This window comes from Uloborus diversus, chromosome 1 (genome assembly GCF_026930045.1).
Source record: "Uloborus diversus isolate 005 chromosome 1, Udiv.v.3.1, whole genome shotgun sequence".
In the NCBI taxonomy this organism is placed as follows: Eukaryota; Metazoa; Arthropoda; class Arachnida; order Araneae; family Uloboridae; genus Uloborus; species Uloborus diversus.
The window spans coordinates 111,248,134-111,389,578 of NC_072731.1; the positions used below are offsets into that span (position 1 = coordinate 111,248,134).

Consider the following 141,445-nt stretch of genomic DNA (forward strand, 5'->3'; position numbering starts at 1 on the left):
GGGGGGAGAAACCTCTGGCTAAAGTGTCCAATTATTACTATGCGCAAAAGAGATTAGCTATCTGCCATCTCCAAAATCATTCCAGCATTTGTTTTCTAAAATCCATACCTTAATCAGTGGCACCCTTTATAGTTAAAATCACTCCCACCCCCCTCATACAGATCACTTCTTGTTCTGAAAAATTGGAAGGAACACTGCCATATACGTGCACTACGTACACGCCCACATAGTACGTAATCTCATGACATAACTGTAACTAAAATACATGTATCTAAACACATCAATGTAACGAGTGTAATCAAATCAGTGCCACATTTTGTTTTGCTCGAAAATGCTTAATTTTAAACGGGAATTGCCAAATGTGCTGTGTTTTCCTCACAAAATCTGCAGAAGTTCACCTGCAGAAATTTTGAAGAATTCTGCAGATATTTTAAAGATTTGAGACCTTTACCTGCAGAAAAACTGCAGTTTTCATGCAGAAATCTGCAGTTTTCCTGCCGAAAATTGGTGATCTTTGATCCTCCGCCAACCCGCCCTGGTAGACCAAGCGATAAATGCTTAGCTATGTATGTACTTTCATTTCATAGAGAAATTTTTAATGTACCTTATTGTAGCTAGCTCTTAGTCTATTAGTTTCACGAGTCTTACGACGACGTCAGTGAACAATGTGACAAAAATTTCATTAAATGCCGAAAATGTCGCGCGCGAAACTGGACATGAAAAATATCAATGTAAATGGTACAGTCTACCAAGAACTGAATGTTGAATTCATCATTCTGGAAACGGCTGCTTGCAAACAACTTACTTCATCTCTTTTCTGCGTAGGTCAGAGTATGGCCCCACTCCGCAACTCCAGCGCTCGAATCCGCTACTTTGCGGTGATTTACAAGATTAAAGAAAAAGGTAAAACATTACGTTCCACGTGATGTGTCTGTTGGTAAACACAGGCAGTTTGTTAGGAATATTTATTAACGCATTCGATGTGTCTTAGATTGCTTTCAGCAACAGAAAGTGTTTCGTTCCTTAATGGTATTCTCTAGCTTCTCAAAATAATGTTAGTTTTCATCATTTCCCTCTAAAAAGTGAGATGATTGTCGTAAATGGCGAAGGCGTAAACACAAGAAAACTCTGAGTTAACAAACTTCGCATTTGCTCTGTTCGATACTTTTTTTTTTTTTTTTTTTGAAAGAGCAGGTTAACGTTATACCATGTAAGGTTTTTTTTTTATTGTTTTGTGTGAATTTGAAAGAATATGTTTTTTTTTCTTTTCTTTTTTTTTTTTTTAAATCTTAATCTCGAAAGAAGGATTTGATAATATTAGCAGAAGAATTAGGGCTTTCATCTCCGCCTAGTTTAAAAATAATAATTTAACTAACCTAACTTTACTGCAGCATTTAGTTGGAATAGACAGTATATGCAAAATATATATTTTGAATATATTGTAACGGATTCGGTGCGACTTCCACTTTCTTGAAATGAAGATACAGTTCTTGATAAAAACACAGGAAATTTATTTACACTATGTACAGGAAAGATCGTCAACAACTGCTAAATTATTCATCAGCAATTAAGCAATTATCACACAACACCGTAAACTCGACGGTTACACACGTATTTACTTCCAAATACGAAAACAACACAGCGAAATGCCTCGCTATAAACAGAGCAAATACGCTCTCAGTTCGAAATCTCCATCGAAACTCAACTGTTTATCCATCGCTAACGGCTTATATACACACCGAAAGGAAATCTCAAAGATTCCAGAAAATGCTACAACGTTCTACAACTACACTTTCATTGATAAAATCAGTGAATGAAATAAGAAAAAAAGAATACGGGGGTTGTATACTTTAGCCGAATGAAAAGGGGTTGTATATTCATTACGGGAAACTATTTACAGGTTACGTTACTACAAAAATTACTATTTACAGAATTTGAAACATTGCCCCCTTCCCAAGGACTGCACGTCCAGGGCAGTACAATCCCCAGAAAGGGTGCAAACTACTATCACAAGTTCACAAATACACACATTAAATAATAACCAATAATGCATAGGAAACACAATAATAACAAGAAATATTACTAAACATTAAAAGCAAAAAAAAAAATTATCTACAACTTTTATGTTATCAACCACGGTTGTTTACGTAATACTCATGAACTATGGCCATAGTATGGGGCTAACCGATCATAATGTACAACCCTAGGTTTTGCATTAGGTGATTTTTGGATCCTCACTACGACGTCATTCAGTCGGTTAAGGACTTTGTAGGGTCCATCCCAATGCGACTGCAATTTGGGTGAAAGACCTTTCCGTCGGATGGGATTCCATAACCAAACCATGTCGCCTTCGTTGAATTCATGTCCAGTAGACCTTGTGTTGCATCGGGTCTTCATCTTCTCCGCCGCGATGTTGATTCGCTCTCCTGCGAAGTTGTGAACGTCTTCCAACCGGGCCTGGAGATCCTGGATGTACTCCTCAGGCGATGAAGGCGCATCCGGAGGACGACCGAAGACGAGATCACAAGGTAGCCGAAGCTCTCGTCCGAAGAGCATCTGAGATGGGGCATATCCGGTAGTCTCGTGGACAGCACTGCGGTAGGCCAGCAGGAACAAAGGTAGCTTCTTGTCCCAATCCTGTTGATTTCTGGATACCATAAGTGAGAGATTATTCAGGATTGTGCGGTTAAATCTCTCCACCATGCCGTCCGATTGTGGGTGTAATGGTGTTGTCCTAGTTTTCTCAATTCCGAGAATTTGACATAGGCCCTTAAACACAGCAGAGATGAAATTCCTCCCTTGATCGGAATGAATCTGCAAATGTGTTCCGTATCTCGAGATCCAATGTTGGACTAGAATCTCTGCTACGGTGGTAGCCTCTTGATCTGGAATGGGATATGCTTCCGGCCATTTGGTGAAGTAGTCGATGGAAACAAGAATGTATTTGTTCCCATCAGCAGTTCTTGGTAGAGGACCCAGGATGTCGATCCCAATTCGTTCGAAAGGAGCTCCAACGTTGTACAGATGTAACTTCCCTCTGCTTCTCTTCTTCGGTCCTTTACGAGCAGCACAGGCGTCACAAGAATGGCACCACTTCTCCACGTCATCCTTCGCCTTGCTCCAGAAGAAGCGCTCCCGAACTTTATTGAGGGTTTTCAAGACACCAAAATGTCCTCCAGTCGCGCTACTATGTATTTCTTTCAGAACATCTGAAATCCTTGATCGGGGAAGTAGTGACTGCCACCTAGATGTTTTGCCGTCGTCAGATTCCCATTTTCGGTGTAGCACGCCGTTCCGTAAATGGAACGAGTTCCATAAAGCCCAGTATCTTTTTGTTGCAGGACTGAAGATGGAAACGTCCTGCCAGCTAGGTCGCCGACTGTCACTTTCCATGAACTCCAAAATTGGTTTTATGTCGGGGTCTTCAAGTTGATCTTTTCGAACTTGGTCGTCACTCCATGGATCAGGTTCTGATGATATTGGAGTCACTGTCACCTGATAGGCGGTAGGGCTAGTCGTTCCATACTGTCTCTCGATTCGGGAACAATAATTGCAGTTCTCAGGACAGGGTCTCCTTGATAAAGCGTCTGCATTACCGTGAGACAACCCTTTTCGGTGCTTGATCTCCATGTCATATTCCTGGAGCCGCTGTATCCATCTGGCTATCTGGCCTTCCGGATTTTTGAAGTTCAAAAGCCAAGTTAATGAGGCATGATCTGTCCGAAGCAGAAATTTTCGGCCGTAGAGGTAATGATGGAAGTGTTCTACAGCTTTCACTATGGCCAGTAACTCCTTTCTGGTGACGCAGTAATTTCACTCCGACTTTGATAAGCATTTGCTCCAGTAAGCGATGACATGTTCATTTCCGTCAATTTCTTGGGATAAAACAGCTCCGATGCCCTCGTTGCTCGCATCAGTGTCCAGGATAAAGGATTTTTCAGGCTGAGGATAGGCGAGGATAGGCGTTGATGTTAAAGCCTCCTTCAGTCGTAGAAATGCATCTTCGCATTCTTTGGACCATTCAAACTTTTGCTTGCTCTCCGTCAGTTTATGCAAAGGTCGTGCAATGTTGGAAAAATCCTTTACAAACTTCCTGTAGTACGTGCAGAGCCCCAGGAAACTTCGCAGCTGATGGATGTTTTCGGGACGACTCCAACTCTTGACTGCAGATACCTTTTCTGGATCGGTTTGTACACCTTCGGAAGAGATGATGTGACCAAGGTAGTTCACTTCCCGGCGGAACAAATTACATTTGGACATGCTTAACTTCAGATTGGCTTCCTTAAGCTTCTGCAGCACCTTCCTAAGATTTGCCAGATGTTCTTCGAAACTGCGTCCCACGATGATGATATCGTCTAAGTAGACCAGACAGGATTCGTAGGAAAGTCCTCTTAACACTGTCTCCATAAGACGCTCGAACGTAGCTGGTGCATTGCAGAGGCCGAAAGGCATCACTTTGAACTGCCATAAGCCTTGTCCAGTTGTAAACGCTGTCTTCTCTCGGTCATCAGGGTGTATCTCAACCTGCCAGTAGCCGCTCTTCAAGTCCAGGGTCGAAAACCACTTGTGTCCGGAAAGAGTGTCCAAGGTGTCGTCTATCCGTGGAAGAGGGTAACTGTCTTTCTTGGTGATTTCATTCAGCCGTCGGTAATCGACACAAAATCTGGTGGAGCCATCTTTTTTTCGGACCAAGACGATGGGAGACGCACAAGGACTGGATGAGGGTTCGATGACATCATTCTCCTGCATCTCTTTCAGGAGGGTCTCAACCTCTTCCTTCTTGGCGAACGGTAGTCGTCTTGGATGCTGTTTAATAGGGGGTGTTCTCCAGTGTAAATCCTGTGCTGCGTTAAATTCGTACGACCAACATCCTCCGATGTAGATGAAAACAGATGCTTGAAGTCCCCCACCAATTGTTCCGCAGCAGTTCTTTGATCTTTCGATAATGGCGCACTCCCAATTAACTTCGATGTCAAGGACTCAGGAGAAACAGTCTCGGGGGAATTGATTCTTCTAATGATGCAGTTTACTGGAGTACAAGTTGCTAACACTTCACCTTTCCGGATATTCCTTGGCCTTTCACTCACGTTGGCGACTCTCACAGGAATTACATCCTTAGAAAGGTCTACAAGCGTAGATGCTACCAGCACTCCTTTTAGGTTATTGCTTAGGTTAGGGTATTCAATGAATCGAAATCGAAAACTATTGCTTTCTTCAAGGGAGCCAGGTATTAATGATTCTGACCTTGAGGGAATCGATAAATCTGTTTGGGCTATTATTTGATGAGCGGATTTTACATCACTTTCTGCAGGGAAAACGGCTATGTCTTCTCTCATCGAGTGCAGCTCATTAGTCTTGAAGTCGAGAGTGAAGTCATATTTATTCAAAAAGTCCAATCCGAGAATGAAGGGGTCCGTGATATTAGCGACGAATGCCGTATGATGGTAGGTGGCATTCCCAAACACTATTTCCAAGACCACTTTACCGTCAATCTCGATTTTGTCACCTGTCACAGTCTGGAGACTTACGCGTGGCGATGTCCACAGCAGTTTCAATCCAAATTCACGAGCCACATCAGTCCTAATGATTGTCACATTGGCTCCAGTGTCGACAATCAGTCTGCAGGGGTTCCCATTTACATGTGCGTAAATGAAAAGTCCATCACTGCCACTACTAGAAGAGGAAATCTGCAGAGCTCTGGTGGTGGTGATTTCCTTCCCTCGCGTAGCTTGGCGAGCCGGACAACTCCTTCGCAGGTGTCCTTCACTACCGCATTTCCAACACTTCTGCTCTTGTTTCTTTTGGGCTGTTATGCTGCTCAGATGTCTTGCCAAGTCACCGAGTTGTCTCTCAAGTTCAGCGAGGTGGGACTACCTGTAATCAGACTCATCAGCTTCCTGAGTCCGGATTAGATGGCGATCCACACTGGTTGCTTCTTGGGCGGCCTCGTATCTCATCGCATACACAACAGCAGAACTCAGGTCTTTGACATCCGCCATCCGTAGAGCTTTCTGGATTTCCGGATCTCGAACCCCGCCGATGTAGTAGTTGAGTGCCAGGTTGTCTCGAACATCCGCAGGACAGTCGCAAAAAGCAAGATGAGACAGTCTCTCGACGTCCGCCGCTAGCTCTTGCAGGGTTTCCCCGGTTTTCTGGAAACGGGACTTCAACTGGAGTCGGCTGAAATCTTTCTGGCACTTATCACCGAAGCGAAGCTCCAACGCAGATGTGAGGTTGGCGAAATCCAGGCGCTGGCTGTCCGGAAGGGTCTGGAGAATGTTCGCCGCGTCACCTCTCAGGGATGCTGCAAGATGACAGGCCTTGGTAGCAGAGTCCCATCCGTTCGCTTCCGCCACTATCATGAATTGAGTTTTGTAAACCTGCCACGAAGTTTTCCCATCAAATGTGGCAAGTTTAATGGACGGTCGAGCAACCGATGTGGGAGCGCCAAACTGTACAGAGCTGCTTTCCGCGGTCGCCAATCTCCTTTCCACTTCCTTAAAGATCTCTTCTTTAAGCAAATGAAATCTTCTATCTTCTTCTTCAAATTTATTTTCTACAGCATTGAATCGGCTTTCAACGGTATCAAATTTTTCTTCAATAGCATCAACTCGATGCTCTATGTCATTAAATTTGTTTTCCATCACAGTCTTTACCGAAATAAGGTCGTTTTTAATTTCTTCTTGGTTAGACGTTAAGTCCTTTTTCAGCACCGTTAAATCGCTTTTTAACTGGTCTTGATTTGCCAACATACTTGCAGTCAGATCACTTTTTAATTGTTCTTGATTAGCCGCCATATCATTTTTACTTTCTTCTATATCTAATATATAGAAGAAAGTATTGGATTCGTGCAAATTTTCGAATTTCGAATTTTTACGGATTCGAACGTTTTGAGGTGTGCTGAGTCCATTTCGACCATTTTTGGAAAATGTCTGTCTGTCTGTGTGTGTGTATGTATGTGTGTATGTGTGTGTGTCACGTCTGTGTGTGACCAGTTTTTTGTGGCCGCTCTACAACAAAAACTACCGCATGAAATCGAACGAAATTTAGTACACGTATGTGCCCCTATGTGAACTTGTGCCCATTAGTTTTTGGCGCGAATTCCTCCAAGGGGGGGTGGAGCAATGGGACTTTTTCGAGTTACGCGTGCTTGCTATTCCTCAGGAAGTAACTGGCGGAATCAAACAAAATTTGGTCCATATGTTGGTATTAACAGGAACAGGTGCTGATTCAATTTTGGTGTCAATAACTCAAACGGGGGTTGAGCTATAGAACGTTTTTTGTTGTCAATTGTGACTGCTGTATCTCAAGAAATAATGAACGGAATGAAAGAAAAATTTATCGGCAAGTAGCCCTTAGTGGGTATAAGAACTGATTTTATTTTTGTGTCAACAGCTAAAAAGGGGGGTAGCGCAATCACCCGTTCTTTTTTTCCATTTTGAGTGCCCTATCTCAAGAAGTAATGCTACGTTCTGGTTGAAATTTGGAATATATGTGAATCCATATGTAAACAGGCTTTGGTTCAATTTTGACGCCGATCGCTCCAAAAGGTGTTGATTTTTTTTTTTTTTTTTTTTTTTTTTTTTTTTTTTTTTTGCGAATAAAAATATTTTTATTAATGCAACAATAAGAAAGATAAATCGTAATAGATTGTCGTCTGCGTATTTCTCGTGATTTTAATTGTATGGAAATGATAGGAAATATTATCTCAATGATTTAAAATTTTTAACTGTTGCCATCTTATGTTTGTTAACAAATAAAATATTTGTAATTAATTCAAGCAAGGCTTTTATAATAACTTTCAATTTTCGCTCTTTGCTTTACTTTTGCAATAATTCAGACATTGGGATGGTCGTCAAGTTTTTGCATGTGTAATTTTGTTTTTGTTGGGAATATTGCTTCCTCGTCAAGCATGGGGAGGGATCAGAAAAAAAAATATATAGAAGAAAGTTTCGTGATGGCCACAACATACTAGTTATTTTTTATCATGTGTGGATTAAAATGGTAGAAAGATTACAGAATTTGATAAGTTTAAGGAAATAATGGAAGATCAATTAAAAAGAAAACCGCCACCATGCATCGCTGAGAATTTTATTGATGATGCATGACATAATTAAATCATAATTCAGAAACTAGAAACATACGAAACAGGAAAAATTAAAATTAATCGATTCGGCAATTTGAGAGAAAACTCAGCTACAAATGTAAAGCAATTAGCGCTAGCCAAACAAAACAAAGAAGTATCATCTTCCTCTTTTGATAACACTGTAAACAAAGGTTTTGTTACATGAAATATTTATATAGTGTTCTTATGGCCACAGTGAAAATGTAGTTCCATCAGGAATTGATAAATATCGAGTTCAACATCGGGGAAATGGCTGCTTACAGCTACGAACTACGAAATTTAGGTTAATTTCTAACGTTTAGTAATGCTTATTGAATTCTCATTTCTTTCTACGTGGGCCAGAATATCCACAAGACTTTAAAAATCAATTTTAAAAAAAAGTCACGCATACAAACAAAAACTACTAGTCTTATTAGCATTTTCTACGCTACGGCGTGCGTTTCTTTTACCTTTTTCATCCGCCATTAGACGGTGGCTGCAGTGCCCCCTATAGTTTGTGGGAGTTGCGATTAAGCGACAGCGCCATTGAGTGGGGCCATGATCAGAGTCAAAATATCTCTACAACTTGTTAATATTCTGACCTGCAAGACTTAAAAAAATCATCCCAAAAGAATAAAAACAAAAAAACTCACACACACGGTGATAGACCAAGAGCTGAGCCCCCAAAACGCGATTTATCTCTTTTATGGCTTGTGGCGGTTAAAATAATAAAAAAATGCAATTAAAAACTTTGGCTCGAATCCCCCCCCACTAATTTTGGGTCACACGGCTGCGTGGGTGGATGAAAGGTAAAAAAAAGGAAAAATATTAAAGTGATGAGTTAAATGGCTAAAAATTATGTAATAACATTAAATTAATAAGAAAAAACACGTAGCGAATTTCTCCCCCAGCTATGTTGGGGCGAACGTGGTGGCCCCCAGGGGTAAAGTATCGATTATAAAACTTAAAACTAGTATGTTGTGGCCATCACGAAACTTTCTTCTATATTTTTCTTTTTCTTTTTTTTTTTTCTGATCCCTCCCCATGCTTGACGAGGAAGCAATATTCCCAACAAAAACAAAATTACACATGCAAAAACTTGACCCAATGTCTGAATTATTGCAAAAGCAAAGCAAAGAGCGAAAATTGAAAGTTATTTTAAAAGCCTTGCTTGAATGAATTACAAATATTTTATTTGTTAACAAACATAAGATGGCAACAGTTAAAAATTTTAAATCATTGAGATAATATTTCCTATCATTTCCATACAATTAAAATCACGAGAAATACGCAGACGACAATCTATTACGATTTATCTTTCTTATTGTTGCATTAATAAAAATATTTTTATTCGCAAAAAAAAAAAAAATCAACACCTCTTGGAGCGATCGGCGTCAAAATAGAACCAAAGCCTGTTTACATATGGATTCACATATATTCCAAATTTCAACCAGAACGTAGCATTACTTCTTGAGACAGGGCACTCAAAATGGAAAAAAAAGAACGGGTGATTGCGCTACCCCCTTTTTAGCTGTTGACACAAAAATAAAATCAGTTCTTATACCCACTAAGGGCTACTTGCCGAAAAATTTTTCTTTCATTCCGTTCATTATTTCTTGAGATACAGCAGTCACAATTGACGACAAAAAACGTTCTATAGCTCAACCTCCGTTTGAGTTATTGACACCAAAATTGCATCAGCATCTGTTCCTGTTAATACCAACATATGGACCAAATTTTGTTTGATTCCGAAAGTAACTTCCTGAGGAATAGCAAGCACGCGTAACTCGAAAAACGTCCCATTGCTCCACCCCCCTTGGAGGAATTCGCGCCAAAACTAATGGGCACAAGTTCACATAGGGGCACATATGTGTACTAAATTTCGTTCGATTTCATGCGGTAGTTTTTGTTGTAGAGCGGCCACAAAAAACTGGTCACACACAGACGTGACACACACACATACACACATACATACACACACACAGACAGACAGACATTTTCCAAAAATGGTCGAAATGGACTCAGCACACCTCAAAACGTTCGAATCCGTCAAAATTCGAAATTCGAAAATTTGCACGAATCCAATACTTTCTTCTATATATTAGATATAGAAGAAAGTAAAAAGGGATCACTTTCGTGGGGGGGGGGAATTTTACAGGGTATTAGTTTCATTATTTTGATTGCCAAAAAAAAAATTCGCCCCCAGTAACTATGGGTCAATTTGTCAAAAAAAAAATTTTTTTGTTCCTCTTTATTTGGTCCACGTCGAGTATTATTCGAACTTACGCATGACTGTTTTAATTGCAAAAAAAAAAAAAAAAAACCCAAAGTTTGAACGTTTATTCGGTAAAAAAACTCGTAGCAATCCCCCCCCTCACACCTATGGAGGGGGTTGCTACGCGGTGCGCGGATTTACAACGTGGTGCCCTCCCCAGGGGTGAATTATCGATTGATTAAATTAAAAATAAATGATCACTTTCGTTTAGGGAATTTTACGGAGCATACATTTAATTGTTTTAATTGCAAAAAAAAAAAAAAAAATCTCCCCCTCTCCTCCCCCTCCAGTAACTATGGATCAATTTGTCAAAAAAAAATTTTTTTTTGTTCCTCTTTATTTGGTCCGAGTCGAGTACTATTCGCACTTTAGCCTGACCGCTTAAATTGCAAAACACAAAGTTTGAATGTTTATTCGTTAAAAAAACTCGTAGCAAATTCCCCCCATCTCTTTGTGGGGGGGGGGTGCTACGCGGTGCGCGGTTTTACAATGTGGTGCCCCCCAGGGGTGAACTATCGATTGATTAAATAAAAAACAAATAACTGTCGTGAGGGAATTTTACAGAGTATACATTTAATTGTTTTAATTGCAAAAAAAAAAAAAAAGCTCCCCCTGCTCCAGTAATTATGAGTTTATTTCACAAACAAAAGTGATTTTATGTTAAAATTGTAATAACGATTTTTTTTACTTGTAAATGTTAATGCGTTAATCCGATGCGTTAAATGAATATTTAAAATAATAATTTGAAAATTCATATAGATTTATTTACCTTCGGCATATTGGTTGTGATAGTGTCTATCTAGTTTGATAAAAATGTTCTGCAATCTCGATGATATAAATCTGCTTCTGTTAAGAACTCGGAAAAATCTAAATCACGGAATTTCAGTTTTCAGTGTTTTCGAATCTTTGAAACTTTTATTTCTTCAAATAAAGTTTCTGTCAAAACATTAGCTTTTATCTGGTGGCTGGCTACACTTAAAATTACCCTTTAAAGCACTCATAATATAAAAACATCAAAATATGTTTTTGGAAAAAGGATTTTTTTACGTTTTCAGTTTAAGGATGTGGTACAGTGTGCTCCGAAAAGAAAAAATAACAGCTATAACGACTTCACTGTGTTGGGGTACAGTTGATCACTGACGAAACTGCCCTCGAAACAGCAAGAAATCATGACAGGCGTGTACTTTCCCCTTCCTTCTTTTCATGCTGAGCACACAATGGTAGAAGCAGATGTACGGACGCTGAATTGCTTCCTTTCATTTTGAAAAATATTTCAAAATTTCTAATTTAAATTAAAAACATTTTTTTTGGGGGGGGGGCTTTTTTTTTTCCTGCTACAATCAAATGTAAACTCTGAAAAAATCCCCCCTCTCTACGAAAGTAATCTTTTTTTTTATTTAATCAATCGATAATTCACTCCTGGGGGGCAACAAGTTCGCCCTAACATAGCTGGAGGGGGATTTTCTACGTGTTTTTTTTACCGAATAAATAATTGCAATTGTTTTTTACAATTTAAGAGGTCATGGGAAAGTCGAATAGTACTCGACTCGGACCAAATAAAGAGAAACAAAAAACTTTTTTTTTTGACAAATTGACCCATAGTTACTGGTGGGGGGGGAGAGATTTTTTGGAAATCAAAATAATGAAACAAATACCCTGTAAAGTTCCCCATACCCAACCCCACGAAAGTAATCTTTTTTTTTTAATTTTAACAATCGATATTCACTTCTGGGGGGGGGGCTCCCACATTTGCCCCAACATAGCTGGAGGGGAAATTTGCTACGTGGTTTTTTTTATTAATTTAATGTTATTATATAATTTTTAGCCATTTCACTTATCATGTTAATATTTTTCTTTTATTTTGACCTTTCATCCACCCATGCAGCGTGTGACCCAAAAATAGTGGGCGGAAGGGGAGGGGGATTAGAGCCAAAATTTTTAATTATATTTTTTTATTATTTTAACCGGCCAGCCGCCATAAAACAGATAAACCGTGTTTTGGGGGCTCAGCTCTTGGTCTACAGGAACGACGAGTTCGAACTGAAATATTCATTTTGTGTTGAATAGTCCATTTATTGAGAAGGCTATAGTCTATATCACATTGCGCTTTGACTAATAGGAGTGGAGCAACAATAAGAAATGTAATGAAAACGGGAAAATTTATATAATTGTATAAAATGCTTAGAACGCCGAATACACGTACATTTTTGAGGTAGACCGTGCAACGCCTGGCAATGCAGCTAGTAGACTCATAATTGCTGGGGAGGAGAGATTTTGTTTTGCAATTAAAACAATTAAATGTATGCTCTGTAAAACTCCCTCCACGAAAGTGATCACTTATTTTAAATTTAATCAATCGATAATTCACCCCTGGGGAGGGAGGCACCACGTTGTAAAACCGTGCACCGCGTAACAACCCCCTCCATAGGTGTGAGGTCAAATGGGAAGATTTTGCGCCGGGAACTTTGGGCGCCGAGCGTTTTGGGCACCGAGCATTTTGGGCGCCGGGAACTTTGGGCGCCGAGCGTTTTGGGAGCCGGGAACTTTGGGCACCGAGCATTTTAGGGCGCCGGGAACTTTGGGCGCCGGCAAGCGAATTTTGAAACCCTCTCAATTACAGTGCATTGGCGAAATTCGGAAGCTGCCAAAATGGTTGGCGAGAATTTCGCAGTGCTGCTCTTTGCGGAGCGCAATGCTGCTTATGCTCTGCTCAAGCGCCTCTGCTTGCAACCTGTGTTTGAAAACCAAGTTCATTGTAATAGTCGCGATTGTCATAAAGTTCTGTATTTTTAAAACTCTGAACGATATTCTTGGTCTAATTAAACAATTATTCGAACACAATATGTATCAAGTTTTTAAATGTTGCAAGTCGTGTATGGATATTACGCTAGTTAAATTTTGTATTGAGATTGAGACTTATACAGGCCCGTGTTCAGAATTTCTTAAAGGGAGGGGTTCTGGTTTCAATGTTTTATCGTTCTTACCTGCACTATCAGAAAAATACAACAGTGGGTCAAATAATTCATTTCTGTTTAATGGCTACAATGAGGGGCATAGCGGTGTGTAAAGGAGGGGGGAGGTTCAAATTCGCAGAAGATGTGTTTTTAAGTGATGTATTACCAATTCTATTATTGTATATTTCATATACAGTAAAGCCTAGTTTTTATTTGGCTCATGTTTATCCGAATCAAATTTGTCCAGTTAAAAATATATACTTACTTAAATAATAATTTAAAACTGTGAGTGTAAAACAGTGGTGATACTAGAAAATAAGTTTTAAGGGAGACATGTTGATAAAAAATCTAACCTGATAAGGGGAGTCGGGGTTCTCCCCCGGAAAATTTTGAAGTTTTTAGTATTGAAAACGGAATTTTAGACGGTTGGCTCCGCGGAAATTTGTAGAAATTAAAGGCGTAAAACGTGATTATAGGCCTTATTTATTGACGTTAGGGTAAGGAATAGGGCTCAGGGACTCTCCTTGATCTTTTTTTTTCTTGAAAAATTGATAGAAATTTATTTCTCCTTTCCTTTTCAAATTTTCTAAATTGAAGTTCCAAAAACGCATTTGCAGACAAACTTTAAAGATTTTTACGGGGAGGGGATTTTAAATCTGTCGCCTGGGGATTTTTCTAAAAAATCCTAAGAAACTTAAGCAGTATCCTAATATATTAGAAACGGGGGAGGTTCAAAGGTTATTCCACTTACATTTTTAGTAAGTTTTGTTTTAAAAACCTAATTTTTGATGATATTAAAAAAAGGCGGTTCGAGGACCCTTGCTCGAATTTTTTCTGAAACTGGAGTTTTAAAAACGCAGTTGTACGACCATATTTGGAAACATTAGGGCGTTTTCCACACTGAAACAAAGCCAAACCCGAGTTAAGGTGATTTTTTACATTTTTAAGCGATGTTGTTAGATATTCGGGGACTTTTTCTGGAAATTTTGCAAAACTGTAGATCTGGAAACAAAATTTGAAATGCTCCATAATGATATTGCATGGGCCGGGAGGGGGGGGGTCGGAGGAGAAGCACTTTGAAGAAGACTTTCTTATTTTCAGACGAACTAGAAAAAAGGAAAAAAATTGCTGGGAAACTTCAAAGATAATGTTTTGTTTTTTTAAATACTATAAACAGACTTTTCAACATTAAAGTTAGTTTTAAATCAAATTTACTTTTCTTTGGTTTTTTATTATGTTTCTCCAATGGGAGGGGTTTAACCCCTAAAACCCTCCCCTTGGACACGGCTCTGGACTTATAAATTTTGTTTACAAATGCTACTTGAGCAGTCGTGAAAGCTTGGCTTCATCTTCATACGTTATGGCTTTCATATTTTAACTCGTATTATATTTAAAATCCTTGAAACTTATGTATTGTCACATACAATCTTATTTTGTGAAACAATCACGAATTTTGTTAGCGTTACTGAAAAGTTGTTATATTGTTGACTAATATAATGTAAGAAATATATGAATGTTTTAGTATATATTTGACATTTCTTTTAATTCAGTACTGATTCAATGTATTTCAATTCGTAAATATACTTCAGTTTGATTCTTCTGTGTGTTGAAGTTACGCATAATTCAAATTACAGACGATATTCCTTTCATATTTTCCGAAAAATATTAAAATGCATTTTACTTATGAGTTAATAACTAGTTGGGTTGTGGAACAGTCAAAAAATATTAAGAATTTTTCCTACCTTTCCTACAATCCTACTGTTGATTAAAAAGTTAAAGTTGAAAATAAAGAATGATAACGGAATATCATATCAATTTATTTTAAATACTAATAAAATCTCGGTTGTGTTTCTTTAAAAAAAACCTATATTGTCCCCTCAAAGCAACAGTAAGATATCTTAGTGTTATATCTGTGATTAGGTATGTTACTGTGTTCTGAAGCTATGATGTATTTTGGTTTTGCATTAAAAAAATCCGAGTTTAGACCAAAATATCTAGGACAGCATCTTGACAAGTAAAAAAAAAAATTCTAAAGATGGAATTGCAGATCTACCATGTTGCAATTGTAAGGGGCTCCCAGGACCATAAGGCTATAAAGATGATTCAAAATTGCAGCCTTTTTTTTCTTTTTTTTACTTAGTTCTATGATAGACAAAGACTTAATAAACTTTTTAGAAATATCAATATTTTGAAATTGACCAAACTAAATAATGAGATGGGCTGGTCATTTCTCAAGAATGGAAAATGACAGAGCTGCGTTGACGGTCTTTAGTGCGGTCCCATTTGGACAGCGACCAATAGGTAGACCAAAAACAAGATAGGTCGACTGTGTGAACTCTGATTTTGATTTCAATAAAATCAAAAACTGGAAGACAACGACAAAGAGGAGGACAGCCTGGCGGGATCTCTTGAAATAGGCCAAGACTCGCAATGGGCTATGCAGCCAATTATGATGATAGTTACAGACAAAGGGGTCCCCAAAAATATATTTCAATGGGCCTCTTAAACCCATAAATCAGCCACTGAAAACTAATATTCTGGTAACTCTGAAGTAATTTGAAGTGAATATTTACCAAATACTTGAACTACCTATAATGTGTGAAAAGGTAATTGTTTCTTATTCACAGTAATTATTACAATTGGCTAAAATCACATTGGTTTGCTTAAGACATGAATAAGTACAGAAATTCTTAATTTCTTAGTATTCCTGAACTGCTAATACTTCGTATAAGCAGGCTTGTCATTTCGAATTTTTCCAGGGTTTGAGGGGTGGGAGAGGGTGTTTACTCAATGCAAATTTTATTGCAAAAACTACAACCCCTTATATGTAACATTAATTTCTCTAAGCTAGGGGTGAGGCAATCGACCCTCCTAAATGACAGGCCTGCTTATAAGAAGTTTAAATTTCGACAGGGTCAACAAGAGGCCATGTCTGCCTGAGGTAAACCTAACCGGCAGCTCTGTAATGCTGTGATTAGGATTTGCGTAGCCTTCACAATATTCCCAGGTTAGGTTTGCCCCAACTATAGTGGGCCTAGCTTGGAATCCAAGTGATATATTTATGGAGGGCTGGCAAGCCCTAGCTGACAAGGGGTCTACAGTGACTCCCAACTTTTAAAGAAAATTACATTGTTGTAGAAAAACATGTATGGAACAATTCAGCAGTAAGTCATCCAGGGCTAAAGTAGATATGCAATATACCGACAGCCTAGTTATGACATCCAGAGACTACAGTTTCATCATTGTTATGGACTCATCAGTCTGGAACAGTCAATAACTAAGCTGGAGGCAGATGTCATCTCATTGATGCTTAGAGTGCCAACAGACTGGTAGCTAAATTAAAATTAACACACCAGCGAGAGTACGCAGCAATAGTGTAGTTCAACTCGTCAATTGAAAGCAAAGCATGGGTCGTCAATTGAAAGCAAAGCATGGGTATAAAGCAGTTTACCACCTTTTAGCCAGGGCTAAGGTAGAACTACAGGCAACAAACGGAAATCATCTCATTCAAGCTGAATGAGTCTCGTATCTGCCTCTCAAGCTCAGTTCTTGAATATTTCAGACTGATGAGCCCATACCAAGGATGAAACTGCAGTCTCTGGATATCATGAATGGGATGTCAGTATATTGCATGTAGTTCTGCCCTAGCCCAGTCTTAAGGACGGTAACTTTCTGCTTTATACCCATGCATTGCCTTCGATTGTTTAATTGATGCACACCACTGCTGTGAACCCTTGTGATTTGCTCAATTAAATTTAGTTACCGGTTTGTTGGCACTCTTAGCTTCAATGAGATGACATCTGCCTTCAGCTTGGTGATTGACCATTCCAGACTGATGAGTCAATAACAAGGATGAAATTGCAGTCTCTGGATGCCATACATGCATAATTGACAAATGTGTAAAAAAAATGTTTTTCTTCAAATCTTGCTCATAATCATCATTAACTTTCAAACTGGAAGCAGCAATCAAACAAAATGTTAAGTTCCTGTCTTGAATCTTGAAAGATATGCGGGGCTTTCTTGTAGTTTTCTCAATTTTTTTTTTTTTTTTTTTTTTTTTTTTTTTTTTTTTTTTTTTTTTTTTTTTTTGGATGCCATATCACTTTGATCTGTTTGATTCTTATTTCACTGTTAATTAGCAATTGCAAAAAGTTTTTATTTCGAAGCAACTATCATTAAATGAAATAAACTTACTAGCAGCAAGTTTACCAATAAGACAGGTAATTTAATTGATTTAATCTGCCATTACTAATAAGCCAGCTAGTGTCGAGAAAGCAGGTGGTAACCAAGGCTGAGGAATTGGAGGGAAAATGACTCATCATCCGACTCTTTGACTTTGAAAAGAATAAGGTTTTGTCAAAATGTCTTTTGTTGAAAGGTTCTTCATTCATAAGGGCGTAAGGATTGGTAGGGGCACCATGGGCTCTCACAACCCTTTGCACTGAATCTTATTTAGCTCTCTATTCTGCACAAAGTATGAAGTTGAGAAGACGATTGAATGTCATGGAGAACGTGCCATATCTTGCGCTCACTTAGGCTTCAAATCTGGCTCTTCCCCCAATTTTCCTTCCACTTCCACAGTGCCATGAATTCAAAATTAATTATAATGCAAGAATAATTAACTGCAAGCTCCTTCTGCAAACTTATATGGATTGCTTTGAACCTAAAAAAGAAAAACATGGGTGGCTCACAAGTTGTAGGGTGCTTACTTTGGCTCAAGAGCCTCCCCCCCCCCCTCCTTTCCCCCGACTACCAATCACTTCTGAAGTGCTCCAAATTCAGAGTTAATTACAAAACAATATGAATAGCAACCCCTTCTGCAAGTTTTCCGGATTGCTTAACATGCCATGAATGTAAGGGAAAAAAACGGAAACGAACAAGTTCAAAGGGTGCACGAATGCACTAGCCAAGGGCACTCACTTTGGCTCCCCTCCCCCCTCTAACTTAACTATCACAGGTGCTATGAATTCAAAGTCAATTATACAATATTTGCTGTAAACTCCTTTGATAGGGAACATTTTAATATAATTAAGATTTTGGTGCAATCTGCAAATTGTTATCAATTATCAGTTCATTCAAGCAAAATTAACAAGGCCAAAAAAAAAATTTTTTTTTTAGAGCTCTGAATATATTATTATCATTAGCATACAAATGAACTTACACCTATTAGACTATAATGATTTAGTACAGTTAAGGAGTGACACAAGCTCGGAGCATAAAACAATCGAAATGGAACAGCTTACAGTTCCTGGGGCCAATGACTACTGATTGCGAGTAGTTGGTGGTAGCCAAACGTGTCATTTCAATTTTTTCTAGGAAATGGGGGGGAACCTTGGGCGCCGAGCATTTTGGACGCCGGAAACATTGGGCGCCGAGCATTTTAGGCACCGGGAATACTGGGCACAATATGCTCGGCGCCCAAAGTTCCAGGCGCCTAAAATGCTCGGCACCCAAAGTTCCCGGCGCCTAAAATGCTCGGCGCCCAAAAAGTGCTCGGCGCCTAAAATGCTCGGCGCCCAAAATGCTCGGCGCCCAAAACGCTCGGCGCCCAGAGTTCCCGGCGCCCAATAGTCGGCGCCCAATCTTCCTAGACCGGGTGTGAGGGGGGGGATTGCTGCGAGTTTTTTTTATCGAATAAACGTTCAAACTTTTTGCAATTTAAACAGTCATGTGTAAGTTAATACTCGACGTGGACCAAATAAAGAGGAACAAAAAAAAATTTTTTGGCAAATTGACCCATAGTTACTGGGGGCGAATTTTTTTTGGAAATCAAAATAATGAAACTTATACCCTGTAAAATCCCCCCCCCCCCCCCCCCACGAAAGTGATCATTTTTTTTGAGCAATCACGATCGGTGGCGGATCACCGCATAGGCGCATGAGGCGATAGCTGGGGCCTCGAAAAAAGCAGGGGGCCTCGGAGCTGCGAAGTGGACTATCCTCAAAACCAAAATTTTTTGTTTTGAGGATTTTTTGCTGACAGCCATAATTTTGAGTGGAAAATGCTCAAAATTCATGAAAATTGATATTTAATCATGAATTTTAGGTGCGGGCTGATTGCTTCCAATAGGGCCCCCTAAGGTTTAGGGGGCCCCTGGCTTCAGGTGCCTTTGTTTGGATTTTCCCTGGAGTTTAGATTTTCCTCTTTCTTCCCACAATTTCAGCATAAAATTGTGTTTGTAAATCCTCGACAAAATTATTCTGATAAAATGCACAGTTAGTCTTGCTTGTAGGCCCGGATCTGCGTACACGCAAACCCCGCAGTGCAGGGGAGGGGGTACACGGCCTGAAAGGGCCCGACGTCCCAAGAAATTAAAAATAAACAAATAAAAAAATTAGCACTAAGTTCTTATTAACGGTACGAATGTACACTGCTGGCCTCTGGGAGTGGCCCTACACAGTTTTTGCAGGGGGCCTCAAAAATTATAGATCCGGCCCTGCTTCCTAAAAGAACTTTTCCCGTTCCAAGTAGTTCTTTGACCACTTACTAGTTAATAAGGAGTATGCATCTTGTTTTAAAAAAGCACTATTGATAAACACATGATGATATTTGCCCCCCCCCCCTCCCAAACAAATGATAATCAGTCGTCATTTTTGTGTCAGTATTATATCAGTCCCTCAAAATATGCCAGTCGTCATTTGTGCGATTTTATGCCCGAGTCGGTGTTTATCTAAATAAATAAGGGAAGCAGGCAGCAGGATTTATAACATGGGGTGTAAAACTCGACCTTGGAATGGTCACTTTTCTTGACGAACAATTATATTGCCTTTCCTTATCTAGAATGCTGAAGGGAGAAGAGACAGATGTGGGGGGTCCACAGATTGAAGTCGTTTTCACACGCCGGGCACAGCTGTGTTTTCTTTCTTTACTTTTTGCAAAGTTTCACGCTTTCCCACCAGTAACCAACCCGTAACAAGATAGTTTTATGACGTATTTAGTTAAATAAGTCATTTGGAAAAGGTGGGAATTTTTTCTTTTTCTTTTTTTGGAGGAAGAACGTTCGTCATTCCCTGTTTTGATTCGCTCGTGAACGTACTTTAGCTCTGTGTCTTCAATCAACGACAAGACCATTCCTTTTGAGATAAGTTTAATATGTTTTAATAACTATTTAATTTTTTGAATTATGCTGCAATCTTAGTGTTAAATGATAAATTTCGAAATATAATAGGCTACAATTAATGTGGTACAAAGGTATTGCTTTTGAAAAAAAGAATATTCTGTTAATTCTTCTTTAAATTATATTTCCATTACAGAGAAAAGGACCTTTTGCCAATTCATTACAAATACGCTTTATAAAATTACTATAAAAATTTTAAATGCCTTTTCAGCGAAAGTAGTTGATTTTGAGTGTTCTCCTTCTTTCACTGGTGCCATTTGTTTGTAATATATTATACAATTTCAACTTCATTAAGATTGATTTACTTATTAAAGACAAACGTTTTATATAAAAACTGTAGTTGGTACAAACCTAACCTGATAGCGTCGTAATGCAATAATTAAGATCTGCGTAGCTTTAATGCTGCCAGGTTAGGTTCTCCCCAACTATTGAAGTGTTTTCAGTTCAGGAGTGTACATTAACATTTTCCATGTACTAAAGAGCATGTTTCACTGCTTCAAAAAAGAAAAAAAATTATGGTAATGATTATAGAAAAAAAAACATAGGCTTTAAGATTTGCTTGAAAACTTCTGAAAAATCAGAATTTTCAAACATTAAAAGAAATTAAATTATGAATTTTGAATTTCAGAAGTACATAAATATTTCAGGAAAAGTAAAAATATGAGAGTAAAAATTTCACTTGGATTCATCATAGTTGCGCGCGAACTCATTATACTTTTCTCATCATCACTCTATTTCTTAGAGTACGCCTTAAGATTACCATCGGAGGGCTCCGAAGGCCGATGAAATCTTTGAATTTCAGAAAATACTCGAGCAAGAGTCCCCGAACAAACTTTTTCTTTAATATCATAAAAAATTAAGAATTTTAAACAACAGTTAGAAAATATTTAAATGGTATAGCCCATGCGTAAAAAATATTACTGAAGTTTTTAAGACCATAGTTTTGAAAAAAAATTTCACTTTCATTCCGTCAGGGGGGGGGGGGAAGAGCCCAGTACCTCTTTCCGTAAAATTTTTTATCATGTAAATTTTGTCTGCAATTGCGTTTTTGAAACTTCAATTCTGAAATTGGGAAGGGGCAGAGAATTGATTTCGATCTTTTTTTTTTTTTTTTTTGAATGATTGGGGGTACTCCCTGGGCTCCATCCCTTACCCCTAACGTTAAATGGCCTATAATCGCGTTTTTAAGGCTTCAATTTCTACTACTTTCCGCTGAGACAACTGCCCCCCCCCCCCCAAACATCAGCAAAGAAAGTCTAAAATGGCGTTTTTAACGCTTCAAGTTTCAAAAATTTTCCCGGGGAGAACCCCCGAACTCCTCTTTCCTTAGCAGATCAGAAGTTTTCTCTCTCTCTCTCTCTCTTTTTTTTTTTTTTTTTTTGCTAAGTGCATCACCCTTCTTGGACTTTTTTCTGATGGCACCACTAAATTTTACTTGCATTGGAAAACTGGAGAAAACTGGGATTTTGCTAAATACCCAGGGGTAGGAATTGTTCCTGAAATTCCTAAAATTTCGAGTTTTGTCCTAAAATGTCTATAATGTTCACACTATATTCCCAACTTGTGCAGAAAAATGAAACTTTTCGTGATGATACGCCTGTATTTTAGGACAAAATAAACTTCGTAGACCTTAAGAATTTTTTTTTTTTTAAAGAAAGAGATAGTCAGGGGGCTACGGGGGAAGAAACTGCATTTTGTGATAAAATTTTGAAACTTGGCATGTTTGTAGACATTGTATGTAGAAATATTTTAGGAAGAGGAGGCATTCCAAAATCCCCCCCCCCAAAGCCCCCCTAACGGTCATTTTTGGTCCAAAACCAAAAATGACGATTTTGTTCAAAAAAAAAATATTATAATTTTTTAAATTATTTCTTGTATCACTCCATAGATGTTAATTATATTTTTTACCATTTAAAGCTCCATTAAGCGTCTAATTTCTGAAACAACTTCACAAAAACTGGTTATTTAAAAAAAATCGATATTTTTAATTTGTAAATTCTCTGACGTGAATTTTCCCCTCTCATTACATAATTAGTGGTTTCTAAATCTAATTAGGACTATATCAAAATAGTATTCCAGTTATCCGAACTCTAATCGCCCGAACTGTCCAATTATCCGGCCATGATGCACCTCGTTTTTTATTACTGATCAGGCATAATCGAAACTATTTCCAAAGGGTATAAGAGAATAAGGATTTGAAGGAAAATGGGTGAAATTAATGTCAAGACAACATAATTTTAATAGAAAGAAATTTAAAGTTTGAATTAAAAATGTCTTCTTATTTCTATAATTACTATTGTTGCCGTTGTTAATTCTCCGTTACCCGATTGATCACTAGTAAGCTTTTACTCATTTTATGGGAAAAAAAAGCATGCCTAAAGTATTATAAAATGTAACTACTTCTTACAAAGAGATTCACATCGATGCAATGAAGACACTTTTGACACAGAAGTTTTTATAACTTAAAAATCCGAGAAAGAAAGCAGCATCCCAATGTTCAAATTTTGAAGCACCGTATTAAAGCTGGGGCTTTTAATGTTAATGTTTATTAGATCACAGCTTTCAACCAACTTTATATCTTTTCTGAACCTTTGAAGGAGTTGATTCTGTGTTTTTTTAACATTTTATTGCTATTTTTAACGATATACATATATTTTTTAGTAAGTATGCTCGATGGTTACCAGTTTTCATGAAAGATCTTCTTTAACCCACAAACCTTCCAGACGTACACAAAGCCTTCGAAGAAGGAATGTTTGTTGTAAAAAAGACAATAAACGTATTTTCTGTAATTGGATTGGACCATACTTACATGCAAAAGCAAAACAATGCGGTGATGAAAGGAGACGGGGGTGTTATTGGTCTATTACAGATCAAACTGCATTAAGAAGATGGATGTTGGTTGGTCTTGAAGTTATCGATTTTTTACACAATTTGAAAAAGTTACCTCGGCTCATTTAAAGAAACGCTGTATATACGCAATGAAGAAATATTAAGTTTCCAAAGCCTGTTTTCAAGAAAGTCTTGAAGAGTCAGGCCTTGAACAGTAATAGCTGAACATGGAAATCCATTTTTTGAACCATCGAAAGAATTGTTCTCATTAGAGAGGAATATGGCAGTAGACGTAGAATGTGGAGCAACTCATGAAGATTGGGCAAGTTGGGAAAAAAAGTTACAACAAATTCATAGAGAAAGGAATTGTGACTCAAAAGTCACTTCATATTCACGGTTAGGAAAAAGAAAACCTTTTAGTCTTTCATTTTTACAGAAAAACCAGTAAGTCTGTTTAATGAAAAGATTAAAATTCAATGGAGATTCATTTTCAAAGTTTTTCATTATTTGCGATATCGTACATTTAAACCTGGATGAATTTCTCCTCTATGAAAATCAACCTCACCCTCCATCGATTTCAATAAATGGAGCTCTTTGAACGGGAAATAAGTCTAGTTATTAACATTCCTGCTCAATGAATTAAGTAATAGTATTACTACTGATGAAGACTACTCGAGAGAAGACAAAAACGTTTTGAGAAAGGATGCTGGAGATGAAAATTATGAATGCTAATTTTAGAATAAGCGCAGAGTTGTGCATTGTGATGCTATTGTCTATGATGGTTCTTTCATCGTTCACATAAAACGACCTAGGACCGAAATTTTTTTGTTTTAGTACTGAAGTCTATTCAGGATACAGATGCAAGACATATAAGAGGAATAGGAGAAAGATATCATTTTGGAGAAAATGGTTTGCTTCCAGAGAACTGGATCACTTTCTTCCGGAATGCAGATAAGAAGACAGAATTGTTTTTCATGATTGCACTGCCTATACCATCTTGATTTGCTCTTAAAGATTCAACGGAGATTTTCATTGAATACAACACCTCTAGCGCCATCAAATCAAGAGGAAGCTGATTGTAGGATCTTCGGACATGTTTTTGATGCTGCAGAAAAAGGATACAGAAGCATATGCGTAAGAACTGTTGGCGCCCGCTGTCATTTTAGGCATATCATACTTCCATGAGTTGTACAAAAAGGGGAGAAAGATGGGGCTTACATTTGTAGTTGGAAAACACTTTCGACTAATACTAGTCCAAGATTTTGTCACGAATTCGGTCAGCAAAAAGCAGTTGCTTAAAGAGGGTTCGACTCATTCTCAGGATGTGACACGACCTCTTTGTTGCAAGTCGGGAAAAATTGACGATGTAGAAAAGATGGAAAGACTATCCTGATTGGTGCATTTTTATACCTATCCTAACCTCAAAAAAAAAAGTATACCTGATTAAAAATTTCAAATATCATTGCTACTCGTCTTCATGTAATTTCCGTCTGTAAATGAAGCTAGAAAACATTTTTCCACCAGCAAACAAAGATCAATGATCAACTTATCACCCACAGCTGAAGCCCTTTGGCAACTTATTTAGTGCTTATCGAGGTAGATATCAATGGGACAGTGTGCCTAAAAATTTAGTCAGAACTTAAATTCATGATTTTGGGGTTTACGGTAATTGATGAGAAGCACGTTCTTGTTTGTTTGAGTTTGCCCGCAATTTCAAGTGCTTAAAGCGAATTTATGTCATGCATGCGTAAAAACAACTGCTCTCAAATAACTTGTGGGTGCTTCAAAAACGAACTTATCTGCACATCGATGTGTAAATACAGCAAAGGAAAATGCTATGTATCTGTGTAAATGACTTGTAAATTCAAACGTTTTAAAATTATTTTCTGTATAATCATTGTACATATCACTTACTCAGATTTGTTGTAGTTTTAGTCGTAGTTTTTGCAATAGTGAGCTATATCTCAATAAATAACAATTTTATTAATAATAACAATATTTTTATCTTTATTAACATAGCACTAAACTTCTTATTGCAGTAATTAATAATTTATTCCTCCTACATCGTTTAAAGCATAGAACAAACGCTTCAAATCGTCTGAGAAAAAACTTGAAATTTGTTTTAAAGCGCTTAATAATAAATTTTGGTGTTCTAATAACAAAATATCCGTGCCCCCCCCCCCCCCCGCCCTCATTTCGCTAGTGCAAATATAACTTATAAAACTGCAGAATGTGAGTCAAACTTCCAAAAAATTTCGAAAAGTTTTCTTTTTTGATTTGCCAAAACTGAAAATTGATTTCGTTTTAACTAATCAAGGTATTATATTCATTCTTAAGTAACAATTAAAATGTTTGTTACAAATTTTGAAAAAATCACTAGCTTTGTTTATGATTTTTATTTCTAGTTTTATTCTTAGTTTTGTAATCGGTTTTTATCGGTAAATTTTAAAACTTAATGTTCGGATTTTCTAATGTTTCGGATTTCTGGGGTTCGGATTATTGGGTTCTACTATAAATGAATTGATTTTTCTTCAACATAGTACTTTAAAATACATAAAAAAGCATTTCTCAAACAACTCGTCCAGAAATGTTCAAGACTTTAGTTAGTTAAAGTTTTGTTAAAAAAAAAAACAAAGTTTTTGAAATTATTTTGAAAATTAGGAGGTTAAGAGATATTTTGATGGCTTTTTACGCTTTAGTAAGCATATTAGATATCACAAAAGAAGAAACAGTGGGTGTTTTTCAAAAAATAAAAAATAAAAGTAGTTTTGGATTTTTGACCAAAAATGGCTGTTATGGGGGTTTTGGGGGGATTTTAAAATGCTTCCCCTTCTAAAAATGTTTAGAAGGACATTGTCTACATGCATGCCAAATTTCATGATTTTATCACAAAATGCAGTTTTCGGCTCTATTTTCTACCATAGCCCCTCTACTAAGAGAAAAACCTTTGCTGCTACTTTTTTTCTAGAGAAAGGCGGGGGGGGGGGGGGGATACAGTTAACAAAAACAAATGCTCAATATAAAACTGTTTTATCTATACTTTCTAAATCTTGCAGTCATTCCTCTCCTACAAAAAAGCTATAAAATAAAATAAGAACTCAAAAGCACTTGGTTCAAAAAGTATACTTAAAACAAAAGTTAAATGGTTTGTCCCCAGGTGTACTGGGAAGATTTATTTTTATAGTACTTACATTGCGTTGTAGTCTGAGCATTAGCTTGTTCTTCCAATACAAAGAGTTTGGTGCTTTGTGTTTCTGTTCAGTGAAGTTGGATAATTTCTTGCATATATAATTTTTAGTCACTAACTTTTTGTTGTAAAAATGAGAATAGTAATTTGTTTTATTAAAGGGCCATGGGAAACGAAATTCTCTTCCTTGTGGTTGAAAAAGCAGGCAGAAAGAGATGCAAAATAAGCACATATACAGAAAGGGATGAATTTAAAGCATTTTATTTTCACGGTATTGTCTCATGCTGATGCGGCGAGACATAAGAGGTTGACAAGTAGCTTGAAAAATCAAACTGTATTTTAAATTCCATGTTCTTTGTCTTCTACTGAAAACAAATTGATTATGATGAAGCAATCCAAAGTTTTTTATTTCGAATTCACTCCAATATAAAATTTCGTAATCGGAGGTTTTCTTATAGTTTTAGCTGTCATAGAAAACAATTATTTATTTGCATCTTCAAATGGTTTATCTGGAATTTACAGAGATATTTTTGATGATTCTGAGATACTAAAAAGTATCAGATTATCTGATAAAAAGAAAAGTATGCAATAAATTTTGGACTTGCACCTTGCACTCTACTTTTAATCCCTCCTCATTAAAGACATTTTTTCAACAACAACAAAAAAAAAAAAATAAAGAAGCAATTGGACATATGTACATTTATTTTTACTTCATACTGGTCACTGTGTTAAAGAATAAAAGATTGAATGCATTGTATTGCAATTTTCAAGATTGAATTTGAAACGTTTTATCATCCAATGCGAAAATCAAGCTTATAAATTACGTTTAAGTTAAAAAAAAACTTGATATTGGTTGTCCTAAAAATTACTAAGCTTTTAACAAAATTACGTCCTAAAATTTTTGAAATCACCACTCCGACCCCTGTAAATGCCAGAAAGCGGGACTCGGAAAATCTCTCCCCCTGTACTGGCTAAATTACGAACAAATATAGGAGGCAAAATTTTTTCACTATAATGTGTATTTTTTTTGTCAGAAATGGTTTTTTTTTCCTGTTAAATAAGAATGTAACTGCCCTCCCCCCCCCCCCACAAAGCTTGTTCGTGTATCCAAAAAATAAAAAAAAGTTATAATTTCCTGCATTGTTAATATTAGTAAGACTATTGTTTTTGTTGTGAGGGCCTCGGGATCAGGCTACGCCTGGGGCCTCACAATCCCATGATCCGCCACTGATCACGATTGCTTATTGCTTTCATTTGACTGTCCTTGACGTTACGGTTCCTTTTTCAGCTTGGACCAGGGCTGCAGCACCACCGTCCACCGGCGGCGGCGCGGCTGGTCCTGAGCACTGTCCACCGGAATCCACTTTTGCTGGGCGGTGGCGTCCATGTCCTACACACGCATGCTCATACACACTACCCCTACGCGCGCACGCCTTTACACACATACACACGCCTACGTTCACACACGTAAGCCTACACACACAACTATACACACGTAACCACCCAGGAGGAGGGACATGCTTGGGGGGGAGCCGTTTCTAGAAACAATAACTGTAATCAGTAGGGTCTTGTCGCAACTCGTGATTGCGAAAAACATAATTTGAATTCAAAGTTTCGGAATTCAAATTAGAATTAATTGGGGGAAGTAGGTCACAGATTTTCCTTTTTGTTTTTTTTTTAAGTTTAATAATCGATACTTTACCCCTGGGGGCCACCACTTTCGCCCCCAACATAGCTGGGGGAGAAATTCGCTACGTGTTTTTTCTTATTAATTTAATGTTATTATATAATTTTTAGCCATTTAACTCATCACTTTAATATTTTTCCTTTTTTTTGACCTTTCATCCACCCACGCAGCCGTGTGACCCAAAATTAGTGGGGGGGGGGGGGGGTTCGAGCCAAAGTTTTTAATTGTATTTTTTTATTATTTTAACCGGCTACAAGCCATAAAAGAGATAAATCGCGTTTTGGGGGCTCAGCTCTTGGCAGAGGCGTAGGAAGTATATAAACGTAGGGGGAGCTGGGGCTTATGATAGGGATTCAAGGCACAGTAGCAGTAGCGCCACCAGATTTTTTTTTTTTTTGGCGGGAAAGGTCGGGGGGGGGGGAGGGGATCACTTGAAAAAATTTTCTTATTTGAAATGATTATCGATCCTTTCGTCTTCCTCCCTTTTTCCCAGTTATGTTTTCAATCATATCTAATATATAAATTGAGGCAGTGAGAAACAAAAAGGGATGTTAGTGGACATCTTCAAGTTTTGAGTAAAACGCGTTTAAAGATAACGTCTCAGGTAAGTCTTCATTAATATTTTTTCTAAATCATGCTGTACAGCAGCACCAACCAGCGCTACTAGTTTTTATCTCTCACCCCAAGACAGAGGAAAGGTTCATCTACTATTTGTACTGGTTATCTCCAAATTTTTAATTTTGCTATTTACATCCTCTTGCTTCTCACCGCCTCAATAGTATATGGAGATAATGAGGTGATAAAACTTCAGGTTTTTTTGGAAGGCGGTCGGTCCGTTCTCGAAGATGAGCACATATCAATAGGGGGGTCCTGGGGCTTTAGCCCCAGAAAATTTCTGAAATCTTAGTTCTAAAAACGTAGTTTTAGACGGTCTTTGGTAGTGCTAAGGAGAGAAAAAGTTGGAATGCCCTCCCTGGAAAATTTTCGAATTTATGTCTTTAAAACGCGAATTCAGACCATATTTATCACGTTAGGAAAAATGATATGACTCAGGGATTGTCCTCGATCGATTTACATCTCTTTCCCAATATTTCAAAATTGAAGTTCTAAAAACGCAATTGAAGACAGTCTTGAATGATGTCAGGGAAAGGGGGAGGTTCTAGGGCTCTCTGGAATTTTTTAGAAACTGAAGTCTTAGAGAGCGTTCCTCAATGAGGTTATTGGAAAAGATTCCTTCTCCTTAAAGTTTTAGAAATTGTAGTTTTAAAAACTGAATTTTCATCCTTCTTTTTTGATATCAGAGAGGAGTTTCGGGTGTCGCTCTCCGAAAATTATTCGAGATAGATCATATTTGTTAATGTTAGAGGCATAGCAATGTTTTGAAATTGAACGGAATATTATATAATCTACCATGTTGTGGAGGGCAAGGTGTTCAGTCATGGGTTCTCTTCCGGGAATTTTCAGGAAATCGCTCTCTAAAAACGAACATTGCAACGCTTCTTAATAATTTAGGAGGTAGGGGAGGGCTTTTGCAGCGTGGCATTTAGAAGACTTTCTTTTATGAGAACTAGAAACAGAGGAGAAGAGAAACAGTGCGCCTGAAATGTGTTTAAACAAAACGTTCGTTGTATAGTTCAGATAAATGTTAGTAAAAGTGCTTCAGAGAAACTATGAAATATTGTTGGTGCTTTTTTCTAAGAATAATAAGTGAAAAGGAACATTTTTAATCGTGAAAATGGATATGAAAAAGTTTCCCAGAACCTCAAACAGTTTGAGGGGTGCTCGAGTGCTCTCTTCCACATGCATTTTTTAGCCTGAAAACATATCTGTGACAAAAAAAAAAAAACCGCTTAATTTTGAGAACACAAAAAAAGAAGAAGAAATGTAACTTCATAAAGTCTAAATGTTTAAAAAAAAAATTGTTTTCAATATACTCGCACCGCATCGTAACAGTGTTTACAATTATTAAAGTTTTTTTTTTTTTTTTTTTTTCATAAATATTCTAATGGAGATTTCACCGATTTTGATTAGTGAGAATTTTTGTTTCTGTGTCGTAGTACCTTAGAATTCTTAAAATTATATTTATCTTTGCAAATTTTTAACTTCATGAAAAAATCAATCCCTCACGGTTTAAATATAACAAAATAATGGATAAAAAGGTTTTTTTTTTAGTTTCTACCGTGGGATAGTTCTGGAAATTGTGTGTGTAGGTGTGTGTGTGTGTGTGTGTGTGTGTGTGTGTGTGTGTGTGTGTGTGTGTGTGTGTGTTTTATCACAGCAATGATATGTATCCGCAAGAGTAATTTCTGGGTATGTTGCTGATTTAGGTTGTTTCTCCTGACAATATTTTTAATCAAAAATAATAAATATAATTTTTATAGAATTTTAAAAATTTGTTCGAAGAATATGTATATCAGGCTTTTAGTCTATGTCACATGACAGAAGATCACTTTTGGTTTCGATAGACCATTGAATAATGATATTTTCGCAATCTGATCGTATGTTTTGATCGAAACGTGTAATTTAACACCCGAAACATAAGATCATAATCCCCCCCCCCTCGACCAAAGATTTTTCTTTGGTCGGGGCTGAACTTTTTACGAAGAAATGAAAAAAATAAAAGACTTTTCTTCCTCAGCATTGTTTTTTTTTTCTTTCTTTCTTTTCTTTTTTTTGATAATTGCAATAAACAAAAATATTATATGACCACTCAGTATTTTAATTTAACTTTCGTTTCATATTTTGCAAGTTTGTTTTAATCAACGAATTTAAAAGGATTCGCCGGAGATTCTTTAGATAGCGTCCGGAAGGTCAGATTATTTAAAATGAGATAAGTCTCTGTAAAGCTAAAACTGAGTAAGTTGTTTACCTTAGAAACCTTCTTTTTGATACGTGTCTGGAGCACCTTCATATTTAAATACAAAACTGGCTCACGATTATCTCTTTTTAGTGAAAGTGTGAGATACAAATGGCATGCAAAACTAAGAACATAAACTGAGCTACAGTGTAATGTATAATACACTTGCGAAAGACGAGCTCAAAGTGGAGAGGGCGGAAAACACCCCTATGTAGATAACTTGTCTTTAATACTTTTCTTTCGGGAATCGAGAGGTTTGAAAAGAGGGAAACCCAAATGTACTGACCGTACTGACCACTCCATCTCTCGCTTTTCTTTGTTGGTTATTATGTGGAAATTCCTAAAAAAAGGTAGAACTCATTTTTGAAATCAGGTTTGAGGTAGACAATGTCTGAAAAAAGCTATTCGCAACTCCAACGAACTATAGGGGGCACTGAAGTCACTGTCTAATGGCGGAATTGAAAACTAAAACAATCGCACATGGTAACGAAGAAAATGCTAAAAGTGTTGTGATTTTTGTTCGTACGTATGATTTTTTCGCTTTATTCTTTTTAAATTAATTTTCAAAGTCTTGTGGATATTCTGGCCCACGTAGAAAGAAATGAGAATTCAAGAAGCATTACTAAACGTCAAACATTAATGCAAAGTACGTAGTTCATAGTTCTAAGCAGCCATTTTCACGATGTTGAATTCGATATTTATCAATTCTTGATAAAACTAAATAATAATTGTGGCCTGACAAGAATAACAATTAATGCTAGAAAATTTAATATGACATTACAAATTATTACAAAAAGAAGATGATACTTCTTTGCTTTGCTTTGGCTAGCACTTGTTTTCCATTTGTAGCTGAGTTATTTCTCTTGAATTCCCGAATCGGTTAATTTAAAAATTTTCTGTTTCGATTTTTCTAATTTCTGAGTTACGATTTAATTGTGTCATGTTATGCAAATCATCAACAAAATTCTCACGGATATATGGTTGTAGTTTTCTTTTCAGTTGATTGACCATTATTTCCTTTCACTTATCGAATTCTGTAATCTTACTACCATTTTATTCCACTCATGATAAAAATTAAAAATGGTTTAACTAAAAACGCGAAATCTCGCCAAGGCTACTTTGCTCGCACAATACCAAAACTATATAACCCTAAACAAATTTGGCGATACCTTTCAGCTGAGAATAAAAGGAATAAAGTAAATTCTTTCTCGGTTATTCATTTTGTTCTACGATAATATATTCAAGAAAATATTTTGCATACTGTCCATTCCAACTAAATGCTGCTGTAAAATATGGTAAGTTTAATTAATTTAAGATTTAAAAAAAACCCATATTCTTACGAATTCATACAAAACAATAAAATTTTTTACCTTGTATAACGTTATCCAAGTTTGTTAATCCAGTATTTTCGCTTTCACCTATTATTAAGGAAATAATGAAAACTTACATTATTTTGAGGAGCTCGAGAATACTACTAAGGGTCGAATTAATTTCTGTAGCTGAAAGCAAACTAAGACACATCGATTGCGTTAATAAATACTCAGAACAAACTGCCTGTGTTTACGTCAACAGACACACGTGGAACGCTTCATTTGCAGTTTTGTAAATCACCGCAAGGTAGCGTATTCGAGCGCTGGAGTTCCGAATACGGTTAGAATTTTTCCGGGGGAGCTGAGCCAGTCTGAAATATTATAGAGGGAGCTCAAGCTCCCCCGCTTCCGACGCCTATGGCTCTTGGTCTATGACAAATTACTCTGATTCACCAAACATTAAAATGCACTTTATACGTTCTATCGTGTTTGGTTTACCTTTTCGCATTTTTCAGCTGCTATTACTGCTGGCTGCCTGCAGCGCTCTCTATACTTTATTGAGGGTATGCAGTCTATCTCCATGATTGAGGGATTCTTAATTAACTTGTACACTTAAATTTTTAATGTTTACATTAGCGGGCCTTTTTTTCTGTCATATTCAGCATTTGATACATTTTTTTAATTGAAAAAATATTACATTTATAAAACTCGTAATCCCCCTAGCGGCAGAGCGAAATATAAAAGTTCCATCATAGCAACATTAATGAAGTTTTTTTTAAAGATGGCTATATTGGTAGAGCGGTAATTTCTATCTATCTTTCCGGTATTCATCCGTAAATATTTTGTTTAAGGCTCAAACCGTTGAGCATTTCGTTAATTTTATGAGCCATAAATTCTTCAAAATGCTCCTGAGGTTTGTTTTCGCATCTTAGACCAGTTATGTATCTTAAATTTTGAAATATAAATAGCGAAAGAGACATGGCGGACAGTGCAAGTGAAAGCGACAGTGGATCTGTAGATGGATTGTGTACAATTCCGTTCTCAATGACAAGAGAACAGTTCCAGAAACGCATTGAAAGTCTACAGCAAGAAAATAAAGTTTTGAAGTTAGAAGTCGAAACCTATAAATTTAGAATCAAAAGTTTACAGGAAGAAAACAAATATCTTCGTCAAGTCAGTGTCAATATTGTAAGTAAAGTTTATTTACTTATGTGGGCACTATTTTATTAATTATAATTTTTGCAAGAAAATGAAAGTTTCTCTTGTAAGTAAATCTATCTGTGTCATGGCTCCTGGGTAAGACTCAATCGGTGATAAACATTGCATTGTCAAATGTTACAATATGTTACTCTTTTTGTACGTAAAATGCGTGTTTAATTCCTCTTGTTTTGAAATGTGAATAGATCATTTTATAAATACAAATGTGACGACCAGCAACCATTTTCGGAATTTTTTTCTGACGATTCAATAACTTTAAGGACAACATTACAGCATCGAGATTATTCAATCATTTGATGTATGTATACGTATGCATACTCGTATTTTATCATTTGATAAAACTGAAATTTCATTCAGCAAAATGAGAATGTTCCTGCTTCCAAAAATTTTAGTTCAAGGCGTCCCTGAATGTGTGATCTAATACCTATTCCTCCTTCAGAAATAGATAATTTTTAACCCAAATTTGTGTATGATCAGGCTCATCATTTCAAAGTCCTCCTGGAGGAGGCAAAGGGTTTGTGTTCAATGCGTTTCATAGGAGAAAAAACAAAATACTTGTAAAAATGCTTAATTTTGTGATGTTTCTAAAATCCAGGCCCCTTGGATCACCTAAATGACGGATCTGTGTATAACATTTTAAACATTTAAAAACCTTTTATGTATCATTGAAAAAGGAAACAAGCCTTTCAAAATTGCTATATTTCGTAAATTTTCAAAATTTTTTAAATTATTTTTTTCCCACTACTTGTACACGACTTATACACATACTAAACAGACACGAAAACTATTTGCCTTCTTCCTCAATCGGGGCAAATTCATATGTAGTCACGTATCCTCCTCGGTTATGACCAAAGACAACCTAAAATTTAGTTTTTAGATTTCCAATTTTGGAAAGTTTCCAAGACAGGAGGGGTTTTGAAGTTGCAATGAAAATGCATAATAATTTTAAGCTAAAATATTTTCCGAAATCCAGTCGTGTTGCAGTGAAGAGGGGACAGCAGGGAAGCACCCCTCCCTCTCAAATATGCCTGCATTTACTGATTCCCCCAGGTATTTTAAGACGGGAGTAATGAATTCTGCTCTAAAATTTTGGCAATTTTAAGCCCATTTCTGGGTTTTTCACAATTTCTGTCCCCCATTTGTTAAAGCCCTCTTCCAACATCAGCCTCTTTGTGTGGCAGGTAGAATCGGACTCGGAATAAAATTCGGCTCGGGCATCCAGGGAAAACCGGCGCCTCTCAAGTTAATTAACAAAAAAAAAAAAAAAGAAAAATATATTCATTTTTTATTCAATATTTGATTAACATTAATTAGCATATTTATTCAAAACTGAATTATTAATTTCATTGAATGATTTATTAATTATTTAATAATTAAATACTGATTGAAATAAAAATCTAATTTTAATATATAAAAATCTTCTGTGCGGACGTTTGTCACCATAAGGCTTTTAAACGGCTGGACCGATAATGATCAAATTTTCTGTATATGTAATTAAGTTGTTGCAAGCATGGTTTCGAAGCGTGATGGATTGAATCAGAAACATTCTTGTTAATTAAATAATTTAAGCATTGGATGGTTATATCTCCCAAATGATGAATATTTATTTTAACCTATTGTTGAGCTAGAACTGAAGTATTTAACCCGCTGCCAAAGGATAATAAGAAAGCCAGCTCTGCTTTTTGTAATGAAATTTCCTGCTGTGATGTGTCAATTGAGAATAGATAAAACGTAGAGACCCAGTAGCAAAAACTTTCTAGCCAATCTGTGACAATATTTTGGGTAGTTGAAAATAATCTGCAGTATTATTATTAGTTTTATTTTAAGTTTTCATAAAATACATTTAAGTCCTTTGTGAAAGTCAAGACTTGGACAATTTTCCAACTGGCCAGTAGCCACTAGACCCGAAAAACTTAGCGGCCACCACTGTCGCTGAGTTTTAAAGTATTAAGGGGAGGGGGGGAGACTGCAGCTTTCATTACTTTCATAAAAATAAATAGAACTCTACACACTATGGAAAACAATTATTGAAGACATATTAATTTTAATGTGGAAAATCTATCCATGCAAACTTTTTACTTTCATACAGACTCATTAATTAGGGATAATATCAGTTATAAACATATATTTAAGATGAAACTATGTGAGAAATTATTTTGAAAACATACAAAAAAATCTTACTCACCAGAGTTTAGATTAGATGTCATGTAGCAAAAAATAAATGCAATACATGTAAAGGCAAGAAGAGTGTTTAAAGAATCACTGAAACACAAATGTGAATTCGATTTTCTTTTGATAAAATCTTTTCAGTCATTTACTACTTTCTGATGAAAGTATAAAAAACCGAAAAGCATTTTGTTTTGCAAAGCCAAGTTGTACTTTTGATATAATTGTACTTTTTCTGCTAAAATACATTTTGAGGCGGCAAAGTGCTTCGCTTGATTGCTCAACATTGATAGATGAAAGCGAAACTGATGAATGACCAATTGTAAGGATTTGGGAATACGTTCCCAAAAAGCCCTGATACATTCTTATCAGAAACTCCCACAGGATACTTAAGATAGGGCTCGATTTATGACTCTCGTTTGCAAACTGGGAGGAGTGAGGACGAGCACTGAATCACTGAATAGTCGATTAAAGAAAGAATTTGTTTTCTATGTTACTATTGAACTATGTTATCTTTTCATACATTAGTAAAAGGGTGGCTTAAATTTTTTCACTTTTAGAAAGTCAAGATTACACGATTACAATGGGGAAATTACGGATTATTTTACTTAGATTACAATTACGATTACAAAAGAAAATCCTGATTATGATATAAGAAAATGATTGCACCCAGAATCAGAAATGTAGCCAGAGCATAAAAACCTGTTCTTTTTTGTTCGTTCCCCTTATTTTCCTTTTCAAGTGAACAATGGGAACTATCAACCTCCACAGATAAGAAGACACAGCTCCTTCGAGATTGTACTATAGTCTTAAAAATCAGAGATGAAAACTTTTGGCTCACAGATAGATCATAATGCCCTGAAAATTTTAAGAAAAAGCGAAAAGTGATGCAAATATCTTTGAAATATTCACAAAAACGGGAAAAGCGCCAAAAAAAGGCAAAAAAAAATGAATGTCGTCCACTTTCGGAAAAGCAATGTGTTGGGAAATGAACATTGATTGTTGCACAAGCGGTAGCGGAGCAGAGAAAGAATTGTGTTTTATGTAGTGAAGTGCCGGATCGTTAAAAAAAGTAGATCCGCGGATCCATATCCAGATCATTAGTGTCAAGATCTGCGGATACGGACCTCAAAATTTTTTTCCCCCAAATCAACTACCCAAGTGTAAAATTTACTAAGGAAGGTATCCCGTCAGGGTAATGGCACTGTTTCTTCAAAATATGTCATCTACGGCAAAAATATAATCAAGACTACGATTTGCTCTTTAAAGAAATCTCTGTTAAAATTGAGGGAGAGTTGGAAGAAATGAGTCAGCTTTGCATTAAAATGCTTAGATAAAATGTGAAAAATTACTTTTAGCCTGCTCGTTAGATGTAGGACACAGGAGCAAGAGTGTAAAGCTGCTTCTGGACATGATAGAAATATTTTTTTTGCATTTTATTTCAGTATAAATGTAGCGCTGACCCATTCCAACCAACTTACCCAGATCAACGAAATAACAGCCGGGAACACCTTTACAATCAGTAAATAGAGGACTTAGTATCGCTTTTTTTTGAAGCATGCCGAGAAAAACCAAATGATAAATAACATAAACCCCAAATACATAACAAAAAACCAATATTAAATTTTGAAAAAAAAAACATGGCCCCGAGGGCTGACCTCATATGAAGATGAATTTTGCGGGTCAGAACACACATTGTTAGCAAATATGAACTGACAGCAGATAGAAATTTTTAATCATTGAGCTTTTTCGTCTTGTTTTCCGACTATGAAATCGCTACCAATCACGCGTATAAGGGCTTAGAATTGCATTTAGAACTCACTTAACAGGATTATAGCTCCTTCTATATATAACTTGGAAGTTCCAAATAAATATAAAACGCAGTAAACTTCGTTCTTTCAATTAGCTCCAATATTTTTAACATACGGTAAGTTTTTACAACCATAATTGTGAAAAACGTTAAGTCGGCTTTTAATTAATATCTCCGGCACTCCAGTAATTAAAGTTCTACAAAAACGAGGCTAATCTAAGCACTTTCTTTCAAGTCAGCTTTTGAACGAAAAAAGAACTATCAAAATCAGTTTGTCTGTTTAAGAGATACGATATCACAAATAGACGCACATATACACATTTTTAAAGCTTATTATACCTTCCTTTTTGCGACAGCAGGTACAAATTGGCCTGAGTCATTCCACGTCAAATCAACACAATTTGGAGCAATTTTAGGACGCACCGTCACAGATCTGGATGAAACTTGGTACATCAAGAGATTTAACCTAGTTATGAATGAAAACGCTAAAAAAAAAAATTTTCTTTCTCCTCATTTAGCAATTATTAATTATTGATTATTCAAATTTTTGTTAAAAAATGCTACACTTTGAGACTGTTAATCCTTGTTTTCTCAGAAACTATAAAAGATACAAGCCTGATATTGGTCTTGTTTTAAAGCTCTTTTAATCTGCTTCAATTTGATATGCAACTTAATAAAATTCAAAATTTTTTAATTTAAAATTAAATTTAAATAAATTTTAAAATTTAAATTTTTCAAAAACGAACAATTTTAAAATTTTGAAAAAAAATCACAAAATTACTTTGTGTTATCCTCTCACATCTCACCAAGTTTCATATTGGGATCTTAATGGGATCAGTTGATACAGGGAGGACAAGTTTCAAATATCTGCTAAAATATGGGTTATTGTGCTGAATAGTTATTATTTTATGTGCAAAAAAATAAATAAATAAATAAATATGCTTCATACATGTTCACTTTTTTATGCAGAACTGTCTACTAGAAATGAAGTTTTTCTTAGTACAATTTGTTCCTGAAAAATAACTCATTAATAAAAATATTAATCATCTAAATCTCATTTTATTGAGAAAAATAAATTAAAAAGAAATAAAATTTTAAAAAAGGAAAGGAAGAAAGGGGAAAAAAAGAAAATATTTTCTCTGGGGATGTGAACTTAAAATAATCCACTACAAATTCAGATCTGAAACAGTAAGCTACCTTTTTCACCCCCTTTGCTAACAAAATGAAACAGACTGGGGGTGGCTATTGAGAATGAGATCCAATGGTTCGTTCTGCCTCACTACTTTTTTCTCCACCTGTCACTGGTTTGGGATTGACCAATTTGTCAACATGTTTCATGTTTTTGCTTGTGGAGTTCAGTCAGCAGTACCATAAAATCTCAAAAGCACCCCCCCCCCCCCTTAGTTTCAAAACATAACTTACTAATTCCAAAAAAAGGGGGGAGGGAGGTTATAATCAAATTTTGTTTTTTTAAAATTTGCCAAAATAATTGTTTGTAGCAATATTAATTTTAGAGTAGGGCCAATCCTGGTTACGGTTGTGACACAATGCACAACTTAATCAGATGGCACGCAGCAGTTATGCTTTTTAAAAGCACTTCTAAAGTTTTAATATTTAGCTCTTACCTCAGTGTACAATATGCAATTCATTTTTTTTTTTTTTTTTTTGCAAATTTAATTATTTTCCATTAAAAAAAATAATTTAGTGCTGTTACGGTTGTGACCCAAAAAGTGCACACTGTTTTCCAAGTCTTTTTCAATCCTTATTTTGTGCCCCCTGAGAAAACATAGAATAAAATAAAAAACTGAGTGCTTACATAGGATGCTTAGTTTATCATTTATAGTTGATCTCGAGATTTTTTTTTTTTTTAGTTTGTGAGAGAAAAATTAGACAGTTAATGTTACGGTTGTGACAAGTGTGTTACGGTTGTGACAGAGTACCCATAATAAATAAAGTTTGTAAATATGTGTGAATATTAGTCGATTTTTTTTTGCAGAATTACAACATAAAATAACTTAACAATTAATATAACACTTAAATTAAGTAAAATAAGCCATTGACTTTGTGAAAAAGGTTTTATTGTACTTCAGTATGTGTTATCCAAAAGCAAAATATTTAAACACTTTCCTTGAACAAAAATTGTCCCCTGGTTCCGGATGGAATAGGTGCACTAATTTTTTTTACACATTCTTTAATTGATAAGGTATTTTATCTTCTTTTCTAGGCCATTTATAATGGCCTTCTGCCTTGTGCATTACATTCACTTCTGCTTCTTTTTTTGTGATTTTAGTAACAATTCCAGGATATCTGGAATCGTCATACTGCACAATCATCCAGTCATTTTCCTTTAAATCAAAATGCGTAATTTCTTCATCAGAATGTTCCAGTTCACTATCTTGACTTTCTTCATTATATTCTTTTACGACTACCTGAGATTAGACCTCAATGTTCAGAAAATTTTCAAGTGGCCAATGGCCACTAGGCTCAAAAAGCTTGGTGGCCACCAGTTTTACCTGGTTTCGAAAACAGCGCTGTAGTACAAGAATGGGGGTGGGGGAAGGGGGGATTTCGACTTGTATATTTTGAAACAAATCTTATGAAAGTGATGCTAAAGGAATGCTAACAAGAAATATAAATTATATTAATCATGGAAACATAAGAGGCATAGGGTGAAGGTTGGGAGCTCCTGAAGCAAATGGTTCATTCCACCCATTTTAAAGTTTCATAAGAAAAAAAATCATTAAGCCAAAAATAAAGTAGTGTACACAGTACCATGGTCCCACAGTGAAAAAAAAATTTTTGCCATAAAAATATTTAACTACAGACCTCCTCCAGTAATATACAATTTGGCATTTACCAAGAATATATTTCCAAAAAAAAAAATCATGCTTTTTGCATTATTTGAACTAAGAGTATGATCAAACATGGCGACTACGTTCAATACGCAGCGTCGCCATGTTAGGATGACTATGAAGGGAAAACAATCAAAGGACTGGCTATTTGGCTTATATTTTAATCTGATGCAATTGAAGATTAAAAAATTACAACTGTTATTCGAATAAATAGAAACTAGCCCCCGTTGTTTAAACGATTTTCAATGGAACGTATTCCTAATCGATCGCGAGTATTACTGTCCACATCACAGCAGAAATATAAGATATAGTTTATAGAAATATATTTTTTTATTTCTTTTTTTAATGATGTTGGATTTATAATGAAATACAGGATTTATGGGAAAACATGGAACTTTGACTATGGTAAAGGAATGATAAAACAGGGTGTGGGGGGTCTTTGTGCATTCAAAAACAAGTTGCCTTTTTAAGTTTTAAATTAATTAATTTTTTTTCCTATTTTGACGATTTTCAGAATAAAGACTGTTTGAGTTAATTGGGAATCAAATAGGATCGGAACGACCTTCGAGGATTTATGTAAAAAAACATACATAATGGTGTGTTTTTTTAAAGAGCCAAAATTTGCATAATATTTTCATACTTTCAGAACAAGATTTAAAGCAAAACATAAAACTGTTTTAGAAAAAGAATTTGAAAAAAGTACAGGGTTCATACACTTTTGGTTAAAAAAAATTCCCTTACTTTTCCAGGTTATTTGTTTATAAAATTCCAGGTTACTCGCTTTACTCCAAATTAAATTTAAGTAACAATATTTTCAAAATAGTCAAAATTGTTCAAAGTAGCAATGTGTAAGAACTGAAACTTTTCCACTTGTAAAAAAAAAACTTGGTTTTTTAAAAAAAAATTCTGTCAAGTTTAAAAAAAAAAAAAAAAAAAAAAAAACATTTCGTTAAAAATTGTTTTCATTTGTTAACTATTTGTTAAAAACAATGTACTTTCAACTTATTTTAACGTTTCTCTGATGCCACATGTCATGCATATTAACGTTTTGCTGTAATCAGCAGCAATCTTTCTCCGCTTTTGGTTTACGATTCTTTTTATTTTCCTATTAGTATGTAACACAAAACATATTAAGCAAAGTACAAAGCTATTTTTCAGTATAAATATGATTAACTTGTTGCATCGATGGGCATACCATACAATGCATTCTATCAAAAGTCAACATCCGTCAATCATAAGTCAATGCCAATAATCAGTTTTTTTTCCTTTTGCATATAAAGGATGCTTGCATTAAAATTAAAAATTTTCTTTTTTGCACATTTACTTTCAATAAACATTGCTTTCAATAGACATTGAGATAAACATCTAATTATGTTTTTGTAAATTTTTGTCTATTTCCATCTCGCAAATGACCAAATATGGCGACTAAGTAAAAAATTTAAGATAATGAGTAGATTTTTGAATTTGTAGCATAAAAGTAGTTACAAATAATAATTTATCCTTAAAAAACTACAATTATAAGACAAAATAGTCAGTTTTTAGCACATAAGCGTCTAAATCAATTAGAATTAAAAAAAATTCTAGAGATAAAATTTTGCATTTTTCCAGAAAATAATTACGAATTACCCGGAAAAAAGGGCACATTTTGCGCTGTTATCAATAGTTTGCATTGCAATAAATATCCAATGCTATTTTCGGAAACTTAGGCACTTAAAAGGCTTTGTGTACTGCCATCTTTGGAATGACCAAATATGGCGGCTACGACAAAAATTAAGAAATAATTTTTTGAATTTGTAGCATGAAAACAATTTAAAAATAATAAATTTTCATGAAACTACACTTCAGTTGAAAAGTTTTTAGCACATTTGCGTCCAAGGCAATGAGGATAAGATTAAGTTTTAAGAACAAAAATTTTCATTTCTCAAGAAAATTACATATTTAAAATAAAAAATAAAAATAAACAACTTGCGTTGTTTATTTTGCGTTGTTTTCATTAGTTTACAGTTAAAGAAAACATCCAATTCTGCTTTGTTTTTGGAATCTTAGGCATTTAAGCATCGTGTCTACTTCCATCTTATGAATGACCGAACATGGCGACTACGTTTCATTCGTAGCTGAAAAGACTTTTCGATTAAAAAACGATTTTCTCAATTGCCCCTACCGTCCGCAGGCTTGTGCGTTAGAAGAAGGAAATGTTCTTCTCCCGTTAAATTTGTGCATAATTCCTGTTCACCCTAGGAAATTTTTTCTTTGGAACTATTGAGGGGCAAAAATGGCGTCCGCGGAAGTTTGTTTTTTTTTTTGGTTCGCCTTTTTTATTTTATTGCCAACGTCATTTTGCCTCAAAACTTTTTACATTTTTTTTTCAGGAAACATGGATAAAAACGAAGATTAGAACTCAAGGTTCAAAATTCCCTGGAAAAAACTTTTTTGGGGGCAAAATTTGAAATTTTCCTGACTTTTCCCAGACAATTCCAGGTTTTCCTGGAGCGTACGAACCCTGTAATTTAATAACCATATTTTCCTGTGTATTATCGGCGGGCGGCCTATAATCTGCAGGTTCTAAAATGGGCCTGAAGAAAAAAAAAGCTTCGTATAATCCCAGGTGTATAATACGATGTAAAAAAATAAAGTTTGAATTTAATATACCATTTGAGCAACTAAACGTGAAAAGGTAATTACTTTGAAGGCATAATCAAAATTTATCTAAAATATAATCTAAAATATAATGATTTCTTCTTGAAATCATGATTATAGTACGCTAATTACTTGAAAAACAGAGTCAAGACAAAGGAGCAAACGCTCTGATCTTGTGCAAATGGCTTCCTAATTCACTGTATTTTTGCTTATTTTACATTGCCTGAATCGCGTAAGAGGAACATTCAAGCAACGTAAAATAACCAACATTCAGGCAGGCAGTGAGAAAAGACATGCAAGCTTTGTAAAATAAACAACATTCAGTCGGAGTGTTGTTTATTTTACAAAGCTTGCATGTCCGATAGATAAGGTCTCTATCGGTGAATGCTTATTGTACTGAGGCATCTGTGGTGTGGAATTCTTTTCTTAGGATCTAAAATAAAAATAACCCCCCAAAAAAGTTGGCGACTGTAGAGATTTTTTGGGGTCGCCAATTTTGAAAACTGAGTCGCCACGTGGCGAGTGGCGACCGTAAATCTTGACCTTTACCTGAGATAGGGAGCTTGTAAATGTGGTACCTACATTCCATGTACCATGCTTTCCTTTAACCGGGATAGCATGGTGTATTGATTGTGTGTTTTTAATGGGATTAATCTTGTTCCATATTTGGTCTAACATATCAATGCTTTTTTTCACATCAGTTTCAGTAACTAAAAGTACTGATATCGATTTTGTTACTTCCCGAGCACTCATTATAAATTCTTGTGCATTGCGGACGACATATTTTCGTGTCAAGACTGCTGTGGCAACTGCTCTCTTAATGGTACCACCAACGCCATCGACAGCTCCCTTGCCATGAGATGTGGCAAAGAAAGACCACATGCTGTCTAGGCCAAAATCTTCTTTAAAAAAACATAGATTTAGCAGATTGAACTTGTTTTTAAATTGGACAAATGAACCATCTGAAAATACATGAACTTTTGTAAGGTTGGGGTATTTGGACTTAAGAGAACTTGTAAGAGCCTTTAAGAAAGTCCAAACAGCATATTTTCCATGAGTCATCAGGGGTCTGGCCAGAGGATATTTGGGTCCATTAACGGACCCTTCACAAAAATCCGATCAACCAAAACGGACCTTTCACAAAATCCCGATGAAACAAAACGGACCTTTCACAAAATCCCGATGAAACAAAACAGACCTTTCACAAAATCCCGATCAAACAAGACACAAAACGATCAAACAAGACACAAAACGGACCCTTCACAAAATTCTGATAAACAAGATCAGATCTTTCACAAATTGTTTATTGAAAGAGCAAATCTGAAAGCAAAATAATGCATATTTCTGTGTATAAACCGGTAATTTTTTAACCTTTTTTAAAATCAAATTAGAGGGATCAGCTTATACAAAATCGGCTAATTTTAAAATAAAAAAAAATCGGCACTCTTGCGATGCTCCTGCAAGTGATAAATAATTGCTACTGCCAAATAAATATAATGGTTGTTTGTTTTATCACAGCTAATTTGCAGCGGTGTTGTTGTAAACTTTTCTGAAAAGGCATTGGTAAGCATTTTTCTCCCCACTCATGATTAAATAAGCAATAATAATATGTGTCTGCGAAATGAACTTAGAACTTTAGAACAAAGGAATAGGGAAAAGGGGGGATATGGGTGGGGAAAAAATATGATCGCTTCAGATAGGGTTACCAACTTCAAAATTATCACCACTTAGCGTCTGGCGTTGAACCTTTATAATGACTTGATTAGAAAATATTCTCATCATTTTACCAGTTTGTCAATATTTGCGTTTTTATGGGTGCAGTGCGATGTTTAATTGTTATTTTGGGAGAAAACTATTTGGGTTTTGATTTTTCGATGCTAACAAGGATGATTAACTTTACATAAACTCTTTTAATTACCCTTTTTTTTTCTTTAGATGTCTACATTTTGAAAAATGCTGCTATCTTTTAACATCCGATATGAGAATCATATTTTGTTCTTTTTTCAAGCTAACTTCGCTTTATTAGGATGCAAATAAATGAAAAGTCTCTTTATTTCTGTTAGAACTCTCTTTTCAAGTTTTTAAAGCAAAATTCCATTTTCTGTTATGAGTCAAAAATTAAAATGCTGAATAGATGGTTTATTTTATTTTTTATTATTATTATTATTTTATTTTATTTTATTTTTTTTATTTTTTTTTTTTTGCGTCAACTGTGTCCACAGATATTAATGAAATGTTTATCATAGGACTCTAAAATGCAATTTTAAAAGAATTTTATCAGAAATATTTCTTTGACAAGCCGTTTTTATACTTTTGATGCCTTCACTTTGAGAATTGCGATCTCTTTGCATCCGCTATGGGAATCCGATTTTTCGAATTTTTGATGATTGTTATGCTTTGTTAAGAGGTAAACAATTAAAATATCTTTTTATTTTTGTTAAAATCACGGAATTTATAAGTTTTAAATGAAACTTTTGCTTTTTAAGAATGTCTTGGGTCAAAAAGTTAAATGCTAAACCCTATTCTGAATTTTATTTATTTATTTTTTTGTTACAATTATTTTAAATACTGTACAGAAATATTTCTAGTATAATTTAAAATTTAACATAATGTAGAATGGTAGATAAATATTGATATTGAGAGAGCGATGCACCCCCCCCCCCCCCAAATATCAGAAAAACACCCCAGAATGATTTTCTCGACATAGAAGAGGAAAACACTCAACTTTAAGTTTAAGTGATGCAGTTTGTGCCATCTCTAAATTCTAAAATTTCGTTTAATTTTTTTTTTTTTTTTTTTTTTTTTTTTTTGCGAAATTATTTGATTTTTCACAAAATTAATTCATTTTTCACAAAATTATTTGATTTTTCACAAAAAACGGACCCTGTGAAAAATCCTGGACAGACCCCTGGTCATATAGTCGGACACGACCACATATGAGTCACACCTGTTTAACATCCAAATTACTGTTGTAAAAATAGTTATCTGATCATTTGCCCAATGAGCAGACTGGATCTCATCTTGCGTGAGAACAGCATAATTTTCCGAGAAATCTAACTGTATAATAGCTTCATTAGTTTGAATATTTTCTCTTGCTTGCTGAAATAATTGATCTTGCAATCTCTGTACATAGCAGTGAGATAAATATTTAGGAAACTCCTCAGTTATTTTTGAAATTAAAGTTTCTAATGTATCGCCTTCCTCATTCCCATCAATTATTCTATCTCTTCCTTCTATTTTCTTCAAGTCTTCCAGGAGACTTCAGCAGCAAGCTCAATTTCATCTACTGCACCAAGAAGAACTTCCATTACCCTATTTTCACATGCCCCACAGTTACTAAGCATGCAATCCTCATTGTATTGACTGCAGACAGATAACTCGATTAATTCCCAAGCTTTCAAATGTAGATTAGGAACTGCTTTTAACATGTAATCCATGTTGGCATGATATTTGCAAACGCAGACGTTATGCGGCATTTTAGATGATGGTAGGACATGCTTTGGTCGCATTTCAAAAAACTTTGTTCTGCTGACATAAATGTCTGGATATTCTTCACAAAAAATAGCCCGAGCTTCATCTATGGTGGTAAACATATGGCGTCGCTGCTTGAGGATCCTTCTTCCAGTTTCATCATCTTTGATAGAAATATAGTCTTTTTTCCCAGGGGCTTGATGGCTGATGTCTTCTCTCTCAAAGAACTTGGACACTAATTCTAGATTTTCTGCTGATTGCATTGCCTTTCTGTTTTTTGTTGGAAGTAACGCAACACTGTTTGCAAAACTGTTTGCTAAATATTGAACAACAGCTAGCTTCTTACTTGGACTTTCTGGCAAAGTTTTCCGAGCGCGAACAACTGCTTTTTTAAAAGTAGATTCAGCACCATAGCTTCCAATGGGACTATCAACACAAATACTGCCGACCAATTTTTTCTTTTTCATCTCACGGCACTTTTTCTGTCTTTTATTTTGATTAAGTTTTTTCTTTTTTACTTCAGCTTTTAAGACCCTCTTTGATTTTGTGGAGAGTTTAAGCTTTTCCTGTACTCGCCTTTGGCGACTTCTTTCCTTTTCCTTTTTGAGATATTCAGCACGCTTTTCTGGGTTCTGCTTCGCACGTTCTCTATACTGTCTAACTCTTTCTACCGAAGACTCCATTTTAAATAAATCTGCAAATTAAACATATTTTTAAGACATTTGTTCATGTTTCCTCACATCATGTTCAACTTTCTGTTTCTCAATTAATAACTATAACTTAAAGTATAACCTTTTAAACTATAACTTAATTACTACTTTTTTAAGTCAGTTTTTTAAAAATAAATTGTGTTTATAACCTTATTCTGAAAAATAAAAAAGTTGGAACTTTACACTCAATAGATATAAGAAAGTCCTTAATTAGCTTTAACATAATTTTAAACTTAAATACTGATAATCACAATGTAAGCAGTAGAAAAATATTGCATTGTCACAACCGTAACAAAGAAAGGTCACAACCGTAACAATCAATTCGTCACAACCGTAACACTAATTAAACACATTATTTATTAATGCAAACAAAATTTGGTATATTAATAATGTCAAACACATGTGTCTGATTACTTTTAAATACAGAACACATGTTATGAAACAGTAAAAATCAAATGAATGGAGTATTTCTAGTTAAAAGCAAACTTTTTGTTACGGTTGTGACATTCAATAAGGTTATTTTAAACTTAAAATTACTCACCTTCTTTTTTTAAGTTTGAACTTTTTGTTGTAGAAACAGCTTTAAAAATGTTCTAGCTATCACATATGGAGGAGGCAACCATCTTGAAATTCATTAAATGTAAACAACTGCTGTTGCCAAACACACATGTATTATGTGCATTGCAAATGGCGCTTGTAGCTTACTCTGAAGAGGCTTCATTGTTGCCAACTTTTTTTAAATAATATTTTTGTTATGAAATAATGAAAATAGACATTCCAAGGTTTAATTTGATGTATTACTTGTACATATTATGTATGTTTTATTTTGAGCTGTATGTTCACCTTTTCTCAGAATTGACCCAGTACACAAAATAAATAAGTAAATAATAGTTACTATTAATATTAAAGAAAAGGGAGAAATGAATTAATAAAAGCCTGTCATAATTTTATGGCATGGGGGCGACAATATTTTTTTGAAAGAATGGATTTTGCACCTTAAGTTACCAAAACCCCTTCCAAAAATAATCAAAAGCAGTACACTCACATGAACTTCTTTTGTAACACATATGAACTGAACAAAAAGAAAAGTGCCCTTGCATCAAAAGGCGTCTAGACTTTTGGAAGGAATAAAACTGAAACTATTTTTTTTTTTTTTTTGCAAGATCCTTTTTTTTTTTTTTTTTTGTTTTGTTTAAGTCATAGCGTTTTCTTTTCTTCTTGTTGTCTTTTTTTAGAAAAGAAAACCAGCACATGAAGAGGGAAACTAAACCTCTAGAAATGCTTGCCAAATAGAGCATAAAATGTTCATTTTTATTTATTTATTTGGGGGGGGACGGGGTGAAGGGATGAAGATGATCTGAAAATTTTTAGGAGAGCGGAGGGGGAGGGTATATTTGGGATTGCAAAATGATCCTTCCACAAAAAAATGGGGGTGGGGGGGGATAGAGGGATTCTTTCTGGTGTCTGTGGTCGGACATTATTTGTGAAGTAAATCCCATCACGCCAACAGGGAGGACATATACTCTACCTATCCTCATATGAAGATGAATTTTGCGGGTCAGAACACACATTGTTAGCAAATATGAACTGACAGCAGATAGAAATTTTTAATCATTGAGCTTTTTCGTCTTGTTTTCCGACTATGAAATCGCTACCAATCACGCGTATAAGGGCTTAGAATTGCATTTAGAACTCACTTAACAGGATTATAGCTCCTTCTATATATAACTTGGAAGTTCCAAATAAATATAAAACGCAGTAAACTTCGTTCTTTCAATTAGCTCCAATATTTTTAACATACGGTAAGTTTTTACAACCATAATTGTGAAAAACGTTAAGTCAGCTTTTAATTAATATCTCCGGCACTCCAGTAATTAAAGTTCTACAAAAACGAGGCTAATCTAAGCACTTTCTTTCAAGTCAGCTTTTGAACGAAAAAAGAACTATCAAAATCAGTTTGTCTGTTTAAGAGATACGATATCACAAATAGACGCACATATACACATTTTTAAAGCTTATTATACCTTCCTTTTTGCGACAGCAGGTACAAATTGGCCTGAGTCATTCCACGTCAAATCAACACAATTTGGAGCAATTTTAGGACGCACCATCACAGATCTGGATGAAACTTGGTACATCAAGAGATTTAACCTAGTTATGAATGAAAACGCTAAAAAAAAAAAAATTTCTTTCTCCTCATTTAGCAGTTATTAATTATTGATTATTCAAATTTTTGTTAAAAAATGCTACACTTTGAGACTGTTAATCCTTGTTTTCTCAGAAACTATAAAAGATACAAGCCTGATATTGGTCTTGTTTTAAAGCTCTTTTAATCTGCTTCAATTTGATATGCAACTTAATAAAATTCAAAATTTTTTAATTTAAAATTTAATTTAAATAAATTTTAAAATTTAAATTTTTCAAAAACGGACAATTTTAAAATTTTGAAAAAAATCACAAAATTACTTTGTGTTATCCTCTCACATCTCACCAAGTTTCATATTGGGATCTTAATGGGATCAGTTGATACAGGGAGGACAAGTTTCAAATATCTGCTAAAATATGGGTTATTGTGCTGAATAGTTATTATTTTATGTGCAAAAAAATAAATAAATAAATAAATATGCTTCATAACTGTTCACTTTTTTATGCAGAACTGTCTACTAGAAATGAAGTTTTTCTTAGTACAATTTGTTCCTGAAAAATAACTCATTAATAAAAATATTAATCATCTAAATCTCATTTTATTGAGAAAAATAAATTAAAAAGAAATAAAATTTTAAAAAAGGAAAGGAAGAAAGGGGAAAAAAAGAAAATATTTTCTCTGGGGATGTGAACTTAAAATAATCCACTACAAATTCAGATCTGAAACAGTAAGCTACCTTTTTCACCCCCTTTGCTAACAAAATGAAACAGACTGGGGGTGGCTATTGAGAATGAGATCCAATGGTTCGTTCTGCCTCACTACTTTTTTCTCCACCTGTCACTGGTTTGGGATTGACCAATTTGTCAACATGTTTCATGTTTTTGCTTGTGGAGTTCAGTCAGCAGTACCATAAAATCTCAAAAGCACCCCCCCCCCCCTTAGTTTCAAAACATAACTTACTAACTCCAAAAAAAGGGGGGAGGGAGGTTATAATCAAATTTTGTTTTTTTAAAATTTGCCAAAATAATTGTTTGTAGCAATATTAATTTTAGAGTACACAAAATAAATAAGTAAATAATAGTTACTATTAATATTAAAGAAAAGGGAGAAATGAATTAATAAAAGCCTGTCATAATTTTATGGCATGGGGGCGACAATATTTTTTTGAAAGAATGGATTTTGCACCTTAAGTTACCAAAACCCCTTCCAAAAATAATCAAAAGCAGTACACTCACATGAACTTCTTTTGTAACACATATGAACTGAAGAAAAAGAAAAGTGCCCTTGCATCAAAAGGCGTCTAGACTTTTGGAAGGAATAAAACTGAAACTATTTTTTTTTTTTTTGCAAGATCCTTTTTTTTTTTTTTTTTGTTTTGTTTAAGTCATAGCGTTTTCTTTTCTTCTTGTTGTCTTTTTTTAGAAAAGAAAACCAGCACATGAAGAGGGAAACTAAACCTCTAGAAATGCTTGCCAAATAGAGCATAAAATGTTCATTTTTATTTATTTATTTGGGGGGGGGGGTGAAGGGATGAAGATGATCTGAAAATTTTTAGGAGAGCGGAGGGGGAGGGTATATTTGGGATTGCAAAATGATCCTTCCACAAAAAAATGGGGGTGGGGGGGGATAGAGGGATTCTTTCTGGTGTCTGTGGTCGGACATTATTTGTGAAGTAAATCCCATCACGCCAACAGGGAGGACATATACTCTACCAGCTGAAGAAAAGAACAATATTGTAAATATTTTGCAGCTTAGAGAGTAAAAATTTAAAAAAAAAAAAAAAGAGTTAGTGTGAGTTTTATTTATTTTTTTCCATTATTATTTTAATTTCATTCAATTTTAAAGTAGGTGTAAGACATTAGAAGGTTTTACATTACTATTAGCAGTTCATTTATAGTTTCCTGTGCTAATTTAATGACTTAGAATAATATTTGAGTAATCCATCAGAAAGGTATTTTGTCCAAAATGCAGAAACTTTGATATATGTAAAACTTGTCCTCCCTGTATCATCTGATCCCATTAAGATCCCATTATGAAACTTGGTAATATGCTAAAGGATAACACAAAGTAATTTTTTGAATTTTACATTACTATTAGCAGTTCATTTATAGTTTCCTGTGCTAATTTAATGACTTAGAATAATATTTGAGTAATCCATCAGAAAGGTATTTTGTCCAAAATGCAGAAACTTTGATATATGTAAAACTTGTCCTCCCTGTATCATCTGATCCCATTAAGATCCCATTATGAAACTTGGTAATATGCTAAAGGATAACACAAAGTAATTTTTTGAATTTTTTCAGAATTTTAAAATTGTCCATTTTTAAGAAATTAATATTTTAAAATTTAATTTAATTAAATTTTAAAATTATTATTTTTTGATTTTATCAAGTTGCACATCAAATTAAAGCACATTAAAAGAGCTTCAAAACAAGACCAATTTCAAGCTTGTATCTGTTATAGTTTCTGAGAAAATGAGATTTAACCGTCTCAAAGTGTAGCATTTTTTGATGAAAATTTGAATAATTAATATTTAATAACTTTTGAATGAGGTGAAAGAAAATTTTTTTTTTGGCATTTTCATTCATAACTGGGCTAAATCTCTTCATGTACCAAGTTTCATCCAGTTCTGTGACGGTCCGTCCTAAACCGTGTGATGATCTGACACGGAATGACCCGCCTCAGAAATGATATCTTATTATTTAAATAGGGAATAAAACCAATCAAAACGGAATTTAATAGCCTTTTATTCAAATATTTAGGAATTTTTAGTATAGAAAAGATCCGTCAAAAAAGTAACAGATACAGATCGTTATTTTCCCTCGGATATCCGAAACATCACTAGTTTTATGACGTGGCCCAATGCTGGCATTTTCAGTCACGTGACATTGTTTACAAAAATCTTTTTTTTAATTGCTTTCCCGCTTAAGTGAATGATTGTTTGATTGTTTTAAATTTTAATGTTGATTTTTGGCATCACCAGCATCAAATCTATGAAATACCATTAACTTTATCTTATTTTACAACATGGTGCATGCTCCCTATTGAACATTTTCAAAAAAATCTGGTATGATAAAAAAATTTAATGAATCTTATGGTTTATCCCCAGTTTCTCCAACATTTAAAATTTCCTCCCCCATTAAATATATTATTAAAAGGTGAAACTGAAAAACGGGGAAGGAAATTTAGTATCAGCGAAACTGGGAGGACACCAAACTTAATATAGAAAATCAAACTGTTCATTAAATTTTTTGATTAGATAAAAATGAGAAGTAGATAAACTGACCTATACATGCCCCATCTACTGTTTCCATATGGCTGACAAAAATTCAGATTGAAAAATTGAAGGTTTATGTAAGAGTGAAGGCTTTCACGGCCGGTGTCAATATTATGAAAGGATTCCGGGCTGTTGTGCCGTCAACTGATGGCTGCTGATGTGCTGGCAACTGATCAGTTGCCAAGAAGTCTCTTCCCAGGAAATTACGAACTCGGAACCACTGAGGATGGCTGCCGCAGATGCAGCCGAAACGTTTGGAGAATATACACTCAGACCACGGCACAACAGCCCGGAATCCTTTCATAAAATTGAAGGTTTGTTCTTGAAATACACCCAACAAAGTCCTTTCTGCAGTCTTATTCCCTAAGTTAGGAGAGAGTTTGTTATTTTGACTTGGTTTTCATTTCACTACCATATAATATTTTTTAAATAAAATTTCAACAAATGTGCGTAGTTCTCTTCAAATGTGCTAACTTTGTGTTTTGTTTCAGCAAGCAAAAGCTGAGCAAGAAGAAGAGTATATCAGCAACACCCTCCTAAAGAAAATTCAGGCTTTGAAAAAAGAGCAGGAAGCCCTTGCTATTAATTATGAACAAGAGGAGGAGTGCCTCACAAATGATTTGTTCAGAAAACTTTCTCAGGTATGATTTCAGTCGATTCCCATAGTTAGCACTAAAAAGACGTAGGCGGACTGTGTGGTCCCTTTTATGTTCAATAACTTGTATAATAACTAACTGAACACATTGTCACCTCAGAGCAACACTAAGACATCTAATACCAGGAATAACACTAAGATATCCTATTGTTGCTCTGAGACTATGATATGGAACTTTCCGACTTTTCATGTATCGTCCTGTTTGAGTGCTTATTTAATCATTTAGTTATAGCCTCATAGGAGTGTTAATGCTGAGCATCTAAAAAAATGGGAAAGTTTTTGTATGGAGAAAATGTGTGCTGGTCTGCCATCAATTGCAGAAATTCTTTATGGTGATTGTTTTTTAATATTTGTCTTAACTGTACTGAATTTTGAGAAAAACGTTTTCTTGCCAGTATAAAAAAACCGTAATTTGCTGTCACCGGAATTGGTATGCTGTTTTGTTTTGCTATTCGGCTTTATAATGAGCGAGAAAATATTCATATTAATGCCTTGCAATATTTGCAAATAGTTGAGGTATAAACAGTTCGATCATACTTTCAGATATTTACATAATTGTAAAGAATTTCGAAAAGAAAACGAAAAAAAAGAGTAAAAATAACCTCAAATTTATCGTAAATTTTAAACTTAAGGATTAATAAAAAGCAAACGCAAACCTATTCTGACCAGAAGGAAACCGTTGAAAATGATGTTGGTACTGGAAAGGAATTGTCGTTCAAAGTTACAATTAGCTATAAATAATAATGATTAAAAAAATACTCACAATACAAAAAAAAAACCCCACATTCACAAAAATAATCTTTTCAAAACCAACAAGTTAAAGCTTGAGTTATTTGAAGATGAAAGACTTTAAAGCAGTTACAAGAGGTGTATCGCGCATTATTAACAGTCCCACCAACCTATGTGAGTTCAGAAAGAATAGTTTCAGAAAATTTGTTCACTAGAATGAGTTCCAGGCTCAGTGACCATTAAATATATGCATTATGTTTCTTGCCATTAATAATTTTTTATTACGATATTTGTCCCTTCATTTTATATTTGTTCACAAAAATAAAATAATGCACTTATGCGCATAATAATTAGATATGGCAACGAAACATTATAGTTTTGAGTGTTTTAGGGAAATTTCTGATACCGGTATTAATACCAGTATTCTGGTATCATGTGAAAAAATACTGAAAACCAGTATAGCAATCTCTAGTTGTGAAGTTGGTGGGAAAATAATGACCAACTTCTGAGTCCAACTCCTTGAATTTTAAACCGCCTTCATTTCTTTTGCCTTAATAATTTTTAAAAAATTTAGAAAAAATGATGAGAGTCACGTGTTTGTTGAGAAGCCAAAACTAAAAAAAAAGAGAATGATAGTTTTATATTTCATGTCGACCAGCTTTGTTTTTGTTACAAAATTTGATTTTCTCACTTACATAAGTATTTTTAGCATTTTTTTTCTGCTACAAAACTTGTTTTTCCCTGTTCCAAAAACTGTTACAAATATGTCTGACTGAGTATGGGTATTTCTTTTTTTTTGGCTTTTCGATTTGATTTTAACAAATATTTTTGCCATAATCGATTAATGTGTATTAGAAATGTAGAATATGAATAACTATATAAAGCTCAATTCTAGAAAGGGCAGAGAAACAACAAATTTCGTAGACTGCAGTTGAGTATTCATCAATTGTTTTTTAATTCTTCTTGCATGTAGCACTTTTTGGGGTTATGAGGCCTAGAGTGTTTCTGCTTGATGTTGAGCATCTAGAAAAAAAAAAATTGATAAATCTGATAGCCATTATAAGATACTTGTTCACTTAATTGTATAGTACCTGGACGAGCGAGCCTCGCTGGGCTTTAAAGGAATTATTTTTTGTCAACTCGTGTGTTTTTAAGGTTCAATACTTTTCCAAATCTACTTGAAAAGCTTCACCTTAACGAAATATTAAGCACTCGACCTTCTTATAACACTAAAGTACCAAACAAAGAAGATTCTGAATGTAATTAAATCAACATTTTGCTTTAAACTATCTGTTACATTTGTTTCCACTATATAATTTTTCTTGTCAGTAATTAAAATATTTTGACCTTGGAGCCAGTTTTGCTATGGTGAAATTGGTTTTGCGTTTCACGATTTTATCCCAATCGAGATTTTCTTTTTGAACAAGTACTTTTAGTGTAGTTGGTCACTTTACGCCAGAAAATGCTACATACAGCATTATATCCATCAAAACTTTTGATCCACAAACCTATTCCATCAAATGATAACAACTGTCTTAACAAAACATAAACAGTCTCAAGACATACGTTTCTTCAAAATAAAATTTAGATGCGAAATTTAAAAAAACGTGTTAAACTATTTGAAGTGTAAAAAGAAAATAAATGAATAAAATAAAATAGGACGGTCAAGCAATAGTTTCACTTAAAAAAGAAAAAAGCCTTACATTAACTTACATAATGCTTTTGAATTTGTTTTCAGCCAAGTGTGTTTGAAATTAGCCAAAGGGGCCAATATCAGCCAAACCTGGCAACCCTAAACAAGTTTAAAATTTTTAAGCAAGAAGAGACAAGTTTTCATTGATATGGTTGCAAATCGTCTGCCTGATGCGTCAATTCACAGTTTACTTCAAGACTTAACTCAATTAGACTTTATATTAAAAAACTGGTTTCTGTAAAAAATAGCATTTTTTCTGTAAAGACGCTGATGTAAATGAACTTAGAATGCTAAACTACAGTTAAATCCAAAATTTCATCCAAATCGTTAGAGCCGTTTGCGAGATACGAAATATATACATACCCACAAAAATTGCTCGTTTAAAGATATAAGATTTGTGTTAATATAATTTTTGAATATTTTACTCCTTTTCAACTTCTAGCTGCGTCAAGAAAAAGTGCACTTAGAACAGACATTAGAACATGAGCAGGAAGCACTTGTCAACAAGCTCATGAGAAAAATCGAGAAATTAGAGGCGCAGACCCAAGCAAAGCAGCACAACTTGGAACAGTTAAGGAGGGAGAAAGTTGAGTTAGAAAATACTCTCGAACAAGAGCAGGAAGCGCTTGTAAACAAGCTGTGGAAACGAATGGACAAATTGGAAGCCGAGAAGAGGTGAAGTGTTGTTTCCTCTATTAGCTGGTTGGAGTTTGACAGTATGGGTTTAAGTTGCAATTAAATTTGATGCTTTCTTCCGCAAATATTTATCTTATTTTTGATAAAGTTTTTTATGAAATCAAAAGATTTCAATGTGATTCCAATATTTCAGTAACTGAAAGAGAATATTTCAAAATTTGTTTATGTAATACAAAATTATAGTATATTTTTCGACAAATTTTCAATGAAACTGGTTTGATGAGGCCTCTGAAAAGTCATTTTCTCATCAAACTGATTCCTAAGCACCCTTCTGTTATAAACTTCACAAAATATGCTGCAAGGTGGCGACAGATCAGGGAAAAGTCAGGGAATTTTATCATTCAGTGAAAAATCAGGGAAATATCAGGGAATTTTGAAAAAATAACAAATTTATGGAAAATTGATCTAAGAAAGAAAAAAAATATTTTTCCTTGCAAAATGAAGTACTTAGATTCCCTACGAATTTGCCGCCAATTATATTCCTTAAAAAGGTAAAATTATTGAGATGTGATTATACAGTGCCGCATATTTGTGCATCTTTTTACCGCAAGGTCAACGTACTCAATCTTAAGATGAGCTCCTATGATTGCTTCTGTGTCTGTAAAGTTGTTTATTTTACCTTTTTTGAATTTTCCTTCCGTGCATTCAAGCTACGTAAAATAAAGAACCCTACAGGCAAAGAGGAAGCTGTCATTAATGACTTAGCTCCCTTGCCTTTACTCATTGTCTTCAGGGTTCGCACGAGTCATGTATATCCTGGAAAGTCATGGAAAGAAAATAAGTAAATTTCAGACCTGAAAAAGTCACGAAAAATTGAAATTTTCATTCAAAGTCGTGGAAATGTATTTAAAGTCATGGAAAAATGTCCTGGCCAAACAGAAAGTAACAGTAACTAAAAGAGCATTTGAATGATTGAGTGATTTAACAATATTGCATGTAAAAGGTATTAACATTGGAAAATTGAACGATCCTAACAACAAATCTGAATTTTGAAATCTCTTTGCATCCACTTCTGTAGCAGCTGCTCATCTTTTTTTGCAACATGATTTTACTGTTTGGACATCACTCACATTGAATTTACCATCATTTTAAACACTTCTTACTTTTTATATTCTGTAGTAGCAAATTTGCACATTCTTAATTTCTCCCCTCAAAAAAAATGCAATTAAATTGCATCTAAGTTTATTTTCATACTCGTAAAAACTCTATTATTAAATTTATCAGAGTTTATTTTAACTTGTTAAAGGTTTTAGAAAATGATAATCTTTAGTCAGATGATAGAACACAAAAATAGAGGAATTCTAATAGTCTAAAACAGTAGTGCTCAACATACGGCCTGCAGAACTAATCCATGCGGCCTATGGCTGCATGGATTAGTTCTGCAGGCCGTACTACTACGTTCAATACCTGGAATCAAACACTGTGATCTGAAATTTCTGAACCTATAAGTTTATATGCATTTAAAAATGTGCAAATAAAAAACAAGTACATTTGGATCAGAAGATTTATTCACTATTGAAATTTTTTTTTATTATAAATATCTGGTTTAGAAACATGAAATTGCTAAAGAATTTGGCTTTACTTTAAAAAAACCAAAATACTGTCAAATTATGTGGATGATTAAATGCACAGTTGACACTAAAAGGCAACTTTTGAAGCTAATTTACTGAAACTTAGTTAATGACTCATTCAACCTTTGTCCCATTCATTATCATGCTGCCTGTTTATAAAAAAAGAATTGGACATTTAAACATTATGTTCCATTCACTGTATTTTTACTTTACTTAAATTTATATGATGAATCGAATAAGAATAGTTTAGATCTTTATAAGTGTACACTGATACCTTTTTTAATCATGCTTTGATGGGATAGTGGAATTCATGTAAAAGCAGACCTGGATCTATAATTTTTGGGCCCCCCTGCAACAAAATCTGTAAAGCCTCAGAGGCCAAGAGCATATATTTACAATGTTAATAAGTCTTAACGCTAGTTTTTTTTTTTCAATTTCCTGGGCCGTTGGGCTTCTTAAGGACATGCTTTCTCCCCCGCATTGCGGGGTCTGTGAGTACGCAGATCCGGGCCTGCGTAGAAGTTTTGCTGATGCTAATTTCTGAAAATTGGCAAGTTTAATATGAAAATTCTCTTCATGTTACAATGTCATGAAAATTTTTATGAAGTCATGAAAAAGTCATGGAATTTTTCTATTCAAATAGAGTATGAACCCCATAGTCTTGAAGCAATTAGTATACTGTTATCACGATTTCAAGAAAAATCTTTGTTTTTAAAATTAATGTTGAAAAAGTCTAAAAAGTTGTCAGTTGGCATTTTTAATTTAATTGCTAAAATTGAATTTTGACTGAAAATCATTTTTTTTTTTTACCATGGTATTATTTGCTGTCACTTCAGATTACATGAAGGGTTTCTTTTTAGACTTTAAAACTCTTTTATTTTAAAACCATATACATATACATTTTAAAATTAATAATTGTTTTTGAATTTCCAATGTATCCGTTAGTAATGTTTTGTGTAATTTGTTTGGGCTACTAAAACAAAATGTTTAGACATTCCACTTCCTGTCCCATGCACCTGCAAAAATCCTTCTCACTCTTACTGTTGCCAAAATTATTTCTAAAAATACCTTTTATCACTTTTCTGGTGATCCTTTTGTCTTCAATAACATCTCTATCAACTACCATCTATATTAAATGAAAAATAATCTTTTTAATCATACCATCTATATTGATTTGGCCAGGCACGTAGCTAGAACTTTGTTAAGGGAGGGGGGGTCCAAGGTTGCACAAACTTAAAAAGAGGAGGCATGCTAAAGCAGAATTAGTTGCTGATAATTACACAAGACTAAGAAAAATCCAATTAAAACTGATCATTATAATATGATAATTAACTAAAATTAATTAATTAATTGAAATTAATAGAGCCATTAGTTAACAAAAATTTTATATTAAGTGGTAAATTATTGAAAGTTTGTAAATTAACATTAAACTGAAAGTTATCAAATACAAAGTTCCCAAATATGGGTGAACCTCTGTCCTCCTGAAAATAAGTGATATATTTTCTATTAATAAAAAGGGCACAATAAAAGAAAAACGGAAAACGAAAACTGTTCTAGAAATTACTTGGAAAATGCATGCGATAATTTAATAAAATATTAAAGCTTTGTAATATATTTCAACAAAATATGTACATTTGTACTTATGCCAGTTTATTTGAAAACTAGAAAGTCACCTGTCAAGGCATGACGGGTGAAAATTGCTTCAAATCTTCTTCATTTGAACGAAGCAATTGCCTGTTTGGTGATATTTTGATAGCTGAAATTTTAACTCTAACACCAGTGGATTAACCCTAAACTCCAGCAGATAACGTTCATTGTTTTCGTTTCTTCATTCCTCTGATATGACACAGTCTTACCAGTAAAACTGTTCAAGTTACCGGATCAAGTTCAGCCTTGTCACAATAAAGCCTTTCCTTGCATGTTAAACATTACCAAAACATATTATCGAATTACATGTCATGCCATGGTGCGAATTCATTGTTGAAACACGCGGGTTACTCGATCATCGGCATTATTTATATGAGGATAAATAAATCTATATCTATGGAGTCGAATGTATAACTATATGAATGTTACATAACGTAACCCTGTCCGATTTGAACAACATTTCAGGCAAAATCCCACAACTCTCTCAACGAAAATATTAACAAAGTTTCATTTAAAAAGCTTGAATTAGTTTTTATTTATTTACATTTATAATATTTTTTTGATAACAGGAAATAGAATGATATTTCCAATCTTATCCGTTTTCTAATTATCATTCCTAATCATCAATTAAAAGCTTGAACAAACTATTAACTCTTTGAGGGACGGAGGCTTCCTTTGTTGCAACCATTTTTTTTATATATATTTTTTCTTTCTTCAGCCAACTGACACAGTGATTTCAGTTAGCTGAAAAAAAAAAGAGAAGCAAGAAATAAATGGTGTTCTAAAGTGAAGTCGCTATTCCTCAAAGGGTGAAAGCTGTTCGAAAAAATTTTAAATATCGGAAAAGGCGTATTGCCGTTTTTTATCATTATTTTTTTCTTACTAACGGGGCTGTGTTAGAGGCTTTAGCCTTTTGTGGAACAAGTGCGAACCAACGATATGGCATCCAGTCATTCATATGCCACCATTAGGGCGCGGATGTTAATGTCACAGGAAAATTTGATGCCCAGTTTCCACCAGATGGAGACACCTGAGCTCTCTTCGATTCGAAACTGCAAAAGGAATTTAATTTTGTCAAGAATATTCACAGTCAAACGACCTAAGGGATCTTTTACATGCCAATTAATGGAATGTATACCTAATGAATTAAGCATCTGTGTAATTTTATTTTAACAACATGTTGTTAATTTTAACAACAATACATATATTTTACGACGCAGGTAATGATTTTTTTTCTTCAATACGATGTTAGCAAAACACTCTATTGCAAGAAATAGTAAATATCTTTAGCTTCAAGAAAATAAGTGTTTAAAAGCAGGCAATATATAAAAGAAAAGCTCAAAAACATTTATCTCGTATTCACCTTTTTTGTTTCTTTGCTTGTAACGCAGTAAATAGCGGTAATTTTCACCTAGTAATTTATAGTTAAATGCATATGCCTGTTTCTTGTTACGTTTAATGCTACCTTCACAATTTACTAAAGATGGATGCATATATGCTAATTAAATAACTCCTTAGTACAAAGCCAGTGAATAACAATCAGAAAATGTATTCCAATGATGCAAATACAAATATGTTTTATGGAACAACATCGAATAAGATTTTTTTTCGTCAATTAAAAACTAACTGTTTTTCTTTTGGGATCATAGAATCACAATTCAGTAATATTTAAAAGTAATAATTTCTAATAAATTACTTATTACATGCGTTAATATGACCGAACTTGTAATTTCATAAACTGATCACAGTAAAATATTCAAATAACTTTCAATTTAATTTTTCTATAAAACTTTGATACCGTAAAAAGTTTGTTACATCAACTTCAAGTTTTTATTTATTCATTTATTTTATTTATTTTACCTTCAAACACTATTTTTTTGGGGGGGGGGGCATTTAATATGTTTCATGATCATGCTTAAATATTGGGGGGAAAACATCAGTAAAAAATCTACGTAATTTGTTACTCAGACAGGAGAGAAATGTTAAAAGTAATCTAAAAGTTCAAATAAAATTTTTATCAAAATATAAAATGAATCTGAAATGAACCATGCCAAAAATATAGAGTTAAAATGAAAAAAAAAATCAATAATTATTTTTCTCATCCTCAAACACACGAAATGTGTAGAATTTCTTTTTTCTCTGCTGGCTTAGAATCTAAAATTAGATTTTAAATGGAAAAACACATTAACAAGTAAAATTGCTTGTATTATCAAGAAAACTTTAAAAGGGAGCACTGCGACTTACCTAGTTTGGGTAAATTTAATTTTTTTTGCATACAATTTTGTTCAAGATATGTTTCCTATAAGTATGACGTAGATAAAAACTGCGTGTTAAAACAGAAAAGAATCGGAATTCAATTACTGATTCACCAGGAACGCACCTCACTCTGGTTGTCTTTCGTACAACATGCGTCTACGAAATCCATGAAAATCCAAAAAGAAAAGAGAAAGAAATAAAGAAAACCACGCCAATGAGACTGTGGGATACGGCGGAAGTGGCAATAAATGCTTGTTTTTACTTTGCCAATGGCAATTTGATGGACCAAGGAGAGGGGCTGAATTTCAAGGTCACAGGACCCAGCTGGATTGAAAGTCGAAAGGGACATTTCCCCGTTTCGGACAGAGTAGGTGACACAGCAAAAAGCAGACGAAAATTGGGAACCTGCGGTTGTTGCACGAGGTTCTCGTGTTCTGAATTGACTCAAGCGCTGAGAAAATTGCCGATTACTGGGAATATTTAAGGGGAGAGTATGCTGCGTTTTATAAAATCATTTCTTTTCGGAAAAATTTTGTTGATGCGAGATGGAACAACTGAAAAAAAAAGGCAAGGGGTCTTTCGGGAAGGGGGGGGGGGATCCGGACCCCATGGACCCACTCCTTGGCTACGTCCTTGATTTGGCCTTATTTTAAACTTGCTTGGTGACTTCCAAGTTGCTTATTTTACATTCAATATCCAGAGATTTTTAATAAGGTTTATCACTGTCTAATTTTTTCCCCATTTTAGAAAAGTTTCGTTTTTTTACTGTTCTCATTAGTACTGTGGAATAATTTTGAAGCTCCCTAATATTTTTAGCCCTTTTTTTTTAATATAAGTTATCCGGTACTCCGGCTGAGCTACCGATACATTTCTTATTACTTTTTTCGTTGTACATGGTTAGTTAATAATACTATATGTATACAGGATATTTCGGTTTAACCTGCAAGACCTCTATTTTCACAAACGTTAGTCTTAGATGTATACAGTACCCGCCGCTAATAAAATCACTGGATTATAAAATCAGCCGCTTTTTAATATCAAATCTGGAAGAACAGAATCATTGCAATACCAAAACACGTTAAAACCATCTTTTAATAAAATCACTATCGCTGTTTTATAAAATCAAACTTTTGAACATCATACGTAAGAATTTTTTAAAGAAGCACCAAGAAGTGAAGGAATTGGTCTCAGAAGATGAGGAAATCTCAGAGTCAAATTTGCCTCTTCATTTTCAATAGCTGTCAGAAAAGCGCTTGATAATGTACGATGCACTTTAGAACAAAGAGGAAAATATGGTGAATGTTACAAAACACTTTGTAAACTCTCAAACGATATTGAATCTTGGCTCTCCCAATTCTGCTGAGCAAACAATACACCTACATTTTAAGATCCTTGTGCAAATAATTATTTTAAAAAAAAAATGCACCTCATGTTTAGTTAAAATGATAACTGCCTTTTGAAATACTTAAAACAGAAATAAATGAAGTAATTCAATTCATTTTTAGAGTATTTAAACTTCAAAATCTTTCATTTTTTTGAATGCTGGATAATAAAATTAGCCTCTTTGTAAAATCATATATACCCCGAACGAATGTGATTTTAATAAGCGGCGAGCACTGTACTTCCAATTGAAAAAAAATTTTCAAAATCAGATGCAGAGTAGAGGTATTAAAAGTTTGAAGCAAAAATAACATGTCAAAAAATACTAAAAAAATTTTAAATGGGCCGTAGGTACCCTAACTTATGTTTAAGGAAATAATCTCCATTAAAAAATAATTTCAACACAAAACGTTTCACATTTGTACAACCAGTATTCACCGAGATGTGCTGTAGCCGGGAAAATTATAACTTAATATTTGACATGCTGCAATGGAACCTGCAATTTTTGGAATAGAAAACATATCTTACCATTTAGCAACTGAGAAATACCGTAAAACACGAACTATAACTGTTTTATACATCTACACCTGAACAAAATTTTTTGATTCATTTTTCATAGGCATATTTTTTTACTTCATTTAGTTATTTTTCGGATCATTTTAGTTATTTTTCCTTCAAAGAATATAACTGATCTATTGAAGCATTTCAACTGTACTTGAGTATATTGTGTAGGGACATGCAACTTTTTTAAATGAACGATCCTCTGATGAACGGATCATTAAAAAGAACAATATTGCCCACTTCTAGTATGTATGTCTCCTAGCATTTTATTTGACTTTTCCATTGAGTTTAATCTCTACTTATTGTAATATATAATAGTGTAATCATGCGCAATAGCTTGTTCACATTGTTAAATTTAAGTAAATGATTAATTCATAATAAATAATCTGTTAGAATCATATACTAATTTTATTACACCCTAATGATAAATTTATGTATGGATAATCGGTTGATTTTTCATTTTGTCCAATTTCTTCTGGCGTCCCAAACTTTATACAAAAGAGTGGACAAAATAGCAACCCTATGTAGGGGTAAACATTTCTGTGCGATCCCCTGAGTTGGAGTAATATCATGTTTTGATCAAACTTGTTTATTTATATTAAGTGATTTTCTTTCTACTATAATGTCTTCACTTTATAAAGATACACTTCTAAGATCTTTATTGTGTCGATGTTTTGTGTTATGAACACTGTTTGAACAAATCTCTTTTTCATTCCTTGTACAAGCTGAAAGAAGTAATACTAATTGCAGTTAGTAATGCATTTTCAAAAAAAGAAAAAATTCATTTGCATTTTGACCAAAATTTGAGTGAAAACCCATCATCAAAGAAATGTTGAGTAACTGAACTACTGATGAGTTTTCAAAATTTATGTTAACATAATGCATTAATAATGGATATTCTATTCAATCCCTGCATCTTCAATTTTTTTCTATTTTCGAAATATTTGTTCACGATTCAACGGCATGAATTTGAAAAAAAAAACTCTTGTGTTTTTGATTTAAAAACAGTTTTCATGTTTATGTTTATTTGTTTGAGTGGTCAAAAAATCCCTGAGTATGGGCATAAATAACGCGAAAATGCTCGAAAAATAAGTCATTTTTTTCATGAACCTACAATTATTCTATTGGTAATTATGCAGAAAAATTGAACTGTTTTTTTCTTGTTTTCTCCGTAGAATGTTACAAGAAAAGCTGGAGCAACCTGTTTCTGCCCCACCATCCCCACGGGATATCAACAAAGGTGATACCGCTGCAAACTTAACCCTGCACGTTCAACACTTAAGAAGTGAAGTAGCAAAGTTGAAGATGCAGCTTTTGAATGCCCAGCAAGAGCGTAAGTGTTATACAAAATTGTCACTTTCTTGAAGCAGTTCCTGCTAAAATTATTATTTTTCATATTTAAAAGGATTACTGGAAGAAACACCTTGCTTTTTAACTTATTGGGTGATTGAATTTGATTACTGATTTCACTTTACTGTGGTTTGGTGTTTGTTTTCTTCACTTTGTGATTGGTTAATGTCCTGTGATCCATTGCTTCACATGGTGATTGAACCTTAGATAAAGTAATATAAATCATTAAACCTTGTACTTTTTGACTTCAAAAATGTGTGAACTTTTCAGGAATTTAACATGATTTTAGCTCGCATTTCTACGGTTATTCATCATTTTTAATTATTTTGCCGTATACTTATTAACAAAAAAAAAAAAAAAAAACTACTAGTGCATTAGGGGTGCAACATCAATGTCGATGTTTTCAAAACATTGATGTTTTTACATGATTTGTCATTATAATTGAGAACAATAGCTAGTCCTGTGATCCATTGCTTTGTGCGGTGAGTAAATCTTATAAAAACTAGTATGTTGTGGCCATCACGAAACTTTCTTCTATATCTTTTTTATAATTTTGATCCCTCCTAATGCTTGACGAAGCAATATTCCCAACAAAAAAAATTGTGAAAGTTGGATTTTTTTTTTTCTAAACATTTCAGATTTCTGGCTGTAATTATTCTTATTTTAGAAAATACAGAAAAAACACGCAGGTATTGTGGTATTGGACAATTTTTCAGTTTCTGAGTGAATGAATGGAAAATATTGCACAAATTATTTCTTTTAGAAATATTTTTAGACACTAAACCTCAAACATAATTGTTTTTGAAGATGTTTACCAATTTAGCACTAAACAATTATTCTTATGCTTAGTTTTCATCTTATAGATTCAGAAAAGATGGCTCTGTTTGTGATGGAAGAGAAGAATGTTCGAGATGAGAATGTTCGCTTGCAGAAAAGGCTTCAGATGGAAGTGGAACGTCGGGAGGCGCTTTGCCGCCACCTGTCTGAAAGTGAATCTAGTCTAGAGATGGATGAAGAAAGGTATTTATTTTCTTCTTTATTTGTGCGACACAGAAAGCAATCTTTATAATATACTAGAGATGTTTTATAGGACTCAACCTATGCATCGGCACCAGTGGTTCAACAATTTAGCCATCGGCGGCGGATGCAAAATTAGAGGAAACATCGGCCCATCGGCCTTAAGAAACATCGAAAAGCCGATGGAATCGGTGGATGTTTTCGAAAAAAAAAGACCTTCGTTTTACTTTTTAATACAAAGTAAAGGGAGTATGTCAAATTTTTACTTCCTTCTATGTCTAATATATAGAAAAAGTATTGGATTCGTGCAAATTTTTGAATTTTGACGGATTTGAACATTTTGAGGTGTGTCGAGTCCATTTCGACCATTTTTGGAAAATGTCTTAGTGTGTGTCACGTATGTATGCCCGGTTTTTTGTGACCGCTCTACAGCAAAAACTACCGCATGAAATCAAACGAAATTCGGTACACATATGTGCCTGTATATGAACTTGTTCCCATTGGTTTTTTGCGCGAATTTCTCTAAGAGAGGTGGAGCAATGGGACGTTTTTTGAGTTTTGCGTGTCTGCTATTCCCTTGGAAGTAACTGGTGGAATCAAACAAAATTTGGTTCATATGTTGCCCCTAACAGGTACAGGTGCTGATTCAATTTTGGTGTCAATAGCTCAAACGGGGATTGAGCTGTAGAACATTTTTCGTCGTCAACTGTGACTGCTGTATCTCAAGAAATAATGGACAGAATTGAACAAAAATTTATCGACATGTAACCCTTAGAGGGTATTAGAGCAGATTCTATTTTGGCTTCCATAGCTGAAAAGGGAGTGGCTCAATCTAATGTTCTTTTTTTTCCATTGTGAGTGCCATATCTCAAGAAATAATGCTACGTTCTGGGTGAAATTTTTCATAAATGTGAATCTATATGTAAACAGGCGTTGATTCAATTTTGGCTCCATCGCTCCATGGGGGGGGGGGGGGCTGACTTTTTTTTTTGTGTGTGTGTGAATAAAAATAGCTTTATGAATGCAACAATAAGAAAGATAAATTGTAATAGACTGTCGTCTGTATATTTTGCGTGATTTAACTTGTTGGAAAATGATCAGAAAATCGTGATGATTTAAACTTTTTAACTGTTCCCATCTTTTGTTTGTTAACAAATAAATGTTTGTAATTATTTTAAGCAAGGCTTTTAAAATAATTTTCAATTTTCATTCTTGGCTTTGCTTTTGAGATAAATCAGGAATTGTGATGGTTGTCAAGTTTTGGCACTTGTGATTTTTTTTTTTTTTTTTTTTTTTGGGAATATTGCCTCCTCGTCGAGAATGGGGAGGGATTAGAATTATAAGAAAGATATAGAAGAAAGTTTCATGATGACCACAACATACTAGTTTAACTTAAATTTCAGTATGAATTTCTATTTTAGTCACCCCTAAACAAATTTTTAATACTGCATTCAGGTACAAACAAGTTAATTATTGCATTGTTTTTTGTGGCTGAATGTACTTATGTATCTTTCATAAGTCGTATCTCAAAAACGGTAAGCTGTAGAAAGGTTAAAATTTTGTATGTCGGGTCTGTATAGGTTCCAGTTGTGCATTTCCTTTTTTCTTTCTAATTGGGTGTTCTAAAAGGCCTATTTACTCATTTTTGTGTGGCTATTAATTACTTATTTCAATACAAAAATAATATAGCGTCTTAGGCTAACGATCATTTGGTAATATATTGCCGAATCGGAGACTAACTTATGATTATTTTGAACTCTATTTTTTTACACCTATTTTTCTATTTGTGAGAACATTTTTGTGCCCTCCTCCCTCTAATTCTGAAATTAAACTCTAGTTGTACTTCCAAGTGGTTTAAAACCAACACCATTCATAACATTAGAGGGTTTTTTTTTTCAAGCTTTATCTATTGTTTAGGAAGAATTTAGAGCATTAATGTAAAAAATTGATTAAAGACTATTTGGTTGGTGACATAATTCGGAAATCAAGGAGATTTTTGAATTTTTTCTTTGGAAGTGCTGAAGTAGATTCAAATTCTTCCGAGGCGTTAGTGGTAGCGGTTCTGTATTGAAAACATGAGACCGAAGTTTAATGTTGTGAGTTGCTCCAAAATTAGAGGGTGACCCCCCCCCCTTCCCTTGTGGTTTCAAGCATTTCTTAAATATTTAGCGATTATTTATTTTGCATTGCATTTCTCTTACTTGTTTCACCTATAGTTTGTAATGCGCCATCTTTTTGCATCACTTATAAAATGGATTTTTTTTCCATTGTAAATAACTATTTTTATCTAATCGATGAATAAAGTTATTTTTTCTTTCATCATATTTTTAATAATAAAGCATAAAAATATTTCAAGGATTTTCTATTATGCAACTATTTAAATTTCAGAAAATTATATGTATAGTGTACCTAAATCCATGCATTATTATATTATTACTGAAGTCTTAGTTATATGTTCAATTTAAAAAAATAATTGGTTATTAAACAGTGTCTTTGTTTATCTTCCTTTTTTTCTTTCATTCCTTTTTTTTTCTATTGTTCTTTCTCTTTCATCATACAGCAGTCAGAAACGGAGAAGTGTAACTACACCCTATACAGATTATACGTAGTACGATCCAAAAGTTCAAGGACAATCTGCATAAAATCTTACTCAGAATAGTTCACATTACCAAAGCACATCCACCTTCAAAGAGTCACCTTGAGCTACTATGTACTTCTGCCAATGTTCGTATAACTTCTGGAAATGCTCCTGAAAGCCATTTTTCACAACCTCCTATGATGCAGCTTTATCTTCATCTGACACGGCGCTGAAAGCGGCGTCCCTGCAAATGCTTTTTTGCTGGGAATAGGTAAAAGTCACACAGAGCTAATTCCGACGAAACGTTATGTTATATGGTTGTCGTATCAGAGTACCAGCAGTACTCGCATGGCGATGCCCATGCTGAAAATGGAAGTCTGTTGAATAAAAAAATCCACTCCCTACGTCTAAACAAATGTCTAACCAAAAAATCTCTTTCGGAACGATGATTCGTCTGAACAACAAAAAATATTAAATAGAGTTATTCCACTGATACATTTTTTATTTATGGTTTGCCATATTTAACTTTCTTTTTTTCAGTCAATCTTCTTTTCCAACTAAATGTATTGGAGATAAATCTTTTTATTCCACGGGATGCATTCCCAGTGCTTGAGAAATAATGCAAGAGAGTGATTTTTTTTTAGGACAGGAGTATGACATTTTTCATACAATTTGCCTGTTACGTAGGCCCGGGACTAAATTTAAGGTCAATGATAATATTTTTCTCTTCTAACCTCTTAATTAAACCACACACTATGAGAAGAGTTAAAATGTTTCGTTTATTTAAAGCAGAAATATTGTCCAGGAGAATGACAGCGAAAATTCTTGAACTTCAAAATGTAAATGAGAACAGCAGACAAATCATATTAACAAAATACTCAAGGAATCCAACAAAATGGTGATAATAAACAGTTTTATAGAACAGCAGATTAAAAATTCCATTTTTTTATCTATAATAGTTGAACTCATTCCTAGGACAAGAGTGGCATGAAAACCTGGGGACAAAGTTTAAAATGATGTACCTTGATGATTTAAATAATTTAATTTTATTTAAAGGGAATGTTATTTTACACCTTTAAGTATGTATGCTTAATTTTGTACTACAAATAAAATTTGTGGAATGTTGATATAAAATTTTTAAATAATTAGAGTCCATTTGAAAAATGGATGGGGAGACGCCAAAAGTGTGACTTTCTGGTTATTTAAAAAATTTTATAGAAAAAATTAATAAATGAGTTATTTTTTTGATAAGAGTAGAATAACATCAGATAAGTTATTTCTAACTATTAAAAAAGTGAAAACACTTTCTGAGTTAAACAGCTTTTGTTTTAGGCTACTGGGACATAATATTGTAAGGATTTTGGAGAATCACCCTCAGGTGCATATGAACATACAGGTGTGTCGAAAAAACTTGTGAACTTTAAATTGGGTGATTATAAAATAAAAATTTAGGTCAAAATTTGATTATTATTACTTTTTTTTTGTGATTACAATTCTCTATTCGTGAAAAGGAAGTAAAGTGAAATGAATAAATGATCCTTCAAATCCCTCACTAGTTTAGCAATTTATTTTTATTTATTTTTTTTTTTTGCCATCGGCCATTTTAAGAAAAACAATCGGCTATCTTTGAACAATCGGCATTGGCCCATCCGCCAAAAAATGCCATCGGTCGAGCCCTAATGTTTTATAGATTTTGTTAATATTTAGTTCTCTTAACTTTTAAGTACAAAACTTTTTAGTAGCACCTCAATACAATAAAGTAGTGTGGTACAAGAAATAGTTTGATGATAATAAATAATGATTTCTCAGTATAGTAAGTTTCACAAATCAATTTAATGATATTGGACTGTAGCAGTATTCTCTGCTAAATGTGATCATGTTTTATGTTATCACAATCTTACTGTTATTACAATCTCTTGGTTCCAGATTTTTCTCTATTTATCTATGAATTAAAGTTATTTAACTTTTCTTATCCCTTATTCCATAGCAGAGGATTTGAACTATTGCCACTTTGCCAGACCCTCTAGGGCAGCGTTTCTTAATTTCTTTTTTTAGTGGAACTTTTTTTAATGCTCTTTCGTCACCAATTTTCAGTGGCGTAGCCAGGATTCTGTTTCGGGGGGGCCCAGGTTCAAACCTCAGATGAACTATCATATTAACTATTTGTATTTGTCATTAAATAGCTATTAAATATATTTGACTAATGATCATGCTAATTATTGATAACTGCTAGTTATTATTTGTTATTGTAAAATACCAATACATACACTGCTATTTGTATTTTTTAAAAGGGACAAATACCTCAGAATTAATGAATAAGTCTGATCAAAAAAACATTTTTTGTTAGGAAAAGAAATACTCATGTTTTTTACCTGCAAGCAATAGTATTAATAATTCACTTAAATTTACACAGAAATAGTTTTTAAACTTTAAAAATAAAACAATCTTTAATTTTTCAACAATTTTTTAGTTATTTACTAGTGGCACCCATATGACTTTGCCCGTAGTGGAAAAATTAAAAGATCTTTTGGTTCGCCTGTATATTAACAAATAATGTATTATGAATTTCTCATCAAATGGCTTGCCCATATTACGGTTCCACGTTATGATAACTTTTTAATTTACTCGTCCATCTTATGATAATTTTGCTTGGGAAAATGTTCTTAAAATTGGAATAGAAAAAGAACAAAATTGAATTTTCGAAAAATCGCTTCAAGGTGCACACCCCATGCTACACACTAATTCTGTGCCAAATTTCATTAAAATCGGGAGAATGGACTAGGTGCTATGCGCGTCACAGAGATCCTGACAGACAGAGACTTATTATTAGTAAAGATAAATCATGGACTTATTAAATGTTACTATGTGTTAACATCAGACAGAGTTTGAATGTTTAGATGCCCTTGACCAGTGCTGCTCCTTAAAATGGTCCTTACTCGTTAAATGTTGAAATTGTCCTTTCAAATGCTGTCAGAGATACAGGGTGAGTAGCTGGTATCAAGAGCAGAATATATGAAATTCACGACCAAAATCGTAATTTATGGTGTGCACTTCCAAAATGTTTTCAATATTGAAATTACTTTTAAAATATCTTTGGCAATATTAAGGTATCAGAAGTTTCTCCCGGAAATTTTTCGAAATACACTCCTGTTTGTGAAAATTGCAACACCATGAAGGAAGCATCATAGTTGAATGAAATTTAATATGCAGTTGAATGGTAATGGTACAAATAAATGATTACATTTTCAGATTAAGCAAACAATAAAAGGAGATAGAAATTAGTATTTTGTGTGGCCACCACTCGTCGCAATAAGTGCTGCTACACGACTCGGCATGAAGTGAAACAAAGTTTGAATATCTGCCTGCGGAAAAGTATTCCATATTGTTTGTATGAGCAACCAAAGTTCCTCTGTTGAAGCAACAGGACGAGGATCATGAGCGAGATGCCGCCCAACAAAATCCCACACATGTTCAATCGGTGAGATATCCGGGAATTTTGCAGGCCAAGGAGAAGCTGTCCTGCTGCGAATCAAGGTAAGATTTAACAGTCCTGGCGACATGTGGGCAGGCATTATCCCACTGGAATACAGCCCCTGGCAATCCTTGCAGGAAAGGAATAGCTTGGTGCTGTATAAGTTTGTTTATGTATCGGGTATCATTTTTATGTTCAGACTGCCCACAATTTGTAGCAGTTGTGATCGTCCATGATATGCTATGGTGCCCCAGACCATAACTCCGGGCGTTCGTCCACTGTGGCGTTCAATAATGCATTCCGGAATGTGTCGTTCACCGGCACAAGGCCTGACACAAATTCGGCCATCATGGTGCCACAAATTGAAGCGGGATTCGTCTGAAAAGACGACCTGCTGCTAATCAGAATGGCAGCTCCTATGTACATTGGCCCATTGAAGCCGCAGGCGGCGATGGTTTTGCGTGAGAGGAATCCTGTATAAAGGAATCCTTGCGCTCAGCCCACACTGCAGTAGACGTCTCCAAGTTGATGAAGCACACAATGAAACACCTGTAGCTGTTGACTACTGTGTTGCCAATTGTTTAGAAGAAGCTCTGCGGTCCGTCAGCGCCATACGCATCAGGTGTCTGTCATCCCGAGCTGACATCACTTTTCAGGGTCCACTCCCGGATTTCCGTGCTGTCCGACCCTCGTCCGTCCACTGCTTCCAAACACGCATGATTGTGCTGCTGTTACGCTGCACACAAGCGGCTACTGCACAATAAGACATTCCAGCTTCACGAAGGCTGACGATTCTGCACGTTCAAACTCCGAAATTTGCTCAAATTTCACTTTCTTTCGTCAAAGAGGCATAGTAAAGATTCAGTTAACGTTTACTCTAGCATATAACCACCTATAATCACACACGCCTCGCTACAGCCGTCTATTTATATTTGGTTCGATCCGCTGTTCAGAGGGCACTGCTTAACATGCGCTACCAGTCTGCAATTCTAATCATTTGCATATTATGCCCTACTTTTTCATTTCCTGCAATTTTCAGCCCACTCGTGTAAGTCCTTTGTGATGTTGCAATTTTCACAAACAGGAGTGTAGAAGTTTTTAAAACATAATTTTAGCCTATCGTTGAAACATTAGATGAGAAGGTAGAAGGTGTTTTGGGAAAAATTGTGAAGTTGAGATCTACAAGGCACAACTTTTGATAGTCTAAAATTTGCATTCTTTAAAGTAACAAATTAATTCCCTTTCAGCAAATATTTTCAGATTAAATATTATTTTAAGTATTTTTGTGAATAAAATTCACTAGTTTTTTTCCCCTTTTAACTCGCTTCTATTTCCTACACATTTTATGAATGGAGAAACTACTGTTTAAAAGCATTGCATATCTTCACCTTTTGAAATCCTTGAATTTTTTTACAGGTCTTTCAAAAGTCCTTATTTTTTGTTTCTGTAAAAGATTGCAAACCTGGTCTAAATAAATAAATTGGGAAATAATAAAAGCAAAATAATAATAATAAAAAACAAGCCTCTAAATTTTTTTTCAATTAGAAATGTAATGATACAGCCTGTGGAATATTAGAAAATTTCAAAGTTTTGGTTTAAATAAGAAATATAATCAGATGTTGTTCTACTGTTGTTTTCACAGCTAAAGTTTCAAACTTATTAATTGCCTAAAGAAATTATTATTTTTTGTTTCAACTGCAACTTTAATCACATGGTGCAAGTGTGGCTCCTTATTAACATCTTCGCATGAAAACAAGACTACAAGTTTCAGTTATCATTTTATTGCAAAGGATTGAAGATAACCTTATGAAAAAGCTTTCACTTACTAGAGCTTTCATATCATGATAGCATATTCATATTTCCTTTTACAGGCAATTCAATGAAGGATCCAACTTTGGTTGTGTTAACAGATCAGTGCCTAGTCCAGTTCCCATGAACAGTTCTGCCGTATCTTCTAATCCAAATAGCCCCGGTAATGAAACTTTTCTTTTCGCTTATGCTGTGCATTACTGTTTTGTTTATTATGGTCACAGATCTGTTAATGTTGTGTAACAGTGGTGTTAAATTGTGTATCACTGTTCACATTGTCATATCCTTTTTTTTTTTTTTTTTGAGATGCTACTGAATTTCAACTCTAGAATTACGGCGGTCTTTGTATGCCTGGAAATACGGCGGGGCTCATTTTTACCCTCTGAAAAGAAATCTGCATAGTTCCCTGAATAGTGTTAAATTCTTTAGGCAGTGAGAAGCAAAGGGATGTAAATGGACATTTTCAAGTTTTGAGTAAAAGGTGTTTTAAGATAACGTTCTTTGTAGGCTTTCATAGAATTTGTTTACTAAATCATGCTGTACAGCAGCACCTACCAGGGCTACTAATACTATCTCTTGCCCCGAGACAGAAGAGAGGTTCCCTTATTTACATTGATTACCTCCAAATTTTGAAATTTGCCACTTACATCCCTTTTCTTCTCACTGCCTCATTTGTAAAAACTAGTTTAAAATAATTAATATTTATAATAAATACAGTTTATTTAAAGTTTTTTTCTTTTCAATTATGTGTAATGAAGTATTTAAAAAGAGTTTAATAAAAAAAGCATTAAGAGCACTATTTCAGTTTCATTTCAGAAAATAACTTCTAATGCTCCCCTTTTTTTTTTCCTCCAAAGGGTCAAAGTGACACCTTTCAGGCTTCTAGGTGTAATGCTATAGTTTGGGTTAAGAAAACAATAAAAAAAAATTCAAATTTTTTATAATACACAGGACTATGATTTAGGAAGAGTCAAAAAAGGATTAAGCTTTATATGAATATACCAAGGAACAGTTAGCAAAAAAAGTGTGCAAAATGGCCCCCTCCCATAATTCTAGTGTTAAATGTCCTTTTTATTTCATTCCCTAGTTCCAATTATCCAGGTAGAACTTCTTAAACTAAAAAAGATTATACCACAGCAATACATATTATATGTGTATAACTGTGAACGACCAAAATTGGAGAAGGTTGAGTTTCACCGGGGATTCACCACAAATATTATGTCATTTGCCAATATCTTTAGGAGGTGAATGTGAATATTCACCAACTAATGCCAACATTTACCAGATTTTGAACTTACACAGTAACAAATGAACAATCTTGTTTGGTCATTTTATTAAATTAAATCGTTTGAGTGTAAGATACTGAGGTGATTATGAAAATAATAAAAATACTTTATAATAAATAATGTTTGTTACTATTGCTTATGTCATACTAAGCAGAGCTCTTATATATATGCATTGACATATATAAAAAAGACAATGTCTGCCTCTGTCTGCATCTTATTTTAGTCACAAAAAAAGAAAGCAGATGTATACATGCTAAGTATATCAAAAGATATTAAAAGCAGATTTTGGACAATACAGTAGAAACCACGGTAAATACAGTGGTTTTTACTGTCCTGTTCAAAACCCTTGTGTCCTAAAGTGTCAAAAACTAAATTTTTAAAGACACAGTACTTTGCGAGGAAATGTCAAAAACAGAACAAAGCGTGTTGAAAGTTATGTTTTATATTCAATATTTATTCAATGGTGAACATTCAAGTACAGTGGCCGCCGCTCATATGAATCACATTTGTTCTAAACAGTTTTGATTCCATAAAGTGGCTGATTCAATAAAGCGGCTAATTCAATAAAGCTGGATTTTGTTCTGTTTTTGATGATTTGATTCATTAAAGTGGTTGATTCAATTAACCAGTGTCCACTGTATAAATATATTTGTAACTTTTTAAAACAACTGATTCTAATCCAATTATATAGAAGATGAGTTCTTCATTAAAAGTTTCGATTTATACCCATGAAGTTTTTTTTCATCCTAATAATACTCAAATTTCTCGTCATTTATGCTTCTATGCTAATGAAAGTGTTCAAAACATAGTGTAATAATTGACTTAAATGTAATAAATGACAATTTTTCAACTAAAGAGGGGAAACTATATTTGAGAGTGTTTTACAGCTTTGTGAAGATTCTCTTTTGACTAAGCTGCCGTTCTAAGCGCAAAAGTCGTGTCTGCAGTGAGTTTAAAATGAGAAATTGCTGTTTAAAGTTGTGTGGCTTCATGCATTTGATTCAGATGAAGTTTTTTTTTTTACATCTTTAAAAAATATATTTATCATTGGCATATGACCATAAAACATTGTATTTAGGTGAAATATGTGACAAAGAACCACCTATTGGCAATAACTCAATTTTGATAAAAAGTGCTGATACCACTTTTGTGCTTAGTAGGGCAGTATGGTGCCATTTCATGATCTAAAACTGAAGTACCACCGAACTACTTTAGGAAAATGCCAATAATCTGCTTCTAAAAATTGTGTCAAGCTACTATAGTTTTTGTTTATTGTAGTTACAGAATGTATTATATTAAAAATATGAATTTAAAAAAACAAATAGCCCATGTTTTAAAATAAAAGTGCATGTATTTAATCATCAATTTATTGTTCTTTAATCTGTGATTTAAAAGAGGATTTTTGTTAAAACATCAAGTAAAACTTATATGCAAAAACTATTAAAAAAATTAAGCCTTTTTTTGCACCTTAAAACACTTAATAACATTCCTTTGAGTTATAAATGGAACTGAAATTAGTTGTCTTGGTTGTATTGTGAATTTCTTTCATAACTCTGGGTTTTTATGTAATAAAGTTATTGGCAATTTTTTTAAATAAAATATTTTTTAGATAAACATTTTTTCAGATAAAAATGTTATCAAATACTTATTAATTAAAACTAATTAATATTTATGCTTGTGCATTACAAATATTGCAGTAAATACAAATTGATTAGATTATACCTCTTCAGCTTTAGCACACTTTTGGACAGTTTAAGTCCTTTTCAGGCAGTTTTGGATGATAAAAACCTCCAGCTCTCCTATCCTAAACCATTTTCAGACAGTCTAAAACCGAACCCCGATTAAAAGTGACCTGATTTTTTCTCAAAACCACTGCTAGTCTGTACTCATAGTTACAGAGATACTACTACCCTTAACATATCTGTAGCAGGAACTCATTAAGATTTTCCCTACACATAAAATTTTAGATTCACATAAAGTTTGTACAAGCTGTTACTGTTTTAAATTTTTCAAATCCCTAGCTAATCCTCAAACCAGGAAAAACTACAAATTAAACCGTACAATTATCTTTCTATGAGCATTGATGTATTGACTAGTACCAGCCTAACTAGCCCTGAGCCTGTTGCTGGTATAAACTTTTTTACTGTGAAATGTCTTAACACGCAAAAATGCTTAACATGAAAAATCTGATTACATGAAATGCTATAACAGTCTGGACAGTTTATTAAGCAATTTAAAATAAATCTTTTATCACGAGAATACTTGCTTAGGTTCTTGGAAATCAATTGCTGCATAAAGAATAGGGAAGTTGCAAACTATTAAATATTCCTATTTTGACTATTAGATATTGTTAACAGACCCCCAAAACCCCGAAATTCACCGATGTCGTGTTTTAAAACACAACTGATTTTTAAAAATCTCACGCGCAAAAATGCGTGCCTTGAGGTGACGTCACATGACTGTACGGAAACACACTCCGAGGAAGGTTCCGTGTTAAGACAACGAACACAGAGTACGCTCCACATTTAAATCCTTGAAATCTATTAATTAATCCATAAAATACACAATGGAGGCTGGATTCATGAGAAGACAGTCCAATAATCTTCCTGATGTGACTTTGATGATGATTTGTTCCGGGAGAACGAGAGATTCAAAGTTTAAGAAAGGCAAGGAGTTCAACGAAAAACATTACTTGCAAACGAGGTGTATGGTAACCCTCGGTTTTTGCTTGAAAGTTTTTGATTTTATTGGCGATAAACTTTGATAAATCTCTCTTTTTTTCTTTTGTTCTTTTCCTTTCCTTTTCTTTTTTATTGTTTTCTATTGTTTAAATTCAATTTAATTTTATTCCAATTTAAATTTTTGCATTTTAACTTTGCAAAAAAAAAAGAAAAGAAAATATATTTTATAGTTTTGATATAAAAATTGCTTAAATTTATTTTTGCATGAAAGAAAGGTTTATAGAAATGTATTTTGCAGCTAAACTGAAAATGTATTTTTTTAAAGTATCACTTAGTATTAGTTAAAATTTCAAGATATTTTTCATATTTATAAAGAAAGTATTAATAATGTTTTCATTATGATTAAGATGCAAATAGTGATGTTTTTACCCCTTTTTATTTAAATTTAATGCATGGGATTTCAGTTCCTTTGCAATTTTTTTAAATGTCTTATATTCTTAGTCAATATATATCTTTAAATGTGTTATGAATTTTTTTTATTTTTTTGCCATAATATGCAATGTTGAGCAAACCAGGGGGGAAAAACACTGGCCCCGCTCATTCTCTTTTTTTTTTTTTCGAATTAATTCGCAGATGTCAAATTAGCAGTTACTATTTATTTTTGACATGTATTGATTTTTTGAAGGGGGGGAGGATTTTTTTCAGGCACAAAGTTTGTATGCACCAATTAATGACACTACCAGATCTTTTCCAAAACTTGCGATTTTTCTTTCTTTTTACAGTCCAAATAAATAAATGAAGCATTACAGATAATATCCATATTAACATAAATTACAAAATATTGCTTTTGTGCTTAGTAATGTTCCAAACATTTGTTTCAAAATAAAAAATAAAATTTTTTTTTTGTAATAAATGATTTAAAAAAAACATTTTTTTTCAAAATAAACTGTTACTGACAGGGTTGCCACTGAGTTCTGCTGCTAAAAATAGTTGCTTTAGTAGCCTATAATATGAAAAAGTCTCTAAATAGTCGCCAGATGTAGAAAAGAGTTTTCTGACTTGGGTCAAATCCTTTTTAAAGAAACTTTCTGGTATGATTTCTTGAGGCTTACTGTTAATTAAAAACATAAGACTGACAGCATAAAAAGAAATAGAAATGCAGCATTCGTGATATTTCTAATCACGTGAAAATTAGCTCTCGTTTCCAAAAAAATTCTCTTAAAAAGCTAAAAAAATTAAAAAGCAAAATTTTACTGACATTCATTCAGAATGCAAACAATAGTTTAAAAATAGTAGCAGCGGAAACAAAACTTTTATAAAGAAACCACGATCGAAAAAACAAAACTTTTCGTTCAAAAATATGAAAATCACAAATTTTTAAATGTGAATATGTTTATTACATTTAATTTTTCTAGTTTTTAAAGCCCTTATTTTTTTTAAAATGAAAGCGGTAAAATGGGACTGCTTGTTCTTTTCTCCCCCCCCCCTCCCCCCGGAAACAAAGAGGTGAATTTGTAAGCGAATTTTCAACTCTTTTGTTCTAAGGGAAAAAAAGAATGGTTTTTATTTATTTTAGTTGCTTTTTCACTTAAATATATTCATATTATTAGAAAACATATTATTAGAATATTCTGCCCCCTCTCCCATGGGTGCACAAATCTATGCTACAATGAATGTTGGCAGTTCTGCATATAGCATAACACTTTTTCCTAAGATTATTTCATGGAACGCTAACAAAACGTTTTCCGGGATTTCTCCTTGAACTTGAAGTGCATTGGGGTACAAAACAATAGTTGTAAGTACAAGTACTTGCCATATTTAATCATAGAAAGAAAGGCAACTTGAAGTCGAAAATTGCACACAAAGAAAGTCGCTCCTCCTTAGGCGCGCTATTGTTAAAACTCTTGCCACGCTTTCTGTAGATTATTGCCAAACTGCCAAATTAAACGAAGCCAACTACACTTCAGTTGGTTTCTCCTTATCAGCTAAAACGCAACGGAAGAGCGGATGACGACACTTCCTGAGCCATTTGACGTCACATTCGTTTGAACTTTAAAAATTATTTTTAAAGAAACTACTTATTGTATCACAGAAAAATTTTCACCGATAATGTTCATACATGTTATTCTATCATATAAAAATAAAATTGAGAAATCAAAAACTTCCCTATTCAAGTTCAACCCATTACAATTTTTGAAATGTTGTTGCGGTAAGTGGGATGTTACTGAAACTTTGTAATTGTTGTACATTTTTGTTTTTTGGCAATGAAACATTAGCATATCTGTAATACTTCTCTCAAAAATTGCGCAAAACACTTAAAAGATATTCACACTTCTCAAAGTCCAATAATACAATTTTGGTATTGCTTATTGTTTTGTATATTTTACTGTCATAGAGTTGCGAAAAGTGTCTGTCCAAGTTCAACGCTCAAAAAATGGAGTTTCTACAGATTCAGTTTTGCAAGAGTGGATTTACATGTCTGAAACTTCTTTTTAACTAATTTGCAAATGGAATAAAATGTTTATTTCTTTACCTTTAAAATGATGCCCTGGAGTATTAAATACGATGAAGTATCTCTTCTTTCAGCCATGAGTGTATCAAGCAGGGAGGCATTTAGTCCAAATCCGCACCGCTGCCACCACTGCAACCAGAGCCTGACCCAGCTGAACATCATGCCCAGTCCCTCCCCTCCTCCACCGGTGTTCTCTCCTGGTTCCGTAAGTGCTCCTTTCTGGGAAACAACTTTAGTTGACTTAATCTTAATATATCTCTAAACATCAATTTTCTCCAAGAATCTCAATTTTTTTGATAAGAATGGTTAAATAAAATAATAGTTTAAAAAACTAAAAAAAAACACGCTTTCGTAGCAAAATGAACTAAAAAGTGAAGGAGATCTTTGGATGATAGTGGTTGACCAATCACTTAATTTAAATGTAATACAAAAAACCGTGGGGTGCTGTCTATTTACATTTTTGCATGGACAACAAATAGAAGAAATTTAAGATAACTGATAGGAAGCCCCCCATGCTTTTTTGTATTACATTAAAATTAAGTGATTGGTCAACTACTATCATCCAAAGATTATTTTTCACTTTTTGGTTCATTTTGCTACAAAAGCGTGTTTGTTTAGTTTTTTAAACTATTTTATTTTCTTCTTTTTAGTTTAACTTGTTTTACGAAAAAATATTCATTTCAACATTGTTCAAAATCTTTTATATTCATGAAATTTGCCCAAAGAAAGCAACTAAAAGTCTCTGGTGGCATTTGAAATGTGGTCTCTCGAACTCCAAAAAGAGCACCTGCACCCCTTAAAGTGTAATAGCCGAGCTCTAAAAACATTCAACTTCGCTGATAAATTGCCTGTGGAGTAATTGTCTAATCCAGCTAATCCATCTCAGTCATCGATATACAGTGGCTCCCAAAAGTGTTTGTACACTTTGAAATTTTTTACTAAAATCAAAATAACTCAAAACTGAATTCGAGTATAAAGTCCAATATTTTTTCACATCATTCCTATGTCATTCTAAATATAACCCATTGGTTTTTTCAAAATATTGACGGATATTCTTTTTGAAATGGGTCAGAAAGCGAAGAGACAGAGAAATAACATGCCACAAAAATCATCGTACAGTCAAATATTTTCGAATAAATTCATGATTAAAATTATCATATGCCGTTTTATTAATATTTTTGCATTGTGTTGACCCTTATAAGTCATTTGGCTTTAATTTTTTGTTTATTTATTCCTTAATATTGTGCTTATTACTGTAAAAGGGCTGGTACTCGTAAAAAACCGCAAACACCATTCAAAATTTGAATTTTTTCCCCACAGCAGTGGTAAATTGGTTTGAAATGACTCTTAATTAGTTAATTTATTTGTTTGTATAGTAAAGTGCTTGATAAAATGCTTTAAAGAAAGGAATCGGATCGAAAACAAGGTAAGAAAAGGTCAACCGGCAAAGTTGACAAAACGTGATCGGAGATTTAAAGTTAAAAAATTTATGAAAAATACACATTTGAGTGCTGTAAAAGTTTCTACAGAGTTAAATGAAACATTTTACATTTAATTTTCACCTAAAATTGTTTGCAAAGTTCTCTGATTAGCTGCATTAAATGGGACCTCTTCCCGCAGAAATTTTCTTAGTCGTGGGAAAAACAAAAAGCTTACGCTTTTCGTCGCAAAATCAATGATAAATAATCTAAAAACGTTTTAGAATCGCGTCTTACTTACAGATAAAAATTAATTCAACATTTTTGGTTAAATTGTTGTATAACTGTAAGTAGAAGAAAAAAATAGGAACTTAATCTTAAGAACTTATTTGGATCAGTTAATTAGGACGGTGGAGGTGTTCTAGTGTGAGGGTGCATATCAGCATCAGGACTTGGTAGTTAGTAATTTTTTAATGAAATAATGAATCATGCTGTTCCTTTAAATATTTTAAAAAACCAATTTTGAACTCTTAGCCAAAAATTTGGTTATTGTAAACAACTTTGTTTTTTATCAAGATAACGATAAGAAGCACACGGTTTTCAACATTTGCGTCTAATGCCTCGAAAATTGTCCTAAAGTTTATAAAATACCCCCTCAATCTCCAGATTATAACTTAATGTAACGTATGTAGAGATATCTGGAGGCTAGATTACGAAAATAGGGTTTTAAAACAAAAATAGAGCTAGAAACAGTAAGACTCGAAGTGTGGTTCAACACTTACTCGGAAATTACGCAATAAAAGAACGAAATTTATTCCCAGACGTTTAAAAGGTGTTATGAATACTGTATGATATTCTACTAATTAATAACTTAATCAAAAGTTAGATTATTCAATAATATATAGACATTTTATAAAGTGTAAGAAGACTTTTGTGAGATAAAATTTCCGGCACTTTTTGGTTTTTGATTTTAAAAATAAGTTTTAATATTTTTTAAAACTTTTCATGTAGTTTTGTTAAAAATTGATCATAGATCTTATAATTAAATACCTATTCCAAAATATTAATTCTAACCAAAGGATTGGAGCCTATTTCGTTGAAAGTCGTAGGTGTACGAAGACTTTTGGGAGCCACTGTATGTGTGCAGAAATCATATCTACGTTACTTTGAAAATTTGAGATGCATTTGAATAAAAGTTTTGTTCAACAATGGTCTGATCAGCAATGAATTTCCAATTGAAGGCTCACCTAAATTTTGGCATCAAATTAGTTAAAAACAATTACATTTCATGTTCTAATTACCTTGGAACATTGGAACAAATTTTGTCTGATGCAGAAAAATTAAAAGGTTTTTGTAGATATTTTTAAATAATTTTTGAAAGCATTTCTTAGTGTATTTTTCAAAATTTTCCCTTTTACACATTTTTGGATTAATGCCAAAATATTGATTAAAATTGGAGGAAACTAACAATTAAAAGAGTTAATTAATTTGATTATATAGTATTACATTGTCATCGGGTCTGAGGTCGCGTGCCAAATTTCAAAAGAATCCGATCGCAGGAAGTGGGCGAAATTTTAGCTGCAAGATACATACATACAGGTGAAGCTAATAAAAGCGTGTTAAAAACATGCCCCTCCCCTAATGTTTAGAGCACAACCTGACTTGATCTGCTTCAGTTCATCTGTTAGCATAGTTTGCTCCATTATGTGTGTAATCTGTAACTGAGCATATTAAATAAAATATTTTATGTTACACTATTATGTACATATTTATTTATTTATTTTTCATTTTGAATCCCCTAAAAAGTCACTATTCCTTTATTTTTGTAGAGTGCTGGCACAACTAGAGGGAAATCTCCATCCCAGGAGCGCTTCTTGAAACCTGCAGCTCCTCCGCCACCTTAAGGGTGCACAGTGTTAGACCTATAAACCAATCTATTGTTTTGAAATATTCTTCTTCTCCAGTCTATTTATTTGCATTTATGTTATTCAATGTTTCTTGTTGAATCTGGTTTTCATGGTTCTCACCAGTCCTGAATTAGAGCTAAGAAATGCTAGAAAAAGTTTTTTTAAAAATACAACTAATTGTAAAGCTTGTTACTGTTGATTTTAGGGTACTTACTATAAGCTTGGCATAATCAAATGCTGAAATTTGAATTCCCTGGTTTTTGCGTGACATGTATCTTTTAAAATTTATAGTTGAGCTTTTGGCTTTTTGGGATGAATGGTAGTTTAATCACATTATAGAACTATAAGCGAAGTTTTTTGATAACTTTTTTTTTTAATTTAGTTGAGCTTGTATTTGGTTTTTGAGACTCAAAAACAAAAGAAAGTTTTCTAAATGCATACATTATTCTAATGCTTCATTTGTAAACGAATGTCCTAAGATACAGTAAAGCAACTTTTTGAAGAAAATTACTAGAATTTATTTAACTATTTAAGTTATAGAACTATTTTAAATCCCTCCTCCACACCAATGTGCTCTAAAGTTAAAACGTCCCCAATATTTTTTTTTTTTTTTTTTTTTGTAGAAGTGCAAAAGTTTTAAACCATTTAATGTAACTTTTTTTGTTTTACATAAAACTTGACAATTTACATAACTTATTACAAATCTATGTCATAATCTCAAAATTCATATCCATAGGTTAGTAAGAAGTAAGAAAAAAACCACGACTATAAAAATTAATTTACAGAACAATTTGACTTTCATTACTGAGCCCCAATTTGAAAAAACGCTCTGTTAATATTTTTAAAAGATTAGTGTCAGCAAAAGAAGGACCTTGAATTTAATATTTGTATGCGAACTACATTCTTTCTGTGTTTCTTATGTATTGTCATTCTAAACTGAAAAGCCAGTGTAACATTTATTTACAGTTGGTGCAAAAATGTACTCTGAAAAAAAAGTAAAGGTGTTAAAAAAAATTTAATAACATCTCTAAATTAGAGTGAAAAACATCCAAGTTTTTTATTCATGCTAAACTATCAATAAAATATAATAATCAGTGTAAGTAAAGAACAAATTATTAGAAAAACAAAAAGTGCATATATTTTTGAAGATTTGTTCAGTACCTACATTATTTATTTTAATCATGAAATCTTGAATCTCTCGAATTCTTCAAAAAAATAAGAAAAATTGTTCAGTTATTTTATTATATGTAATGTATGAGCAAACGTTCCATCAATAATGCAATTCAAAATTAGGATTAAATTGCAAGTTATTTAATATATTAAAAATATATAGATTATTGCACTGCCAAAATTGAATTTTGTCATGTGGACATTTTTAATGCAACATTATTTTTTTGCATGAGTGATCCAAATCAGGCATTTGGAGTTCACTGATAAAAGTTTAAAAGTTGTGTTATTTATATCAAATGAAAGATAAAAGATATTTTCTAAATTACATTAATCTTTTTTTAGAGAAGCCTGTGTTAAAAATCTATAACTATGGCTCTTGTTCCTGTAAAATAATTGAATGATAAGTATTCCTTGCCATTTTGTCATAAATTGCAATTATTAATTAATAATTATCTTAAATTTATTCTGTTCATTATTTTAAATTTCTTAAGCATAAACAATCGAGTTTCTTCGGATTTATTCGAAGAATTGGGATAAGAGTGAATTCATGTGACAGCCAAGGTTTAAGTTAGTTTCTTAAAATACATTATTGTAAAAAGTTATACTTCCATACTTTGAAAATGTATTCTCAAGTGTTAAGGTTACATTTCTAAAAAGTTTTAGTACATTTCAAATTGGAAGAACTTTTGTTTGTGATGTTCTAATTAAAACTGTGCGGTATAAGCATATTTGCAGCTAATCATAGAAAGCTGGGATCCTAATTTTTCACATTTCCATGTTCTACTTTTCTATTTAATCCAGTGATACTTCATGTTCTGTGTTCTTTTCTAAAATATTATCATGCAGCAATTTTATATAAATATTTTATTCATGCTTTGTACTTAATTGGTTAGTGCATCAAATAGCTTTTTGTACCAAATTGTTGGAATTTAATTTTCAACAGTTTTTTGTGCATAAGTTCCAAGCCATTTTTTATAAATATTTTTGAAATAAAGCCATGTTTGAATTTCAAGCATGTGTTGTATATTCACGCTTTCAAACTTTCTTTACGGAAATAAGATGCATGCAAGTCTCATCTTGTGATTTTTATGCTTGCATTTCGAGAAATTTTTCAATCTAGTTATACCGATATTGACTGAGGGAAATACCAGAATTCTCAGTATTAACTGCAAATGGTAAATAAATTTATTTTAACTCAAGAGTTTTCAATTTAACTTATTACATATGCACTGTTACTTTAAATGTACATTTATTTGATGAGACAGTATCAAAATCAGCATATTAATGATAAAACTCTCTAATGCCCGCTATGCACATAACGGAAAATCCGAAGGCGTGCTTTGAGACGCCAGGCCTTGAGGCGAAACTAAAAATAGAGGAGTCTCCACACGCTACGGATTATACGAAGGCCAGCCTTAAATTGAAAGGCCAGCTCTTCAGTTTGTGCATTCGTGCGATGGTGTCAACACACACACACACACACAAAAGTGCACATGTTTGAGGATGCAAATAAAGTAAAATGAAATTAAAATATAAAAAATTTGAATTTTTGATATCTTGAATTCAAATTAAATTTTTCGCAATGTGTGTGTGCAGGCATATGTGTATGTAGGCATGTTTGTAGGCAAGTGTGTGCATAGGCATGTATGTATGCATGTAGGCATGTGTTTGAATGAACGCAATCTATTTTTAACCATGGCAAAAAAAAAATATTGATAACTTACGATGTTTAAACGAAAAGCCGAAGGGCTAAATTTCATAAGTCAGTCAACAATGTTACATGCTTATACAAGCAGAGATAATATCACACAGTGGAAGTTGCAGAATCAAATGTTAATGTGAAGAAATGAACATTGGAAACTTGTTAAAATCATACCAAAAATTTATTGGTCCATAGTAACTAAAATAAATAAACTAACAAAAAATAAGTTCATAAGAATAAACCCTGGCCATAAGTGGAGGCGGAGTTCGCAACTCCCCAACACCTATCGGACCTAACTCACAAGAAGCTGATGAACACAAAAGAAGAGAGAGAGAACAATTGGAATCGTTCACTATTTATACTTGCCTCATTTGTATATGATTGGGCAGCAAAGGATGCCAACCTAAAACTGAAACTTTACACGTGCCGAAAGAGTTGAGAAGTTAATCTAATTTGAATAAAGTAAATTTTATATTACATTACATTAGGAATGAGAACGCGGATAAATATCGTTTACCGATGTCTATCATATCCCCCCTTCTCATTGAGTAATGTTATTAAACTTTAAATTTTTATACAATTTTAATAGATTCAAAAATAACCCAAAAAAATCCACAAAGGGCCAGGCTTAATCTTTTACAAAAATTTAACAATTCAACAATAAACAAATATGGATATATATCCATCATAATACATCATCCATCAACAGATGCAGCTCAATGCATCACCGCTTATTTGATTGAAGTCCTTTCTCAAAAAAGTCCTTCTTGCCTATTGATGATCCACAGTCCAAGGAACTAGTAGTAAGTCCAAGATTAACATTTCCACTGCAAACTATCTTGTCAAACTGTAATTGACAAAAATACTCGAAACAGTATCTTTGAAAAAGATGGGCACAATGATTTGAATTTTTTTTTTTTTTCACAATGACAAAATTGTTTAAAACGCTTAGTTTCTAAAGATAAACTCTTATCATTGAATCAAATTCCTCCATCTCAAAGATTAAACCAACGAGAAATTTGAAAAAGAATTTCAGTTGTTACAAAAATATTTATACTTTAATATCCCATTATATTTATTATACTAAACAATTTAATACTATTAAAAATTAACAAAATATTTGTTCACAAAAACGATTCAGTTCAAAACGGGTCTGCGGCTTCGTAAAAATATCGGCCCTATTGGATTTACTACCTACATGTTTTACGGTAAAAATGTCCCGTTGAATCAAATCACGAACAAAAAATAATTTTACATCAATATGTTTTGTACGGTGATTTTCAATCGGAGATTTAACAAGGTCAATGGCCGATTGATTATCAACGTACATTACAGATTTAATTTTACTTTTTCTAACAATTCCCCAGCGTAAACATTCGTTTAATACATGGTCAAACCACATAAGCTCTTTAGACACTTCACAAAGGGCCACAAACTCACTTTCCATAGTGGAAAGGCTAATACAACGTTCCTTGAAGGTTCGCCATTCAATCGGCGCATTATCCAACAAAATTAACTGCCCCCCGAGTGAAGTTCGATCATCTCGATTAGCTGCATAATTGGCGTCAGAAAAAGCTATTAATTGGGTTCTATTACAATTTAATTTAAGTTTTAAATCTTTTGTTTGAAAAACATAACCCAGAAGTTTTAAAAGACCATTCCAATGAATGACACCAGGGTTGCTTTGAAATTGACTGAAGATATTGACCGCATAACAAATGTCCGGTCTCGTTCTGCTCGCAATGAAAGAAAGACAACCCAACAAATTACGATAAGGAATCTTTGACATTTCAAATTTTTCATTTTCTGTATTAGGACAATTCGATTTCGAAAAAACAGTACCTTTACAAATCGGCAATGATGAAACCAAAAAATTAAAATGTTTGAACTTTTCAAAAACTTCAATGATATATTTCGTTTGAAACAAATTCAAACCATTCTCAGTTCTTTCAAATTCAACACCTAACAGTTTTTTCGTTTTTCCGAGAACTTTTAAGTCAAAATTTTTCCTAAGTAAATTTAAAACATGATTTAAATTCTTTTCTTTCCGTGCGAGCAAAACAATATCGTCAACATACAACAATAAAATGACACATGAATTATAAATATAAACACAATTACATTCTTCAAATTTCTGAAAACCAATTTTCAATAAAACACTGTTTATCTCAAAAAACCACATACGGCCACTCTGGTGCAAACCGTAAATTGCTTTATTAAGCTTACAAACTAGATTTTCTTTCCCTTCTATTGCAAAACCCGGTGGTTGTCTCATAAAGATGCATTCTTTTAGAGGTGCATATAAATAAGCATTTTTCACATTGCACTGCAAATCGAACCAACCTTCTGATATTTTCAAGGAAAAGAAAAATCGAACCAATGAAAAATGAATCGTCGGACTAAAAGTCTGATCGTACGATTCAGGGGATTGTGCATATCCCTGAGCAACAAGTCTCCCACGATACCTAACAATTTTCCCCGATTCATCTCTTATTTATTTTACTTTATTTTTATTCAAATTATTTATTTATGTTATTTCACTTTATTATTTTCATTTCTGTGTGTGTATTTTATTGGGGAGCGAGCACACTTTTCTTTCAAAACAATAATAATTAAAAATAAATAAATAGGTAAAAAAAATAAGTAAAAAAAGAAGGTTAAAAATAAAAAAAAAGCGCTAAGGCGTTCAGAAATATTGGGGGGATGGGGGTGCCATTGAACTTGGGGGGGGGAGCACCCCTGTTTTATGAGCAACAAGCAGGAGAAATATGTGAAGCTAAAATATGCATGATTTTTTCACAGGCCAAAGTCTAAAAGCGCTTTGAGTTCAATGGATTGGAGGAGTAGAAGGCAATAATTGAAAAAGTTTAGGTTTCATAAGTTTTTAGTCCAGATTATTTTAGCGATTAACTTTATTTTTGTGATACAGATGTCACAATTGTTAATTTTGCAGTTCTTTAACTTGATGTAAGGCAGTGGCTCCTTGCTATTGAAAATTAGATATGCTACATTTACATTAATTGTTTATTACAGTTATTTGCTTCACTTGTGTTAGTACATTAGGGTAGTTCAAAAATACACTTTAAAAAAAAGGTTTCTCCTAAAAAACAGGACACCACTCAATGTTTTTAGACTTGTGGATAGTAAAATACTGGAAGAATTTTAACTTCCTATTCCAACTGAAAGAGGGTGCTCGACCCCCTCCCTCAAACTTCATAAGTATGAGGAGGGGGTTAAAAAATACATTGAACTGAAAAAACAATGTTACATACTATAATCTACACGAGTTATATGCATATTCATTGCTATAGAATAATTACTTACATGAAAAAAAAAAACAGCTGTTGAAATTAAATATTTCTAAATTTGTGACTTTTTCTATGCTAGAGCTAATGTTAAATTAAGGGGTCATTGAGCACCCTCTTAAAATTTGAATAAGAAGCTAAAACTTTTACAGCACAATACTATTAGTAAGTCTAAAAAACATAAAGGATATCTTGGACTCGAGCTGAGAGAAAAAAAAATTGAACCACCCTTAGTACATATTTTTGATTATTTCAGCTTGAGTAAATTAAATTTGGTAACCATTGTTTGTAAAGTTTGAAAATGAGGTAAGTTTTATCAAAATTTGAGATGTATATATTAATATTACAAAATGAAGGTGGAGATCGATAACCTGGAATTTTTCTCAAAACCACCTGGAAAACCTGGAAATGTCAGGGAATTTCATTCTTGAAATTCCGTGGCAACCCTGTATTGTTTTTGTTTCTCACGTGATTCTTCGAGGCTTTTCTCAGTCAAACAATAATGTTTTTGTCTTTTGCTTTCATTTTTCAAAACTAGAAACGAAGTTTTTAAGAACAAATTGACTTTTGGTAAATGATCTAAACATGAGTTAGAACTATAAAGGAAAATCTTTATTAATATTATAAAGAGAGGGCGGATTTTTGTGTGTTTATATGTTCGAGGTAATCTCCGGAACCACTGCACCTATTTGAAAAATTCTTTCACTACATGAAAGGTGCTTTCTTACTGAGTAACAAAGGCTATAATTCGAAAAAAATCCGATAAATAGTTCCTTTTTTATTCAAATTTAAGCCTAAATTTCATGTAAATTACCTATTATTGGCTATTAAAGGGGTGAAAAATTACTTGCACATATTAATATTATATATCGTTAAAAAGGACAGAATTTTCTGCATTCTAAACAATTGATTTCAATGCTCTAACTTAATTACGGCGGGAGTAATTTGCGTTTTTAACTCGAATTTTTTTAGGCTTAGCTGAAATTTAGGCAATACTTTCTTCATTAAATCTATCAATAAAAAGTGAAGAAATTGTCCTACAGTTTTCTTTTTGACAGCATTGGAAAAAGCAAGATTTTTTTACTCCATATCTCTCCCGACCTATGGTCGAAAAAATTAGCTTCTATCTTCAAAGGAAAAAAAGTTACAAGCGTTTTTAAATCAATTTCGAAATATGTCATTTTGATTCAGGTTGTCAATTATTTTATTTTCGCGTTTCCATGGTTACGCTTTTTGAATCCATTGTTTATTTTGCATCTGATTTCCTAAAACTTATTTTATTTCATGTTTCCATGGTTACGCTTTTAAAATCCATCTTTCGCATTTTAATTTCTTAAAAGTATTTTAATATCCGTCGTCATTGTTTGGAAGGGTAATTTTGCATGGTGTTTTTTTTTCTTTTATTTAAGTTATTCTTTAAATTATTAAGTTATTCTTTTAATTAATTGTTGAATATATGTCACTTGACACAATTTTTGTTCTCAAGGTAAACCGGGCAATGCAGCTCTTAATATATGAAGATTTGAAAGCTACTGATAATGTGATTTTATACCTTTTTGTTTGTTTGGCGAAGCATTTATCATTGCCAAAGAAAAAACATCCGCTTCACTCGCAAAAGGGCTGGGTTCCGGTAGCGTGGTTGCTTGGCACGCTAGGCGTGAGCAGTTCAGTCTAGGATTATTGTTTTAAGGCAACCGGCAATGTAATTCATTGTTTTGGCGATTTGTTTTGAAAGTAAAGAAACTTTTGATTTGTTTTTATCCGAGTGAAATGTACGACATTTTCTTTTTTTTTCTGACGATTTTTGAATGTTCCACGGGATTTTTTTTTTTTTTTTTTGAGCTATCACGATTGCTTATTGTTCTCATTCTACTGTTTTGATGTCCTATCTTTTTATTTTCCCACCGACACCTTCCGCAGCATCACCGTCGACCGGGTCCTCACGATGCTGCTCCTATAGCGAAAAACGTCTCCAGGTTGCATCCATGTCCTACACACACGCGCATACATACACAGCTACACACACACACACAACTACCCACACATTCATGCCTGCACACAGAAACAAACACATATTCCTACACACACATTCACATACCCCCCCCCCCCCCGCCACACACACACATTCATATACACAACTACCCACACACTTATGCCAGCACACAGACACAAACACATACCCCCACACACAAACACACACGCCTACATACACACACTCGTGATTGTGAAAAACATAATTTGAATTCAAAATGACAAAATTCAAAAATTTTTTTTTTTTTTTGCTTTTTGTTAGACGGATGGATTATGATAGCGTGGTTGCTGGGCAAATTTGGCGATAAACAGTAGAGCTGCGGAATTATTTTTACATTTGAACGATATTATTTGATGTCTTTTTTTGTTTATTTGGTGAAATATTTTAAATTGCAGTAAAAACCGCTTCACTTGCTAAATAGAGTTTTAAAGCAACTGTAAATCTAATTTAATGATTTGACGAAAAATTCCAAAGAAACTTAAATAGTTTTTTTTTTTTTTTTTTTTTGAAAAGGTGTGTACGCATTTTATGCAAAGAAAAACAATCATTTCACATCAGTGGGGGAGGAGGCGTCAATTTTTTTATTTAACGGACTTCCATTAAATTTTTCGCACGGGCATCGCCGTGCGGGTACTGCTAGTATGATATAAAATGGGGCTATAAACTGGTCCCTTGTGTTATAAGCATTATTGGTGCACTTAAAAGAGCACCTTTACTTTTAGAATAAATTAACTAACTTCTTTGTTTTATGTACTTCATAATTCGTCATCTTTCGTTCAAAAAGACGTTTTGATTATTAAAAAAGGAAAAAAAAAAAGATTACATTCCTAAATAATTTCTCTTACTACTTCAAAAATTATTAGCGTTATTTTGATCGAATCCTTAGTTTTGAAATCGAATCTGTAGCTCTTATTTATATTTAACACCTATAAAGCTCGATATTTGCTAAGCACTGAACCTCTATGTTGTGTGCATTAGCCATTGAATAATCTTTGTTAAAGCTTGATATTAACAGAAAACAATTTTTTAATACATTACTATACTGTTTGACCGCGGATTGTATGTAATTTGGCAATAATCTGCCAAGTAAAGACTATTCCATCTGAATGAATTATCAGGGGAGAAGGGAAAAGAACAATGGGATTTTGATGCACGCGTTTTATAATGTCACTGGTGCCTTATGCATTTATTGCATTCTCTAAAATAAAATAAGGGAAGACAAAAATTACCATGGAAACAACAAAAAGAAAATGTTTTCATTTCGTACAGGAACGTAAAAGCAAAAAAATGGTAAGCTCAAAACTTTGTTGTGAATAAGTAAATCAATTTTTTCCGTGAGAATATAGATCGAATATACTTTAAATTTAAAAAATGTTGCTGAGAGAGCAAATTTCCATTTTTGCAAAACTAAGGCTAAATAATAGAGAGGCAAAAGTGCACATCTGTAACAAACCAACTAACACCCCAATAAACTAATAGATACGTCCATTTCCGCCTATAAACGGGACATATAGCCTTAGCAAGTAATCGATGGTCAGACAGTAGTCCAGTTATTTTATACAAAAAAAGGGGTGGGGGGAGGCTAAATTCGCAAAGCACGATGTAGTTCTGATTTTTTAAAGTGTTTTTTTCTGTCAGTTAGGGTAATGTAAATAAATCTAAGTTTGCAGTTTTCAAAAACTTGTGCTCGCTGCGTAATTCGCGAAAAACTGCGAAATTTTCGGACTTTTTTTAGTTATTCCTTAAAGCACATTAAATTTTAAACAACTTATTAAGCTCAAGCGGGGTGAACTGGGTCCTCTAAGATTGCGTCAACCCTTGACTTTCAAAGGGCGCAAAAAAAGAAAAAAAAATCGAAAGCATACACGTTCAAGGACGCAAATAAGTAAAATAAAAACAAACGAATCGGGGTGCAAAAGAAAAACCAAAAAGAGCTTAGGTTTAAGGGCGCAAAAAAAAAAAGCGATGAGACTCAGGTTTAAGGGTGGAACCCCCCCCCCCCCAAGGCACACGGGTTTGCGGGCACAAAAAAACCCTCAAAGGTGCACATTTTTGAGGGCGCAATGAAACAAAAAGGTGAACAAGTTCGAGAGAAAAAAAAAAGAAATCGCGCACGTTCAAGAACGCAAATAAAAAAAAAATGAAAAAAAAAAAATAGTTCGAGAGGAGAGGGAGAAAAACAGCAGGTCTGAAGGGCACAGGTTCGAGGATCGAGGGCACAAAAAAAAAGCAAAGGTGATAAGGTTTGCGAGAGTAAAAAAAAAGCAACAAAGTCGCACAGGCGCAATTCATAAATAAATAAATAAAACGGAGGTGCACATGTTTGAGACCGCAAAGAAAAAAAAAACGAAGGTGCACAGAGGGCGTTCAAGGGCGCATCGACCAGTTCGCCCCTGCCTGCAGACGAAAAGTTAACAAGACCGTCGCCACTGGAGGGGGGTGGGGGCTTCACAAATTAAAAACTGTCAGAAGACATTTTTTTAAGCAAAAGAAGAGTTTTGGATTTCGATGCTCAGCACCGAGTTGTGAATCGAGAGAAGCCGCTGTACTTCGTGACGTCATGTGACCTCCCTCCGTTAACCGAGTTGAAGTGAAATAATTCCATAAATACGAACGTAAACATTGGAGAGATTGCATCAGTCTGTTCAGAGACTAATGGTGTATTCACAGTGTGGACGAATTTTGTGCGTATTTTCTTCATGCAATCTTTAGGTTGTGTGAAGACGGTTTAATAAAAGTTAAAATCATTTTTACTTTGGATTGTTATTATTCTCCTGATTCAAGATGTCTATAGAAAACTTTTGCATTGTGACTGCTATTCCATTTCATCTAGCGAGGTTGCAAAACAGTGCTGTGCATATTTCAAGAACTGCAGCTATGGGCATTAGAGAAATGTCCTGCAACGATAACATAAGCAACCAAAAGAAAAAGAAGCGTGATGGTCGTTCTCTCAGTGAAAAAATTCAATCAAGGTAATTATTCCTAAAAAAAATCATTAATGTTTAAAGTGGTTAACAGTTCCAGTTTTTAAGTAATTTTTTTGTTTATTGGTATTGAAAAAGTTATACCAGTTTTTTTTTTACAAATTAGATGTTAAAATTATCAGCTACAAATTTAAAAAAAAGAAAGAACCCAATGTAACTGGCTGACTATGTTGCTCTGACCCTACTGACAAGCTGAATGCAAAGGGCTCCATGTTTCATGAAAAAAAAAAAAAATTTCTAAACAATTTTTTTTTTCTTGAAGCTTGAATAAGATGCTGACTTTAATCTAATTCATGCGCTTTCTCGTGAAAGTAGTGGATTTACAGGTTTGGTGGCCTGTCGTAATGCATTTTTAAGGCATATTATGTCTGCACTGTGTCACAGAACTAAGTATAAAACATTTATCATGAGTACTTTTGAATTCCTCAAAGTTTCCTGTGGTTATGGAGCCCCTCTCGCATTTGTAACATGGTAAATCCATCACTATTTAGAGTACAAGCTCTTTCAATGGCTCATAAAAGATAATTCATTCAATGAGTAAAGTTGAGGAAAAATATCAAGGTGTCTTAATTTAGGACTTATTCTGATCATTAGTATCACAGGTTTGATCTGTGTCATCTGAAAAAAGGTGTTAAAAAAATTAATGAAAATTATTTCTTTCAAAAGATTAAAGTTAACGTGATGAGATGATTTTTCAAAAGGAAAACTATAATTTTTAATAATGCTTTTTCAGCTGATCCAGACTGGGAGTTAAAAGTGAGCACAGACAAATTCCTCTCTTTTGTGTTAATATTTGTATTTTTTTCATTAGCTTTTTTTTTCTTTTAGTTCTGAATACTAATGTTTATTATGTTCTTGTTTAAAGGTTTGTAAAACATTTATCATTGTCTTTCATTTTTCTTCAACTATCCCAAGTTTCAGGTTACATATTGAGGGCTAATGAGAGGCTATGTCAGCCTAGTCATAAACTAGGGGTCGGTCCCGAGAGGGGATCCGGATCGAAATCGGAGTATAAATTTGACAAGTTTTTAAGGAGAGGAGGGCTCGGCATGGGCTCCTATATGCAAAATTTTATAGTAGTGGGGAGGGGGTGGACTCAAATATTTCCCCCATGGTTTAGCAGGATATTTTCCCTATGGAAACCAATTTCAGTTCTGATAAGAGTTGTTAAAATTTGACATTTTTAATAATTCATTCATTAATGGCTGGAGAAGAAATGTTTTTATATTTTTGCAAAGAAAAAAGTATTCAGCAAAAGCAAGGAAGTTCTATTTTCTAAGGGGGGAACTTGACCCCCCACTTACCTCTTCCATATGAGGTGCTCATGGGGCCCGGTGACCAAATTGACAAAGGGCCCGCCTTAATTCTCTGGCTCTGTCCATACGAAACATAATTCACAGTAAGATCTTATTGCAGCAAATATTCCAAACCAGAGTAATGTTGTAGCATTGAAAAATGCTACAAAACGCCCAAAAGAAATATTTATTCTTATTTTAATTGTCATTTAAACAATATCATTTTAACAAAATTGTTGTCTCAAAACTTCGCTTCAGAATGAAATGATTTTATCGGCCAAAACCTGACAACTGTATTTTTTTTTTTTTGGACTCGCTGAAAGAAAACTCCCAGGGCTCAAAGCCTAAACTTTAAAAGATATCTTGATAACAGATGACAATAAGATAAATAAATACCTTTGTGCTGAACAGTAAAGTAAGACAAACAACGTTAGAAGAAGCACAAATTTACCAATAACAGCAGACACGTGTTTCGGCGTTACAGGGAACGCCTTTTTCAATGCAAAAAATAATGAGCTTATGGATGAAAAGACATCAAAAGCAAAATTATAAGATATCTTTGGTAAAATTAAGGAAATGCAAAAAGGTTTGTAGGTTCTTTACAAAAATATTTCCCACATTGAAGTTGAAGGTATTAAAATGCAATTTTAGTTTTTCTTTGGTGGCATTGAAGAAATAGGGAAGGCCTTCGGCCGATAGCGGAAGGCCAACATTGATTCTGGAAAATTGCAATTATGGGATAACTTCAGTGAAATTAGGCGACTGTTTCTTTCAGACGTTTTGGTGGGGGGGGGGGGGCACTTTGAAAGGGCAAATTCAAGGGGAGAGCAATTAAAGAGTTTGGAGTGGTCAAAGGCGTATTTAAGGCATCAAACCCCACCCCCCAAGAAATAAATTCAAAATCACCAACTCTGAACAATTTCATAGCTTTAATTTGTAAAGTTACCTTCATGTTTAGCATGCTTGCCCCTCCTTAAATAAATCCCTCTATTCATTTACGGGCAGGATGATGTGAGTTTTAAAAAAACACTGGTTCATTAGATCGTTTCTATAAAAATGTAACAGATCAAAAGACTGACAGCACTGCAATATTATGAAAAACAAAAATTTTTATTGGAAAATAAGAAGAAGAACCAAAAACATTTCTGAATTATTAAAATGTACACAAAATCACTCTATGCAAGAAAAGTATTGACAGTCCTCCATCACGCTGCTGCAATTCATAAGAAACTTTTAAATTAAGAAAAAACACAACGAAGCATGAATATCATGTAACAGGCATTATTAAAAATTGAACACATTTAAAGAAACAAATATTCGTTGAATTGCTTCTTTTAAAGTCGAATTTTGTTTCATTAAATTGTCACACAATTCCTAAAACTGAGAGTAACGTGTAATAAATTAAAAATTACAAATAGTGAAGAAAAATAACTCTCACTAAGTTTTACAGGAAAAAAAAAGACAAGGAAAATGATTAGAGCCCGGATTATGTGCACTAAAAATCATGAAGATGTGCATGCATATATATGCACTAAAAATACTTAAAATATTCATGAAAAGCTAAATAATATTTATGTGCTAAAATTAAAAAAAATGTTTGCTCTTTTTTGTTTAACTTGAAGAAAAATCTTGTTAGAAACACAGTAATATGCATTTAAAAAAAAAAAGTTTTATGCATTCATATGCACTAAACGTCAAGTAGTTCGAAAATTAGCAATTTTTTGTGCACATAAGCAAATGGTTGTTTTGTAATGTATAACAAAAATAAATAACTGGTTAAATAAATAAAACTAAACTTTAAAAAGAAAAAAAATAAGAGTTTTTAAAAATAGAATTTTTTTTATCTTTGGAATTAAAAAGATGGGTAATATTACTGAATTTGAACATGAGTTATTAATTGTCAAATAAACACGCATGAGAAACTTTCAAAAAGTTATTTATTTTACTGAAAATTAAAAAAAAAAATGTTTTGATGGTAATGTAATGGGAGACCAAATTAGTTTCAACTTAAGCTTTTGATTACATCGTAAACAGAGGCGTATGTAAGGACTATTCATTATTAAGTAGATAGAGATTTTTATTTAAAAAAAAAAACATATGTATGGAAGTTTATTATTTTTTAAGCAACTTCATTAAAATTAGTTTTGATAAAACTGTAAAGCTAAGAAAACTTGTAGAATCATTTCTAGACAGCCTTGTAAATTAAATATTGGAGTTCATTCTTTTATACAATTTTTAAAGCGAACAGTACAACATTATCATGAGTGATTATTGTAAATAAATTTTCAAACTTAAAAAAAAAAAAAAGGAAATTAAAAAACAGAAACTTCTTTCAAAATAATTTGTTTCTGACTCTAATTGCAAAGATGATCCCGAAAGACAGTAAAGACTTCTGTAGGAAGACTTAAACAAGTTCACACGTTAAATGGCTTTAAGTTCTAGAATGATTATGAAATAAATTTGTTCTTCACAGAAAATCCACGTAGATTTTCAGAAATTTTCTGATTGGCTATAAGTCTTGTCAGTCTGAAAACTGTGGGATTACATAGGGTAGTAAAAGATGCCGCATTTTCAAACATTTCCTTTGAAAAGAAGACGTTGTTGACACCATTTTATTTGTTATATAAAAAAAAAACTTATGCATTATAGGCACTTCCATCACAGTCCGTCAAAGATAACTCACAGCTCACTATCCCTTTCCTTCCATACAATGATCCTCATCCACTAAACTTTTGATTTCGAATGAGATGTATCATGAGTACAGAGTACATGTCCTAAGGTTCCTATACGTACCTCACCAATGTATTGTGTGAGTTAACAAATATTTAACATAGTTCCAACTACCCCATCCCTATTGCAACAGCAATAAACAAGACAACAAATGAAAGAGGGTAATAGGGAGAGTTCTGTCTAGAACTAGCTGAGCCTACTTTCCCGTATACCCTTATTACTTTCTAGTACCTAATCAATATTCTGAAAAATAGCTAAAATCGCAAATTTTTTCCAACATTTTTTAAAAATACTTTAAGCTGATTTCTATGAATAAAATAAAAAAAGCAGCTAATGCAATTTTTTTCCATTAAAAAAATCTTTCACAGCTTTCAAAATGAAAAAATAATAATTAAAATTAATAAGCTCATTAAAATAATTACATCATATCAAAAAAAAAAAATCTTTTATTTTTTCCTGTTGCCAAAAACAATTTTTTAAATGAATTAATGCACTTACCAAAATAAACAAAAACAATAAAATGTCAACTTAAAGAAATAATTTATTTAAAAAAAAAAAATCGTCTGCGCATATTTTTATGTAACACATAACATAAATGACTTTGAGTTTATTCGCCGAAAACTGAATACCTAAATTAAAACTTCAGCGTAAAAATGTAAACAAGTCAAATCAATAATAATTACTTCACGGTCAAAACCATAGCTGCGGAGTCGAAGTCAATCTCATTTTGGGGTAAAGGAGTCGGAGTCGAATATCTAAGAATCGGAGTCAGTCATTTGTCCTCCGTGTATAAATTTTTGCCAAAGCTACGAAGTCGAAGTTGAGGAGTCAGAGTCCGATTAATTGTCGGGCACAGGAGTCGGAGTCAAGTGCCCCTAAATTCTCGGAGTCGAAGTCTGGAGTTTGGCGTCAAGAGCTATTTCCAACAAAATTTGTTTGCAGTAAATCTGCCTTCAAGTGCAGAATCTACATTGACATTCAGTTTCCCTGTAGGTGCTAATGTTAAGGGATTTGAACTGTTCAAAATTGAACGGAAAATTGTTCAAATCAAAAAGATATTTTATATACAAGTTTTTCATCAAACGCTTTTTCCTACAAAGTTTGTTTGAAGCAAATTCGCCTCACAGTTAGGAATTGCCTTGAATTTCCCCGTAGGCGCTAATGTTAAGTTTTTTTAAACTGTTCAAAATTGAACAAAAAATAGTTCAAATCAAAAATTGAAATATGGGAATGAGGTATCCTCACCGAGATCTTTCAAACAAAAAAAAGTTTGTTCGAATCGGATTATTCATTCAAAAGTTATTAGGGGGGACAGACCGACAGATATTTTTTCCCATCTCAATACCCTACTTTCCAATTTTCAATTTTTCGATATTTATTTAATTATTTTATTTATTTTTGACTTTGTTTTGTTTTTTGCAATATTTTTAAGATGCATTAAGCCTTCTTTCATGCTTCTTTCTTCTTTTTCTGACTTTTACTGGGAAAGTAGGAGGAAACATATATAATTCATTAATTAATTGCACATATTTTTCCAGGGAACAAAAATGTGCTTTTAGCAGTTTGTTGCCAGCGAAAGACTTCCCATCAACAATTACAAAATATAGGCCACAGAGGCCAATATCCACCACATTGAATGATAAGAGCTCCAATTTTTCTATAATTTCTTCGTTTTTTTAAAAACTTTATGTAGGAAAACAAGTGTAATATGAATTTTTCTCCGGGGTGAGAGTTGGCCTTCTTCTGGGGGGGGGGGGGGGCTGCCCCCCTTAAGTGATGCCTGAAAGAAATACTGTTAGGGCATGGTTGGCACGTTTTTGATGTGAGTTTTTAACTATCTTAACCATGGCATGTTAAAAACCCCATTTCAAAATCTCTTTAATTTTGCTATTATTATTATAATAGCATAAAATAGTACTGTGGACATCTGAAACAAAGTCCATGATGATGTCCTATGAATGGGATTGAGGCACATTGGTCTACTTCTTAAAGTTCTGCTAACAATTATTGTTGCAGATTGAACTTTAAAACCGTGAGGGGGCGCTTCTGTGCCGAACCGGTAGAAGCGAGTTCCGATGTAGAGACAGATGAGTGTGAAGGGAAATATGTAACGAGTTGTTCTATGTGTGCTTATGTTACGTTCTGTATTGTTTTCCGTGTTGTCAAGTGTTCGTGAGTGTAATTAAAGCTTTTTGGTATCTTTAAGTGGTGACCTTTTGATTTAGAAGGCAAAGAAAAGAATCAGGTAAGAAAGTTCTGATTTCATTGAATTGCTGAATTATTACATGGTGCCGAAATTACCGGAAGCCTAAAAAAAAAAAAAAAATGTCATTAGTTAAAGAACAGGATCCAAAAAAACAAGATCTTAAATTAGAAAGAACCAAAGTTAAACGGAAAACCATTAGATCGGCTTTAACGAAAATTGTAAACAAAGTAACCGAACTACTTGACAGTGGAGATAATATAGACGATGATGATTTGGAAGATTTACGCGGTCAGTTAATTGAGAAATCCGAACTGATCTTGCAACTAGATTCGGAAATCGAAGATCTCATTGAGGATTTAACCTTGCTCGAAACTGAAATTGCAGGAACTTTAGAATATCGTGAAAAGTTTGAAATCTCCAAATCAAAGATAGATAGATATCTAAAACGGAAACATAAATACGAGAACAAAATTGATTCACAAAATGAACATGAACACTCCTTAACCTTTGAAGAAAGTGTAATAGAGAAGCCCAGTGTTCCTGAAAAACCTATTAATGCATATTATCCTAATGTAAAATTGCCGAAATTAACAATTGAACCTTTTGACGGCAAACACGAAAATTGGCAGGAGTTCTGGGGACAATTTGAGGGAGCTATTCACGAAAACAACCAATTAGCGAAAGTTGACAAATTTAACTATTTGAAATCATTTTTGAAGGGTTCAGCTTTAAAATGCGTACAAGGTTTACCAATAACACCAAGCAGTTATGATTTATCGATTGATCTATTGAAAGAAAGATTTGGTAAAAATGAAATAGTCGTGCGTTCACATGTCAATAAACTATTGAGCTTAACACCAGTAAGATCAAGTTCTAACTTAGAAGAATTAAGACAATTACATGATACTTGTATGATTCAAATTAGAAGCCTTCAGGCAGCCGGAGTAGAACTAAATAATTATGGTGGGATTCTCTTTGCAGTCTTAGTAAAGTTGATCCCTGATGATATTATTTTAGGGTATAACCGTTCTACTAAAGAAGAAGAATCATGGGATTGTTCTAAACTGTTAGAATTTCTGAAACAAGAAATAGAAACACGCGAGAAAACCTATTTGTTTCGCAAAACGGATGAACCTGATAAAAATAAAGCGACTTACAGAAAATACGAAAATCATAAACGCTTCCCAACAGCTGCGACTTTAAACGCATCAATTAAAAATGCATGCTTATTTTGTTCCAGTGAAAATCACACGATAGAAAATTGCCCCTTATCTATAGATGAACGGAAGGCTAAACTGCTGCGTATGGGATATTGCTTTAATTGTTTGAAAAAATCCCATATTTCACGGTACTGCAAGGATCGCAATCGGTGCTCGAATTGTAACAAAAAACATAGCCGTTATCTCTGCGAGCAAGACGAAACAAAATGCAAATCATACGCTGAGAGAGAAAAAACAAAATCAAAAGAAACGGACCCAGGCGCCAATTCAGCTGTGAATTATTCCAGTCAGGGGGGAAAAAGGATCCTTTTGCAGACAGCTGAGGCTTTACTTATTCAAAACAAAAACGAATTACGACTTCGTTGTTTATTTGATGGAGGTAGTGAACGAAGTTTCATTGATGAAAACATATCTCGTAAATTGAAATTAGAAGTAGTAGGTGAAGAGCGTTTGAAGATTTATGTATTCGGTTCAAGAACACAGAAGATTGTTTGGAGAAAAAGAGTTCGCGTCAACTTGAGAAGTGTTTTTAATTCGAAAGAATTAATATCGTTGGAAGCGATTGAAACTCCATGCATTTCAGAGGCAATAATCCAAAGCCCAGGGAAAGAAATATCGGAGTTCTGTGAACAAAGAAATATACCGATGGCTGATATATCTGGTTCTGAAAATTCGAAAGTATCATTATTAATTGGTTCAGATTATTATTGGAATATTGTCACAGGGAAAATAAAACGCTTGCCAGGATCTTTAGTAGGAATAGAAACGAAGTTGGGATATGTGTTTAATGGGTCAGAATTTTTAGGAAATACTCTTACAAAAGAAATAAAAATAATGAAGGCTATCGTTAGAAATGTTGACTCAGAAGAAAGGGATATATTACAGAAAATATTTGATTTAGAAAGTTTGGGAATCGCAGCGAATGATAATTTAATTTCTGAACAGGATGAAGTACTGAAGCAGTTCGAAAATTCTATAAAGATGATTGACGGACGCTATCAAGTAAACCTTCCTTGGAATGAAAATGCCATTTTAATGCCCGATAACTATGTCAATGCTGAAGGACGTTTCCGAACACTAGTTAGGAAATTTAGGAAAAATGCTGAATTTCTTGATCAGTATAAAGGCATTATAACGAAGCATATTACGGAAGGAATTGCTGAAAAGGTGGAGGGTAACATAAATGATCATGTTTCGAAGACTTTCTACATGCCTCATCAAGCAGTCATCCGCGAAGATAAATTGACAACTAAAATGAGAATAGTTTTCGATGCGTCGTCTTGTGCTCCTGGTTCTCTCTCTCTCAATGACTGTTTACATCCTGGTCCAAACCTTACTCCAGATTTGTTAGCATTGCTTTTGCAGTTTAGGTTAAATAGAATCGCCTTAACAGCAGATATCGAGGGAGCCTTTCTGCAAATTGCATTGGCTCCAGAAGATAGAGACGCGCTCCGATTTTTATGGTTAAAGGAAGATTTAAATATGGAATCGCAAATTTTAAGAATGACGCGTGTCAGTTTTGGCACAAGTTCCTCTCCGTTTTTGCTTAGTGCTACAATAAAACATCACATAAAGAAATATAAAGAAGATTATCCAGATGCATTTTACATCTTGAACAATAAGTTATATGTTGACGATCTCATCCATAGTCTAGAAGACGAAGAAACTGCATTGAAAGCTCATCTAGAAGTAAAAAGTATTTTGAGAGAAGCTGGATTCAACATGAGAAAATGGAGAACGAATTCTGAAGCACTGGAAGTTAAATTGCGCGAAGAATCCATCAACGACTCTGCCTCTTGCAAAATTCTAGGCTACTGCTGGAACTCAAAGCAAGACCTTCTGAGCATCGAAAATGAAAAGCTGCTCAGTGAGAAAAGTGCACACGATTTGAAAGCAACCAAGAGGGGTGTTATAAGAACTGCAGGAAAAGTATTTGATCCTATCGGACTGATTTCACCATTTACAGTACGAGGAAAGATTCTTTTGCAAGAAATTTGGAAGAGAAAATTAAATTGGGATGATCCGCTTCCACCGGACTTGAAGGACACCTTTCAAAATTGGTGCGAAGAGCTATATTACTTGAATGAAATTCGAGTACCGAGGCATTTAACTTCGATGAACAAAATGGAAGAATTGTCTGATTGGACACTTCACTGTTTTGTAGATGCTAGTAAAAAGGCCTATGGGGCTGTAATTTATGTATGTTTCAGAGATTCAAGTGGGAATTATAATACAACGTTAGTAGCCTCAAAATCAAGAGTCGCACCGATACATGACATTACTCTTCCAAGATTGGAGCTTCTTTCAGCGCTCATAGGAGCAAGATTGTTCCAGTATATTCGAAATAGTCTGACTCTTCCAGAAAACGTTGGATTTTACTTCTGGTCAGATTCCATGATAACATTACACTGGATTAAGGGAAGCACAAGAAAACTTAAAATGTTTGTAAGAAATAGAGTCGAAGAAATCAAAAGGATTTGCCTTCCTGAGTGGTGGCATCATTGTCCTGGAACTGAAAACCCCGCGGACTTACTATCAAGAGGAGAAAACATAATTACCTTGAAGGATAAAGAACTGTGGTGGCAAGGACCACCATGGATAAGGAAAAACTCTGATCAATTGCTAGAAAGAATCAATGAAGAGTCTCATGAAGTTGATTTTGAATCTGAATTTCAGGAAGCAACTAATCTCCATGTAAGTACGGAATTTGGAGCTCTTTTTGATCTACACAAATTCAGTAAATTCAATAAGGTACTGAGAATAACATCGTGGATTAAAAGATTCGTCTTCAACACGAAAAATCCTCGCAGTAAGAGAACTGAAGCGTTAACTTCGGAAGAACTTCAATCAGCTGAGGAGTACTGGATAAAATTTACTCAGATGGAAAACTTTCCTAAAGAATATTTGGCTTTGAGAGAAGGTAAACAATTATCGACAACATCTCCCATCAAGTCCTTTGATCCATTTTTAAATGAGAAAGGAATCATTTTAATTGGCGGACGTTTACAACATGCCAGCATGTCCTACCAAGAAACGCATCCCATCTTGTTGCCTAGTAAGAGTCCTCTATCGAATCTCATAATTATGGATTGTCACGAAAGAGTAAAACACGGAGGTGTGTCAGAAACCTTAACTCAGCTAAGAGGAAAGACCTGGATCTTAAGAGCCCGGCAGAGAATAAAAAGTATTATTTACAGATGCAATTTGTGTCAAAAATTGCGGGCGAAGCCAGCAACTCAGATTCCGGCACCTCTTCCAGCCGATAGGATATCCGAAGCATATCCATTTCAGGTTACTGGCGTGGATTACATGGGACCCTTGTTTATTAAAGATCAGAACGTATCAAAAAAATCCTATGTACTGATATTCACCTGTGCTGTAACAAGGGCAGTGCACTTAGAATTGACAACAGACTTATCTACGAAGACATTCTTACAGGCCTTTCGAAAGTTTATTGGAAGACGAGGAATTTGTAAAACCATATACAGCGACAACGCCAAGACATTCCATAAAGCAAAACAAGAACTAAATCTGCTGTGGAAGATAATGAAAGATAAAGAAACTCGAAATTTATTTAGCAACTTGGCTATTCGGTGGAAATTTATTGTCGAAAGAGCAGCCTGGTGGGGTGGTTTTTGGGAACGCTTAGTAAGATCTGTCAAGATGTCACTGAAAAGAGTATTAGGGAAAACTTCAGTTTCGTTTCAGGAAATGGAAGTAATTTTGATCGAGGTTGAAGCCATTATCAATTCAAGACCCCTAACATACGTTTTTAGTGATCCCCATGAGCCAGAACCACTTACACCAGGGCATTTTCTTATAGGAAGAAGATTGCTGACAATTCCTCAGGTTGGTAAAGAAATCAGCTCCTCTCTTTCCCAGCTGCTTAAATTACGGAAGTATCAAGAAGATCTCCTGAACCGCTTATGGAATAGATGGAAATCCTCGTATCTTCTTGAACTAAGGTCTGCTCATCAATCTAAGTCAGTGAGTGGCTGTGGGAATATCGAAAAAGGCACAGTGGTTTTGATACGAGACGGTAACACCTCCAGACTTTTTTGGAAGATGGCCGTTGTGACAGAAATGCATCCTGGACGAGATGGACGGGTCCGGGCCTGCACGTTGAGACTCTCCAATGGAACTTTCATCAGGAGACCAGTGCAACTATTATGTCCCTTAGAACTGTCTACTTCGCCATGAGACATTTTTCGTCAACTGACGAACTTTCTGGCCCCGGAGGATGTTGCAGATTGAACTTTAAAACCGTGAGGGGGCGCTTCTGTGCCGAACCGGTAGAAGCGAGTTCCGATGTAGAGACAGATGAGTGTGAAGGGAAATATGTAACGAGTTGTTCTATGTGTGCTTATGTTACGTTCTGTATTGTTTTCCGTGTTGTCAAGTGTTCGTGAGTGTAATTAAAGCTTTTTGGTATCTTTAAGTGGTGACCTTTTGATTTAGAAGGCAAAGAAAAGAATCAGGTAAGAAAGTTCTGATTTCATTGAATTGCTGAATTATTACAATTATTCTGAAAAAAGTTAATGAATTCATAGTCTGAAACATATTTTCAAAAACATCTGTGATGATGAGAAGTAGTTAATGAAACTTATAGTAGGAAGTTAAAGTGTTCATTTAATTTTTTGATGAGAAGATGAAAAGTAAAAAAGTTGACCAACGTGCCTGATTTTCTCTAGTCATTTTTTCGGAATATTAATTAGTTACATTGTCTGCAGCTTCAAACTCATTTGTAAAAAAGAAAGAAAAAAATTAATCTGTATTTTATAAAATATATTTTATGCACAATATAATTAATTACACTTTACATATACCATTCATTGTTATGTGACATATGTGGCTGGTGCATCATAAAGGGTCAAAGGCGACACGAAGGGGAGGGGGAAGGGGGTGGAACTTTTTTTTTTTTGAAAATTGAGCTATATTACTAGATTTTAATGTCATTACCTATTGATTACACAATTTCAAAAACCGATACAAATGGCCACAGTAGACTCCCTCCTTCCCAATTCAAAGTTCCATTTTAATTTATATGAAAATAATCATGTGAGATAATTATAATCCATCCACTTATTAAGTCAATTCCTCTTTGTTTAAACTCGTGAATTCATCAATATTTGCATTTTTTTTATCGATCAATAATTTTGAACTTAGAAAAGTGGAGAGGCAAGGGCTCATTGCTTCTGAAAGTGAGGGGGAAATCACCTTCTTTGCCCCTCCGTAGGAGCCGTCTATGTTATGTGGGTTTATTTCATTATTTTTCATAATTTGTGAAGTTGCTAGTTGTATTTGTCTTGTAAGAGTGTATTGGTACTCTTGCGATGCCACCCCGGAGCCTACTCTATGGATTACATAAATAGAATATTTAGTATAAAATATCTTTTATATTTACCACATCAAAATGCTCTGAGTTACCATTAAATTTTCCTTTTAGACTTAATCATAGAAAAACAATTTTTCAAATTCACAAGCACCAATTTTTTAGATTAAAATAGTGTTTACTTAAAAATTTTTTTAGAAAAAAAAAACAGAAAAAGATTCTTCTGCTGTTGATTTATCCATAGTACCTATACTGATGGAGGTATTGTTGAATATTTGGGCCATTCCACGGAAAACAGCCATTTTGTCCCACAGGTGACGCCTCATTAACTTCAATAAAAACAGGGTTCATGATTTTTTTTGATTTCAAAAAAAATAAATAAATAAAAAGGTCGGATTTTTTTTGTTTTAAATCAGATTTTTTTTTTTAATCTTCAGAAATGTGTCTTGGGTATTAATTATTTTACATTCATTAACATAATATATTTCATACTATTTTATTATTATTAAAAAGCAACTTTTTGGCTATTTTCATTTCATGGCAATAGCTATTTTTTAAGTTTAAGTGAACTAGTTTTAACATAAATGCATGATTCAAATTAAATTTAATGTTTACCTCCCCCCGCCCCACACACAGCTACATTCTCCAATCCTTCAACTATAATTTTAGGAAACAGTAGTACCACTATTTTCCTAGAATTATAATTTTCATACTTTTTTAGAAAAAAAATTCTTAAAATTTGGCAGTTTTCTGTGATTATCAGCTTAGAGTCAACAAAAGTTCTGAAATTGAATCAATTGTGTTCAATTGGGTCAAAAAGGCAAAAAAAAAAAAAAAAAAAAAAAAAAAAAAAAAAAAAAAAAAAAAAAAAAAAAAAAAACCTTGTTAACAAAGCAATCTGAACTAATAAATCCATTCAGCTTACTTTTAAAAATGGGAAAAGTACTTTAAATATTCAATATTTTTTAAAGCTTTATCAATATGTTATAATGTTTAGATAAGATTTGATTTTGTTTTATGCTTTGCTGAAAGGTAAGGTTTCCATTATCATGTGCATTTTTAGTGTAAAATAATATGTTGAACAATTACTTTCCTTGACTATATCCTATTTTTCATGGTGTATGAGAAAAATTGCAAATTTTTATTTTGTTCTGAATGACTAATTTTGGAGTAAAAGCAATATTGAAAAAGTTTGAAAACCTGTTACACACACAGAAAGAGGGATCTATGTAGTTTTGCCAGTTGGAGTTAAGATTGTATAATGCAGTATTGTTAAATTTACAGCCACGCATTCTAAAAATGCAAAATTAATTTATAAAAGTAAAATCTGATTTAAATCACGATTTAAATCAAGCTGATTTAAATCGTGATAATTTAAATCAAGCTGATTTAAATCAACAAGCCCTGGTTTAAAATAATAATATAAAAGTGCAATGAACAAAATTTTGTTACTTACGAAATCACAAACATATGGGCGATTTCTTCAGCAAAAATTTCAACATTACTAATCACTTTTTAATGAAATATATGAGCTGTCACGCAGACTTAGATAAAATGAAAAGCTTTCTGCGAACACAAATCCTAAGTGGAAAATTTTCTGCAAATAATTATTTTGTCTAACTCACCCTTAAATAAAAAATTAAATTTGTATTCAAATATGAAAGAGACAAAAAAAAAGGCTTTAAATCATTTATTTTATTATTATTATTATTATTATTATTTTTTTTTGCAATAACATATATAGTTTGCTTATTTCTCACCAACTGAAGAAAACTACCAAAACCATTTTTTTTTTTACACATGTGCTTTAAAAGGCTCTTTTGGAGAAAGGCTTTAACAGAAAGAAACTCTAGGATTTTCTTTAAAAATCCCTTTAGAAAAAATTGTTTTTTTTTTTTTTTTTTTTTTTAATATCAACGTTAGCAGTTTGAAAACAAATTTCTGCAGAGCCAAAAATTTTCTGCGAACGCCGTTCCCGCGTTCGTCTATATTATGCAAGACTGGCTGTCAGGTGTGGTAAAAAATGATGGATTTTTTGGGGAATGGCCCATTTACTATTGTAAAATTTTAATTTTTGGAACTTTCTACTGCCAAAAATCTGCACATAAAAACTTACATACAAAGCATGTGTTGCTATAATCATTTTTAACTCACTTTCAATAACATTTTCTTTCCACATTCAGAAAACAAAGGAATAGGGAGGCATCTGTAGCTTCTCGGCAAAGACAAAAATTTTATGAAGAATCTTTGAAGAAGAGAATAGCAGATCTTCAAGTGGAGGTATAATATTTCAATTATTTTACACATTATTGAAAAAAAATGTCAAACTTAAATAAAGGAAAGTAACCAGCAAAACTTCTGAGATCAGAAATGAATTAATGAATTGCGAAATTATTATTTTTATGCCATGTAAGTTTTCTATTTTTTACTTCCTTTTACGAAAAAGGAAGTATTGTATTCGCGAAAAAATTTTCACTCAAAAATCGACGTTAAGTTCCATTTTGCTCACCCCCGAATGAATGTTGAATATTTTTTCGACTCGACCACACGTGGATAAGTGCCTAAGAACGTATAGACACGCTAAATATTCATAATGACGATTCCTGAGTTAGTTACAACGAGTTTTCTCGTGACATCTGTATGTACGCATGTAGGTATGTCGCATAACTCAAGAACAGTATGTCATAGAAAGTTGAAATTTAGTACCTAGACTCCTAGTGGGATCTTGTTGTGCACCTCTCCTTTTGGTTGCACTCGTATGTTTTTAAGGGGATCTTTTGCCCCTTTTTGGGGGGAAATCATTGTTAATTTCGATGCAAACTCAAGTGGTGTTACAATTTGGCGGACACTTGGCGATTTATCGCCAGTCTTTTGGTAGCCAAGTTTTGTCACCAACTTGGGGACAAATTTGGTGATTTTTTTTTTAAATCTGGTTTTAATTTGGCCATTGTTGGTGATATTTAGAGAGTGAACTATTGAATCACATTAAAATTACCAATAATGGGAAAATGACATTAAATTGGAGTAAAAGGAAGTCATGTGAGGCACACTTCTGCTCGTTTTATTTGATTGATGCAATGTTAGTGATTAATTAAGATTTTCGTATTAGGTAAGAATTTGAATGTACAAAGCAGTCCGACTAAGATTTTTAAATTGTTGATTGATTTATTTTTTAAGCCTCTAATATTTTTCACTAAAAAGCAGATTTCTGCCAATATTTTCATTTCCGTTCTTAATTTCTTGATTACTCAAGTTTATAGAGATATACCATATATCACTGATGCAATCCATAGTGTATATAAATCTTAACCTCGGAAAATTTTTAAAATACAAGGAAAAAAAACTATAGAAGCCCAAGAGAACTTTCAGTGTTAGCAATTGCTAGGATCTGAAACAGAATCAAATATGAAATAAATAATTGCATATAATAATTAAAGAAATCAATACTATTTTTAACTAGTATGTTGTGGCCATCACGAAACTTTCTTCTATATATTTTTTTTTTTTTCTGATCCCTCCCCATGCTTGACGAGGAAGCAATATTCCCAACAAAAACAAAATTACACATGCAAAAACTTGACGACTATCCCAATGTCTGAATTATTGCAAAAGCAAAGCAAAGAGCGAAAATTGAAAGTTATTTTAAAAGCCTTGCTTGAATTAATTACAAATATTTTATTTGTTAACAAACATAAGATGGCAACAGTTAAAAATTTTAAATCATTGAGATAATATTTCCTATCATTTCCATACAATTAAAATCACGAGAAATACGCAGACGACAATCTATTACAATTTATCTTTCTTATTGTTGCATTAATAAAAATATTTTTATTCGCAAAAAAAAAAAAAAAAAAATCAACACCTTTTGGAGCGATCGGCGTCAAAATAGAACCAAAGCCTGTTTACATATGGATTCACATATATTCCAAATTTCAACCAGAACGTAGCATTACTTCTTGAGATAGGGCACTCAAAATGGAAAAAAAGAACGGGTGATTGCGCTACCCCCTTTTTAGCTGTTGACACAAAAATAAAATCAGTTCTTATACCCACTAAGGGCTACTTGCCGATAAATTTTTCTTTCATTCCGTTCATTATTTCTTGAGATACATCAGTCACAATTGACGACAAAAAACGTTCTATAGCTCAACCCCCGTTTGAGTTACTGACACCAAAATTGAATCAGCACCTGTTCCTGTTAATACCAACATATGGAGCAAATTTTGTTTGATTCCGCCAGTAACTTCCTGAGGAATAGCAAGCACGCGTAACTCGAAAAACGTCCCATTGCTCCACCCCCCTTGGAGGAATTCGCGCCAAAAACTAATGGGCACAAGTTCACATAGTGGCACATATGTGTACTAAATTTCATTCGATTTCATGCGGTAGTTTTTGTTGTAGAGCGGCCACAAAAAACTGGTCGCACACAGACGTGACACACATACATACACACACACACATACATACATACATACACACACACACACAGACAGACAGACATTTTCCAAAAATGGTCGAAATGGACTCAGCACACCTCAAAACGTTCGAATCCGTCAAAATTCGAAATTCGAAAATTTGCACGAATCCAATACTTTCTTCTATATATTAGATATAGAAGAAAGTAAAAATGAGTTAAAGTCGGTTTTTCTTTACAAAAAATCAATTCAGCTTTATGTGAAGTCAGTGATTTCAGAAGCTCATTTAATTTTCTTTGTTTAATTACTATATAATAGTTCCTCATAAAGTATACAGGGCAGAGGCGGCGAATGGGGCTTAAAAGTGCAGGGACAAATATTTTTTAAGAAGTTGAAGACTATTTTAGTCTATCTTGAGTGACCAGGTGGAGGGGGGGGGGCTTCTGATGTTCTTTTGTGTAAATGTTTTGGAGTTGTGGTTTTGAAAAACGCTATTTTTGTAGAGTTTTGTCAACGTTTGGAGAACAGTTTCTAGGGTTGTCCCCTTACCCTTTTTTTTAAAAAATAAAGTCTAGTTACTATTAATAATAATAAAAACGAAGAATTTTGGACTTTCTTTGGTAACGTAAGGGTAAAGAAGGCTTTTCCAGAAAAAAAATCTTAACCTGATGTCTTAAAGACGCTAATTAAAGCCATCTTTAGCAATCTTAGAGCAGGGGGTTTGGGGTTCGCTCCCAGAAGTTTTGCAAAGTTTAAAACATTTTTGAAAAATCTTTTAAAACGTTATTCCAGACTTCTCTTCTTCTGACTTAAGGAGGAACAAAAGGGTTCGGAGGTTCTTCTAGGTTTTTTTTTTTTTTTTTTTTTGGAACCGATGTAATCCTAAGAACTCAGTTTTAAACTTCATTTGGAGAGTTCAGAAAAAAATTTCCGGATTTTTTTAAAGTTGGAGTTTTAAAAACGCAGTTTTATGCTATCTAGGGGAATTCTTTCCCCCATGTTTTTTCCTCAAACTGGACTTTTTATAATGCAAATTTAGGTCACATCTTTGAGTTTAAAGGAAGGAAGGAGTGCAGAGATTTTCTCCCAGGAAATTTTCAAAAATTGAAGTTTTAAAATCAAAATTTTAGACAATGTCTGGTGACGCTCGGGTAATCTCACCCAGACTAGTAATGTTGTAAAAATCTTTGATGAAAAAAGTGCGTGGGCAGTCGCCCCCCTTGCCCTCCCCAAATTGCCGCCACTGGTACAGGGTGTTCCATTTTAACCTGCAATATCTCTATTTTTGCAACCGTTAGTCCTAGATGCATAGTTCTAATTGCAAAGATGTTCGAAATCAGTTGCAGAGTTAAGATATTGGAAGTTTGAAGCGAAAATTAAAATGAGTAAAATGTAACTTTTTATACGTTCCCTAGATCCTCTAACTTATATTGAAGGAAATGATCTCCATTGAAAAATTGTTTCAACACCAAAAGTTTGACATTAGTTTGATCAATATTCATCGAGATATGAAATGCAGCATTATGTGACTTACACCACTTAACACCAGCCATCAATAACAGCTTTTGGAGGAAAATATAGCGGTTAACAAGGGTTTAAAATTATATGTGTGTATAGAGTGGTTTTTCAAAGTGTTTGAGGTTTTGTAGTGTGTTTTGCATATCATGGGATAACATTGGTATTTATTTTTGAATAGCAATGAAAAATATAAATACTTTGTTTTTTTTAATTCGCCAACCTGTCATTCTTCTAAAAGGGAGATAACTTCCAATCTCATCTTCTGTATGGTCCCTTAAAACTTCAAACTCTAATATCTCTTTGAGTTTTTATCGCACAAATGTTAAGTTGTTTGTGGTTGTAATATTTTTCAATTGTGATTATTTCCCTAAATATAAGTTAGAAGACCTAGGGCCCGTATAAAAAGTTAAATTTCTATTTTTTGACTCATTTTTATTTTTGCTTCCAACTTTCCAAGTCTTAACTCTGCATCTGATTTTGAACATTTTTGCAATCTGAAGTAGGGGAGATCAGGGCTAGTATGCGAAAGGGTAAGTGTGCGAATGTTAAATAATTTTCTCGTTTTTTTTGTTTGACAGCTCTGAGTGAACTGTGATGAAACGACGTAGATGCTTCACTACTGTCGGTGTATTTTCAGTGAAATCTGTCAAACCAAACATGTTGCGCAAGAGAAAAATGTTTTTCTCTGATAGACATCGGTAAACGATATTTAACTGCTTTCTCATTCCTAATGTAATGTAATATAATATTTACTTTATTCAAATTAGATTAACTTTTCAACTCTTTCTGCATGTGTAAAGTTTTAGTTTTAGGTTGGCATCTTTTGATACCCAATCATATGCAAATGAGGCAAGTATAAATAGTGAACGATTCCAATCCTTCTCTCTCTTCTCTTTTGTGTTCGTCAGCCTCTTGTGTGTTAGGTCTGGTAGGTGTTGGGGAGTTGCGAACTCCACCTCCGCTTATGGCCAGGGTTTATTCTTATAAACTTATTTTGTTAGTTTATTTATTTTAGTTTCTATGGACCAATAAATTTTTGGTAAGATTTTAAACAAGTTTCCAATGTTCATTTCTTCACATTAACATTTGATTCTGCATCTTCCACTGTGTGGTATTATCTCTGCTTGTATAAGCATGTAACATTGTTGACTGACTTACAGAATTTAGCCTTTTGGCTTTTCGTTTAAACATTGTAAGTTATCATTTTCACAGTATTAAGTAATTTTTTTCACCCTTAGTTATTTTCTTATAAAGCATATAGTAGTGGGGTAATTTACCAAAACTTATTAATATTGAATAGCCCATGCTTCTGTGTAACAAATGCCGTCTTATTCAGATTATTTTATGAAATTATTTTTAAACCAGTGTAGCTTTATTTCAATATGGCGAGTTGGGGCTTGTAGGTGAACTTTTTTTGGGGTAAAAATTCGCATACTTGGCCCAGGTTAACTTTTTAAAGTCAAAACATAAAACAATTGAAATTTAAATTCTGTAAATTGTCAATTTAATGAAATAATTGAGTTAGTTACACTATTCTTGAGTTTATCATTTCTTATAGACATGCTTATACAATTGCCAATGTACATGCTCTTCTTTCTGGAAATAAGAAAACACAAGAGAAAAAACAACAATGGGAAAACCGCACCAGATGTAATGCTGCATGCATGGTGCCCTAGTAGGTAGATGACAGCTGAAACGTCTCCAGGTTTCTTAAAGAATTTTGCTTAAATCACTAGAAGTTCAAAGAAAAAACCTCTGGTTCTCTTACTACACATTTAAGACTCTGACGTCAATTTGGTGAGCTTGATTTTTGTAAGGAAACTTCTACACTACTAAAAATACTAATAACACTACTCTCTTTCCCACCACCACATTTTAACCATAAGTTTCTGCCTCTTTATAAGAGTCTACATGGCCCATTGAAAATAATGTTAATTCCACCTGTGATTCTTAGCACGGGCATCGCTGTCCGGGTACAGCTAGTTAAATATAAAACCCATTGTTACGAAAATTCGTTGCCTTACAACAGCAATATTAAAAGTAATCGTAATCAAAATTTTGAATAAAGGCTTCTGCGGAGCAAACATGAGTTTAAAGTCATTTAAACATTTGGAAACTCTACTTTTCTCACACTTAGGGAAACATAGTTGAGAGCCTTTTTTTTTTCTTTTTGTATGTGTGTACTATTTAATTAAATAAAGCGCATGGTTTTTTTTAGTGATCTTTGTTTTTATTAGTTCATATTTTGGAAATTCTTCAAATTTTTATATGCTTCAATTTTATTTCTAAATGAAAATCTCATTCGTTCTTTATACTTATTTCTATTTTACTTTTATGGGTAAGGAAGAAGCTTTAATCACGTCAAAGCGGTGTGTTTTGAGTTCTTTCAGTTAAAACAAAAAACAAAAAGTATAGATTGTTTCTCACAATAATTACTGACCCAGGCAATGTCGGGTATTTTTGCTAGTAATACATAAATGTTTCCCTTTTTACGTAGACTGCCAAATTACTACTGGAAAACAAGGAACTTCAAACCAATTTTTCGAGTTTAGAAAGTGAAAATTTCTTGTTGAAGAAATCGCTGGAAGACTCGGGTTCAAACCGAGTCCTGGACTGGAGGGATGTGGAGGAGACTCTCAGACATGCATGGTTTGTTAACATTCCTCAGCTGAAGGAATGGGTCTTCACACATCTTTTCCTGCCTCTGTTGGCAATATTTGTGGAGAGCATCAAGATCAAGTGAGTTTATAATCATACTTCCTGTTTCCAAAATAAAGTCAAAAAGTGTTTTAGTAAATATTTATCAGGGTTTTGTTTTTATTTGTGTGTGTGGGGGGGGGAGAGGTAGTTAACACTGGTGTGATTGGAGAAAGTGGTGGATGGGTGGCGAATGACAGTAAAACTTTTAATCGGCAATTTTTTTTGTTTAGTCATCACACGGCATGTTATAACTGCTACTCTCGATCTTTATTAACCATGTACGATACTTTGTATCAAAATTCTGTACTTTTAAATAAGAATCTAATGGGAAAAAAAATGCAAATTTTCAGTTTTGTTACATGTTTTGCTTTCTATACAACTTTCACTAAAAAGAATTATTGAGGCAGTGAGAAGCAAAGGGATGTATAATTTGCTAATTTTGAAATGCTAAATTGAAATTTTGGAGATAACCAGTACAAATTAATGATAGGGATAGTTCTCTTCTGTAATGGGGCAAGAGATAGTACTAGTAGTTCTGGCAGGTTCTGCTATACAGCATGATTGAGAAGAAAAAAATAATGAAAGCCTACCTAGGATCTGAGCTTTAAATGAATTTTTCTCATAACTTTAAATCATAGACTTATATCCCTTTGCTTCTTACTACGTCAATTGTATATTTGAGTTCCTCCAAAAGTCTTCAAGATTACCTTCTACTACCATCCTGCAAATTTAAAAAAAAAAACATTAAATAAAAAGGACATCTGATAAGCCTCTGGCTCACTACTAAATACCAATCATAATTATAGTTGCTTTTTTTTCAAAATGATACAGTACTGTAAAAATTATAAACAATTATGTTCCAAAAATTTGGAAACATTGGATTTGCGTGGTTTTAGGTTACAAGGTGTTTCTTCTTCAATGCAAACAGATGCAAATTCATGGATGTGAAAACATTGCACAAAAGCTCAGAACAAAATTTATTTATTTATTAATTCTGTTCGGAAGTGTCATTCTGTCAACACTTAATGTTCAATAAAAATAAGTGTAATACTAACTTACATGTATCCTATATTCAATTTAATAAAGAAAAATGAATTACTGCTAGCAGAACAAATTTTTATTTTTGATTTTAACGGGTATTGCAGCACTGACATGTTGGACTTGGAAATAAAACACAATTAAACTGGATTAAGTTTATTAAATTAATTGTTGATTAAAATTTCATTCAAAAGTTTACAATAATGTTTTTATGTGAATTGCAGCTTTCCAGTGCTGAACACTTACCAGCTCCACCTTCCGAGTCTCTTGCTGATTTGGAGGAGCCGCGACGAGTCCCCACCGGCAGCGATTTCCCACCCTTGGAGGATGATGTAAGATTTTGCCTTTTGTGCTTTCCCATGCTGTAGTAAATACAAATTAAAATATGTTAGCAGTTTTAGTATTAGAACAGCTGGTTTTAAATATTTTAAATGCATAACATTCATTTAAAATATTCAAAACTAGCTGAACTTGCACATAACATATGAGGCAGAGAGAAGCAAAGGGATGTAAGTGGGCATTTTCAAGTTTTGAGTAAAACACGTTTAAAGTTCCAGTCTTAGATAGGCTTTCATTGAATTGTTTTTTTTTTTAAATCAAGCTGTATGGTAGTACCTACCAGAAATGCTAGTACTATCTCTTGCTCCAAAACAGAGAAGAGGTTCACCTACCATTTGTACTGGTTTTCTCCAAATTTTTAATTTTGGCACAGTAATTCATAAAGAGTTGCTTGAAAATTACGTACTCTGACATACTGATTACGTATGTTTTCTTTTTCAAACACCTTGTGAGGTTTGTTTTGAATTTTTCATAACCTTGACTCCTAAAACAGCATGTAAAAAGTAATGATGGCCCTTTTGGGAATATCTTCTGTTTAAATGGTCAGAATACTGATAAGATTACCTGATAATACTTTATTTCGTATTTAATTTGATTACTTAGATTTTATTTACGTTTTTGAGCACCTTTTAGTGGTTCTTAACGACATAATTTATTTTTTCGAATTGTTTTACATTTTAATGGAACTTTCAATTTTGTTTAACAGCTTATTTTATTTAAAAGTTTATTAAAATGAGAAAATAATGTAGTGTTTTTTATGCTAGTTTTTCCTCTAGCTAAAAATGTAAAACAAATTAATTGAATAATTTTCAAAAATATCTTTTCTGCTAGATTTTCTTCAACTCACTATCCGATGATGATTTCTTAATGAAGTGGGATATCAGTTCAGTGGCATCTGACAATGATAGTTTCAACAGTAACAATCATAAACGGAGTAAAGAGCCAAATGTAAATATATCAAGTGTGAAAGTGGATGATATGCAGCTTCCAAAAATGTGGGACTTTGGAGATATATTTGAAGACGAAACTGAGAATAGTTTTGTATATTTTTCTTAAAAGAACCTTTAAACTGTGTCTGTTAAGAAAATCTCTTATTAATTCATCAAATTATCAAATTTATGATGATCTGTGCATACATTTTAGTGTTAAGTCACATCTTCACCAACACATTGTAATGATGTTTGACTAATTTATTGAAATCATAATTGTACAAAATATTAATTTAAATTTTATGAAAATCATTAATATAAAAAAACTTGATTTACTGACATTTGACGTCTTCCTCATGGGAAAAATGTTTAAATTACTGTAATGATTTTCTGGGGTACAGCTTTTTAAAAATACAGCCTTGAAAAAATTTACGTACATCCCCTATGTAGATGATGATGATAAATTATTTTCTTGTTTTGAAAACAAAATAGTCAAGAGATGTTAATAAGACAGTCCTGGGATTTTAAATATGCATTGGAAAGTTAGTTTTGTGAAAAAGAGTCTGCTAACAGTGAATAAAAGTTGCTTATTAAATGGTTAACCTTCAAGAGTGGCTTTCTATTCACTACATGTTGAAAGTTTTATATGTTACACTTGTAATTTATTTGTACAATTCCAAAGAAAACAATTGTGCTTTTATATGTATAATGTATGTGTTTGAATTCTGAATTTGATTTAATAATTTAAATAATTGTGGATCATGCTACAAGCATTTATATAGAGTTAGAACTGTTCTATTCTTGAGCATTTGCATTTTATGTCTGTAATATATTGTACATACCAAATCATCTCTGTTTGCTGTGATCATTTTTTGTAATAAATATTTATAAGACGATAATTGTCATGTTTACTTATCTATGGTATAAAATCCATGCACAGCATTGAAGATAGTTCAAAAACGTAGTAATGAACATTAAGTAGACTATCCATAAATTGATCACTAGTATTTTCTATAACTATTTCGAGAAGTACATTCGTTTGGTTTCAATAAATAGGACTCCTACTTCTAGTAACAGGGTTCGAAAATATCATGATATTTTCGAAAATATCCGATATTTTGATATATATATTGTAGATTTTCAATTAGCACAAACTAAAGTCTTCAAAATAGTAAATGCTTCCTCAAATCATTCTCTATTTTCTTATATTATAATTACAATATGTAGACTTAAAATTAAGGCTTCTTTCATTATTGATATCTAACATTTCATTTGTATCAATTTTAATGGAGTTAATTTAGCATAATCTATTTTACTCAATTTTCTCAGTTATATGATTCAGAACAAAATAATGTACACTAGTCGGTGCATAGTCATGAGACATTTTCTTTTTTCTGAGCAATGTTTAATATTTGATTAGGCACTTTTAGTATGAGTTAAAGTTTGTACATTAATAATAATTTTATGAACATAAAATACAAGTAAAAAAGGAAAGTTATACTACTTTGCTATATTAATGTATTAATACATCTCAAAAATATAGTACCTCACTTTTTTGTTGTTTTTAATATTAAATGAACACTATTACTATGATTAATATACTTTTTATATCGAAAATATCATGATATTTTCATAATAAATATCGGATATATATCGTGATATGTATCATGATATATATCAGCGAACCCTGTCTGGTAAGCTAACAAACTCTTTGTTCTTTTTATGTCAAAGATACTGTTACAAGTCCAGACACTTCAAGAAATTCTTCAATGATGACACAGTTCTTGAGAAAACACAGGATATTTATTTACAACTATGTACAAGAAATATTCTTAGCAACTGCTAAATTAACAATAGCAATTAGGCAAGTATCAATTAACACCATAAACTCAATGGTCCCACACGTATTCAGAGCAAAGTACACAAAAACACAGTGCAAAGGCTAATGCACACTCTTTCAGTAGAACGCTGAAAACGAGACTCCACAGTTAGAAAACAAATAAACCGACTCCCCCATTCACAAGACGCTTAGCGTTTTATACGGAGAGAGGAAATATCTAGAAAATCCTACAAATTTCTCATATTTTCTTTTTATTCCATTCACAAATCTTATCGTTCAAAAATGGGGGGAACGTATACTTCATTCGAATGTAAAGGGGTTGTATATTCATTACAAGAAACCATTTACAGGTTAGGTTACTACAATAATTTTAGATGAAGAATAATGGAATAAACGCCAAATTTAGCCAGATTACAACAAATTAGTCATAAAAATAATTACTATTTACAGAATTTGTAACATTGCCCCCTTCCTAAGGACTGTACGTCCCGGGCAGTATAATCCTCAGAAAGGATGCGAAACTTATATCACAAGTTCACTAATACACACATTAAATAATAACCAATAAGACACAGTAAACATAATAATAACAAGAAATATTACTAAACATTAAAAGCAAAAATTATCTACAACTTTTATGTTACCAACCATGGTTGTTTATGTAATACTCATGAACTATAGCCATAGTATGGGGCTAGCCAATCATAATGCACAACCCTAGGTTTTGTACTAGGTGATTTTTGGATCCTCACTATGGCCTCATTCAGTTGGCTAAAGACTTTGTGCTGTCCATTCCAATGCGACTGCAGTTCGGGTGAAAGACCTTTCCGTTGGATGGGATTCCATTACCAAACCTTGTCACCTTCATGGAATTCATGTCCAGTGGACCTTGTATCGTATCGGGTCTTCATCTTCTCCGCTGCCATGTTGATTCACTCCCGTGCGAAGTTATGAACGTCTTCCAACCGGGCCTAGAGATCCTGGATCCTCAGACGATGAAGGCGCATCCGAGGATGACCGAAGACGAGATCACAAGGTAGCCGAAGCTCTTGTCCCAAAAGCATCTGAGATGGGGCATATCCAGTAGTCTCCTGGACAGCACTGCGGTTGAACAAAGGTAGCTTCTTGTCCCAATACTGTTGATTTCTGGAGACCATAAGCGAGAGATTATTCAGGATTGTGCGGTTAAATCTCTCCACCATGCCGTCCGATTGCAGGTGTAGTGCTGTTGTCCTAGTTTTCTCAATGCTGAGAATTTGACATAGGCCCTTAAATACAGCAGAGATGTAATTCCTCCCTTGATCGGAATGAATCTGCAAAGGTGTTCCATATCTCGAGATCCAATGCTGGACTGGAGTCTCTGCTACGATGGTAGCTTCTTGATCTGGAATGGGACATGCTTCGGGCCATTTGATGAAATTTTCAATGGAAACAAGGATGTATTTGTTCCCATCAGCAGTTCTTCGTAGAGGACCCAGGATGTGGATCCCGATTCGTTCTAAAGGTGCTCCGGCGCTGATGTGAGGGCGGCGAAATACAGGCACTGCCTATCCGGAAGGGTCTGAAGAATGTCCGCTGCGTCACCTCTCAGGGATGGTGCAAGATGGCAGGCCTTCGTAACCGAGTCCCATCCATTTGCTTCGGAAATTATTAGGAACTGGTTCTTGTATACCTGCCACGGGGTTTTCCCATCAAATGCAGCCAGTTTAATTGACGGCCGAGAAAGCATGGTTGAAGCCACAAAGTTACTAGCATGGTTGCTGATAATTTTGTTTCCAATTCTTTAACCTTCATTTCCATGTGGTTTTTCCTCGGTAGTGATTCAATCCTTCACGATATCAACTTTTTCTTCGAGAGCGTCAACTTTATTTTCCATGGCGGTTAATTTGTTTTCCATTAAAGTTTTCAGCAATGTCAGGTCGCTTTTTATTTCTTCTTGACTATCCTAGCAGTTAAATCACCATTTAACTGTTCTTGGTTAGTTGCCATAGTCACCATTTCTCTTTTTAATTGTTCTTGATCACTCTTTACAGAGTTGATTGCGTCAAGAAGTTGTTTCAATTGATCATCCATTGCGCGAATAATCACCATAAAATGTCCAAGTCCAGGTAGTCTTCAAGACGAAAGATCCAAGGTCACACAGATCATTTCAAGAAAGTCCTGAAGAAGCCCCGCGTTGGGCGCTAAAATTGTTACTAGTCCAGCTACTTCGAGAAATTCTTTAATGACGATACAGTTCTTGAGAAAACACAGAAGATTTATTTACAACTATGTACAAGAAATATCCTTAGCAACTGCTAAATTAACCATAGCAATTAGGCAAATATTAATTAACACCGTAAACTCAACGGTCTCACACGTATTCACATCAAAATACGCAAAAACACAGCGCAAAGGCTTATACAAACTTCCAGCGGAATGCTGAAAACGAGACTCCACAGTTAGAAAACAAACGCCCGGCGTTTTATACCGAGCGAAGAAATATATAGAAAATCCTACAAAGTTCTACCAATTTCTCATATTTTCTTTTTTTTTCCATTCTCCGGAAGCCCGGCGTTTTATACCGAGCGAAGAAATATCTATATAAATCCCACAAATTTCTCATATTTTCTTTTTATTCCATTCACAAATCTTATCGTTCAGAAATGGGGGGAACGTATACTTCATTCGAATATAAGGGGGTTGTATATTCATTACAAGAAACCAACAAATCTATACTAATATTATAAAGAGACAGGAAACTGTTACCTAAAACTATCTATTAGTACTGTCTTGAACAACAACATTGAAAATAAAAACGTTTAAATAAGCTGATGATTGAATAGCTAATTCCGGAATAAAAACGTATCGACGTGAGCAGATATACCAAATGTCTATTTCTTCTCAATAAAGAAACTACGTAGAGAAAAAGAACAAAGAAGCAAAAAAAAAAAAAACCGCGTGAAAAGAAATCTCTCTCAGTGTTTGACTCATGACTTTCACATCATGTTTTGGTTAAAAAGTATCTTTGGCGTTATTGCATGAAGCGAATGTAGTTATCTACTCGTTTTTATTTTTAATCTGACAAAAAACTTGACATTGACATTGCTTTTAGATTATTTATCTTGTACGCATAAGGATACTCAAATGTCGAATCATATAATAAGTATTGATATGTTACGATCGATTAAAATTTTAAACTTTTATGAAACGCTTTCATTTTCCCATGATTTTAATCTAATGTTTCTTAATATTTCTGGTTGTTCCGGCAAATGATTGATTAATATCAAATACCTTCCCTGTTCATTTTCGGTACGGTTCATGATGTAGTAGATGTCAACATATTAATTACTGAGCAATCCAAGTGTGGATATATGAAAGTTAGTGCACGAACAGACAAATTAAAGTCATGAACACTTCTAAACTATGTTCGAAAGTTGAAATGTGAACGAATGCCTTCGTATATATAAATCAAAATAAATAAAACACAATTGTATTAAAAAACACACACAACACGGGGGGGGGGGGGGCGAATCGCTACAGGAAGCAATAAAGGTGCTATATTTCTCACCTAGGGTACAATCTTTCACCTCCGGTGCACGTTGGGTGAAGGGAGCCAGTTTTTCACCCTTGCTAAGGGTACAATTGAAACATGCGAATCGAAAAAACGTAACTATGGCAACGCCAAATAAAACATCAATAATTTTAATGGAGATGAGGATTATTCGAACTTTATTTTTAACGTCTTTTAACTTTTTTCCTTTGGAGATAGAAGCTCAGTTTTTCGACCATAGGTCGAGTAATATCTGGAGTAAAAAAAACCACTCTTTTCAGTGATGTCAAAAAGAAAACTGTAGGACAATTCCTTCGCTTTTTACTGATAGATTTAATAAAGACAGTAGTGCCTAAATTTAAGCTAAGCCTAAAAAAGTTCGAGCTAAAAACGCAAATAACTCCCTCCATATTTGAGCTAGAGCATTGAAACAAATTGCGTAAAACGCGGAAAATTCTACCATTTTCAAAGATATATATTCGCAACTCCAACGAACTATAGGGGGCACTGCAGTCACTGTCTAATGGCCGACTTAAAAACTAAAACAAACGCATGTGGTAACGAAGAAAATGCTAAAAGTGTTGCGAATTTTGTTGTTATGTATGATTTTTTCGCTTTATTCATTTGAAAAGATTTTTCAAAGTCTTTTGGTTATTCTGACCCATATAGAAAGAGATTAGAAACCAAAAAGTATTACGAAAGTAAACAATTAATGCAGAACACACAGTAAGTTGTTCTGAAGCAGCCATTTTCACGATGTTGAATTCGGAATTCATAAATTTTTGGTTCGCTTTGAACGGCATTTTCATTTTGTACCGTTTTTTCTATACATTAGTACATATTCAGTTCAGTTTCGTGACATTTCCGGCATTTGTTGACATTTTTGTCACATAGTGCACATACGTGGTAGACTGTCAAGAGTAACGTTTAAGGTTTAACACTAGATAATTTATTTCTATGACTATATGATTGGATATCCAAAGAAATCATGCATTTAATTCATTCGTCATGGAAATGATTTACCTGATATGCGAATTCTTGTCAAGATACATTATTCTTTCACACAATTTTAAAACCATAACCCTATAAACAGATTTTTGGCGAACTTTTATTTTTATTGTTCAAATTCTTAACGTTCTTTCTGGATTTTTCAATCTGTTCTGCGATAAATATTTTCAAGAAAATTTATTTGCATACTGTCTATTTCAGTAGGATACTGTAGTAACAAAGGTTATTTAAATCATTTATGTGGAATTAGGTTAAGGAAAAGTGTCCAGTCAATGTTGTTAAGTTCGTTTTTTTTTTTTCTTTTTTTTTCATCGAATTGAAAAACTGATATTTATTCAAATTCACTCAGAACAAAATAAATAAAATGTGTACTCACAGTTTATATATGGTGGTAGTTTTCTTTTCAGTTGATTGACCATTATTTCTTTTTACTTATCGAATTCTGTAACCTTACTATCATTTTATTCCACTCATGATAAAAATTAAAAATGGTTTAACTAAAAACGCGAAATCTCGCCAAGGCTACTTTGCTCGCACAATACTAAAACTATAACCCTAAACAAATTTGGCGAAACCTTTCAGCTGAGAATAAAAGGAATAAAGTAAATTCTTTCTCGGTTAAACATTTTTCATTTTGTTCTACGATAATAAATTCAAGAAAATATTTTGCATGCCGTCCATTCCAACTAAATGCAGCTGTAAAATATGATTAGTTAAATTAATTTAAGATTAAAAAAAAACTCATATTCTTACAAATTCATACAAAACAATAAAAATTTTTACCTGGTATAACGTTATCCAATTCTGTTAATCCAGAGTTTTCTTGTTTACGCTTCCACCATTTAATACTTTTTTGAAAGAAATAAGGAAAACTAACATTATTTTGAGAAGCTCGAGAATACTACTAAGGGACGAATTAATTTCTGTAGCTGAAAGCAAACTAAGACACATCGATTGCGTTAATAAATACTCAGAACAAACTGCCTGTGTTTACGTCAACAGACACACGTGGAACGCAACGTGGCAATGTTTTAGTTCCATCGGCAGTTTTGTAAATCACCGCAAGGTAGCGTATTCGAGCGCTGGAGTTCCGAATTATTATTACGTGCAAGTAATTTTTCATCCCTTTAATAGGCAATAATAGGCAATTTACGCGAAATTTGAGCTTAAAAAATTAGTTACAAAAAAAAAAAAAACTAATTCGAATTTTAAAAAATAAAACCCCAGGTGCACACCCCCTGTCAAAAAGAAAACTCTGGGACAATTTCTTCACTTTTTATTGATGGATTTAATGAAGAAAGTAGTGCCTAAATTTCAGCTATAAACCTTAAAAAAAATCAAGCTAAAAACGTAAAAAAACTCTCGCCGCAATTTAGAGCATTGGAACAAATTGCGGAAAATTCATCCCTTTCCAACAATATATAATATTACTATTTGCGAGTAATTTTTCACCCCCATATTCGGGAATTTATGTGAAAATTGGGCCTAAATTTGAATAAAAAAAGAACTATTCATCGAATTGTTTTCGAACTGCTCTGCCAACCTTCTCAGGATTTAAGAGCCATTATTTTGAAATTCAGACAAAAAACGGAAATTTTGGCAGTGACCATTTTTGATTTTCCTAATTTTTTTATATGTCAAAGTAGGTCATAAGAAGTGAACATTCTGAAATTTTTAGCCTTCCAAAAATTTTCTTTCGCTCGTTGAAAATTCCCAAAGTTTGAGGTTTTGAAGCGCTTTTTTGGAAAAATTCTATAAGTCGCATTTCAGTGCGCTACAGCTCTTTACAGAAACACCACCTCACGGTTATGTTTATATTTATTGGTTGTACTGTATCTAGTGATGATGACTTCATAGATTTTGATTGGGGATTGTTGCTTTCTTCAGATAAGGGGTCGCAAAGTATGGATTTTATCCGTTTTCGAGCAAGTTTAACCTGCGTTATTTCCCACCAAAAAGCCATCCCCCGAAAAAAATGTGACATACACTGAAAGTTTATACTATGAAGAGAGTAAATAGCCCAAAATTTGTTTGAGGTTTAATTTTTTTTAGGAGAAAAATGCCCTGATATTTTTCAAATTTTCAAAAATTGTGCTTTTTTGATCGCAATTAACTCAAAACAGCATCACTAGGGAAAAAAACCTTTTATATATTATTGTACCTAGCTATGTGTAAAACATCATGAAAAAGAAAACAGCATGGGATCTCTTCTTGTTTTCTAGAAAATAATTTTTTTTGTAGCTCATTTTATGCGTTTTCTCGTGCGTAAAACGTGTGTCCAGTATGCAGATTAGATCTGCTAAAACTTAGAGGATGTAGTAAGAATGTATATATGTGTGAATAGAGAGAGAAAAAGACTTGCACTACTTTATTTTTCTGATTTTTACAAATCGATGGTATTTTAATTGCAGGTAAATCAGAAAATCGATATCATATATATATATATATATATATATAGATTTATCGTTTTATCGTATCAATCCCAAAATATTTCTTTCTTATTTATTTATGTCCATAACAATGGAAGAAATTTCATGAACAATATCTGCTTCACTTTCCTCTAAATGTCTATTTTTTATGTTACCTTCAAATACCTCTAAAAGGCTGTCGGTTCTTGATAAATCAGTATTATTTGTTTTTTTTTTTTTTTTTTTGCTTTGTACATCGGCTAAAAGCAGCTTGAATTTGACTTTTTGTCAGATATTGTTCGGTTGGAAAATTTTTATGTCTTCAATCATCTCTGTTCTCATTGCATGTTCTACTTGATCGGGCGTCTGATTTCTCCCGGTTTTCTCACCATAAAGGAACTTTTCTTAAAGAAACTCTGTTTCATTGATAATCGTGTACTTTTATGAGTTGGGAGAGCCCACCCCTCACATGAAATTGACAAAATGTTTTCTTCTTTGTTTTCTCCTTGTTGACTGGTAGATGCCTCACCAAGACCATAAGAAACAGAACTCTGAACTGGTATTTGAAGATGACATAGAAAATAGACATTTAGAGGAAAGTGAAGCAGATATTATTCATGAAATTTCATCCACTGCTATGGACATAAATAAAAAAGAATTATTTTGGGATTGATACGATAAATCAATATATATATATATATATATATATATATATATATATATATATATATATATATATATATATATATACACATATGATATCGATTTATCGTTTTCTGATTTACCTGCAACTAAAATACCATCAATTTGGAAAAATCAGAAAAATAAGGTATTGCTAGCCTTTTTCTCTTTCTCTATTCACACATATATACATTCCTACTACATACTTTAAGTTTTAGCAGATCTAATCTGCATACTAGGCACACGTTTTACGCACGAGAAAACGCATAAAATGAGCTACAAAAAAAATTATTTTCTAGAAAACAAGAAGAGATCCCATGCTGTTTTCTTTTTCATGATGTTTTACACATAGCCAGGTACCATAATATATAAAAGGTTTTTTTCCTAGTGATGCTGTTTTGAGTTAATTGCGATCAAAAAAGCACAATTTTTGAAAATTTGAAAAATATCTGGGCATTTTTCTCCTATAAAAAATTAAACCTCAAACAAATTTTGTGCTATTTACTCTCTTCATAGTATAAACTTTCAGTATATGTTAAATTTTTTCGGGGGATGGCTTTGGGGGGGAAATAACGCAGGTTAAACTTGCGCGAAAACGGATAAAATCCATACTTTGCGACCCCTTATCTGAAGAAAGCAACAATCCCCAATCAAAATAACTATGAAGTCATCATCACTAGATACAGTACAACCAATAAATATAAACATAACCGTGGGGTGGTGTTTCTGTAAAGAGCTAAAGCGCACTGAAATGCGACTTTTAGAATTTTTCTAAAAAAGCGCTGCAAAACCTAAAGCTTTGAAAATTTTTAACGAGCGAAAAAAATTTTTTGGAAGGCTAAAAATTTCAGAATATCCACTTCTCATGACCTACTTTGACATATAAAAAATTTAGAAAAATCAAAAATGGTCACTGCCACACCTTGTCTGAACTTCAAAATAATGGCTCTTAAAGGAACAAACTGAAAATTTCAGCAAAATCAGCCGGGTAGTTCTCGAGTTTTGCGAGTTCAAACACACAGACGCTTTTTGGAGACTTCATTTTATACTACATAGAGATTCTTCAGATTGGACATTACGGGCTTGATGGTGTTTAACTTAAAGTAATTTTAACTGATTAACATACTTGGGAACGAAATATCCGCATGAATAAAACAAATGAAAAAAGTATTTGAGAATGGATAGCATTCTATGCCGACGTTTGTTTTGATTTATTATACTTAATGGCTTTTGTCTTCACGCATATTTAACTGTTTAATGGCCTCAGGAAAAGTCTTGAAAAAGATATTTACTGCGCTTAGAGGAAGATGCAATGTCAACATTGCTTGATCCTCTATTGGTGATATGAAACATGCTTTCCGGCGCTTAGGTATCACAATTTGATGACTCATGTTAAAAAGGACTTTAGAGCCATTACAAATCGAGTTACTCAAACGAAGTAACATTAACGAACTTTAATTTTTGTATCCTTCGATTCTTAGAGATAATTAATTCATTGTTGTAGCCATTTGATTTGTATACCTAAAATAATTAAAGTACATTATCAAATTAGTAACTCAATCCAACCATTCCTCCCGACTTTAAATACTAATAAAGTGAAACTTGTTACAAAACTCAAGCACAGTTGCAATATTTATAGAACAAGTTAGTGGTAAATGTCATCTATTCTCCTTTTAGGAGCAATTCATTTATATCAAAAGAATATAAATGAACTGAACACAAAAGGGGAACAATACAGATTTCTTTCACAACGAGAGATATTTTATAGTTAAATTTATCACAAATGTTTCAAAAGTTAACTTCAAATCAATTTTTAAAACAAAAAAACTTTAAAATAAAATATTTTAAAAAATTTTAAATCTAAGGATTTTTATGTCAGCTTGATTCGTACTAAAAAGTATGAAATAAAATAAGTATTTAATTTCTTGATTATAATGCTCAAAAATTATAGTTCATCTTAATATACTTATCTTTACGTTAATGCTAAAGCAGTCAAAAAAAATAAGTAATTGATTTCTTGATTATAATGCTCAAAAATTTCAGTTCATCTTAATTTATTTATATTTACGTTAATGCTAAAGCCTCCAGTAAAGTTTAAATTAAAAATTTGATAGAAGAAGTAGGCGATATAGTAAAAGCTGTTCGTACTAAACAATATACCGCCTGTTTCTTCTATCAAATTTTTAATTTAAACATTACTGGCTGCTTTAGCATTAACGTAAATATAAATATATTATGATGAACTGAAATTTTCGAGCATTATAATCAAGAATTTAAATACTTATTAACACGCTTTTATTAGCTTCACCTGTATGTATGTATGTATTATGTAACGGAATCTTGCAGCTCAAATTTCGCCCACTTCCTGCGATCGGATTCTTTTGAAATTTGACACGCGACCTCAGACCCGATGACAATGCCATATTCTATAATCGAATTAATTAATTAACTCTTTTAATTGTTAGTTTCCTCCCATTTTAATCAATATTTCGGCATAAATCCAACAATGTGAAAAAGGAAAAATTGAAAAAAATTACATTAAAAAATGCTCGCAAAAATTATTAAAAAATATCTACAAGAACCTTTAATTTTTCTGCATCAGACAAAATTTGTTCCAATGTTCCAAGGTAATTAGAACATAAAATATAATTGTTTTTAACTAGTTTCATGCCAAAATTTAGGTGAACCTTCAGTTGGAAATTCATTGCTGACCAGACTATTGTTGAACAAACTTTTATTCAAATGCATCTCAAATTTTCAAAGTAATATAAATATGATTTACGCAAAAATACATCGATGACTCACAGTAGCTTCCCATCAGGATACCCTTGTCTTAACTTTAAGATATTACCTCGCACTCGTTTTATAAATAATTTCGTCAATTAAGTCCTAATCTGATTCAAATTTTCATATACCGCACAAAAAAAAAAAAAAAAAAAAAAAAAAAAAAAAAAAAAAACTGCCTGATAATTCTCTAACATAAGACTAAAACAAAGAAAAATAAAATAATAGTTTAAAAAACTAAAAAAAACACGCTTTTGTAGCAAAATGAACTAAAAAGTGAAAAATAATCTTTGGATGATAGTAGTTGACCAATCACTTAATTTTAATGTAATACAAAAAAGCGTGGGGGAGGGGACTTCTTATCAGTTGTCTTGAATTTCTCCCATTTGTTGTCCAAGCAAAAATGTAAATAGACAGCACCCCACGCTTTTTTGTATTACATTAAAATTAAGTGATTGGTCAACTACTATCATCCAAAGATTATTTTTCACTTTTTAGTTCATTTTGCTACGAAAGCGTGTTTTTTTAGTTTTTTAAACTATTATTTTATTTTATTTCATACTTTTTAGTGCGAATCAAGCTGATAAAAAAGTCTATAGATTATAATTTTTTAAAAATATTTTATTTACCGATTGCTGTTTATTCAACTGTTTTCAATTGATTGTTAGTCATTGTCATTAGTTAATCGCTATTGTCTATCTTCTCTAATGAACATTTACCAAATGCACCATCGTTCATGCAACATAACAATGGCGGACGCCATCGCTAAATATGTTTACATCTGACGGTGAACTTCTATTGGTTGTTGGATAACGTAAAAACCTGTCAGAAACACAATAAATTCAATCTTTTCCAGCTCTTGATTACGCCGCGTTTACGCTGGCTACATCCAAACTCTTCCCCTTGCTGATAAGGATGACAGGTGAGCTGTCAGAGCAACTATTGTATGGAACTTCCTTTGTGCAGGGAAAGAAATTAAAAAGCAGGTTCAGTACAAATCCGTATGTCCGCCATTACTGGTCACGAAAACAATTGTAAATCCCCGCGGAAAGCATTCGCTAAGGGAACGATAACACGCCAAATTGTTGCACTCCTTTCGAAAGAGCGTCCGGTTCTCCGGAAAATTCTTGGAAGGTGTCTTATAAGTGTGAAGCTAGCCGTAAATAATAGGGTGCTTTCATGCGATCATTTTCTCAACTTTCAATAGTCTTTCTCGCTAAAATTATTTTCCGATACAGAACTTTAAGACGATTTCTTAGCGTACTTTCTATGTCATAATGCTCGCATACTAATTCCGGTTGGCAAAAACAATGAAAAATAATTATTACTATAAATAGACATGGTACGAAGTTTCGGCTATTTCACCACAGCATCGTCCTGGCCGAATCATGAGAAGTGATTCTGCCGCTTCAGCCGATATATTATGTTGAAATAAATAAAGATTTATGTTGTGAGTTTCATTTTACAATTGTAATTATATAAAATAGTGTCTTTTTAGTTTACGCAATTATGCCATACAATGAAATAAAGTAGATAAGTACATTTAGTTAAATTGATTGTAAGTATTGAACACTTGGAACCAGAAATTGTCCAGAAATTAATTGCATAGTCTTTTAACTAGAACGTTTTTGGAGAAAGATAAGTTTAACCTCTATATTCGAAGTAAATAAGTACGTAGCATTTGCTTATTTTAAAATAGATTATTTGGCTGTAAGGATAAGGGGAGGTAAGGATAATCTTTTAAAACATTTTTAAAAAGAGTCTCAAGAGAACTTTTTTCTTTTAAGTAAAAAAATGAGGGGGGGGGGGACTTTTTTCGGCTTCTTCCATAAAATATTTTCCCGTAGAGATTGTTCAAGATTATTAAAAATAGTCCTGGATTATAAAACATCCTACGAATTAAGCAAAAAAATAGTTAATTGAAAATGAATTTTATTATTTATATTTTATAAAGCAAAATATGAAGAAATAGACTATTCTTTGCACATCCACGTTTTATCACTTTAAAGAAAATAGTTATTTGTGATTTTTTTAATTTTTTATTTCGAAATAAATACGTCAGCTCCGCTTAATCGGGTAACGGATATGCAAATACCCCGCGTTTACGTACAAAATCTCCTGGAACTGAATATTTCCACGTAGACGCAATGTTAAATATCCTCGCTTAATGCAACAATTTCCCCGGACAATCGAATAATATTAATCAGCTTTAGCAAATAATTTTGTTGGGAAAAATTTTGAATAAATTAGAAAGAAATTAAGCAAGAACATTGATTGTCGTTGAAGGCGTGAAAAACAACATCCATAGTCCATGAAAACGTTTTCAATGTTTTTAAAAGAACAGTGAAAGAAATTTAAAAATTTCTTTTGTCTTTGTCTTTACAAAAAAAAAAGCAGTCGATAATGAAATTAAATAACGCAAATGAATATACGCACTTTAGGCGATGATGAGGAATTAATAAATATTAAATGTAAGATACGGTAGACGAGAAGAGAAAAAAGGAAGTCAGAAAAGTGTTCCCAAAAAGATCTTGAGTACAAGCAATTTATGGAATTTTTCAAAAAATAACGTACTGAAAAAAGGTGCCAAAACAAAGATTTCATAACTCAAGCTGTAGGTTACTTTTTATAATTTATATGCGTACTTGTAATGTATTGTACTAATTGTTGAACTATTTTGCTGTTAAATTTAGCTTATTTCAAAAACATTTTAGCAATAACATTTCTTTATGCAGCGATCTATTTATTATTAGTATAATGTTTTAAGACAAATGTTGTCAAATTAGAAAGCTAAATAAAATTTTCCCGCATATTAAAATAACCCGCTTTATCGAATAATATTTCTTGGAACCGACGATATTCAATTAAGCGGGGCTAGATCCAAAATAAATGCGTTAACTCTCTTACTTAAAGAATTTTTTCTGAAAGATAAGTAAAGTAAGAAAAAATATATGTACATAACTAGAACAATTTTAATTTGACTTCAAAAATTTCAAATTAAGTATAATGTTAAGATTTAGTGAAATTAGTTTAAAAATAAGACAGTAAGCAGGAAATGTTTTGTGACACTATACCAGTGGTTGGAAGTAGCGCGCTACAAGTAGCGACGCTACTGTAGTAGCTACATTTTTGAGTAGTTTGTGGTGTAGCGGACTACTTTTTTAAAAAAGTAGTGTAGTGAGTAGTTAACTACAAAAAAATAGTAGTTTGTAGCGATTTCTGGAAACTACTTTTAAATAAACTGAAAAAAAAAAAGAAAAAAGGTTCAAACGAATTTGATTGGCTCAAATTTTACACAAGTACATCAGCGGATGCAATGAGAAATAAGACTCATAAAAATACGAGCTGACCTCAGGCATTTCATTTTGACGCCATACGTTCTATCTGTTTGACGCCATTAGTTTTTTTGCCGTTGTAAGTTTCATATTTCACCAATATTCATATTGCAAAAAGCACTTATTTTTGCGAAAATAAAGATATTGGTGATTTCGTGAGTTGAAAATTGGGTGAATTTTATATGAACTGACCGAAGATTAAAAAACAAAAATATTTTAGCGAGGCTTAAATTTTTGACAGTATTCACCAAATAAAAAGAAGCTACTTAAAATGTCATAGAAAAGGATGAAATTGAACTTTTCTGGAGGACTTACAATAAATACGAGCATTACAGTGTGTGAGAGTATGATAACGGACATTTTTCTTAATGTCTTCTGATGAGCTAATTTATCAATCTTTTTTGTTCAATTCTCTTACGGTGTGTGTGTGTGTGTGTGTGTGTATGTATCAAGATCCCCCCCCCCCCCAAAAAAAAAAAAAAATCAAAAGTTGATTTTTCAAGTAGCACACTCTCTTATATTTTATCCTTTTATATAAAAAAAAACTAGTATGTTGTGGCCATTACGAAACTTTTTTCTATATATATACATTTTTTTTCTGATCCCTCCCCATGCTTGATGAGGAAGCAATATTTCCAACAAAAACAAAATTACACATGCAAAAACTTGACGACCATCCCAATGTCTGAATTATTGCAAAAGCAAAGCAAAGAGCGAAAATTGAAAGTTATTTTAAAAGCCTTTCTTGAATTACAAACATTTATTTGTTAACAAATACAGGATGGCAACAGTTAAAAATTTTAAATCATTGAGATAATTTTTCCGATCATTTCCATACAATTAAAATCACGAGAAATACGCAGACGACAGTCTATTACGATTTATCTTTCTTATTGTTGCAATTATAAAGCTATTTTTATTCGCAAAAAAAAAAATAAAAAAAAAAATAAATAAACACCTCTTGGAGCGATTGGCGTCAAAATTGAACCAAAGCCGGTTTACATATGGATTCACATATATTCCAAATTTCAACCAGAACGTAGCATTACTTCTTGAGATAGGGCACTCACAATGGAAAAAAAGAACGGGTGATTGTAGTTTTTGCTGTAGAGCGGCCACAAAAAACTGGTCACACACAGACGTGACACACACACACACATACACACAGACAGACAGACATTTTCCAAAAATAGTCGAAATGGACTCAGTACACCTCAAAACGTTCGAATCCGTCAAAATTCGAAATTCGAAAATTTGCACGAATCCAATACTTTCTTCTTATATTAGATATATTATATACTTTCTTCTATATATTAGATATAGAAGAAAGTAAAAAATCATATAATTTGAACAACGGCAGCAAGTGCCGATTATGTTTGAAAGTGTGAATCAGCATTTGTGTAATGCTAGGCCAAATTGAAATAAAATGTTTTTTTAGAAACTCAAAATTTCTGTTGATAAAACGTTCCTCCTATACCCACATATGCACCACAAAAACATTTATTCAAATTAAAAACCATTTAGAAATCCCACACGTGCCTTAACATTTATAATTTTCTTCAAAAAATTAAGTTTTTGATACAGTAAAACCTGTAAAGTTGACCACCTTTGTAAGTTGACCACCTGTCTATGTTGACCGCTTTTGTCAGGAACGGAATTAGTCCTATCTTATATAATGAAGGAAAACCTCTGTAACTTGACCACCTGTCTATCTTGACCACTAATGAACACCAAATTTGGTTTGGAGTACTGTAAAAAACCCTTTGTAAGTTGACCACTTGGTTTAGTTTTTAAAATTTTACTTAGCAAATTATTTTTATTTTATTATTTCTTTTATAGCTTTCCAAGAATATTTTTGATACCAGAACAGCATTTTACTAACTAAATGAAACAGCAGCATAACTAAACCTCCTTTTGAGTTTAACCACATGGGAAAACTACTATGAACCCTTTTATTTCTCAAACTTGATTTTCTTTTGTTGATCTATTTGAGATTGTCCTTTGTACTCTCTGTTCAATGAAAACATGTGTCAATAGAAAAATACAAACCATTTTTTTAAAGTTGCATTATTTTGTGGCAACAATGGAATTGTGCTAAAGAGTCAAGTTACTTGCATTGCAATATTTCTGGTGCAAGTGATTAAGAGATAGGACACAACACACATTTTCATTTTCAACTGCTTTTTTGAACTATGAGAGTCTAGCTTGTTGCTCTTTGTGTTATAGTTTTACATAAAATGGCTTCAAAAAGAAAGTTAGTTGAGCTTGAGATCAATAAAAAGTATAAAATATTAAAATTAATTGAAAAGGGAGAAAGCCAGAGAAAATTAGCTGACACATATGGAATTTCTAAAACTAGTGTCTAATAAGTGCGCCAACTTCAATAAGGAGTTATTTTGTTGAAAAGTAGATTATCATGGGGTATAAATGTATATGAGAAAAATTTGTAATTTTTGAGAAGCTATGAATTGTTAGGAACTATTAATATCAAATGAGTAACTTTTCATAAATAATAAGATTTTTTTTTTTTTTTTTTTGGATCAATTTACTGAAATTTTAAATTTGCATGACACATCATACGTCATTCTGGGAAAATAATCTCTAAAAATATTTGAATAACATTTTAAATAATTGTTTCAAAGTAATGCTAAACAATGAAAGTGAGTTGAACAGAAAGAGTAAGTGTCAATCAATCAAAAAATGAATATATGGAGCAAGAAATGACAAAAAAAAAAATCACTACCCCCTTTATAAGTTGACCACCTGTCTAAGTTGACCACCAAAGTACTGCACCGCAAGTGGTCAATTTACACAGGTTTCACTGTACATATTTTCAGAAATGTAAGATTTTACGAAATTATCAAGCTGGAAAATATAAACAGTAAAGTGGAAAAGTAGGTAATTAGCGTTAAATAGAAATGTTTGTTTTCCTGCAATTTTTAAGTCTCCCACATAGTACTCAAAGATCTGGTTTGCTTCCAGGCGGAGTTAAATTTTTCATTTAAAATATATTATTTTTTTATTATTCGTTTGTAATTTGATCTGTAAATGTGTTCGTTATTAATTTTTAAACTTGATATTCTATTTAAATTTATATGTAATTTTTTAAAAGATAACTGAAAAAAAAATCAATTTTTTAAGTAAAATTATAAATTTTAGGTCAAGTGTGGCATATCTAAATGTTTTTTAATTTGAATAAATGTTCTTGTGGTACATGTGGGGTGTTGGGTACAGAGGCAACGTTTCCCAACAAAAATTTCGAGTTTCTAAAAAACTTTTTTTTTGCGATTTGGCCTAGCATACAGGTACTGTTTTACAGTTTCAGGTGCAAGTCGGCACTGGTTGCCCTTGTGCAAATTATATGAAACTTTTTTTCACGATTGTTTTGACACAAGAGGAAAAATACAAGAGTGTATGCGACTTGAAAAAATTGACTTTCATTTTTTGAGGGACAGCCTATTGTGTATGCTTTTTATTTGCTTATTTTTTGGAAAGTAGCGAAGTAGCGACTACATTTCAAAAGTAGTTTGTAGTTACTACATTTTGAAAAAAAGTAGTTGTAGCTGTAGTTAACTACATTTGTAACAAAGTAGTTGTAGTTCGCTACAATAGAAATGTAGTTTTTCCAACCACTGAACTATACATATTAAAATATCTGTAGTACAGTATCATATTGCATGCATTTATTATAAATTCAAGTATTCATGGCTAAAAATTCAAGAAAAGAAGCAGTCGAAGCTTCGGTCACCCTTTATCCGATGCTTCGATGTTTGGCGCTTCGGTTAAACTGCACTTCCGCTTTTTAATTATTAGCAGTAACAATAAAATAAAACAGTAATTAAAAGGCAGGGGCGGATACAGACAGTTTTTGGGAGAGGCCCCGAAAAGTAAAAAGTGCCCCCTTCATAAGAACTTTTTTTATTAAAAAAAGTTCTAGACCGGGATACCTCGCCCTTTTTCGTTATTCATTACTAACAAGCTAATTTTCCGTTAGTAGCTTCATTTTGTCGTGACGCCCAACATTAGCCAGTACAAAAATTTTGTAAGTGGTAGCTAACAGGGGTATTAAGGACATAGTTTGTTCATTTGGCGGGTATCAAATATTTATAACTAACTGTGTGTTTTTTTTATAATTATCATATTAATTATCTAAATTAGCCGAAAAAAAATTGTCCTACAAAATGCACGATTTGATCAAAGATGTCCCACTTTTGCAACATGTACTATTTACGAAGACATGAAATATAATTACTAACCAGCTGATTTTTTTTTGGTCGGTTAGTTAATGTTTATATAATTTAAAACACACATTGTCCTACAAATTGCGTGGTATGCTTTTCTGGTCCGACACTCCAAAGTTGTCAATACTACAGGACCTTTTTTTTATTAACCGTAGGACACAAATATCACGTGATAGACTAATGTGTTTCGTGCCCAAATAAAACAATGTCCAACGAGAAAACAGGTATATATCCCTAGTCCTACAATAATTGTTATTTTCGTTTTCCTATGAATCCATCCAAAATAAAAGCCCTCAAAAAAGAAAGAAATACCCCTTGAAAAAACTGCCTTAAAATTTCCAATGACGCAATTTGCGTCATTGGACCCCCCCCCCCCCCCCCGTCTGTCTGTGCACTCCAGTTAACTAGAATGTTTTTCTGTGAGAGTTTATTATTTTACTATTATAGAGTGTGGTTTCTGCGAATTTTAAGTTTTTTTTTTTTAAGTAATAGAAATTATTTTTATTTAAAAAGAGGATTTTCGCCCCCCTCTTTCCCCCAAAACCCGACGCGCTAAGTGCTGGGACTTTTTACCCCCTTTTTGCTGGAAGGGTAAGAAGTAATTTGCAACAGGTTTCAACTTGTTTTTTTTTTTTTTTTTTTTTTTTTTATGGATGTTTGGGTTTGGCCATTTTTTTAGCCTAATTTTACTGTACTATATGCATTGCACTCCAAATTTTTTAGAAAAATAAGTAAAGCATAAAGTACTTACTAAAATGATTGTTTAAAAAAAATAGCAATAATTTTATCATGAAAATACTCCAGTTTTTTTTTTTTTTTTTTTTTTTTTTTTTTTTTTACATAATTGCGTGAAAAATTCTACTTAATAAATTATTTTTCATATATTTTAAAAATAAAATGAAAAAATAGTCAATCGATTTATCTTTTATAATATAAATATTTTGATTTCACTCGAAATTCTTTATAGCAAGAAAAATGAAACCCGATTATGCCGTCATTCCAATTTTCCGGTGGTACGACATTACAATATTTGTGATTATGATTCTTTCGAGCTGATGGAAAATTTCGACAAGAAAGCAAAATATCTTGAGAAAATTTCTTGATTTCTTCGCGTTTCTCTTAAAAGCGAGGGTTGTCGCACAATATATTGCATAAAAAAACACTCTATTATTTTGTAGCAATTCACAAAGTAATTGAAATTATTTCAGAGCGATAAACACGTGGTCAACATAAAATAACTTAGCACGGTTATGGTCGGCTCCAACTTGAAATACCTAATACACAGTAAACAATTATGTGCGCATGCGTACTAATATAACTGAACACCAATAGCAAAATGTAGTGAATGAATCTATTTTCAGTTGTATGAATTTCAAATTACATTGGAGGATCGGCAAAACGTACCACGCAATTTGTAGGACAATGTGGGTGTTAAATCACATAAATATTAACTAACTGATCAAATAAAATTTAGCTGGTTAGTGATTATATTTCATGACCTCGTTAATGATACATGTTAGAAAGGGGGGGACCTCGTTGATAAAATCTTGAATTTTGTAGGACAAATATTTTTTCGGCTAATATCAATAATCATTTTGAGAATTTAAAAAATAAAACCCAGTTAGCAATAAATTTTTTATTATCATTAAATCAATATATTATATACCTGCCACAATCGAGCATTTTTCCAAAGGAAACTGTTGGGCGTCTCATTAAAACGAAACTACTCACGAAGATTCAGCTTGATAATAATTATTTTTATATTTGAGATTTGTACTTCAACTTTGGAGTGTCGGACCAGGAAAGCATACCACGCAATTTGTAGGAAAATGTGTGTCTTAAATTATATAAATATTAACTAACCGACCAAAAAAAATTCAGCTGGTTAGTAATTATATTTCATGTCTTCGTAAATAGTACATGTTGCAAAAGTGGGACATCTTTGATCAAATCGTGCATTTTGTAGGACAATTTTTTTTTTCAGCTAATTTAAATAATCAATATGAGAATTATAAAAAATAACACAGTTAGATATAAATATTTGATAACCGCCAAATGAACAAACTATGTCCTTAATACCCCTGTTAGCTACCACTTACAAAATTTTTGTACTGGCTAATGTTGGGGCGTCTCGACAAAATAAAGCTACAAACGGAAAATTAGCTTGTTAGTAACGAATAACGAAAAAGGGCGCGGGATCCCGGTCTATTCCCGCGAGGTCCGTTTAAAATGTTTTTTAAAGATCTCTTAGAGCCAATTAAACTATTTTTAAGTACATAAAATTACGTACTAACTCATTTCGGATTCCCATTCCCAAATTTTAAGGTTGTGATTTTAACGGAAAATCTTAGGCTCAACTCAATTCAAGCCCCAAGCTAAGGAGCAAAATATATTACTAGAGATCATGATTATGAACGCGATTTTTCAAACGTATACAACTGCAATTTTGCAATGCGCAGGAGCCTCGTAACTAATGAAGTGCCGGATCGTCAAAAAAGTAGATCCACGGATCCGGATCATTAGCGTCAAGATCCACGGATACGGATCTCAATTTGTTTTACCCAATTAAACTATCCAAGTGTTTAATTTGTTACGGAAGGTATTCCCGTCAGAATAATAGCACTGCTTCTTCAAAAAATGTCATCTACGGCGAAAATATAATCAAGACTATGATTTACTCTTTAAAGAAATCTTCGTTAAAAGTGAGGGAGAATTGGAAGGAACGGGTCAACGCTGCATTAATGCCTAAATAGAATGTGAAGAATTATTTCTAGCTTCCTTGGTAAATGTAGGATACAGGAGCAAGAGTGTAAAGCTGCTACTGGGCAGGCTAGAAATAATTTTTCGCATTTTATTTCAGCATAAATGCAGCA

General features: G+C 33.4%; 2 protein-coding genes across 2 annotated transcripts; both read left to right on the forward strand.

Annotated features, from left to right (window-relative positions):
* Positions 1-33,109: 33,109 nt before the first annotated feature.
* On the forward strand, positions 33,110-86,079 carry LOC129231383 (coiled-coil domain-containing protein 6-like). The gene is made up of 8 exons (XM_054865684.1): positions 33,110-33,508; positions 53,099-53,248; positions 56,127-56,359; positions 64,971-65,128; positions 66,009-66,165; positions 74,084-74,184; positions 80,575-80,705; positions 83,748-86,079. Exons 1-8 carry the CDS (start codon positions 33,299-33,301, stop codon positions 83,820-83,822), a joined length of 1,215 nt encoding a protein of 404 aa, XP_054721659.1. The 5' UTR covers positions 33,110-33,298; the 3' UTR covers positions 83,823-86,079.
* An 8,618-nt stretch (positions 86,080-94,697) lies between these two features.
* LOC129233394 (uncharacterized) lies at positions 94,698-119,636 on the forward strand. Its single transcript, XM_054867458.1, has 5 exons — positions 94,698-95,006; positions 109,985-110,081; positions 116,235-116,476; positions 117,700-117,807; positions 118,646-119,636. The coding sequence occupies exons 1-5, from the start codon at positions 94,819-94,821 to the stop codon at positions 118,680-118,682; spliced, it is 672 nt and encodes a 223-aa protein (XP_054723433.1). The 5' UTR covers positions 94,698-94,818; the 3' UTR covers positions 118,683-119,636.
* The last annotated feature ends 21,809 nt before the right edge of the window (positions 119,637-141,445 follow it).

What these genes read in the sequence shown, in the direction of transcription:
- LOC129231383 (XM_054865684.1), top strand. Translation starts at nt 33,299, where the DNA reads ATGGCGGACAGTGCAAGTGAAAGCGACAGTGGATCTGTAGATGGATTG. An exon ending in TTCTAATCCAAATAGCCCCG is followed by an intron (nt 74,185 to 80,574) that starts GTAATGAAACTT and finishes CTCTTCTTTCAG; the next exon opens with CCATGAGTGTATCAAGCAGG. An exon ending in CGGTGTTCTCTCCTGGTTCC is followed by an intron (nt 80,706 to 83,747) that starts GTAAGTGCTCCT and finishes TTATTTTTGTAG; the next exon opens with AGTGCTGGCACAACTAGAGG.
- LOC129233394 (XM_054867458.1), top strand. Translation starts at nt 94,819, where the DNA reads ATGTCTATAGAAAACTTTTGCATTGTGACTGCTATTCCATTTCATCTA. An exon ending in TAGCAGATCTTCAAGTGGAG is followed by an intron (nt 110,082 to 116,234) that starts GTATAATATTTC and finishes CTTTTTACGTAG; the next exon opens with ACTGCCAAATTACTACTGGA. An exon ending in GTGGAGAGCATCAAGATCAA is followed by an intron (nt 116,477 to 117,699) that starts GTGAGTTTATAA and finishes TGTGAATTGCAG; the next exon opens with CTTTCCAGTGCTGAACACTT.